The sequence below is a fragment of the Lissotriton vulgaris genome, chromosome 5 (genome assembly GCF_964263255.1).
Source record: "Lissotriton vulgaris chromosome 5, aLisVul1.2, whole genome shotgun sequence".
Classification (NCBI taxonomy): domain Eukaryota; kingdom Metazoa; phylum Chordata; class Amphibia; order Caudata; family Salamandridae; genus Lissotriton; species Lissotriton vulgaris.
Window position 1 is genome coordinate 1,476,779,183 of NC_141693.1, and position 144,179 is coordinate 1,476,923,361.

Consider the following 144,179-nt stretch of genomic DNA (forward strand, 5'->3'; position numbering starts at 1 on the left):
TTGAATAGCGTCTTTAACCAATCTGTTGGCTCTCCCGACTAGACCATTAGATGTTGGAGAATAAAGAGCCACCTTATAATGAACAACATCATGTTCACTTAAAAATGAAGTAAACTTTTCAGAAGTAGAGTGAGAGCCATTGTCTGTTACAACAATAGAAGGAGAACCTTCAATTAAAAATAACTTACTTAAAAATGCAACAGCATTGGTGGAATCAGCTGAGTCACAGAACATGTGATACACCCACTTAGAATGATAATCAATTAATAAAATAAGATACTTCATGTCATGAGAAAGTAAATCATACGGACCAGAAAAATCGAAAGCAACCTTTTTCCAAAGTTTCTCTGGGAAGGGAACAGGATGAAGAGGGATATTCATGACTTTCCATTTTTTGTCAGAAAGCAAACACTCATGACAGGAATCAATGAAAAACTTAACTTGAGATTCAATAGATGGCCACCAATAATGGGACTTATTAAGTTGAGACGTTTTTGAGATTCCAAGATGACCTTGGTGTGCAAATTGAATAATATCATTTCTGATACTAGAGGGAGGAACAAAAACCTCATGTCTCATTACCAAATTGTTAACCAGGGATAACTCAGAGGCAACCATAGCGAAAGCCTTCAATTCATTAGAAAGCTTTCTACTTTCTGGCCAACCCTTGGTAATGTACTCTGCAACTAATTTCAAATTTTCATCCTTATTATACGCCTCAAACCAAGACTATTCAGTAATACGAGGTCACAATTTGATTGCATCAAGGGCAGCAACCACACATTCAATATCCCCAGCTTCCTCAGTTTCAGAAACATCTTGAAGAGCCATGCGTGACAAAGTCAAGTCAGAAATTTATATAGCGCGCTACATACCCAGAGGGTCTCAAGGCGCTTGGGGAGGGGGAAGGGAGTTACTTGTCGAATATCCAGGTTTTAAGTTGCTTTCTGAATGCTAGGTGGTTCTGTGTGAGACGTAGGTGGGTGGGGAGAGAGTTCCAGGTTTTAGCTGCAAGGTAGGAGAAGGATCTACCTCCCATGGTGGTTTTATTGATGCGAGGAATGGTAGCAAGGGCTTGGTTGGAAGATCGAAGCTGGCGAGGGGGGGCGTAGAAGGAAAGTCGTGTGTTGAGGCATTCGGGTCCAAGTTCGTAGAGTGCTTTGTGGGCGTGGGTTAGGAGTCGGAAAGTAATCCTCTTATTGACAGGGAGCCAGTGGAGGTTTTTCAGGTGGCTAGAGATATGGTCTTTGCGTGGGATGTCTAGTATGAGTCTGGCTGAAGCGTTCTGGATGCGTTGGAGTTTTTTCTGGAGTTTTGCGGTGATACCGGCGTATAGGGTGTTTCCGTAGTCGGCTCTGAAGTTTTTACCTCCAGAGATATGTTTTATGCAAAAATTGAATTCATGCAACTTAGACAAAAGTCTGACAAGCCTGGAAGAAGCTTTACCAAGACCATCGCCATTGAGAAGCTGAGTGAGGGGTTTTTGATCAGTAAATAAATCGAACTCGCGTCCCCATATATAGTTCTTAAACTTCTCTATAGCCCACACACAAGCGAGTGACTCGCGTTCTATGGTGCTATAATGTGTTTCTGACACTTTGAGTTTCCTTGATGAATAAGCTATTGTATGCTCTTTTCCTGACACCCACTGACCTAAGACAGCTCCTAAACCTGTTAAACTGGCATCTACCATCAAAAAGCATCTAGAGGAGTCGTGAAAAGGATGTAAAGCTGGAGCTTCAACAATCATGTTCTTAACTTGCTCAAAAGAGGCAGCAATATCCTCTGACCACTCAAACTTAGACCCTTACGTAAAAGAGCACGTAGTGGCTCCACTAACTGAGCATACCCTTTGACAAAGCGAGCATAATACTCTGCCAGACCTAGAAAAGATCGAAGTGCATCTTTGTCCTTGGGTGGTGTGGCATGAGTGATGGCTTTGATGAGAGAAGTTTTTGGTTTGATGCCCTCTGGTGACAAGGTATGACCTAAATATTCTAAAGACTGGGTACCAAACCTGCACTTATCAGCTCTGACTGTCATGCCTGATTCATCAAGCTTATGTAAAACTGAATTTAAATTCAACAAATGTGATTCCCAATCGCCAGAAAAAATCAAAATGTCTTCCTGGTAGGCTTGGACTCCGGGCATGTTTTGGAAAAGATTGTACATAATCTTTTGAAAAACACTGGCCGCGTAGGCCAAGCCAAAAGGAAGTTTTAAATATTTGTAAACTCCAAACGGAGTAACAAATGTGGTAAATTCTTGGCTATCCTTGGTTAGTGGTACCTGGTGGTACGCTGACCGCAAATCAATAATGGAGAAATATTTGGCACCCCCCAGATTAGCAAGAAGATCATGAATTTTAAGGAGGGGGTGGCAGTCAACTAGGATATTTTTATTTAATGTGCGCAAATCAGCACATAATCTGACCTCGCCATTTTTTATTCTGACTATAACAATGGGAGAAACCCATTCTGAAGAGTTAGAAGGTGCAATAACACCATTATCACATAAGGATTTAAGAACAGACTTGAGTTCATCCTTTGCACTAATGGGTACAGGTCGAACCTTATGAACCACTGGATTAGCCTGAGACTTCAGTCTAATTTGATGTTGAAATCCCTTTACAGTACCTGGTTTGTCTGAAAACACATTGGGAAATCCATCTAAAATTTGTCTAATATCAGAATTATAATCAGCAAGAGCTAGACAAATGGATTTCACAGGTGGAATAGGGATATAATCCTGGGGAGGTTCACCTGCTGCAATTGGATTTTCAGAACCGGAATTAAATATAAACCCATTTTTGCAAGATCTTGCCATCTAATTAGGTTGTGCCCTTGACAGCAACATATATTTGTGTAATGATAGACCTTTCCAGACATTCCAATCTGGAATTAAAATATCCTAGCATGTCAATGTCAAACTCACCAAATGCTTTCGGGTTGACGTCAGTTTTGGATAAGCAAATATATTTATTCCACTTCTCATAAAATACAACATCTGACAAAATGGTTATAGGAGATCCCAAATCAGCCATTATGGGAATCTCGACGTCACCAAACAGCGCAGTACCTAAAGGACCTTTGACTGATTTTGGAGAGAAAATTGAGTTACATTCAATGGAGACCACCATGTTTTGGAAATGATCTGCACAGTCTTCTACATAATCAGGATATTCGATACTGTTGACTCTGGTAGGTCTTTTCACAGATCTGCAAGAGCCTTGGAAATTACCTAACTTTTTACATAATACACATCTTCTCCCAAGGGCAGGACAAGTGGGGTTACTACCAAGATGTGATTTCGATCCGCATCTGTAACAAACAGTGTTAGTTTTCCCAAACATTTGTTTAAAAGGCTTGTTAACATTCACAACATTAACAGAATTTGAATTTTCAAAAGAAACATTTTGACTAGGAGTGCGAGATTGATCATTCAGCAGAACCCTGGATGTAGTAATGGATCTTCCAATACTCTTCGCGATATCAATAGTATGTTGAAGGGTTGGTTTTCTACAACTTAATAAACGTTCTTGAATTTTTTTAGAATGACAAGCAAAAACAAATTGATCTCGAATATAAATATCTGGATTTGCTTAAAACTAGCATGTCGAGGCCAAAACTCTCAATTGTGCAATATACTCTTCCACTGACTCCTCTCCTTCTAAAAAAATTATGTCTCTCAAGCATTTCATTTGATTCCTCACCATAATGTTTTTCAAGACGAGACAAGGCCTCTTTATATTCATCCCAATGATCTGCATCGCCTGCTTCTCCAGCAGGAGTCGGAAATTTTGGCAGATTCTCAAAAACATTTTGTGCTGCAACACCTAAACAACCATAAAGAATTGCTACTTTCCTCTCTGGGCTAAATTTGATAGCATCAATAGCAACAATGTGATTAGCAAAAGCTTTGACCAAGGAATAGCTGGCTTTCCGGGATGTTGTAGAAAAGGAGGAGGTTGAGCAAATTGTTGCGAAGAGGCCATGACTGACAGTAACAATTATGAGGAATGCAATGAAAAATAAGAAAATAATGTAAAAGTATTTCCACAATATTAATGTGAACTATCTTGCAATTACTATATTAGTCCACAACTGAAAATCCATACAACTGGCATAAACAAGGTGTGCTTGTCACCGTGGAAGGATGCAAGCTGCAGGTGTGCCTGTCACCGTTAAAGAAAACAGAAGGATGCAGGCCAAAAAAGTCTTTTAAAAACAATAGAATGGTGTGCCTGTCACCGAAATAAACATTTGAGGCATCGTACCTTGAAATCAGATGTGTCCCGATTACACTCAGAGTTGTAGCGTGAGCGCAGCGCTAGCGTTTGGGTGTGTTACCAAGCAACCAAAAACATGGCCGCCTGACGCTTATGCGCTGACGTAGTAGCGTGGTGAGGCAAGACTTGCGTATTGACGCGGCGTTTGGGAGCGTACTGCAAGCGTAGCCAGGATGAGTCACGCTAGAACGCTGAAGCCGAAGCTGACGTACATCTCTGTTGCCAGGTTACAGAGGTAAACGCCACGCAATCGGCAAGAGTCACTAAAATGCCAAAATGTCACAAGGAAAGGAGGAGACTTCATCCGTGAAGAACCAGCTGTTTGAAGACAAAAAATGTCTCCCCGTCCCTTCTTGCTTCACTTGAGAAGGTCCAAGACCATACCTAGCTTTCTCTTCCTTCTCTAGGATTTCTGTCCTCCCTCTTTACTTTATCTGATTGTGGGCTTAAATTTCACAGCGCGCACTCGGATGGAACAGTGATCCCCCCTTATTTGGTTGTAATACTAGTCAAGTCAAATATCTTTATTCGATTGTTTGCATTTAACAATCATAAAAGTACATTTCCAAGCATACACATTTGACACAGATAAAATTGTAAAAAAAAAAAAAAACATTTCCAGAAAGGGAAGGACACAAGCGGAATGTCTAGTTAAAAATATAAATATACGATTAGATAAAAAGATATAACTATCAGTAGCATAATTAATTAACCTTCCATACTTTTTCTAAACTTGAGTGCTAATTTTAAAAAGCTACATACAAACATGGTGCAGTCACAGTTTAGCATTTGAAGGTAATAAAGTGCTGGTCTGATTTGTGCAAAATTCAGCTGTTTAAGAAGAGGTTTTAAGAACAATTTACGGGGTACTGTATAATATGAGCAAATGAATAAAAAGTGTGCCAGGTCTTGCAGAGACTTACTGTCGCAGCCGCAAGCTGGAAACACTTGACCTCTGTGGGACCCACTTGGTACAGCTAACAGAAGGTGAAACAAATCAAAACTAAACCTTGTCAACAAAAAACGTTCATAACCAGACATGGGCCAAGATAAATAGGGTTCCATTTGTAGACAGGTTTTTGTCAAAACATGCTTCCTCACACTGTCTTTCTTAAGCTCTGTCTCCTCCCTAGCTAGGTACCTAGATGACATAAAGGTGTTCTTCACATAAGTTACATCTAGTTTATTTATTGACTTCGGGGCTAGGAAGAGATCCAGCTGTCCCATTTCAAAGTTGTAATACTAGAATCCGGAGCACGGGCACTGGACCTTAACCAGCTCTCTTTGTTTGACGAAGGGTTACACAGCACATATGTCCTCCAGGTATCCAAATGATGAGACAGAAACATTGGCATACATTTATATATTGCAGGATAGTTATGACGCAGGCAGGGGAGGGAACAAAATGTGGATTAGACAAGCCTGCATCGGAGGGCTTAAAGGGGAACAGTCTCCTCCCCAGCCCCACCGGCCAAACAGAAGCATTGGATGACTGCCTCGACTCCCGGCCTACAGTACACAAGCTATTGACAGCCCATCTCTCCTGTTCTATACAGCTGCCCGGCCCCTGGCCAGGGCACCTTCCCTTCCTCTTATTGCACAATGATGATGGTGTAAGGATGCCTTTGGGTGCGTGTTAAATTCATATTACAACACTGTTTGTGCCGGTGAGTCAGCGGGACATGTGATTGTCCACAAATAGCCAGGTGTGTGGTTGTAGTGCAAGCCTTCCTTAAGGTGTCTCGCTTCCTGCTGTGAGGCGACCTCTGCACAGCCGAAATTGTCTGCGTTGCGAAGTGCAGAGCTATAATCAACTTTCATAAAGCGCCATCCTTCGCAAACACTGCGAGCACTTCAAGGCGGATTTACAAGGAGTGCTGCACTTCATGCTATCACAGGGGGCCCGAGGTCTTCTTGGCGCGGACTTTTTATTTTGATTTTTTGTAAAGCGCTGCATGCCATTGCTCTTCAGCCTCATAGCGCTTTTAATATATTTTTCACTCACGTTTCCATATTCAGGGTGGAAAGGATCCCATAGCCGAAAATAAAATATCTGCCTGTTTCGTTTGCTGGGGGTGCACTGAAGAAAGGGCTTTTAATCGTCTATCTGCCGGAAAGGATCATGATTATTACTCAGGTGCAGTCAGATTGTCAGCCGGTTCCATGGTCGAACAAAATAACACGAAAAATACAATTAATTATATCCAGGTAGATCCTCCAGGAAGGAGGGCCTTGTGAGATTCACCTGCGCACCACCTGGAATTCCAACCTCATGAAATAAGGAGGGAAAGAACCCATTATAGGTTTTAGATCCCATTAAGACTTAATTTGATTTCATCTCAGGTTGTAATGTGGCGATGAGACATAATAAAAAGCATGTGTGGCTGCGAGGGATTACTTCACCGCTTATGTCAGCACTCTGAGATCCTATTGGGTAAAGCTGCGGTTTGAGAGAGCATGCAATCGACGGAGCAGGCAGGGAGCAGGAGGCACAACCCAGTGAGGGTCACAGAGCAGGCAGGGAGCAGGAGGCACAGCACAGAGAGGGTCACAGAGGGGGCAGGGGGCAGGAGGCACAGTACAGAGAGGGTCACAGAGGAGGCAGAAGGTGCAGTACAGAGGGGATCAGGGAGCAGGCAAGGGGAAGGAGGCACAGTACAGAGAGGGTCACAGAGGAGGCAGAAGGTGCAGTATAGAGAGGATCAGGGAGCAAGCAGGGGGCAGGAGGCACAGTACAGAGAGGGTCACAGAGGAGGCAGAAGGCGCAGTACAGGGAGCAGGCAGGGTGCACAGTAAGAGAGGGTCAGAAAGCAGGCAGGGAGCAGGAGGCACAGTACAGAGATTGTCACAAAGGAGGAAGAAAGTGCAGTACAGAGAGGGTCAGAGAGCAGGCAGGAGGCACAGTACAGACAGGGTCACAGAGCAAGCAGGAGGCACAGTACAGAGAGGGTCACAGAGCAGGCAGGAGGCGTAGTACAGAGAGGGTTATGGAGCAGGCAGGGAGCAGGAGGCACAGTACAGAGAGGGTCACAGAGCAGGCAGAGAGCAGGTGGCACAGTACAGGGAGGGTCACGGAGCAGGAGGCACAGTACAGAGAGGGCCAGGGATCAGGAGGCACAGTACAGAGAGGGTCACAGAACAGGCAGGGAGCAGGTGGCACAGTACAGAGGGGGTCACAAAGCAGGCAGGGAGCAGGAGGCACAGTACAGTGAGGGTCACAAAGCAGGCAGCACAGTACAATGAGGGTCACAGAGCAGGCAGGGAGCAGGAGGCACAGTACAGAGAGGGCCAGAGAGGTATGAGGACAGTTCTCCAGGTCTTTAAGGCTCAGATGCAACTGGACAATCCTTGAGACAAATATTGCCCATCATCCTTTGAGTCCCAGACAGCACAGAGTCCATCTCCATTTTTGGCTTTGACTTTCAACATTGCGGCATCATCCTCGACTCCTCCCTCACCATGAACCGACAGGTCAACGTTGTTTCTTCCACGTGCTTCAATACCCTCCACATTCTCTGCAAGACCTTCAGATGATGCCCCCTGAGTCCAGAAAGTATGTCCCCCCAGGCACTCATGACTAGCAGACTGGACTATGGGAATGCCCTCTACACCGGGATCAACAAATCTCTACTCCTCAAATTCCAGACCATCCAGAACACCGCTGGCTCCCCTTCGAAAAGAGAGTGACCTTCAAGCTGCTCACTCACGCCCACAAATCCCTCAACAACACTGGACCCCAATACCTCAACAAAAGAATCTCCTTCTATGCATCCAAGAGAAACCTCCGCTCTGCCGACCTGGCCCTTGCCGAAATCCCACACATCCGCAGAGCCAGTACGGGAGAAAGAGCATTCTCATACATCGCAGCCAAGATCTGGAACAAACTCCCCCTCAGCATCAGATGAACCCCCACACTACAAGGATTCAGGAAGAGCCTCAATACCTGGCTCTTCGGATGAGACAGAGCTGCTTGAACCCCACCTCCCCCCAGCGCCTTGAGACCCTCATAGGTGAGTAGTGCGTTTCACAAATGCCTGATTGATTGAACGTCCAAGGGGTAGACACTCAGAGGGTGATCAGATAAAGCGTTCTTTTAGAGAGTGCTGTGGCATGAAAGGTCAGATACAGCTAGTTCACCCATAACTTGCACATTTACCCCATCAAGTCAGTATTATTTTTTAAAAATAATATATAACTTTTGTTCTTAGTTTGTTCAAGTGTGTTCTCTTAAATCTTACAGCAATGTTATGTTAAAGAATAGAGCAAGGGTCAGGGAACTCTCTAAATACTCTGTGTGCATAAACTGAAACTCTAAATGTTTGTATGTTTGAGCAGTATTATGTCAACTATCATATGTACACAGGTGACACCCAAATTAACTTTCAGTTAGAAACTGTCCCAAAAAAGCACCTGATGCTTGGACCGCATGCCTGGCAAAGTGATAGAGTACGATCCCCGCGTGAACAGACTGAAGACTGACATTATCATAATGGGTGAAAGGTTACATCTCTCTGCCTTTCAACTGGTCTTGAGGTCTCAGAATCCCCCTCTATCATTCAACTAAGATAGAAAATTGGGGACACTCTTTGGCTCGAAACTGGTGTTCACTGTGTAACCACATGCATGTGTGAAGGGATCACTATCCAGCTCTCCGCACTCTGTAGAATAGTCTCATTGCTTCGCACCAAGTACGGGTGCAGCCTTCCTGGGCCAGATCTCTGCTCATCTTAAGATGCGGTAACATCATTTACACAGGTCTTCCCCGAGCACTCATTACCAGGCTACAAAGACAAAACCCAGCATCTATGCTGAGTCTTAGCCTGTGGATTGGTGTGGCTCACTCCTGGATTGGTGTGGCTCACTGGTTAGAGGCGGCAGACCCGGGAGCAGAAGTCGGCCGGGACCAGGGTTCAATTCCCGACGCGGCAGGGTCGTGGACTTTGGTCAGCGGACTCGATAATTCTCGCTTCGGTGCCTACTCTAATCAGGGGTCCCACTCGGCAACTCTGGGCACTAGCTTGCCTAATCTCCACAACGGCCCCTCCAACGCCGGGGATGCTTGGCTCCACCTTGGGGACTCCCAGCCGGGACCATCCCACAGGGAAAGCCAGGACTGGTTCCCCAGCGTTGCACAGCGCCAGGAAACCTCCGGGTAACAGTGCGCTTTACAAGCTCAAACATAATAATAATGCAAGGGAGGCACTTCAAGTACCAGTGAGGCAACGATAAGAGCAAGGGTCTATGCACTATCCACAAGCCTACTGTGAAAAAAAATCCCAAAATCCAAAATACTTGAAAAACCTATCTTTACGCTATACAGATAGCTAGAAACCTCTGCTCTACAGCCATTAACTTGATGCAGCAAAGGTCATTTGCAGTTAAAACATTGAGCCAGATCCCTAGAAGTACGGGCCCAAAGACATTCTCAGTATCTCTCTCAGATCAGAATCGATCTACATGCACCTCAGAAAACTCTTGCAAACTGAATTTTTCATATACATTTTTTAAATGCACCTCCAAGGGATTTTGCATCATAACTCCAGTGTTTGGTTTCCCGCCAAAACTGTCTTTACAAGACGCCAAGGAAGAGGACTTCATTTTGCGTCAATCATCTGCACAGAAGGTGACATTGTTGCATTTCCCATCATACATCTGCAGAAGAACTGACATCACTAGATTTCTCATCATCCATTTGCACAGGAAGGGACTTCACTGGATTTCCCATCATTCATTTGAGCAGGAAGTGATAGCACTAAATTTCTCATTATCCATCTGAGCAGTAAGTGACATAACTGGATTTCCCATTATAGATCTGCACAGGAAGTGGCATCATTTTCTATCTTCTCTCTACTTCAATCAATTCTTCAGGGCAGATTGTCACCACATTCAGATCTAGAGTACTCAGATATTCGCACAGCATTCACAAAACAGATAGATCCAGCCCTATACACATCACGCTAATTACCAAACACCTTCAAACTAAAGAGCACACATTCCAACTCATGCTCATCAATGCATGCTCTGCAGTATTCCACACACTGGGCATTGCAGACCTCACCCCTTATCACAAGATTGACACCCTCTTTATCCCTGTGTCTTTGCACAACCTAGACGCCCTTCTTCCTACAGGCAAAAGCATCCATCATGTAGACTGCACACATTAGAAGGGTGAAATTCTCACTGCAATCCGTCACTGCATCAACCCACTGCTGGAACCAGCTATTCCTCACTCAACAGAAAAGTGGAATTCAGTCAACTTCTTGTTCAGTGAAAATAATACAGATCCAACAGCATATTGACAACATCAAGCCTGCCTTACTTATTACACCCACCCTTTATTATAGAATCCAGCAATGGTCTGCCTTCAAACTCCTATCTCTCCTAGATCTCATGGGAATACTCATCTCCCCCTAAGTCACCTCTTATGAAGAAGATGTATTACTCTTGCATTTCATCAAACCTCCATATGGGGACATTCTCTTATCCCTACTTACCATTGTCCATGCCTCTATCACTCAAAACATATTTATAGACGCTCTCTAGACAGGCCAGATCCTCCCACTCTTAAAGGAACCTACACTAGACCCTAATGAGCTCACCAACCACTGCTCCATCATTCACCTATCATTCATCAATAAGATCATTAAAAAAGTAGTCTATGATCTACTCCAGGATCGCATCAATATGAGCCATCTCCTGCATGACTACCAGTCTGGCTTCAGATCATGTTGCAGCAGAGAGACTTCTACCATACACATTATAGTCAAAGCCCTTTTAACCACAGATGAAGATGTCCTCTGCCTCCTGATCTTTTGGAACTCTCCGCTGCTTTCAACATGGTCAACCATCACACCATAATTTGCACGCTGGAGTCTTGAATGGGATTCACCAGTAATGTCCTTTTATGGTTCCCCTTCTACCTTTCCAAACAGAACCAGTTTTTTACATACGCGCCTCCAGAACACATAAGATCCCTATCACCTGTGGAGTTCCCCTGGGGCCCATACTTTCTCCCAGCATCTTCTACCTTTACACAGAACCACTTTGTGCCTAATCACAGATCACAGCAAAAAACACAAGATGATGGACGGAATGTTGCACAATGGCAAAACATTCACCCCCAGTCACAGATCTTGGTTTAATCCATCGTTATTTTGCTCACCAAGCCACCCCAGTTCAGACATGGCCATATGCAAATCAGTCTTGACCCTGTGCCTCATGGGAACAGTCCAGCCCGAATTGCCATGCCATGTCTTCCCTGGACCGGAATCGAGCATCCGAGGACCTGTTCCTGGTTATCAGCCGTCTTCAGCCAGGATAGCTTAACTCCAGTGGCATAGTGAGCACGGGACCCACGACTGGGCATACCCTTCTCACATAGGGTTAACAGCAAAACTCACAAGATGATGGACGGAATGTTGCACAATGGCAAAACATTCACCCCCAGTCACAGATCTGGGTTTAATCTATCGATATTTTGCTCACCAAGCCACCCCAGTTCAGGCATGTCCATATGCAAATTAGTCTTGACCATGTGCCTCATGGGAACAGTCCGGCCTGAACTACCAAGCCATGTCTTCCCTAGACCGGAATCAAGCATCCTAGGACCAGTTTCTGGCTATCAGCCGTCTTCAGCCAGGATAGCTTGACTCCAGTGGCGTAGTGAGGATGGGACCCACGTCTGGGCATACCCTTCCCACATAGGGTGAACAGCAAAACCCACAAGATGATGGACGGAATGTTGCACAATGGCAAAACATTCACCCCCAGTCACAGATCTGGGTTGAATCCATTGTTATTTTGCTCACCAAGCCACCCCAGTTCAGACATGGCCATATGCAAATCAGTCTTGACCCTGTGCCTCATGGGAACAGTCCAGCCGGAACTGCAAACCATGTCTTCCATGGACCGACATCAAGCATCCTGGGACCAATTTCTGGCTATCAGCCGTCTTCAGCCAGGATAGCTTGACTCCAGTGGCGTAGTGAGCACGGGACCCATGTCTGGGCATACTCTTCCCACATAGGGTAAACAGCAAAACACACAAGATGATGGACGGAATGTTGCACAATGGCAAAACATTCGCCCCAAGTCACAGATCTGGGTTTAATCCATCGTTATTTTGCTCACCAAGCCACCCCAGTTCAGACATGGCCATATGCAAATCAGTCTTGACCCTGTGCCTCATGGGAACAGTCCAGCCCAAACTGCCAAGCCATGTCTTCTCTGGACCGGAATCAAGCATCCTAGGACCGGTTTCTGGCTATCAGCCGTCTTCAGCCAGGATGGCTTGACTCCAGTGGCGTAGTGAGCACGGGACCCAAGTCTGGGCATACCCTTCCCTCATAGGGTGAACAGCAAAACACACAAGATGATAGACGGAATGTTGCACAATGGAAAAACATTCACCCCCAGTCACAGATCTGGGTTTAATCATCGTTATTTAGCTCACCAAGCCACCCCAGTTCAGGCATGGCCATATGCAAATCAGTCATGACCCTGTGTCTCATGGGAACAGTCCAGCCCGAACTGCCAAGCCATGTCTTTCCTGGACCGGAATCAAGCATCCTAGGACGGGTTTCCGGCTATGAGCTATCCAAAGCCAGGATAACTTGACTCCAGTGGCGTAGTGAGCAAGGGACCCACGTCCAGGCATACCCTTCCCACATAGGGTGAACAGCAAAACTCACAAGATGATGGACGGAATGTTGCACAATGGCAAAACATTCACCCCCAGTCACAGATCTGGGTTTAATCTATCGATATTTTGCTCACCAAGCCACCCCAGTTCAGGCATGGCCATATGCAAATTAGTCTTGACCATGTGCCTCATGGGAACAGTCCGGCCTGAACTACCAAGCCATGTCTTCCCGAGACCGGAATCAAGCATCCTAGGACCAGTTTCTGGCTATCAGCCGTCTTCAGCCAGGATAGCTTGACTCCAGTGGCGTAGTGAGGATGGGACCCACGTCTGGGCATACCCTTCCCACATAGGGTGAACAGCAAAACCCACAAGATGATGGACGGAATGTTGCACAATGGCAAAACATTCACCCCCAGTCACAGATCTGGGTTGAATCCATTGTTATTTTGCTCACCAAGCCACCCCAGTTCAGACATGGCCATATGCAAATCAGTCTTGACCTACTGCCTCATGGGAACAGTCCAGCCCGAACTGCCAAGCCATGTTTTCCCTGGACCGGAATCAAGCATCCTAGGACCGGTTTCTGGCTATCAGCCATCTTCAGCCAGGATAGCTTGACTCCAGTGGCGTAGTGAGCACGGGACCCATGTCTAGGCATACCCTTCCCACATAGAGTGAACAGCAAAACACACAAGATGATGAACGGAATGTTGCACAAAGGCAAAACATTCACCCCCAGTCACAGATCTAGGTTTAATCCTTCGTTATTTTGCTCACCATGCCACCCCAGTTCAGACATGGCTATATGCAAATTAGTCTTGACCCTGTGCCTCATGGGAACAGTCCGGCCTGAACTACCAAACCATGTCTTCCCTAGACCTGAATCAATTATCCTAGGACCAGTTTCTGGCTATCAGCCGTCTTCAGCCAGGATAGCTTGACTCCAGTGGCGTAGTGAGGACGGGACCCAAGTCTGGGCATACCCTTCCCACATAGGGTGAACAGCAAAACACACAAGATGATGGACGGAATGTTGCACAATGGCAAAACATTCACCCCCAGTCACAGATCTAGGTTTAATCCATCGTTATTTTGCTCACCATGCCACCCCAGTTCAGACATGGCTATATGCAAATCAGTCTTGACCCTGTGTCTCATGGGAACGGTCCAGCTCGAACTGCCAAGCCATGTTATGTTATGGTATGTTATGTTAAAATGCGTTTATATAGCGCTCGGCTACTCTAGAAGAGTGTCCCGGCGCTTTCCACATACAGCTACAGTGTATAACAACATAACAAGAAAAACAGGAACCCTAGAAGAAACAGAGAAGAAGATCTACCTAAACAGAAAGATTAAAAAGCCAAGTCTTCAAATTCCTTCTGAATTGAAGCAAATTGGGAGTACTGCGAAGTACCAGTGGGAGCGAGTTCCACAGCTGGGAGGCCTTGAGGCTGAAAGAGCGCCCCCCAATCCGAGCCTTCCTCACGCGTGGAACCACAGCCGTGAAAAGAGATTCCGAACGCAGTGAGCGGGCAGGGCGATAGAAAGCCAATCTCTTCTGCAGATATCCTGCACCTGAGCCAAACAGAGCTTTATGCACCAGCGTCAAGGATTTGAACATAATCCGCTTTCGGATCGGGAGCCAATGCAGCGTCCGCAGAAGACCAGATGCCCGTGCGCGTCTATGCAGACCAAAGATTGCGCGCGCTGCAGAGTTCTGTGTCACCTGCAGACGCTGGACCAAGTAGTCTGGAAGACCCAGGAAAAGGGCATTGGCATAGTCTAGCCTGGATCCGATAAGCGCCTGCACCGTAATCCGTCTATGCTCCGCAGATAGTAGTGGAAGAAACTTGCGGAGCATTTTCAGAATACCGAAACAGGTGCCGGCCAGGCCAAGAACATGCGATCTGAGAGAGAGCTTGTTGTCAAGCTTAACGCCAAGATTTTTGGCCACCAAGGAAGATTGTGCCGGAGGACACATGGCGGCCGGCCACCACTGCCGCCACTCGGGATCGATGACACAGCCGAAGAATAACACCTCCGACTTACTGGAGTTGGCCTTTAGACTGTTCCGCTGGAACCATGTCTTCCCTGGACTCGAATCAAGCGTCCTAGGACTGGTTTCTGGCTATCAGCCAGGATTGCTTGACTCCAGTGGCGTAGTGAGCACGGGACCCACATCTGGGCATACCCTTCCCACATAGGGTGAACAGCTAAACACACAAGATGATGGACGGAATATTGCACAATGGCAAAATATTCATCCCCAGTCACAGATCTGGGTTTAATCCATCGTTATTTTGCTCACCAAGCCACCTCAGTTCAGAAAAGGCCATATGCAAATCAGTCTTGACCCTGTGCCTCATGGGAACAGTCAAGCTCAAACTGCCATGCCATGTCTTCACTGGACCGGAATCAATCATCCTAAGACCGGTTTCTGGCTATCAGCCGTCTTCAGCCAGGATAGCTTGACTCCAGTGGTGTAGTGAGCACGGGACCCACGTCTGGGCATACCCTTTCCACATAGGGTGAATAGGAAAGCACACAAGATTATGGACGGAATACATTGCATAGGGCATACTGGATACCCAAAAGATTGTCAAAATTCAAAGGAGCCAGCGTAAAGTCATGCCCCAAATGTGGGCTAGAAAAGGCGGATGATCTGCATATGTTCCAAGGCTGTCCCCTCCTGGACCCCTCCCGCAGGAAGTTGGTAAGACGATATGCTGGGTACTGGGAAAACATCTAGAAGTAAGTACAACTCTAATTATTTTTGGGATTAAACCCAAGGTTAATTTAAGTGAGGAGAGGTTAACCAGAAAGCAGGAAAATCTATTATTTGTATTAATACTTCTTGCAAGAAGAGAGATATGCCTGAACCGGGTTAAACCAGTACCACCATTACTTGGGGACTGGCTAAACTCCATAATAACAACACACAAAATGGATAGGAAAGGAAAGCCCACCAAAAAATCTAATTTCTGGGAAATTTGGGACAATCACCATGCACTTAATACGTATGGCAATGAAGGAACCCGATGAAACACAATATGTCCAATGATTAAAGCGGTGACAATAATTCAGATGGGAATTATTCCTAACCGAGTAGCCAGGAAGGCTAGCTCTCCCCCCAGATACAAAGAATTATTGATTATGGTAGAGGATATAGGAGGACTAAATCTGACAGATCCTACAAAGAGATACTCTCTGTTGCCGGAACAGTAAAGCGGAGAGAGTGAAGGCATAATAACTGGATGTCACAAGTTCCCGTCATACTCCTTATACATTCATGCTCAAAATGAGGATAAAAAAAAGAAGAAAAAAAAAGATTATGGACAGAATGTTGCACAATGGCAACCACACCATCTTTTCCATGCACCGGTATATCATCTCCTAGTTCCCGGAGCCCATGACTCATCCAAAAGACTTTTAGCCTCTCCTGAAAGGCCTGAGTATCTTCCAGAACCCCTGAAATCTTCCAGGCAAGAAGGTTAATGTTTCCCTCTAAAAGAAGAGGATGTATTTCTCCTTCTAGACCCTGAAGGAGATCTAAACTCCCTGGAATAAGTCATGGAACCTCCATCGCCAATTCCATCACACCTGGGAACCAAATTTGGGAATTCCATAAGGGAGTAATTAGAACAATGCGGAAGATCTCTGTTCGAACCTACAGAAGAACTCTCTGGATTAGTGCGAAAGGAGGGTATGCATAACAACTGAGAGTGCTCCAGGGTTGGAGGAGTGCATCCACTGTAATTGCTCAGCGGTCTGGCCTCCAACTGAAGAAACAATCTATCTGGAAGGCGAGCCTGCTGGCGGAGAGAACTATTTTGAATGGGCCCCATAACTCTTGAATTCTCTGGAAGACTAGAGGATTCAGTTTCCAATCGCTCGAATCTCTAAGGAATCTTGAACTCCAATCCGCCCTTGTGTTTAGATGTCCCGGAATTATTCTGCTCTCAGTATTATTTTTTGACTTTAGCAAAAGTCCCAGTTCTTCATGGCTAGATTTGCCAGAATCATAGATCTTGCTCCCCCAAACGGTTGATGTAAGAGACAGCTGGAAAATTGTCCAGTTTTATCAGGACTACACTGTTTTTCAGAGTTGGTTTGAAACTCATGAGAGCGTTCAAGCTCGCTATCATATCTAAACAATTTATATGTAAAGTGAGTTCCTTTTGGGACCATTTCCCACCTGTTTCTAACATTCCTAATCAGACACCCCAGCCTAAATTGCTCGTATCGGATTCCAAAATGTGATCCGGAGTATTTCCGAATATTGCTTTCCCATTCCAACTGTCTAGGTTGTTCCGCCACCAAGGGAGGTCGGCTCGAGCCTCCGGAGACAGGGGAATGTGGTCTGAATACCAAAGACCTTTCTTCAGCCCCGCGGATTTTAATCTCTGTAAGGCTCTGTAGTGAAGCGGTCCTGGTGAAATCTCCTGAATGGAAGAAGATAAGAGTCCCACTACTCTCGCTGGTTCCCTCAAGCTCACTGAATCTTTGGACAAAACATAAGAGACTTCTTTCTTTATCTTTGATAACTTTTTTAAGAGGAGTTGTAATAGGGCTGAAGATGTATTTACTTGAAACCCTATAAACTCCAGATTTTGCAAAGGAGTTATGTGAAGTAGTAGTGAAGTAGTGTGGCTCACTGGTTAGAGGCGGCAGACCCGAGAGCAGAGGACGGCCCGGGACCAGGGTTCGATTCCCGGCGCGGCAGGTTTCTGGACCAGGGTCAGCGGACTCGATAATTCTCTCGCCTCGGTGCCCACTCTGATCAGCGATCACACTCGGCAACTCTGGGCATTAGCTTGCCTCATCTTCACTAACGGCCCCCCAGACCGCCCCAGACCGCCGGGGATGCCTGGTCTCACCCTGGAGATACCCATTAAGGGGCATCTCTCAGGGAAGCCAGGAAGGGTTTCGCGGCGGTCGAAGCGCCAGGATGCCTACGGGTAGCAGTGCGCTATATAAATGCCTACACATTTACATGACAGATTTTTCTACATTGATGATAAAACCTAAACTCTCTAAAAGCTCCACGGTCCATTTCATGTGGACTAGTAGTTCCTCCTGGCTTTGAGACATCAATAAGATATTGTCCAGGTAGATAATCAAACAGACTCCTCTTCTCCTTAGGGATGCCACAACAGGTCTCAGGATCTTGGTGAAACACCAAGGTGCTGAGGAGAGACCGAAGGGAAGACACCAAAACTGGTAGGTCACTCCTTCCATACAAGCCTCAGGTATTTCTGAGACTCCGTATCCATAGGGATTGTAAAATATGCATCTTTGAGATCTAATTTTATGAGCCAATCTTTCTCTTGGAGGATGTCTCTCAGAAGATGGATACCTTTCATCTTGAAGTGCCTGTACACAAGAAATGAGTTTAGAAGCTTCAGATGTATTACGGGATGCTAACCCTTGTCTTTCTTCTTCACGAGAAAAATTGTACTCACAAAACCGGGGCCAGTGTTTGAGACAATGCAAATTGCCCCTTTGTCTAACATTTGACGAACTTCTTCATTGACCAGAGTGGATTGATCTTGGTCCAGAATAAGTTCTCTGGGAAGTGGGGTCTGGTAAAGAATAGTAACGAAGTCTATTTTGAAACCTTTTACGGTTTTCAATACCGATACAAAGTTTGTAATCGATAACCAATTTTGGCTGAAAATAAAGAGCCTTCCCCCTACCTTTGGGAGGAAAGAACCAAAAGGAGGAGTTGTTACCTTGATTTCCTTTTCCTTGGAATCTTCCATGATTGTTTCCACCTCCTCGAGTACGGAAGTAGTGGCCCCTCTGAGGGAAGAAAGAGTTGTTCCCTCAGAAGCACCTTCCATAGCCACATTGGTTCTGTTAATAGAAGGAGGATCTGTTGTACCCTCAGCTGGCAGCCGGTCCTGCCTTGTCAGGCCTTCCAAAAAATCTACCCCCGAATATTCGTCTCATATTACTTTGGTCTTTATTGAATGCAGAAAAAGTGGACACGTATTTGCCAAGTATCTTAATAAAGGACTCACCAAGGAGAAGTCCATTAGGGTCTCCCTTAATATCTTTATTAGCCAGGTCCCCCAATTTTTGGTTAATTCACATCAGAATGCCCCTTTTCCTGTCGGACGTAAGATGAGCATTGGCATTACCAAGGAGGCATAAGGCACGTTGACTCCATCCTCTTGGGAGTTCTGTGTCAACTGGAGAACCATTCGTAGAGGACTCCTCTGCAAGGTCCATAATTCTGGCAAGAGGGCCTAACGGGTTCAGCAACTTATCTTGACACTGCTTAAGGCAGCGTTAGAGTCTCTTACGAGGGCCCCTTCCAGTCTTGAAGAGGAAGGCCAATAATTCAGGGTCTAGGTCAGGGGTCATGCCTGCCTTGTTGTCCAGGAAGGGTCTGGGGCATTCAGACCTCGTCAGGTTTCGAGAGTCCCTCTCGAGGGGCTTTCTGGTCCAAACCTTGATAAATTTAGCTACGCGGTCAAGGGGCCACAAGTCAGAGCCTCTAGGGTGAGTGATTTTTGAGGGGTTAAACATCTCCATCCCTGATGGGTCCTTAATGGACCCTGAGGTGGTGGGTTGACTTAAATCCTCATCGAGTAGGTCATCAAGTTTTTCTAATGGATCAAAAACATATTCGTCAGCCTCATCAGTGTCATCAATAGGGGACAGATACTCATTATCATCATAGGGGATGACGGCTCTTGTGCCGTGAAGGACACCTTGTCTATGTGTGCCGCAAAGGGCACATGTACTCTTTGCACCATTAAGGTCGCTCATTCTCTTTGTGCCGCTCAGGACACCTGGTTCATTTGTAGCACATGGGCTACCAATAGATAGGACTTGGTAGCTTGTAGAGCGAAGGCTACATTGAGTTTCAAGATATTTCCTCTTCTTTAAGACCTTATCGCCCTTTTTAGGGAGAGGATCCACCTCATCTGAAGAAGCTACTGTGTCGTCTTCAGGGATATCCCTTTTTCTTTTAATGAGAGTTGCTTCAACTGCCTCATTTAAGGAGGGCTTTAGTTGTCTTTCAAAGAGACTCATCAGAGAGTTCTCTGTGAGGGGTGTCTCATCAGTAGCTTCTCTATTGTCCTGAGCCTTTTTTAGGTTTCGCGTATTATTCGCTTGCGAATGTAATAGGCGAAAATTCAAGGGCTCGATCGACTCGTCAAACCACTGCGGTTTTTCCACAGTGCATGTGAGTCATGTGACCACAAAAGCGGGTCACATGACCACACAAGCACGCGCATCTCCCTAATCCGCCTGCCACACTTCTCCTCCCCTCGCTCGCATTCCCGCCCCCCACCAGGCTCTCCCGCCCCCATCCGGCTTCCCTCCGGCCACTTGCCAGCATTGCGAGGCCATTTGCCAGGAGCAGCACTGCCGTTGACAATAGGTTTCGCATTTGCCTATCCATAAAACTTAACATTATCCTTTTCTTTCCCTTTCTCTTCGACCTCTCTACTTTTTCTGTCCCTTCCTAATATTTTGCTCTCTGTAACCACTCTGCCTCTCTCACTTTCCTCCCTTCCTTATTTCCTCAATACCATTCTTCACTCTTCCTTTTGCTACATTATTCCCTTTCAGCCTTTTTCGCTCTCCTCCTTTCTTTCCCGTCGCTCTCACTTCATCCTTCGTTGACCTGCTACCGCCCTGGCTCCTTCTGTTGCTCTCCAGCTCTTTCTCCCTTGTTTCCCCTGCACAGTGTTTGACAGGCCTTGCTGGTAGTCTGCCCGGCTGGCAGTTTCAAAGGGTCAGCGTATGGGCTGTAAAGGCACACGCGGTGGCCCTTGGGGGCTGGCCCATGTGCCAGTGCCAGACTGCCGTTCTCCTCTCAGCTCTTCCCAGATACCGCCCCCCCCCAGCAGTCAGAGTCCTCTCTGCGCCCCTGATTATCAGCTGGGTCGTGGCCTGGGTGAGGTGGGGTGATACGTCCTAGCACTGATATCTGCGCCTCTTGTCTGCTTTCCTGTGGAGGAGAGGCTCTCTCGGGCATGATCTAAGTAATGCTGACTCATCCTTCGCTCAGGACTCTCACGTGACCTCCTTTTTGGGTCCAACGTCATTTAACTGAGTTTTACTTAAAACAACCTGGCCACTTCCTTAGTAAACTTTCACTTCTCCCCTCGCTCGCATTCCCGCCCCCCCACCAGGCTCTCCATTGGTCATTGGTATCATGGAGCATTAGAAAACGTTTTCTAGACTCCTGTTCTACCTCTGAGTTTATTTATTCCAGTAAACACATAGGGTGATACATAAACTGAAATCTGCTTCTTCTTTGGCTCCAACACTCGCCTCAGTGGTGGGTTTCGATTCATCAGCCAGACCTTTATGAGCCTCGGGTTTGCACGAAGTAAAGCACTACAAAGCGCTGCAAGAAATGTGAAGAGGTGCGGCTGTGCAGATACATACACTGAAATCTGCTACTTCTTTGGCTCCAACACTCGCCTCAGTGGTGGGTTTCGATTCATCAGCCAGCGCTTTATGAGCCTCGGGTTTGCACGAAGTAAAGCACTACAAAGCGCTGGAAGAAATGTGAAGAGGTGCGGCTGTGCAGATACATAAACTGAAATCTGCTACTTCTTTGGCTCCAACACTCGCCTCAGTGGTGGGTTTCGATTCATCAGCCAGCGCTTTATGAGCCTCGGGTTTGCACGAAGTAAAGCACTACAAAGCGCTGCAAGAAATGTGAAGAGGTGCGGCTGTGCAGATACATAAACTGAAATCTGCTACTTCTTTGGCTCCAACACTCGCCTCAGTGGTGGGTTTCGATTCATCAGCCAGCGCTTTATGAGCCTCGGGTTCGCACGAAGTAAAGCACTGCAAAGCGCTGCAAGAAATGTGAAGAGGTGCGGCTGTGCAGAGTTCAAACGCTCACGCTCGCATTCCCGCCCCCCCCCCACCAGGCTCTCCCGCCTCTATCCGGCTTCCCTCCGGCCATTTGCCAGCATTGCGAGGCCATTTGCCAGGAGCTCTCCCCCGCCCGCAGCTTGACATTGTAAACTCCTATAGCTATTGGTTTTGTAAATGACATTTTATATTTATATATCGTTATTGGCATTGTCAATAACAATATATAAATATAAAATGTCATTTACAAAACTAATAGCTCCAACTTTCCAAATGCGAAACCTATTAGCAACGCCAGTGCTTGTTTTTTGGACTGACTATATATCAAAATATAAATTAAGGTATTTCTGAGGGCTAATTACTTATTAAAGATCCTTAAATTAATTCAATTAAGTGTAAGAAAACGATTTAACTTCTCAGGCAGAAAAACCAGCCGATCTGTTGACTCTGCGCTGTGCGTTGCCATGGAGACGCACAGCGCGAGCCAATTCATCCCTTTCCTGATGCTCTTTCAGGCCTAATTTTTGCTTTGCCAGTCTCAAGGGGAGGGGCCGGTGGAGATGATACCTCTCATTTCGTGACTGCGAGTCAACGTAAAGCCGTCTGAAGCAGCGCACTCGTTTCGAGGGAGTCGCGCTCGGGAGAGCGGCACAAGTATTTTGAGATAACCGGTATTCCTAAAATATAATATATTAGTGATTTCAAAAGGGGGTGGGGTCGCACACCACTCACTCACCAGCGGGATCGCCCCTAAGGACTATGATCAGTGCAGTTTTGTATTCCGCGATGTATCTTTCTTCGCCATCCCTGGACACGTGTTTCGGGGTATTTACCCTTCATCAGCAGGGAATAGGCCATCTTCTTATCTTCTGGGGTTGCCGGTGGCTGCCAAATATTGCCAGGTCTAGTACCACACAGGCGCGCGGGTGCGGGGTCCCAGGCTCGTCAGCCCACAGCTCGAGGGAGCTTAAACATTTCAAAAGGGGGTGGGGTCGCACACCACTCACTCACCAGCGGGATCGCCCCTAAGGACTATGATCAGTGCAGTTTTGTATTCCGCGATGTATCTTTCTTCGCCATCCCTGGACACGTGTTTCGGGGTATTTACCCTTCATCAGCAGGGAATAGGCCATCTTCTTATCTTCTGGGGTTGCCGGTGGCTGCCAAATATTGCCAGGTCTAGTACCACACAGGCGCGCGGGTGCGGGGTCCCAGGCTCGTCAGCCCACAGCTCGAGGGAGCTTAAACATTTCAAAAGGGGGTGGGGTCGCACACCACTCACTCACCAGCGGGATCGCCCCTAAGGACTATGATCAGTGCAGTTTTGTATTCCGCGATGTATCTTTCTTCGCCATCCCTGGACACGTGTTTCGGGGTATTTACCCTTCATCAGCAGGGAATAGGCCATCTTCTTATCTTCTGGGGTTGCCGGTGGCTGCCAAATATTGCCAGGTCTAGTACCACACAGGCGCGCGGGTGCGGGGTCCCAGGCTCGTCAGCCCACAGCTCGAGGGAGCTTAAACATTTCAAAAGGGGGTGGGGTCGCACACCACTCACTCACCAGCGGGATCGCCCCTAAGGACTATGATCAGTGCAGTTTTGTATTCCGCGATGTATCTTTCTTCGCCATCCCTGGACACGTGTTTCGGGGTATTTACCCTTCATCAGCAGGGAATAGGCCATCTTCTTATCTTCTGGGGTTGCCGGTGGCTGCCAAATATTGCCAGGTCTAGTACCACACAGGCGCGCGGGTGCGGGGTCCCAGGCTCGTCAGCCCACAGCTCGAGGGAGCTTAAACATTTCAAAAGGGGGTGGGGTCGCACACCACTCACTCACCAGCGGGATCGCCCCTAAGGACTATGATCAGTGCAGTTTTGTATTCCGCGATGTATCTTTCTTCGCCATCCCTGGACACGTGTTTCGGGGTATTTACCCTTCATCAGCAGGGAATAGGCCATCTTCTTATCTTCTGGGGTTGCCGGTGGCTGCCAAATATTGCCAGGTCTAGTACCACACAGGCGCGCGGGTGCGGGGTCCCAGGCTCGTCAGCCCACAGCTCGAGGGAGCTTAAACATTTCAAAAGGGGGTGGGGTCGCACACCACTCACTCACCAGCGGGATCGCCCCTAAGGACTATGATCAGTGCAGTTTTGTATTCCGCGATGTATCTTTCTTCGCCATCCCTGGACACGTGTTTCGGGGTATTTACCCTTCATCAGCAGGGAATAGGCCATCTTCTTATCTTCTGGGGTTGCCGGTGGCTGCCAAATATTGCCAGGTCTAGTACCACACAGGCGCGCGGGTGCGGGGTCCCAGGCTCGTCAGCCCACAGCTCGAGGGAGCTTAAACATTTCAAAAGGGGGTGGGGTCGCACACCACTCACTCACCAGCGGGATCGCCCCTAAGGACTATGATCAGTGCAGTTTTGTATTCCGCGATGTATCTTTCTTCGCCATCCCTGGACACGTGTTTCGGGGTATTTACCCTTCATCAGCAGGGAATAGGCCATCTTCTTATCTTCTGGGGTTGCCGGTGGCTGCCAAATATTGCCAGGTCTAGTACCACACAGGCGCGCGGGTGCGGGGTCCCAGGCTCGTCAGCCCACAGCTCGAGGGAGCTTAAACATTTCAAAAGGGGGTGGGGTCGCACACCACTCACTCACCAGCGGGATCGCCCCTAAGGACTATGATCAGTGCAGTTTTGTATTCCGCGATGTATCTTTCTTCGCCATCCCTGGACACGTGTTTCGGGGTATTTACCCTTCATCAGCAGGGAATAGGCCATCTTCTTATCTTCTGGGGTTGCCGGTGGCTGCCAAATATTGCCAGGTCTAGTACCACACAGGCGCGCGGGTGCGGGGTCCCAGGCTCGTCAGCCCACAGCTCGAGGGAGCTTAAACATTTCAAAAGGGGGTGGGGTCGCACACCACTCACTCACCAGCGGGATCGCCCCTAAGGACTATGATCAGTGCAGTTTTGTATTCCGCGATGTATCTTTCTCCGCCATCCCTGGACACGTGTTTCGGGGTATTTACCCTTCATCAGCAGGGAATAGGCCATCTTCTTATCTTCTGGGGTTGCCGGTGGCTGCCAAATATTGCCAGGTCTAGTACCACACAGGCGCGCGGGTGCGGGGTCCCAGGCTCGTCAGCCCACAGCTCGAGGGAGCTTAAACATTTCAAAAGGGGGTGGGGTCGCACACCACTCACTCACCAGCGGGATCGCCCCTAAGGACTATGATCAGTGCAGTTTTGTATTCCGCGATGTATCTTTCTTCGCCATCCCTGGACACGTGTTTCGGGGTATTTACCCTTCATCAGCAGGGAATAGGCCATCTTCTTATCTTCTGGGGTTGCCGGTGGCTGCCAAATATTGCCAGGTCTAGTACCACACAGGCGCGCGGGTGCGGGGTCCCAGGCTCGTCAGCCCACAGCTCGAGGGAGCTTAAACATTTCAAAAGGGGGTGGGGTCGCACACCACTCACTCACCAGCGGGATCGCCCCTAAGGACTATGATCAGTGCAGTTTTGTATTCCGCGATGTATCTTTCTTCGCCATCCCTGGACACGTGTTTCGGGGTATTTACCCTTCATCAGCAGGGAATAGGCCATCTTCTTATCTTCTGGGGTTGCCGGTGGCTGCCAAATATTGCCAGGTCTAGTACCACACAGGCGCGCGGGTGCGGGGTCCCAGGCTCGTCAGCCCACAGCTCGAGGGAGCTTAAACATTTCAAAAGGGGGTGGGGTCGCACACCACTCACTCACCAGCGGGATCGCCCCTAAGGACTATGATCAGTGCAGTTTTGTATTCCGCGATGTATCTTTCTTCGCCATCCCTGGACACGTGTTTCGGGGTATTTACCCTTCATCAGCAGGGAATAGGCCATCTTCTTATCTTCTGGGGTTGCCGGTGGCTGCCAAATATTGCCAGGTCTAGTACCACACAGGCGCGCGGGTGCGGGGTCCCAGGCTCGTCAGCCCACAGCTCGAGGGAGCTTAAACATTTCAAAAGGGGGTGGGGTCGCACACCACTCACTCACCAGCGGGATCGCCCCTAAGGACTATGATCAGTGCAGTTTTGTATTCCGCGATGTATCTTTCTTCGCCATCCCTGGACACGTGTTTCGGGGTATTTACCCTTCATCAGCAGGGAATAGGCCATCTTCTTATCTTCTGGGGTTGCCGGTGGCTGCCAAATATTGCCAGGTCTAGTACCACACAGGCGCGCGGGTGCGGGGTCCCAGGCTCGTCAGCCCACAGCTCGAGGGAGCTTAAACATTTCAAAAGGGGGTGGGGTCGCACACCACTCACTCACCAGCGGGATCGCCCCTAAGGACTATGATCAGTGCAGTTTTGTATTCCGCGATGTATCTTTCTTCGCCATCCCTGGACACGTGTTTCGGGGTATTTACCCTTCATCAGCAGGGAATAGGCCATCTTCTTATCTTCTGGGGTTGCCGGTGGCTGCCAAATATTGCCAGGTCTAGTACCACACAGGCGCGCCGGTGCGGGGTCCCAGGCTCGTCAGCCCACAGCTCAAGGGAGCTTAAACATTTCAAAAGGGGGTGGGGTCGCACACCACTCACTCACCAGCGGGATCGCCCCTAAGGACTATGATCAGTGCAGTTTTGTATTCCGCGATGTATCTTTCTTCGCCATCCCTGGACACGTGTTTCGGGGTATTTACCCTTCATCAGCAGGGAATAGGCCATCTTCTTATCTTCTGGGGTTGCCGGTGGCTGCCAAATATTGCCAGGTCTAGTACCACACAGGCGCGCGGGTGCGGGGTCCCAGGCTCGTCAGCCCACAGCTCGAGGGAGCTTAAACATTTCAAAAGGGGGTGGGGTCGCACACCACTCACTCACCAGCGGGATCGCCCCTAAGGACTATGATCAGTGCAGTTTTGTATTCCGCGATGTATCTTTCTTCGCCATCCCTGGACACGTGTTTCGGGGTATTTACCCTTCATCAGCAGGGAATAGGCCATCTTCTTATCTTCTGGGGTTGCCGGTGGCTGCCAAATATTGCCAGGTCTAGTACCACACAGGCGCGCGGGTGCGGGGTCCCAGGCTCGTCAGCCCACAGCTCGAGGGAGCTTAAACATTTCAAAAGGGGGTGGGGTCGCACACCACTCACTCACCAGCGGGATCGCCCCTAAGGACTATGATCAGTGCAGTTTTGTATTCCGCGATGTATCTTTCTTCGCCATCCCTGGCAGATATTGGCAGCCATCGGCGACCCCAGAACACTGCCTATCCCTGCTGACGAGGGTTGAAAACCCGAAACACGTGTCCAGGGATGGCGAAGACAGCGAAGATAGCAAGATCGAAAGATGATGCATCGCGAACACTCTACTACAATGACCAGAGTACTTAGGGGCAACTTCCGCCGGTGTGTGAGTAGTGTGCGACCCCACCCCCTTTTTGTAACTTAAAGCTCCCTTGAGCAGCGGGCTGACGAGCCTGGGATCCCGCACCTACGCGCCGGAGTGGTACTATACCTGGCAGATATTGGCAGCCATCGGCGACCCCAGAACACTGCCTATCCCTGCTGACGAGGGTTGAAAACCCGAAACACGTGTCCAGGGATGGCGAAGACAGCGAAGATAGCAAGATCGAAAGATGATGCATCGCGAACACTCTACTACAATGACCAGAGTACTTAGGGGCAACTTCCGCCGGTGTGTGAGTAGTGTGCGACCCCACCCCCTTTTTGTAACTTAAAGCTCCCTTGAGCAGCGGGCTGACGAGCCTGGGATCCCGCACCTACGCGCCGGAGTGGTACTATACCTGGCAGATATTGGCAGCCATCGGCGACCCCAGAACACTGCCTATCCCTGCTGACGAGGGTTGAAAACCCGAAACACGTGTCCAGGGATGGCGAAGACAGCGAAGATAGCAAGATCGAAAGATGATGCATCGCGAACACTCTACTACAATGACCAGAGTACTTAGGGGCAACTTCCGCCGGTGTGTGAGTAGTGTGCGACCCCACCCCCTTTTTGTAACTTAAAGCTCCCTTGAGCAGCGGGCTGACGAGCCTGGGATCCCGCACCTACGCGCCGGAGTGGTACTATACCTGGCAGATATTGGCAGCCATCGGCGACCCCAGAACACTGCCTATCCCTGCTGACGAGGGTTGAAAACCCGAAACACGTGTCCAGGGATGGCGAAGACAGCGAAGATAGCAAGATCGAAAGATGATGCATCGCGAACACTCTACTACAATGACCAGAGTACTTAGGGGCAACTTCCGCCGGTGTGTGAGTAGTGTGCGACCCCACCCCCTTTTTGTAACTTAAAGCTCCCTTGAGCAGCGGGCTGACGAGCCTGGGATCCCGCACCTACGCGCCGGAGTGGTACTATACCTGGCAGATATTGGCAGCCATCGGCGACCCCAGAACACTGCCTATCCCTGCTGACGAGGTTTGAAAACCCGAAACACGTGTCCAGGGATGGCGAAGACAGCGAAGATAGCAAGATCGAAAGATGATGCATCGCGAACACTCTACTACAATGACCAGAGTACTTAGGGGCAACTTCCGCCGGTGTGTGAGTAGTGTGCGACCCCACCCCCTTTTTGTAACTTAAAGCTCCCTTGAGCAGCGGGCTGACGAGCCTGGGATCCCGCACCTACGCGCCGGAGTGGTACTATACCTGGCAGATATTGGCAGCCATCGGCGACCCCAGAACACTGCCTATCCCTGCTGACGAGGGTTGAAAACCCGAAACACGTGTCCAGGGATGGCGAAGACAGCGAAGATAGCAAGATCGAAAGATGATGCATCGCGAACACTCTACTACAATGACCAGAGTACTTAGGGGCAACTTCCGCCGGTGTGTGAGTAGTGTGCGACCCCACCCCCTTTTTATAATATATTAGTGCCGCATTGTTAAAGCACGAGTACGAGATAACCGGAATTCCTAAAATATAATATATTAGTGCCGTATTGTTAAAGCCATTGATAGACACCCAAGTTGAACGAAGGCAGTCTCCGTCTGATGTCAAAAGGGGAGCCAGACACGGGTATCCCGAAGCGTGTCTGCCGTCCGTCAGTAAAGTCACAATATGTTTAAATGCGATTAATGTTTAAAACGCGATTTCGCTTTCGTTTTAATAGAAAAAAAAACGCAACAGTAAAAGGAAGTGAAGGAGGAAACCCAACCATAAATTGGTAGGGTGAAAAGGAAAGAACTTACCTGAAAAGGGTAAAAATATCTAAAAGCGTTAGCTTAAATCGATAGGTTTACTTACCAAACCAATAAATCTGTTGAAAAAGGTAAGTTTAGATTATCCATTTACATTGAAATACATCAAGTATAGGAGATAGGAAGAAGTTATACTTCACTGTCCAGGAGCAGCTAATAAAAGAGGAAGATAATCGGTTACCATGGCACTTTGTTATGCTGTTTGGAATGTTTTTATTTATGATGTAACTGTTACACTTTAAAGGGTTGCATGTCTTGTGCAGCAATAAAAGTTATTGCATAATGTAGCCTCTGGTCTTGTAATGAAATCAGGTAATAGGGATAGGGGCACATAGAGCAGTCAACTGACGGGGTTGACCAAGATGATACTGAGGGAGGGGGAAGGCACAAGGCAATGTGGCTGGATGTCATGGGGAGTCACCAACAGGAGGTGGGCAATCTGGGAACAGAGGTAGATGGATGATCTGGGGGATTAGATGAAGTTTGCCACTCACGTGCACAGTGTTTAAACCATACCAGGCTGACAGCGGGCCTGGGTTCATATTCAGCCTGTGATCCGCAGCAAATTACTTGAACTGCTCGTGCTTAACAAATAAAAACAAGAGTTGCAGTGGATGGTTTGGACATTACTGATTGCTGCCGGTTTACATACAAGCACTTTCAAAAGAAAATTATCTGTTCAAGTGCCAAACAGGAGAGTCGCTCGCTCACCTGGGGATGAAGACACAGAGTGAAACGGGAGCATAGTGGTAGAAGGAATCCACTTCGCGCAATAATCAGGCCACGCTGTTGTTAAGCGTAAAAGGCCATTTATTAGGACCAGGCTGCACAACATAAACCACAACAATAATCAACAACAACTACATCTCCCCCCAATGCCAAAACTCCATCATCATACTCTCCTTTCATTCCACCTTCCATTCTTCAACCTTACCTCCAATCTCTCTTCGCATCCTGGCACTACTCTCATACCACCAGTCGCCCCTCCCATCATTCATTCCTCCCCTCCATGAGAGGTGGGTGTGCCCGCTAGTGACTCCCCCACCCCTCCCAAATAACGCCAAACCCGCAGCCCGTCCTAAACTGACACGCTCTGCCAACCCTACCCCCAAACCCTAAAACTGTAGAGTGGGTGGGTGGCCACAGAAAAAAATACTCCCCATCCAGCAATGCCAGAATGCAGGAAGAGGAAGTCACCTTCCTTCCCCTGCATTCTTATACCCACCCCCCAACCACGCCCCCAACCCCAGTCTGGCCCTTCCCCGCGTGAAAGACACCCTGGGAAGACTAGACTGCGTCTTCGCTTCCCCCGGGACCGCCCATCGCGCAATAATCAGGCCACACTGTTGTTAAGCGTAAAAGGCCATTTATTAGGACTAGGCTGCACAACATATAGCACAACAATAATCAACAACAACTACATCTCCCCCCCAACGCCAAAACTCCATCATCATACTCTCCTTTCATTCCACCTTCCGTTCTTCAACCTTACCTCCAATCTCTTCGCATCCTGGCACTACTCTCATGCCACCAGTCGCCCCTCCCATCATTCACTCCTCCCCCCGACGAGAGGTGGGTGCGCCCGCTAGTGACTCCCCCACCCCTCCCAAATACCGCCAACCAGGGAACCCCCTTTAGGGCGGTTACCTGCCCCCCAGGTGCTCCTGTGCATCTTTCGACTCCCCCCACTCACACGTCCCTGCGGCACCAGATCACTTCATTCCACAACTTGCTCACTACATCACGCACTTCCATCATATAATACGCATTCCCAAGCGTCGAAAGATGCACTCTGTTGTCCCTAAAAAGCAACCTTTCTTCCAGTCGTAGTCCGGGATGGGAGATCACCTTAATGTCTTTCGCCTCACAGAAAACCCTCATTGCCCTGTTCAATTTTCTCCGAGCCTTTTCCACTGCCCCAAGCTTATTTGCACCCCTCCAAACTCTCCTGGGGATGAATTCAGTCCAAGCAATGCAAGCCCCAGATAACCTTAGCTTCATGACCTCCAGATCCCTCTGCATCAGCTGCAAGAGCGCCAAATCCGACAGCTGAATCAAGTAATTTTCCCCCAAGTGGATGATCAACAAGTCCGGGCATCCCCTCTGTGGGACCATCTTTGCGAGCCAGGGCAAAAGTGCCCCCCATCGTATCTGCCATTTTCCCCACCAGTGCACCTCATGATGAAGTCCATTGAGTCACAGGTTACGGCCGTACACCTGCTGCTCCGCATATTTCGATGCCCAGTGCACAAAGGAATGCCCCACGATCCATGTGACCATCTTGGCCCCCGGTCCGCCCAAGCAACCTACGAAAGAAAAAGGTATTAATACACAGCTTGGGAATATTGACTCTTCAACATCCTACCATCCCACCCCTAGTCCAACTACCTATTTTCTAACATAGCGCTCACATCGTGACTTCCATCTACCAATCCGCCGTATCCGATCCCAGGACCACCCCAAACGCGCCGCCGCAGTAGCCGCCCCTATTCTAAAAGAGTGTGTGCCAAACCCCACTGGATTTAGCCCCAACCTGTCCACTGCCTTGCGCAAGACTGCCAACAGCTGCACCGCCGTGACCTTGGCCCCAGACTCTTGGCAAAATATCTCACCACCCCACAACCGTACCTGGTCCACAAACAACCTCCACTCATTCAGCAGACACACACCGTCCCATCCACTTTCACAGAGCCAGACCCATTTGCCCCTTCCCAACTGGTCCGTCTTAGACTGGCTCAGCCAAATACCCAAACGTCCCGCTTCCACACGGACTTCCTCAAAACGCCTACCACCACCGGACCTCGTCCCCAACAACTCCGAAACCCTAAAGGCCCCAAAAAACATCCACACCGTGCACAATCTGAACAGTCGAACCTCAAACCCATTGTAGCAACATAACGGTAACACATGAACAATACGAACCAGCGACTCAAATGTCACAGCCTCTCCCAACACCCCTCCTCCTTTGTTCTCTCTGCCCCAACCCCGAAGCATCCTCCCAATGACTACATCTTTTGTTGGGTCAAAGCCAAAAAACAAACTGGCATAAAAAGACAATCCCGCCAGTTTTCCTGAAATCGTTGCAGCCGACAAACCTTTGTCAATACAGTGCAGAACAAAATGCAAGACTCCCTGCTCAATCACCGAACGAACTCCCCCAGCCGCCTCCAGTTGCCACCCCATAAAAGAAACAAACTCATCCCATGCCAGCCTGTACGTCCTTCTTGTTGATTCCGCCACAGAGCTCTCCACCAGTCCTAACACTCTCACTCCCCCAAGGCCCAGACGCCGGACGCCAGTCCGATCTTGTGCTGGTCCGCTCCAGGCGCCAACCTCCGGAAACGCTGCCACTGCGAACGAGACAAAGCATCCGCAATGTCCTTATTTGCCCCAGGGACATGCTTGGCTTGGAAAATCACATTCAACTTCAAGCAAGGCAGCATAAACCCCCTCAACAGCCGCAACACTCTCAAGTCTCTTGCCCTCTGTCGGTTGACCAACTCGACCACCGTCATGTTGTCCACATGAAACAACACCGACCTGTTCAGAAATTCCACTCCCCACACCTCCAGTGCCACCAACAGAGGAAAAAACTCCAAGAAAGCAATGCTCCGCCCTTGCTGCAACCAGTGTGACGGCCACTCTTCCGCGCACCACCTGCCGTCCCAGAAAAGGCCAAAACCTGCCGCTCCTGCTGCATCTGAAAAGATCTGGACCTGCCACACCGTCCGTTCCTCCACAAATTCCAGAGACGCCCCATTGAAGTCAGAAAGAAAAGTCCACCAAGTCCGCAGGTCAGCCCGCACCCCTATGGAGATCCGGACCCTGTGATGTGGTAACACTGCTCCCGACATGGCCATGCTGAGTCTCCTGCAAAACGTCATTCCTGCTCGCACTACACGGCATGCAAAGTTCAAGAACCCCAAGAGCTGTTGCACGGCGCACAGCGCAATCCTCTTTTCTCCAATGGCCCATAGCAGACATGCCTGGATCTCAGAGACCTTCACCCGGGGAAGGCAAGCCCTCCACAAAACGGAGTCCAGCTTGATCCCCAAGAACGTCAAACAAGAGCTAGGCCCAGCAGTCTTCTCGGGCGCCAAAGGGACCCCAAAGCTCTGCGCCATGTCCTGGAAATGTGACAGGGCCCTGCCACAATCCCATGACTACTCCCTCCCGATGTAAAGGAAGTCATCCAAGTAGTGTGTCACAGCCCAGTGCCCGCTAATCTGAGTAAAAGCCCACTGCAAAAATGTACTGAATACTTCAAAAAGAGCACAGGATATGGCACATCCGTGGGCAAGACCTTGTCCACGTAGATGGCCCCTGCGAACTGCATGCCCAACACAGAAAAATCCGCCGGATGAATCGGCAGAAGGCGGAAGGCTGAATTGACATCACATTTAGCCATCTCCGCCCCATCCACCGATGCATAAAGGACTCGGGAGTCTAATTCCGCTATGAAATAGTTAACGGACTGGCCTTCCGGCCAGGACAAATGATGAAACATCCTAAACTCCCCTTCCTCCTTCTTAGGTACCACACCCAATGGAAAAACGATCAGATGCTCCAAGGGCCATTCCGCAAAGGGGCCCGCCACTCTGCCTTCCAACACTTCTTTTTGTAGCTTAGCCGCCACTACCTCTGGCAATTCATTCGCTGACTTAAGGTTGTCTGCCCACCTACGCAATCTCGGTCCTTGGTAGCCCACTCTAAAACCCTCCGTGAAACCCCACTGCAATTTCAACGCAGCCTCCATGTCAGAGTAACACGCAAGCCAGTGGGCCATCGCTTCCACCTTAACCGGAGTAGGCGCCCTTCGCGTCAGGCTGTCCCCTTCCTTTCGCATTGGAGTTTCGCCACTGCTCCGAAGGCGTGGCCATGGTGAGATATTGAGTGACCGCATGATGCCCGCCGCATTGGAGCACTCATGCTTAATCTTACAAGAGTATCGCAAGCAATATCCCTTGTTGTAGCTCCAGCAGGCCCCAGTCGTGTTGGTGCCTGGTTTGGCCCCTGGGGCTGTGTGTCCTGCAGGGGTAACCACCCCTCCCGCCCCAGACTGGGCGGGCCGCGCTGGAAAAGACCGATAAGGTACCGGCAGACCACTAGCCGTGTGCGTCGAGGCGGACGAATGCGTCAACGTCATCCACTGCATCCAGAGCTCCTGATCAATCTCCCCCCATGGCTTGTCAGGATTCACACTAACTCGCGCTCTAACTTTTTCGTTATAGCTCAGCCATGCAAAACCTCCAAACTGTAACTGCGCCTTCCTGATAATGTCCATGTACTTAAACAGGGGGATAGCCCTATCCAGGTGCTTCTGGCAGGATATGCTGGCGTATATCAAAAACGCCGACGTCCAATTTTCCATATTGACAGAGACCCGAGGTCTCCTGGTCAATTCCCACTCCTCTTCCTTGGAGCGCTCCTTGGCCTGCACCTCCCTGTGTAGCAGCTTGAAAACATCAACATACTCATGTTTCCAAATCCTACTCTTAATCTTTTTGGACAAATGAGACCCCAAAGGCATGGCCAAACCCATATAGGGCAGCTTCTTCTGGTGCTTGTCCCCCCTTTCTCTTCCATGTCCTCCTTTCCCTCCGACCGGTCCTCCGACCCCGGCTTGTCCGTCTGCACCCCTGCCGTCACCACCTGCTTACCTGTCAATGCAAGCACCCCCACCTTAGCCCCTTTAGTCCCTTCGTCGCGCACAGACCCCTCCCCCACTCCAACTGACCTGCATGCCTTCTTTCTGCCACCTTTCTGGCCCTCCTCCCAAGCAGCCCACCAAGCACCCTCACCTGTCAACATGGCTTGCGACGGTCCCGGACGACGGTCCGTGCTGATGGTCTTCACCACTGACCCTCCCACATTCCCGGTCTTCTTCTTAGGGGCCTGCAAGACACCAAGTCCACTGTTGCCCTGCACCCTTTCCGCCGTCCTGTCCACATCATCTCTCACTTCACCTTCCTCGAGCTCCTCACTTTCAGCACCATAGTCCAACTCCAACTCCCACTCATCCTCCACAGGCTTCCATTCCACCTCACGCACTGCACGTTTCACGCCCTTCTGAACAGGCACACCACTCCCCGATCCCATATCCACACCAGACGCCGAAGCCCGGTCCCGCGCCGGAGGGAGAGCTGCCGCCTACTCCCCTACTGCTTCAAGGCGGCGTCCAGGAGCCGTCTTGCACTCCGCCGAGCCTCCCACCCTTTTGCTGACCTCCGCCAGCTGGGATCCCCCCTTACCCCTGGGCCGCTCCAACCCGGGCAGGCTCTGGCATTGCCGGGCAATCTGGGAACACAGGTAGATGGATGATCTGGGGGATTAGATGAAGTTTGCCACTCACGTGCACAGTGTTTAAACCATACCAGGCTGACAGCGGGCCTGGGTTCATATTCAGCCTGTGATCCGCAGCAAATTACTTGAACTGCTCGTGCTTAACAAATAAAAACAAGAGTTGCAGTGGATGGTTTGGACATTACTGATTGCTGCCGGTTTACATACAAGCACTTTCAAAAGAAAATTATCTGTTCAAGTGCCAAACAGGAGAGTCGCTCGCTCACCTGGGGATGAAGACACAGAGTGAAACGGGAGCATAGTGGTAGAAGGAATCCACTTCGCGCAATAATCAGGCCACGCTGTTGTTAAGCGTAAAAGGCCATTTACTAGGACCAGGCTGCACACTATAAACCACAACAATAATCAACAACAACTACATCTCCCCCCAATGCCAAAACTCCATCATCATACTCTCCTTTCATTCCACCTTCCGTTCTTCAACCTTACCTCCAATCTCTCTTCGCATCCTGGCACTACTCTGATACCACCAGTCGCCCCTCCCATCATTCACTCCTCCCCTCCATGAGAGGTTGGTGCGCCCGCTAGTGACTCCCCCACCCCTCCCAAATAACGCCAAACCCGCAGCCCGTCCTAAACTGACACGCTCTGCCAACCCTTCCCCCAAACCCTAAAACTGTAGAGTGGGTGGGTGGCCACAGAAAAAATTACTCCCCATCCAGCAATTCCAGAATGCAGGAAGAGGAAGTCACCTTCCTTCCCCTGCATTCTTATACCCACCCCCCAACCACCCCCCCAACCCCAGCCTGGCCCTTCCCCGCACGAAAGACACCCGGGGAAGACTAGACTGCGTCTTCGCTTCCCCCGGGACCGTCCATCGCGCAATAATCAGGCCACACTGTTGTTAAGCGTAAAAGGCAATTTATTAGGACTAGGCTGCACAACATAAACTACAACAATAATCAACAACAACTACATCTCCCCCCCAACGCCAAAACTCCATCATCATACTCTCCTTTCATTCCACCTTCCGTTCTTCAACATTACCTCCAATCTCTTCGCATCCTGGCACTACTCTCATGCCACCAGTCGCCCCTCCCATCATTCACTCCTCCCCCCGACGAGAGGTGGGTGCGCCCGCTAGTGACTCCCCACCCCTCCCAAATACCGCCAACCAGGGACCCTCCTTTAGGGCGGTTACCTGCCCCCCCAGGTGCTCCTGTGCATCTTTCGACTCCCCCCACTCACACATCCCTGCGGCACCAGATCGCTTCATTCCACAACTTGCTCACTACATCACGCACTTCCATCATATAATACGCATTCCCAAGCGTCGAAAGATGCACTCTGTTGTCCCTAAAAAGCAACCTTTCTTCCAGTCATAGTCCGGGATGGGAGATCACCTTAATGTCTTTCACCTCACAGAAAACCCTCATTGCCCTTTTCAATTTTCTCCGCGCCTTTTTCCACTGCCCCATGCTTATTTGCACCCCTCAAAACTCTCCTGGGGATGTATTCAGTCCATGTAATGCAAACCCCAGATAACCTTAGCTTCATGACCTCCAGATCCCTCTGCATCAGCTGCAAGAGCGCCAAACACTGACAGCTGAATCAAGTAATTTTCCCCCAAGTGGATGATCAACAAGTCCGGGCATCCCCTCTGTGGGACCATCTTTGCAAACCAGGGCAAAAGTGCCCCCCATCGCATCTGACATTTTCCCCACCAGTGCACCTCATGATGAAGTCCATTGAGTCACAGGTTACGGCCGTACACCTGCTGCTCCGCATATTTCGATGCCCAGTGCACAAAGGAATGCCCCACGATCCATGTGACCATCTTGGCCCCCGGTCCGCCCACGCAACCTACGAAAGAAAAAGGTATTAATACACAGCTTGGAAATATTGACTCTTCAACATCCTACCATCCCACCCCTAGTCCAACTACCTATTTTCTAACATAGCGCTCACATCGTGACCTCCATCTACCAATCCGCCGAATCCGATCCCAGGACCACCCAAACGCGCCGCCGCAGTAGCCGCCCCTATTCTAAAAGAGTGTGTGCCAAACCCCACTGGATTCAGCCCCAACCTGTCCACTGCCTTGCGCAAGACTGCCTACAGCTGCACCGCCGTGACCCTGGCCCCAGACTTATGGCAAAATATCTCACCACCCCACAACCGTACCTGGTCCACAAACAACCTCCACTCATTCAGCAGACACACACCGTCCCATCCACTTTCACAGAGCCAGACCCATTTGCCCCTTCCCAACTGGTCCGTCTTAGACTGCCTCAGCCAAATACCCAAACGTCCCGTTTCCACACGGACTTCCTCAAAACGCCTACCACCACCGGACCTTGTCCCCAACAACTCCGAAACCCTAAAGGCCCCAAAAAACATCCACACCATGCACAATCTGAACAGTCGAACCTCAAACCCATTGTAGCAACATAACGGTAACACATCAACAATACGAACCAGCAACTCAAATGTCACAGCCTCTCTCAACACCCCTCCTCCTTTGTTCTCTCTGCCCCAACCCCGAAGCATCCTTCCAATGACTACATCTTTTGTTGGGTCAAAGCCAAAAAACAAACTGGCATAAAAAGACAATCCCGCCAGTTTTCCTGAAATCGTTGCAGCCGACAAACCTTTGTCAATACAGTGCAGAACAAAATGCAAGACTCCCTGCTCAATCACCGAACGAACTCCCCCAGCCGCCTCCAGTTGCCACCCCATAAAAGAAACAAACTCATCCCATGCCAGCCTGTACGTCCTTCTTGTTGATTCCGCCACAGAGCTCTCCACCAGTCCTAACACTCTCACTCCCCCAAGGCCCAGATGCCGGACGCCAGTCCGATCTTGTGCTGGTCCGCTCCAGGCGCCAACCTCCGTAACGCTGCCACTGCGAACGAGACAAAGCATCCGCAATGTCGTTATTCACCTCAGGGACATGCTTGGCTCGGAAAATCACATTCAACTTCAAGCAAGGCAGCATAAACCCCCTCAACAGCCGCAACACTCTCAAGTCTCTTGCCCTCTGTCGGTTGACCAACTCGACCACCGTCATGTTGTCCACATGAAACAACACCGACCTGTTCTGAAATTCCACTCCCCACACCTCCAGTGCCACCAACAGAGGAAAAAACTCCAAGAAAGCAATGCTCCGCCCTTGCTGCAACCAGTGTGACGGCCAATCTTCCGCGCACCACCTGCCGTCCCAGAAAAGGCCAAAACCTGCCGCTCCCGCTGCATCTGAAAAGATCTGGACCTGCCACACCGTCCGTTCCTCCACTAATTCCAGAGACACCCCATTGAAGTCAGAAAGAAAAGTCCACCTAGTCCGCAGGTCAGCCCGCACCCCTATGGAGATCCGGACCCTATGATGTGGTAACACTGCTCCCGACATGGCCATGCTGAGTCTCCTGCAAAACGTCCTCCCTGCTCGCACTACACGGCATGCAAAGTTCAAGAACCCCAAGAGCTGTTGCACGGCGCACAGCGCAATCCTCTTTTCTCCAATGGCCCATAGCAGACTTGCCTGGATCTCAGAGACCTTCGCCCGGGGAAGGCAAGCCCTCCACAAAACGGAGTCCAGCTTGATCCCCAAGAACGTCAAACAAGAGCTAGGCCCAGCAGTCTTCTCGGGCGCCAAAGGGACCCCAAAGCTCTGCGCCATGTCCTGGAAATGTGACAGGGCCCTGCCACAATCCCATGACTACTCCCTCCCGATGTAAAGGAAGTCATCCAAGTAGTGTGTCACAGCCCAGTGCCCGCTAATCTGAGTAAAAGCCCACTGCAAAAATGTACTGAATACTTCAAAAAGAGCACAGGATATGGCACATCCATGGGCAAGACATTGTCCACGTAGATGGCCCCTGCGAACTGCATGCCCAACACAGAAAAATCCGCCGGATGAATCGGCAGAAGGCGGAAGGCTGAATTGACATCACATTTAGCCATCTCCGCCCCATCCACCGATGCATAAAGGACTCGGGAGTCTAATTCCGCTATGAAATCGTTGACGGACTGGCCTTCCGGCCAGGACAAATGATGAAACATCCTAAACTCCCCTTCCTCCTTCTTAGGTACCACACCCAATGGAAAAACGATCAGATGCTCCAAGGGCCATTCCGCAAAGGGGCCCGCCACTCTGCCTTCCAACACTTCTTTTTGTAGCTTAGCCGCCACTACCTCTGGCAATTCCTTCCTTGACTTAAGGTTGTCTGCCCACCTACGCACTCTCGGTCCTTGGTAGCCCACTCTAAAACCCTCTGTGAAACCCCACTGCAATTTCAACGCAGCCTCCCTGTCAGAGTAACACGCAAGCCAGTGGGCCATTGCTTCCACCTTAACCGGAGTAGGCGCCCTTCGCGCCAGGCTGACCCCTTCCTTTCGCATTGGAGTTTCGCCACTGCTCCGAAGGCGTGGCCAGGGTGAGACATTGAGTGACCGCATGACGCCCTCCGCACTTGGAGCACTCATGCTTAAACTTACAAGGGTATCGCGAGCAATATCCCTTGTTGTAGCTCCAGCAGGCCCCAGTCGTGTTGGTGCCTGGTTTGGCCCCTGGGGCTGTGTGTCCTGCAGGGGTAACCACCCCTCCCGCCCCAGACTGGGCGGGCCGCGCTGGAAAAGACCGATAAGGTACCGGCAGACCACTAGCCATGTGCGTCGAGGCGGACAAATGCGTCGACGCCATCCACTGCATCCAGAGCTCCTGATCAATCTCCCCCATGGCTTGTCAGGATTCACACTAACTCACGCTCTAACTTCTTCATCATAGCTTAGCCATGCGAAACCTCCAAACTGTAACTGCGCCCTCCTGATAATGTCCATGTACTTAAAGAGGGGGATAGCTCTATCCAGGTGCTTCTGGCAGGATATGCTGGCATATATCAAAACGCCGACGTCCAATTTTCCATATTGACAGAGACCCGAGGTCTCCTGGTCAATTCTCACTCCTCTTCCTTGGAGCCCTCCTTGGCCTGCACCTCCCTGTGTAGCAGCTTCAAAACATCGACACACTTGTGTTTCCAAATCCTACTCTTAATCTTTTCGGACAAATGAGACCCCAAAGGCATGGCCAAACCCATATAGGGGAGCTTCTTCTGGTGCTTGTCTCCCCTTTCTCTTCCTTGTCCTCCTTTCCCTCCGACCGGTCCTCCGACCCCGGCTTGTCCGTCTGCACCCCTGCCGTCACCACCTGCTTACCTGTCAACGCAAGCGCCCCCACCTTAGCCCCTTTAGTCCCTTCGTCGCGCACAGACCCCTCCCCCACTCCAACTGACCTGCATGCCTTCTTTCTGCCACCTTTCTGGTCCTCCTCCCAAGCAGCCCACCAAGCACCCTCACCTGTCAACGTGGCTTGCGACGGTCCCGGCCGACGGTCCGTGCTGCTGGTCTTCACCACCGACCCTCCCGCCTTCTCGGTCTTCTTCTTAGGGGCCTGCAAGACACCAAGTCCACTGTTGCCCTGCACCCTTTCCGCCGTCCTGTCCACGTCATCTCTCACTTCACCTTCCTAGAGCTCCTCGCTTTCAGCACCATAGTCCAACTCCAACTTCCACTCATCCTCCACAGGCTTCCATTCCACCTCACACACTGCACGTTTCACGCCCTTCTGAACAGGCACACCACTCCCCGACCCCATATCCACACCAGACGCCGAAGTCCGGTCCGGCACCGGAGGGAGAGCCGCTCCTACCGCTTCAAGGCGGCACCCAGGAGCCGTCTTGCACTCCGCTGAGCCTCCCACCCTTTTGCTGACCTCCGCCAGCTTGGATCCCCCCTTACCTCCCGGGCCGCTGCAATCCGGACGGGCTCTGGCATTGCAGGGCCTCACCGCCGTCTTGGCTGTCCCTAACCGCCCCTGTTCAAGTTCAAGTTCAAGAATTTATATAGCGCACTACTCACCCAGAGGGTCTCAAGGCGCTTGGGGAGGGGGGATTATTATTTATCGAATAGCCAGGTTTTAAGTTCTTTTCTGAAGGAGATGTGTTTCTGTGTAAGGCGGAGGTGAGTGAAGAGAGAGAAGGATCTACCTCCCATTGTGGATCTTTGGATACGCGGAACTGCGGTGAGGTCTTGATTGGAGGATCTTAGTTGGCGGGTGGGTGTGTAGAAGGATAGTCGAGTGTTGAGGCATTCGGTTCCTAGTTTGTAGAGGGCCTTGTGTGCGTGGGTGAGGAGACGGAATGTTATTCTCTTGTTGACGGGAAGCCAGTGGAGGTCTTTCAGGTGGCCGGTAATGTGATCTGGGAGAGGGATGTCCAAAATGAGTCTCGCTGATGCGTTTTGGATGCGTTGGAGTTTTTTCTGTAATTTGGCTGTGATTCCGGCGTAGAGGGTGTTTCCGTAGTCTAGTCGACTTATAACCAGTGCGTGGGTGACAGTCTTTCTTGTTTTGGCGGGGATCCAATGGAAGATTTTTTTGAGCATACGAAGTACGTTGAAGCAGGAGGATGAGACGGCGTTGACTTGTTTGGTCATCGAGAGTGAGGAGTCTAGGATGAAGCCAAGGTTACGTGCGTGGTCTGTGGGTGTGGGTGCTGAGCCCAGATCCGAAGGCCACCATGAGTCGTCCCAGGCAGAGGGGGATGATCCTAGGATGAGCACTTCCGTTTTGTCTGAGTTAAGTTTTAGGCGGCTGTTTTTCATCCATACGGCTACTTCTTTCATGCCTTCGTGAAGATTGGTTTTGGCGGTGTTGGGGTCTTTGGTGAGGGAAAGGATCAGCTGGGTGTCGTCAGCATAGGAGATGATGTTAAGGTTGTGTTGACGCGCGATGGAAGCGAGTGGACTCATGTAAACGTTGAAGAGGGTGGGACTGAGTGATGATCCTTGTGGTACACCGCAGATGACTTTGGTGGCCTCTGATTTGAACGGGGGAAGTCGGACTCTCTGAGTTCTCCCAGCTAGAAACGAGATGACCCAGTCCAAGGCTTTTCCTTTTATGCCGATGTTGCTGAGGCGTTGTATGAGGGTGCTGTGACAGACAGTGTCGAAGGCTGCGGAGAGGTCGAGTAGAATGAGGGCCACTGTTTCTCCGTTGTCCAGTAGTGTTCGGATGTCGTCTGTTGCTGCGATGAGGGCGGTTTCGGTGCTGTGTTTGGCTCAAAAACCGGACTGTGAGGGATCGAGGGAGTTGTTGGATTCGAGGAAGGCGGCGAGTTGGCTATTGATGGCTTTCTCAATGACTTTGGCCGGGAATGGGAGGAGGGATATGGGGCGGTAGTTTTTAAGTTCAGAGGGGTCTGCAGTGGGTTTCTTCAAGAGGGCGCTGACTTCAGCATGTTTCCAGCTTTCTGGGAAGGTAGCAGAGTTGAAGGAGCAGTTGATGACATCACGGAGATGGGGTGCGATGATGGAGTCAGCTTTGTTGAAGATGTGGTGGGGGCATGGGTTGGTTGGCGAGCCAGAATGGATGGAGTTCATTAGGCGGATGGTGTCTTCAGTAGTGATTGGGTTCCAGGCGCTGAGGTTGTTAGAGGGTGGTTTAGGTTCTGAGGGGGGTGCAGAGGATCGTTCGTTGGAGCTGTTTTCGAAACCGTTATGTATGTCTGCAATTTTGTTGTAGAAGAAGGAGGATAACGAATCGCAGAGGTCTTGGGAGGGAGTGATGTTGTTTGAGGCTGCGGTGGGGTTGGTGAATTCTTTGACGATGTTGAACAGTTCCTTGCTGTTATGGGCGTTGTGTCGAGTCGATTCTTGAATGCTGATTTCTTGGTGGATCGAATCAGCTGGTGGTGTTTGCGGGTGGCTGCCTTGAAGGTGGTCATGTTGTCGGTGGTTGGGTTTTTTCTCCATGTTTTCTCGAGAGTACGGCATAGTTTCTTGGATTTCTTAAGGTCATCGTTGAGCCAGGGGGCCTTTTTGCTGTCTTGTTTGGTGTGATGGTTTTTCAAGGGTGCTAATTCGTCAGCGCTGTGAGTGATCCATTGTTTGAATTTGATGGCCGCTTGGTTTGGGTCCGCAGAGAGGGCGGGTGGGTTTTGGTTGAGCGATGTGAGGAGTTGGTCGGTGGTGATTTTGTTCCATTTTCTTCGGGGAATCGGTTGTGGGGGGTTGTGGGTGGAGGTGGTTTTGTAGCTGAAGTGAACACAACTGTGGTCCGTCCAATGGAGAGCTGTGGTGTGATCAAAGGAGATGTGTTTGCTGGAGGTGAAGATTGGGTCGAGCGTATGTCCGGCTACATGGGTGGGGGTGTCAACAAGTTGTTTGAGGCCGAGATTGGCCAGGTTTTCAAGAAGGGTGGTGGTGTTGCTGTCGTTTTTCTTTTCCAGGTGGAAGTTGAGGTCTCCTAGTAGGATGTAGTTCTCGGAGGCGAGGGCATGTGGACTGATGAAGTCAGTGATGTCTTCGCTGAATTGTTTACGGGTTCCTGGAGGCCTGTAGATGAGGGTGCTTCTGAGTGTGGTCCTAGGGTCAGTGTGGATCTGGAAGTGGAGGTGTTTGGCGGTTGTAAGGATATCATCGGAGCTGGTCGTGATTTTGATGGTGTTCTTATGGACGATGGCGATGCCTCCTCCTGTTTGGACGGTGCGGTCTTTTCGGATGATCTTGTAGTTGTCCGGGATGGCTATGGCCATGTCGGGTGTTGATGATGCGTTCATCCAGGTTTCAGTAAGGAAGGCGACGTCCGGTGATGTAGTGTCCAGTAGATCCCAGAGTTCAGAGGCATGTCTGTGGACCGAGCGGGTGTTTAGCAGGATGCACTTCAGGTGGTTAGAGTCGGAGCTGTTTTTGGGGTTAGTGGATGTGGTATGGGTCTTGATGCTGGTAAATTTGCAGGAGTGGAGGTGAAGGGACAGTGGGTACGTCCCGGGGCAGCTTCGTAGTATTGCAGTGTGCATCCGGGGTTAAGGGCTAGAAGGGTGGCGGTGTCATACGTTATGCGGGCGGAGTGGGGTTTGCGTGGACCAGGGGGTCTGGTGCTGGGCGCGGGCCAGGCGCGGACGGGCGCAGACGGGCTTACCTTTGGCACACCTTCGGCGCGCATGGGGCGTGCCCGCTGCGCTTGAACGCTGCGCGGAAAGGCATCTGTCATACGTGGATAGTGGAGGGGGAGGGGCGAGGGAGGAGCAGCTGGGAGGCGGGTGCGTGGAGGATATCCGGCCAGGGAGCACAACAACAACAACAACAAGCATTAGAAATGCAATAGGTCTCGCAGCATTAGAGTTAGTGCTTTTAGAATTGTTTATGGGTTTTTTGCTAAATCTTTAGCGTGAGGGTGAGTGAGGGTGAGGGGTTGAGGGTGAGTGAGGGTGAGGCTGAGGTGTTGAGGGTGAGGGTGAGTGAGGGTGAGTGTGGGTGAGTGTGGGTGAGGGTGAGGGGTTGAGGGTGAGTGAGGGTGAGTGAGGGTGAGGGGTTGAGGGTGAGTGAGGGTGAGTTAGGGTGAGGGGTTGAGGGTGGGTGAGGGTGAGTGAGGATGAGTGAGGGTGAGTGAGGGTGAGGGGTTGAGGGTGAGTGAGGGTGAGTTAGGGTGAGGGGTTGAGGGTGGGTGAGGGTGAGTGAGGATGAGTGAGAGTGAGGGTGGGTGGGTGAGGGTGGGTGAGGGTGAGTGAGGGTGAGTGAGGGTGAGGGTGAGTGAGGGTGAGGGTGAGTGGTTGAGGGTGAGTGAGGGTGAGTGAGGATGAGTGAGAGTGAGGGTGAGTGAGGGTGAGTGAGGGTGAGGTTGAGTGAGGGTGAGGGTGAGTGAGGGTGAGTGAGGGTGAGTGAGGGTGAGTGAGGGGTTGAGGTTGAGGGTGAGGTGTTGAAGGTGAGTGAGGGTGAGGGTGGGTGAGTGTGAGTGAGGTGTTGAGGGTGAGGGAGGGTGAGGGGGAGTGAGGGTGAGTGAGGGTGAGGGGTTTTGGGTGAGTGAGGGTGAGGGGGAGTAGTTGAGGCTGAGTGAGGGTGAGTGAGGGGTTGAGGGTGAGTGAGTGAGGGTGAGGAGTTAAGGGTGAGTGAGGGTGAGGGTGAGTGAGGGTGAGGGGTTGAGGGTGAGTGAGGATGAGTGAGAGTGAGGGTGAGTGGAAGGTAAGTAGATGTGGGGTTAAGTACAGTAAATCTATACTTCCCTATATATTCTTACGTCCACCCTATTAAGGTAAGTAAATGTGGAGTTAAGAATAGTAAATCCATACTTCCCTATATACTCGTAACTTGACAATTTAATATTAGTAGCTATTGGTTAAGCAATACAAGTGCAAGTCGATATTAAAACTACAATATTATAACATACAACCGGCTCGATAATATGGAAAGCGCCAACTACCATTGCGCCTTCTGCTCCCTTTTCATGTGAAATACGTGTTTCTATGAACCATGGCAAAATTGGCCAAATATTCCATGTACACTGTATTATTTGTCCATACCAGCTTTGATGCAACATTATTAGCCTTGCAATAATAATGACAAATCTTTGTTTAAATGCCGCCAATGTCACTATCTGATTTTCAATATGCAATGACTACCGCCGTGGAACCCGGTTGGGTGGAATTTGCGCTATATAATATAGTTACACTATAATTCAAGGAAAATAAGCATAAAAAGCATTGCAAGTCTCACTGGACATCAGACTGCTTATTTGACTGTCTCCCATGTGACGATTTGAACTGGAATGTTTGTTGAAATTATGTTTTACACACAACCCTTATGAATATTTCAATTACTACCAATTTATGGATAAATGTGCAACCCTTCATCCCGAAGATTTGTATTGAAAGCTTAGCTAAATGGCACTGAAAAAAAAATTAAACCAGAACTCAAAGGCCAATAGGGTACCCCTCCCCCCATCCTCAGACCAAACCCTCCAAGAGAGAAAAGGAACTGCCGAAAATGGAAAATGCTGTGCAAAATATTTAAGAACACGTGTACCGCTCAAATACATTTTCGAAACTTGAAAACCCTGGAAAGACGGGCACGGGTGCACACTGCATGTTTTCATCTCGCATTCGCGGTTTGAAATGGCCTGCATTGGCTTTGTTCGGTGTTTTGATGCGGGTGTGGAAGTCACATTGAAGGAAGGGGAGGCGTCGCTGCTCCCCTCCCCCTCCGGCTGCCAGGCCTGACCCCTCTGCCCGGCGCCTCATTTGCAATGTGTCAGAGCTAGGAGGGGCGCACGGAGCGGGGCTCCTCGGAGCTTTCCATACAAAGGGTGAAATCTGCATCACACAGCGGGCTCCGGGGGCGGCCTGCTTCCTTTCAAGGCTCTGGCGGACAAAGTGAGCCTTCACAGAGCACTGGGGGCTTCACGCCAGAGGTGCAGCCGGTAGGGCTGCGTGCCACAGAATAGCCGTGCAACATAGCCCTTTGAAAAACAAGAGGTGTGTGGTGGGTGGGAGACAAACGTGGTACACACTTTTGTAGACACGCACTTCTATCAGTGCAGTGCTGCATCTGCCATGGATCTGCAGCTATCTGCGCGGATGCCTGTGTGTGGGGTAAAGGAAGCCCCACGTGGGGAGTGGGGCGGTCTGTGGTGGCGTGGGAACGATACAAGATAGGAGCGAAAAGGACGCGCGTGTACCGTATGCGCAGACCAGTTGGCGTGCCTCGTGGAGTTTAACGTGTGAACTGTCATAACAAAACAATGGAGTTGCTTTCTGTGAAAAATGCACATTGTTGGATATGGAGTAACCGGCGAGGATGAGAAAAACCTGCGGTAGAAAAACACTCGCTCAATTGCTTTTTGGTTCCCAGTCAGCAAAGGCCGTCCTGCCCGTCAACTGAACGGGCACAGTGTGTTTCGATTGTCTTCATTTACAGGCGCATTGAACTTGGTGATTAGAGCTTCCAGCATGTAAACGAAAACAAGCAAACGATACAAATCGCCAGAAGATTGCGGCAAAGCAAATAGAGGAAAACAAGACGGACGGACGGAAGAGAGGGGAGGGGGGAGGAGAAATGCGACACGGAGGGGAGGGGGCGGAGCGGGTTAAATTATACAAACAACAAGCTGGAGGGAAGAGAGGGGAGGGGGGAGGAGAAATGCGACACGGCGGGAAGGGGAGGGGGCGGAGCGGGTAAACAGAGACGGACATGCACGCGCCCGTGACTTTTAAGGTCAATGCGCATGCGCATAAGCTTAATGCGCATGCGCATTGACCTTAAAAGTCACGGGCACTGCAAGGAATCGCCACGATTCCTTGCAGTGTGGATAAAGAGTGGATAACTCGCAATAGTCTCGCTTGCTCGATGCGCATGCGCATCGACAGGCGAGACCTAAAAATGGCTGCAAGCCAAACACCGAAGCAGGATTGGGGTAAAGACCCAGTGGGCGCAATGCAAGTACAGGCACAGACGATCTAAACAGGACTATGCAATTAAAATATTCTAAAATCGCGCTCTATGGCAGTCTAGCGCTATGATTGAAATTCAATTGGCAATAATGAGTCAAACAGGTAACTTAGCGGTATAATGCACTTTAGCAGATATTTAATCTAAACTGTAAGACTAGCGCTGAGATATCTTCTGGTGTTCAGGCAGGCAAGAGCGAGTCAAGCGGTGTAGCGATACGATACCAGATGGTGGGTTGAGTGGAGCTGGGAGCAGCGTGAGGGAGCGGCTGCTTCTGATGGGAATCAGGGCGGTCACAGCTTGGCACAGGGGGAGAGCGGCGCTTACAATGTTTGTGGGAGGGAGGAGCAGCTGGGAGGCGGGTGCGTGGAGGATATCCGGCCAGGGGGGCACAACAACAACAACAAAAATGGCTGCAAGCCAAATACCGAAGCAGGATTGGGGTAAAGACCCAGTGGGCGCATTGCAAGTACAGGCACAGACGATCTAAACAGGACTATGCAATTAAAATATTCTAAAATCGCGCTCTATTGCAGTCTTGCGCTATGATTGAAATTCAATTGGCAATAATGAGTCAAACGGGTAATTTAGCGGTATAATGTACTTTAGCAGATATTTAATCTAAACTGTTAGACTAGCGCTGAGATATCTTCTGGTGTTCAGGCAGGCAAGAGCGAGTCAAGCGGTGTAGCGCTACGATACAAAACTCCTCCTCTGACGTAGGGGTAGGCGGGCCCTCTAATTCACCCCCCAGGCAGCACCCGCCCGCATATCCTCCAATTCAGCCCACCTGACGTCCGCCTCCTGAACCAGCAACCTCTGCTCCCTAATCGTTGTCTCCACATCCAAGGCCTCCCACCTGCCCAGCAGTGGTGGGCAGTAGCCCCTGGGCCCCAACCCCTACATACTGCTCCAGGGGACAACCCCACCAGTGCCCCCAGCCCCCCCCAGGCCTGGGCCCAAGCGACACCTGCCCGGCGGGCATGCCCCCAACTCCCCGCAGTACCTGGGTGCTGGCCCTGGACCCACAGACAGGTCCAGGGGCCCACACTCTGCTAACTTTCCCAATACCATGCAGGCTGCCTCCTCTCCTTCACTGCCCCCCCCTGCTCCAAAACCACAGCCCCAGACCCCCCTGCACCGGACCACCCAGGTCCACCGCTCCAGGCCCCCCAGCAGACAGCTCAGGGACGAGGCTCTCCTCGTGTCCCGGGGCCCCCAACTCGCGGCAGGACACAACCCGAGCCCCAAGGGGGCACCTTGCACCCCCCAGGGGGGCCCTGCCATGCCTCCTCGTCAAATCCATGCCTCACATGCCCCCTGGGCCCCCACAACCAGGCCCCCGTTCCCTTCCGATTTTGAATGCGGAGGCTGGTACTTACGCCGGCCTCCGCGCTGTGCACCTCTTCCCCCTGCGCCTGCTCCCGACCCGACACAGGCTTGCCTGCCGGAGAAGAGTCCTCCTGGCAGGCAAAAACGGCAGCACACCCCCCCCGCAGCAGCCGCCTGCGGGGGACAGTCCAGGCCCACCCATGCCTGCTCTAAAACCCCCGGCCTCAGTAAATCCGCCCTCCCGGCCCTGCCCAACACTCGTAAGGCCTCCAGCACCTCCTCCGCTTCCCCGGACATTATCCTCACCAGAAAGACCGACGCCGCCTCGAGCCCCAGCCACCAACCAGATGGCCACCGACAACCGCAGGAAACCGCTCGAACAGACCTCGCCGCAACTTCCAAGGCCCAAAAGCACTCCCCACAGAAAAACTACTCCCCACCCAGCAATGCCAGAATGCAGGAAGAGGAAGTCACCTTCCTCCCCCTGCATTCTTATACCCAACCACACCCCAAACCCCAGCGTGGTCCTTCCCCACGCAAAAGACCCCGGGGGAAGACTAGACTGCGTCTTCGCTTCCCCCGGGGCCCTCCATTCTGAAGCACAGGCGTAAATCCTTGCATGCTGATGATAGTGTAGCAGGAAGTACGGTAATTAAAGGTAGCTGTGCCTGCGTGGGTCAGGAACTCTGAAGAGGCTGAGGGCAAGAAAAACTTGACTGCTGAAAGGAGCGTTGTGTCCTGTGTCCTACCGAGTGACGTAGGCAAGCTAATGTGAGCCATTTGCCGATGCATGTCACAGTGGCTTTGTGGGGAGACCTACGGGGTGCCTGAAAATAAGATAGGAAGTGTGACGTATGGAAGTCCATAAAGGAAGTGCATTAAAACTTTATGAAATGCTGTCCACAAGCAGAGAATTGGCTTCAGAAGAAAATACGTACACAGGGTACCTAAATGAAGACCACAGTGAGGTGTAAAGAAACCCACATGGGGTGTGCATTAACAATGGTGTGTGCAAGGGGCCTGAGGACACCAATAAACACAACAATCCTGAAATAACAAGCGGAGGTAAAACAAAAAGTAGTGTGCCAAAACTAAGTATATGGCTGATCATAAGATGATCTAGGTAGCAGGGCCAGTCTCCAGGGCATGACCAAACAGCAAAAGGAGGGACAAATGTAACCTATTCCCAATGAAAACAAGGGAACTTCAAAAAGTACATGAAGGAACCAATCACAAGCATTGGGCATTGTTGAAACCCCATGCAGTAGATACTGCACATGCACTGCCTATGCTCAACCTAATAATGGGGAAATCACAAATAATAGCAAGCAAATACAGTTTCTTCACATCTGTCATTGTATAAAATGCAACATAAATTGAAGGAAAAAAGAGTTCATAGCTGCCCTTTGTATAAATATACCACACAAAAGGTGAAGGGAGGCTGCTTGCAAAACGTCTAACCACTGGCAATCCCTTAGGGTAGCACTCCAACCCATCTTTCTTTTGTTCACCATGCCATCTCAGTTTTGACTCCGCCATCCAACTGACGAGCCGCAACTAGGGTGAAACCAGACTATGGTTGGTTGTGTTCAATTCCAAAGAGCACCTGGCCAGGCACTTCATGCTGGACTGCTCCTACTGGAGCAGGATCAAGGCTGATTTGTATATTACTGGGTCTAATCTAAGGTGGCACGGTATGCAAAATAACAATGGGCTGGGATACAGTCATTAGCAGAGGCTGAGATTAATTCAAGCATTCTGCCTATCACTGTTTTGCTCACTTTGGTATAAATATAACATTTCCTTTCGATATGATATTCTCAATCCACCTGCCAAAAGTGTAACTTAAATTAACAACTGATTTGAAGAATACTAGTGAAATTGGTGTTTCCCAATAATGATTACGTTGCAATTCAGATCATGAAGTACATACAATGTAAGCCCAAGGACGAGAACAAGAAGTCTCACAGATAATATCGAGCTAAATAAGAGCTGTGGAAGAGCCTACATAAGGTGAGTGAAGGTTCAAACAGATCTTGACAAAAGCCTCCAGAATTCCATGACTTTCTTTCCAATTCAAATTACAATCTGATGTTTGACTGTGCACAGAATTTCGGAAGATTGAATATGATACGAAAATATGATATGAGATGCAGATCAGTGAGCAATGTCCTACAAAAGAGTGATCTTCCCAGGGTAGGCTCTGTAGCCATTAGCCAGGACAGGCATAAATGAGGCATACATTTCTCCTAAAAATAATTTGATGGTGAGAGAAAGTAATCTCAGGCCCAATATTCTCAACCCACGAATCAGAGAATTAAATGTGTTTTTCCTGGGAGGCCTGCTGTATCATAAAACCTTCTCTTTCCTTAAATAATACTCCCAGACTGTTGGGTTTGTGGCTTCTTTTTATAAGAATGTACCCAATTCACAAGCTTCCTCTCTGCACATGCATCACCATTGACAGTTTTTGATGATTTCCCACTAACAGTTCTTTTTAGGTTTAAATCTTCTTCATTAAGAGTTGTCAACATACAAAACCATCACTGCGAAATATACGCAATATCATGGGTGATACATGCTCTAGGCAGCTTGGGTACTGATGGAACGAATTATAATCAGATAAAGAAAGAAAGGAAACTTATACTCCCCTCTCAAGCCGCCCCCTCCCCTTCCCTCGTCCACTGGACCGTCTGTGGTCTTAAAGTAGGACTTTGCTGTGTCTTGAGACTGCAAGCCCTGGTCAGCTACTGTACATGTCCCAGAAAGATGTAGGAGGCGTAAATACCTATGTCACGTTAATTCTCAGAATTCTGAAGCAAGAAGGGACAGGAATGGTTGTCAAAGATCCACAAAAGCTGAACCCTTCCCTGCTAATGTAAGGGTCATCTTCTCCATCCCCAAAACGTGCCACAAGCACTGCAGCCAGCCTGTAAAAGTGGGGGTTCGAGAGGTTCTCCAATTGATCAATATGTTTTGAGCTGCTGAACCTAAAGCTATCGCTATCTGGCAACCTCTTCTAGATTTGAGCAGGTACGTTAAAGGGTTTGGTAGGCCCAGCAGTACATAAACTGGGAATCTCGGTAATTGGGTATCTAGGTGTTTGTCTACCTCGTCTAATATGTTTGCAGTCCCATAAAAGGTGTGCCAAGTTTCCCTGCTTCCCACATCCCCGCCAGCATTCAGCGCTCCGTTGGAGATCTGTTTTGTTGATGTGTTCTGGCGTGTAGTACCAATAGGTGGACAATTTCATTAGGGTTTCAGTCAATTCCATGTTGCTTGTTGTGTGTTGTGCCCTGTAATACACTCCCTCCCATTCTTTGTGACTAAGTGCCCGACCAAGATCTAATTTCCAGCGTGCGCGACCGGCATTGTATGTATGTGTGTGCCAGGAGAGTAGCATTTTATAGAAATCGGAGATTAGCTTCTTGTCTGACGTACGTGTTATAAACCATTTTTCATAGGATGTGAGATGGCGTTACGCATGTGGTCTAAAGTGCAGTTGTAGCACCCAGTGATGAAGCTGCAGGTACTGTAGTCTCTCTGATTCGGGGATAATCTGACCTGACCTGCGTGAATGAGAGGACACCCACGCAAACTGATAAGTGAGCAGCCTCCCCTTGATTTCCACCTCTTTCTGGATCACCCTGCCCTGGAAAGCCCAGGATACCAGTATGGCCACCCCTGCGGTTTTGGAGGGGCCGGATGAGAATAGTTGTGTTGGGAACATAAGAGTCCTCAGTCTGTGGCAATCACGCGATAATACGTGCGTCTCCTGCAAGAGGCAAATATCAGCTTTGGAGTTCTCTAGGTACGAGAGGATCACTCTATGCTTAACTGGATTGTTGAGCCCCCTCACATTCTGGGTGAGGATTTTAAGTGTAGTGGGGCATCTAAGGACCAGAGGAGTAGGAGTACAGCTGGAGACTAGGGCCTAATCGGCGGATGTGCGCTTGATCACGAGCATTAAGAGACGTAGGGTGAGTGCCATCCTGCACCTGTGTGGTTAGAGACAGTGAACGAGGGACCCCAAAATAAAAAATTTTAAATCCTGTACGAACAAAGAAAACATTTTCGTACATGAATAACAGGTATGTGAAAAGTAGTCCGTCATCCAAGGATGACCAGCAGGAGTTCACCATGGGGTCCGTTGTGTGGCCAAGAACTGCCCCCTTTCTCCCGCCCGCTGCCCGCCACAAAAGCAATGTAAGAAAGTGGGATGAAGCATCCCCCATCTGTCACATTAAGAGTGCGTCTTCGCTAGGGCCTCCGGCATGGACTCTAGAACTGCCTGTTGGCCTTTTGTAATCTCTGCCTGGTCGAGTCGCTGCAAATGCTGACTTCTACCTTGTCTTTTCCAGCCCAAGGGTGAGTCGTTGGATCAGGGGGTAGGGCTTTGTCATCTTGGGGGAGTTCAATCCCTAGTAGCCGACTGGCTTCTTTAAGGGAGCAAAGCTGGAATAATTTGCCACTGAGACAGAAGATAAGTCGGAACGGGTGGCCTCAGAAGTAGGAAATGCCTTGCTGGCGCAAATGGGCCATGATTGGCCTAAAGTGCAGTCACTTCTGAAGGGGGAGAAGGGCCAGATGTTGGTATAATGTCAGAGTCTGATCCCTGAAAGTGACATGGCGTATAGCCCCTGTTTTCCTGAGCATTGCTTCTCTGGTCTTAAAATCTTGGTCACAGACCAAGATGTCTGCAGGCGGAGCGTTGCCAGACCGGGATCGAACAACTCTGTTGGCTCTATCCAACGTGATGTCTGTACAGGGTGGGTTTCCAAGGATGTGATTAAAAAGCTTGCTTGTGAAGGCAAAGAGATCGCCCGTGTCCTCAGTGACTTTCACTCCCCTGATCCAGATGTTGTGTCTACGGGAGCAGTTCTCGAAGTCTTCAAGGTGGGCCTGTAGGTCAAGATGCTGGTCCTGGAGAGGGAGTACTTCCTGCTGCAGCATTGTTAGTTCAGTATCTCTACCATCTCCCCTGTCCTCCAGAGCGGCCAACCACTCACCGATGCTGTCCACATCTACCCTTACATCCCTAATTTATGACGTGTGATCATGTTTGACGGTTTGTAGATCTTCACGGAGTGTCATGAACAGCGACTCAAGGAAGGCTCTTGTCACTGGTCCCGCCCCGGAGCCATCTGCTTTGGCGTGGGCCAATTCTCCCGTGCTGGAGCGTTTCATAATGCCACTAACTTGTGGCCTTGCAAAAAGGTCTTTCAGGATTTTCTTCTTCTCTCGCGTGGAGGATATAGTCTCTCTTCCTCCCGTGCTGTCCTGCTTCACACGTGCCGGGTTGGAGCTAGCGTCAAGCAACTAGGGGCTCCACATGGCCACACGTAGAGAGAAGTATTCTTACAGTCCCTGGGGTGAGGTTATCAAGTGCCAGGAGAAGAAGGCCCCCAGCGTAACTGTTGCCTCTGGTGCACAGGGGGATAACCTCTATCTGTGGTTCGTGCTGCACTCTCCTCGCGTTCCTCACAGTGGATCACCAGCCAGTTCGGCATGGTGGGAACTATCGTAGTGTCTCGATTTGGAGCTGTCCTCACAGGCAGAGGTCCAAGGTCAGATCTGAAACCCCACAGCCACAGGGCCCGTGGTGCTAATTGTATTGGTAGGGTGTTGCGCACCACTCTTTGCTTGGTGATGCTTTGGTCGGCCTGAAAGGACCGCTCAAAGTAGCCCTGTAAGTTAGAGACCACGGGGGTCCATGTCCTGGGCCCGTTGCATCCCCGAGTCCAGTTGCTCTCTGCTGTGTTCAGCTGCAGTCACCCCCTGGTGCGATCTCCCCGGGTCCCCGTATCTACTGGCTTTGGGGTCCTGTGATGCAGCCCAGCAGGAGGCACTGGGTAGTGGTTGGCCGGCGTCGGTGGTGGGGAAGAACTCTGGGCAGCCAAAGCAGGGACATTTCAGATGAAAACGGGGGAGCAAGCGGGGAAGTGCAGTACACATGCAAGCCGCACCCAGGCCTAGGTGGGCCGCTTCCGCAGACCACTGCATCCTACCCTCAGTGACCACCCAGTAATGGCGGCCGCTCTCACTTTCCCCATGCTGCGCTGTTCACCCTCGTTTAGATGCGGTGACCCAGTCCCTCCAACGTATTGTTCCTCTGAGACGCGCAAAGGCTGCCATGCTACTCCGCAGGTACAGGGCCAGTACTGGGCGCCTTGGGGTGTGGTGGTCCTCCCCGTGCGGGTGATTATCGTGTCAGCAGTCTGCGGTGGCACCGAGAGAGCGGGGGAGCTCAACAATCAAGACCGCCCCCGAGGTGCCCGCGTCCCCAAAGGGACAGCCCTATTAGAGAACTGTCCCTGATCAGCGTTCAGTCAGCTCAGCTTGCGGTCTGCCTCCAACGACCAGGCGGGTCTTGAAACATGGGCCGGAAGGAGGCCAAAGGCCCGTCACTAAGGCGGTGCCGCCTGTCGAGCCCCCTGCAGTGCTCACCTCTAATGTCGGGCGGGCATGGGCCAAGTGCTCTTGATGTCGGCCCCGGGAGACTCACTGTGTTGCGTGTCTCATTCCCTATGCGGCCGCGATGTCACCAGGTGTCCTGTAGGCCCCGGCCGCCTCTCAATGCAGTTGACAGTAGTACTGTAGTACAGAGCGGTACACCGGCTCCAAATTGCTTCTGCCAGTGGCTCCGTTGTCTCCAGGCCAGGATGCAGCGATCGGTGGGTCGCTGTGCCCATTGTGGGCACGGAAAGACGCAGTTCTGGGCCAGCGGCAGACGGAAGCTCAGGGAACAGCGTCCTACCTTGCAGCCATCTTGGCCATGCCCCCTATCACTTCTTTTTAACTAAACAGATGGAGTGCACAAGCGACCTCTCAAGCCTGACTGCGGCTTGGTCAACAATTATTATATCATCTACCTATTGGAAAACGTTTACATGAACCTGAGGGGAAAGGACAAAAAATTGACAATTCATTGCATGTCAGATGTATAAAGATTATGGTCTATATTTATCAAGGGGTTGAATCGTTTTTGCACCACACAACAAGGTGCAAAGCTATTGAAACTAAGCTGTGATTTATCTAGCCTCACCAGGCCCCCTTGCATGGTCTTGGGTCACTTGATAAATCCAGAGTAAAGTAACGCAGTGCAAATCAGTGCATTGAGTTACACTGCCCCACACCCATGGATTTTGACACTTTCTCAGATTTACCATTGACCTTTGACCCTGTCACCAGGTAGGACGCCCCTCAGCCGCCACACAGTCCCCCTGTGCCACTGTCCTGCTGCCCGCTGTGTCCTCGCCTGTGATCGTTGCAGTCCTCCTCTTCTGCCTCGGACTGTATTTTCCTTTTTTTTCCTTTTTTGTGCCATTGTTACTGCCTTTCCTTTTTGTCACTATCACTGTTCTCCTTATTTTCTGCTTCGTCACCCCTAGTGCCCATGCCCTTCCCGCCACTGCCTCCCTGCCCCCCTGGTGCCCCATTCGCCGCCCCGCTCCCGCCTCCCAGCTGCGCCTCCCTCCCATAGCCCTTCTTATGGAGGCTGCGCAGTGGTGAAGGGAGTGACCTTTGAACCTGTCACCAGTTAGGTCGCCCCCTCAGCCGCCACACGGTCCCCCTGTGCCGCTGTCCCGATGCTCGCTGTGTCCCCGCCTGTGATCGTTGCAGTCCTCCTCTTCTGCCTCGGACTGTTTCTTTCCTTTTTTTTCCTTTTTTGTGCCATTGTTACTGCCTTTCCTTTTTGTCACTATTACTGTTCTCCTTATTTTCTGCTTCGTCACCCCTAGTGCCCGGGGCCTCCCCCACCCGCTCCCCTCCCTCGCGTTTCCCGCTGCTGTCTCCCTGCTGCCAGCCCCCCTGGTGCCCCATTCGCTGCCCCGCTCCCGTCTCCCAGCTGCTCCTCCCTCCCATAGCCCTTCTTATGGAGGCTGTGCGGTGGTGAAGGGAGCAAACTTTGACCCTGTCACCAAGTAGGTCGCTCCCTCTGCCATCACACGGTCCCCCTGTGCCGCTGTCCCGCTGCGCGCTGTGTCCTCGCATGTGATCGTAGCAGTCCTCCTCTTCTGCCTCAGACTGTTTTTTCGTTTTTTGTGCCATTGGTACTGCCTTTCCTTTTTGTCACTATTACTGTTCTCCTTAGTTTCTGTTTCATCACCCCTAGTGCATGTGCCCTCCCCCCTGCCCCCACCGGGTCCCCTCACTCGCACTTCCTGCCACTGCCTCCCTGCGGCCCCGCCTCCCTGGTGCCCAATTCGCCACCTCGCTCCCGCCTCCCAGCTGCTCCTCCCTCCCATAGCCCTTCTCATGGAGGCCGCGCAGCGGGCGTGTCGCCGGCGCCCCAAAGGCAAGCCTGTCTACGCCCGTCCACACCTGGACAGCGCCCAGCGCCAGAACCCCTGGCCCCCACCGAAACCAAGAAACCCGACTGAGATATGACACCACCACCCTCCACGCACTCAACACCGGCCGACCATCCGCCTGCTACCAAGCCACTCCGAAGCGCACCCACGGACCCTTCTCCTGCCAAACCTGCAAATTTACCTGCGTCCAAACCTATATCCCACCACCCAGACCAGGTAACATCAACAACCACCTCAAGTGCATCCTGCTCAACACCCGCTCCATCCACAAGCACGCCGTCGAACTCTGGGACCTCCTCGATACAACAGCACCAGACGTCGCCTTCCTCACAGAAACCTGGATGAACGCCTCCTCAGCCCCCGACATCGCCATAGCCATCCCGGATGGCTACAAAATCACCCGAAAGGACCGCGTCAACCAAACCGGAGGCGGAATCACCATCATCTACAGGAACACCATTGATGTCACGACCAACTCCAAAGATGCCCTCACCACCGCCGAACACCTACACTTCCAGATCCACACCAACCCCAAGACCACCCTCAGATGAACCCTCGTCTACAGACCCCCGGGCTCACATACACAATTGAGTGAAGCCATCGCCGACTTCATCAGCCCACATGCCCTCGCCTCATCAGACTACATCCTCTAAGGGGACCTGAACTTCCACCTGGAGAACAGCAATGACAACACCACCACCACCCTGCTCGACAACCTCGCCAACCTCGGACTCAAGCAACTGGTGAACACCCCTCACCCACTACACCGGCCACACGCTCGACCCCATCTTCTCTTTCAGCAGCCACGTTGCCTTCAGCCACTCCACCGGACTACACTGGACTGACCACAGCTGCATCCACTTCACCTTTAAGAAGACCACATCCCACCACCGCCCGCAACAGATCCCCCATAGATGCCGGAGCAAAGTCACTGCAGACCAGCTAACCACATCACTGAGCCAGAACCCACCTATCATCACCACTGACACCAACTATGCAGCCCGCAACCTCACACAGTGGATCGTCAACTGCGCCGACGCCCTTGCACCACTGAAGAACCCTCCAGGCAAGCCCGGCAACAGGAAAACAACATGGTTCACCGACGATCTAAAAGAATCGATAAAAAACCCTGCCAAACCCTTGAGAAAACCTGGCACCGCGAACAGACGACAGAAAACTTGACAGACCTCTAGAACGCCACCTGCAACCACCACCAGCTGATCTGCACCACCAAAAAGACATTGTTCAAAGAACGGCTGGACAACAACACACACAACAGCAAGGAACTCTTCAGCATCGTAAAAGAGCTCTCCATTCCCAACGCCAACAGCAACGACATCACACCGTCGCAAGACCTCTGCAACTCCCTTGCCACGACCTTTCACCGCAAGAACGCCGATATCCACACAGCTTCAGCGCTCAGACTCCGCCCCCAGGCACCGAACCAACGCCCCCTACAACCACCCTCAGCGCTTGGACTCCCATCAGCACCGAAGACACCGCCCACGCTATGAACACCATCCACTCCCGCTCTCTTTCCGACACATGCCCTCACCACATCTTCAACAAAGCCGACAGCATCATCGCTCCCCACCTACGGAACGTCATAAACAACTCCCTCACATCCGCCACCTTCCCAGAAAGCTGGAAGCAAGCAGAGATCAACGCCCTACTGAAGAAACCCACAACGGACCCTAAAGACCTCAAAAACCTCCGCCCCATATCTCTTCTTCCCTTCCCGGCGAAAGTGATCGAGAAGATTGTCAATAAACAGCTGACTGCATTCCTCGAGGCCAATGGATCCCTCGACCCATCCCAGTCCGAATTTCAAGCAAACCACAGCACCGAGACCACCCACATCACAGCCACCGACGACATTAGGACCCTATTCGACAACGGGGAAAATACCGCCCTCATCCTCCTAGACCTCTCAGCCACCTTTGATACAGTCTGCCATTGCACCCTAATAACCCGCCTCCACAATGCCGGAATCCATGGTAAAGCCCTGGACTGGATCTCCACATTCCTCTCCGACAGAACCCAGAGAGTCCGCCTCCCTCCCTTCTGCTCCGCGGCCACTGCGATCATATGCGGCGTACCCCAAGGCTCATTGCTCAGCCCAACCCTCTTCAATATCTACATGAGCCCCGTTGCCACCATTGCACGCAAACACAAACTCAACATCATCTCATACGCTGACGACACCCAGCTGATACTCTCCCTCACCAAAGACCCAGCCACTGCCAAACTCAACCTCCAGGAAGGAATGAAAAACGTCGCTGAATGGATGAGACTCAGCCGTCTGAAACTAAACTCAGACAAGACGGAGGTCCTCATCCTCGGACCATCCCCATCCGCCTGGGGCGACTCCTGGTGGTCCACAGAACTGGGCACCGCACCGACACCGACTGAAAACGCACACAACCTGGGATTCATCCTGGACTCCTCTCTCACGATGACCAAGCAAGTCAACGCCATCTCATCTTCATGCTTCAACACCCTGCGCATGCTCTGTAAGATCTACCAGTGGATCCCTACAGGAACCAGAAAGACGGTCACCCAGGCCCTCGTCACCAGCCAACTAGACTACGGGAACACCCTATACGCAGGAACCACAGTCAAATTTCAGAAAAGACTCTAACGCATACAGAACGCATCCGCACGACTCATCCTCGACATCCCCCGCCACAGCCACATATCAGCCCACCTGAGAGACCTGCACTGGCTCCCGTCAACAAAAGGATCACGTTCAGGCTCCTCACCCATGCACACAAAGCGCTCCACGACATAGGTCCCAAATACCTCAACAATCGCCTCACGTTCTACACTCCAACATGCAAACTCCGCTCTGCCAGCCTCGCCCTCGCCACCGTCCCACGGATCCGCAGAACCACTGCCGGAGGAAGATCATTTTCCTACCTGGCGGCCAAGACATGGAACTTCCTCCCCGCCCACCTACGCCTGTCCCAGGACCATCTCACATTCAGGAAACACCTCAAGACCTGGCTCTTTGAGCAGTAGAGGCACTCCCCCTCAACTCTCCCTCCTCAGCGCCTTGAGACCGGTGAGTAGCGCGCTCTACAATTTATTGATTGATTGATTGATTGACCATTACTGGTAGACATGGGAATGCTCCAAAATGCTGCACATTCCCAGGGGAGGCATACAAAGGAGAAATATCTTTATTTCTCCTTTTTATTTCCTCTTTCTATGTGTGCTCCATTCTGCAGCACACATAGAAAGAGATAAAATGCCTCTCAGGATTGTTTTTATGCAAGAAGGTGTCCCTTCCTCCACACAAACAATCCTTCTAACAACGCAGACGCCCTTTCACCGTGGTGCCAGCACATTGTGCTCCAGCACTGGGAAAAGACTGGAAGGTGCCACATTGTGCTAAATACAGCACATTCCTGCTGTTCCCTGTCATGCTGCTCAGCAAGGTGACTTGCTGTGCTGAGTCACTTCTTCATAAGTATGGCCCTATATCCCAATGGGACCAGGACACATTCCTGGTTTAATCCCTTCTATATATATATATATGTTCAATATTTTAAAGTATTAGCTTCTAACACCTTTTTTGTTACTCAAGTGTTTCAGTAACGAATTGGAATGACCCTTAATAATGGGGCTGAAATACCCCAGTTGCTCTACTGAGACCAGAGTAAATCCCTACTCACGCCATCAGATGCTGCACACAAACTCAATGCTACACCTAAGATTAGCAATAGTTAGTCACCGTTCAACTAGTGGTTGCTGTATTTAGGAATCTTAAGAAGCGACATTTTGATCAAATCGCATACATATTCCCAATTGATGAACTGGGGATGGGATGTTGACTGCAGCAGCGAATGAAACAAATTAAATACTTATATGCAATCCAAATACAGTGACAAAGGATTCATTCCTAGTCATGAAAATATTTTTTTGACTATTCACGCATTCTCATGTTTACATCCGAGGCAAGGTTCTCAAAATGCCATTTAATTCAAAAAGGCATTTAAGGTTTAGCAAATATCCCACACATGCTGCACCTTTTCCTAAAACAGGCCAGCCAACAACTAATGTCACAATAGGTTTCAAACCCAAGTAGACGTCAAAGAAACACAACTCAGGAATGCCTATTGAGGGTAATTGTTATCGATACAACACCGGATAAGAAGAACTATGTTTTCACTACACTGGATTGCCCTTTTAAACTCAAATATCCTGGATCCTTAAGTGCCTCCTGATGACTCATGCACACAACAATTGTGAAATTTACCATCCCGTAATGGAGGGTTGGTTGTCAACAGGAAGAGATACTTGTAGGCTCCCAATTGAGCACAGGGTAAATCTGAAACTGACGACAAGTTATAAAATATAAATAGATAAAAGTAGTGTTCCCTGTATAGCAAGAATTTTATAGGTATATGATTTTTTTTGCGGAGTGCAATGTTTCATGTGTTTTACATATATGATTTTTCTCTATAATGTTGAACGAAGAGTGCGCTTTCAATGGTGTTTCTGTGCTTCAATGCACAGCAAAATCAGTAATTCTTTGTGAATAATACTTTAAATGTGATTTGCTGAATTAATGATTTTTTTTATTATCGTGTGCATTTGTACATGCTCGAAGGTGCCTTTTATATTTTATACAAACTGTCAATGAAAATAGATATTTACACCAAAGAATGTGCCGTATAACGTTCTTTGAACCATATTATTATTGCCTTTGATTGCCACATACTTTGCCTTGCCACATCATTTAGTCAATACAGCTGCATAATTTGGGCCCCTCTTTCGTCCCATAATTCTGTTGGTCCTGGTCGTAGGTTAGAATCCTTACAGCATAACTCAGCAGGCTAATGGCAGCTCTGCTTTCTGCTTTACGAAAAGCGTCCTGTTAATATACCACTTGTACTAACTCGACTCGTGTGTGGCTTTATCGCCCTGGCCCCGACGGGAGGCTCTCCCTTCCCTCTCTCTTGCGGCTGCCAGGTGCTGCGCCCATCAATAATGCACGCTTTTCCCTGACCCACTTACTACAGTGCCCTAGTAACTCATGAAACACAGCCGCACCTGCCACTGGCCCCGCCTCCGTTTCACCTCCCTTCCAACATGTCTGCGGCCGTGGAGGGCGGGACTAGAGGCGAGAGAGGGAAGAGGTTGAATACGATGGGGTTTTTTGGTTTCTTGTTATAGGTTTTAAAAAAAATCAGAATTCAACTTCCATGAAAAGTCGAAGATGAAATCTCTCGTCTCGTCCAAAAAGAAAGCCTTGTTCCCGATCGCAGAAGCCCTGTAATTAGGTTTCTTTACCCACAGTGTACAGTAAAGGCCATGTATTTACTTTGGCATAGCATAACGGACCTGGTCTCTTCAAGGAAACACCTATGTTCTGCAAGGTAAATATGTTTATTTTCAGCTCTCTTCCTCCTTGCTGCAAGAGCAAAGGTTGATTAAATTAAGGCTTTTAACCACACAATCTGGCAGCAGTTGTCCTAAATATAACACGTCTGCCGATTTGGCGATGATGCCAACGCCCAGGTGTGGATTTATGGGCCGTATTTGATCTCATGCCACTGCATGGAATCACTCAGGTCTGTGTGTAGGGCATCTGTTAATTTCAGCCCCATTCGATTACTCATATATTGTATTGGAATTGCATTTATATAGTGCTTACTACTCCTGACGAGGCGTCGAAGCGCTTTTTCAGCAAGTAGCACGCTACTCCGGAACCCATAAAGGATTAGTGTTAGATTAGTATAGTGAAATATGAAAGTAATTTGAGCGGTGGATAGGTTTGTCAGTTACTTGGATTCAGAAGGATAGCGGAGGGATAGAAGAGGGATAAAGGTTTGCATTTAAAAAGTGCTTGTTATACCTGATAGGGTGTTGAAGTGCTTTTTTCCGGCAGTAGCACGCTACTCCGGAACCCCTAAAGGATTAGTGTTGGATTAGTCTAGTGAAATATGAAAGTAATTTGAGTGGTGGATATTAGTCAGTTATTTAGATTGAGAAGGATAGCGGAGGTATAGAAGAAAAAGTTTTCCATTTATATATCACTTGTTACCCCTGAAGGGGTGTTGAAAACATTTTTTCAGCAAATAGCACGCTACTCCGTAACACATTTAAGGATTAGTGGTGAATTAGTATGGTGAAACATGAAAGTAATTTTAGTGGTGGATATGTTAGTCAGTTTTTTGGAATGAGAAGGGTGGCAGAGGGAAAGAAGAGGGGCAAAGGTTTGCATATATATAGCACTTGTTACCCCTGATGAGCGCTTTCTTTCTGCGAGTAGCAAGCTACCCTGAAACCCATAAAGGATTAGTGGTGAATTAGTATAGTGAAATATGAAATTTGAGAAGTGGACTTGTTAGTCTGTTATTTTGATTGAAAAGGATAGTGGAGGAATAAAAGAGTAAAGGATTTAGCCTTTTCTTTTTTGGAGGTCATAGCAGTAGTAGGAGGCTTGGGGTGAGTAAAAAGGGATGTGGAGTGGAAGAGTCAGAGGGAAGAGTTTAGAAAGGCTTGTTTTGGGGGATCAGTATAGTAAAATAGATGTCAGATGATGCAAGAAGGGGTAGAGTAGGGGAGAGTCTAGAAAGGGCTATTTTGGGGATCATAGTAGTGGCATGGGGTTTGAGAGGAATTAGAAAGTGGATGTAGAGGATATATTGATAGAGGTATAGGGTGAGAAATAGCGTAGTGCATTGGGAAGAGCAGTAGAAAGAGGTTTGAGATGAGTCCGAGAGTTGAGGTAGAAGATATATTGAGAGAAGTATAGGGTGAGAAATACGGTAGCGCATTAAATATGCTAAATTAGAATAAATATATAGATCCATAAGTATATGGAAAGTTTATAGATGTATGAAGGAAGTAAATATATGTAGATTAGAAATATTGATAGACGTATAGGGTTAGAAATAGGGTAGTGCATTCTAAATTCTTTTTTGGGGGGGGGGTAATAAATTATTAGATCCAAGTACAAGGATGGTATATAGATGCATAAAGGAAGTAAGTATTTGTAGATTAAAGATGCATTTGATAAACTTTGGTTTTCAAGTGTTGTACTAAAACATAATTATTCTACATGTTTATGCAAAGCAATACACATATATAGGTACATATCTATAGTAAAAATAAATGCTTATATACAGAGGGATATGCTGTATATTTCTGTTTGCGTATGGTGCTTATGTTGGGAAGAGCCAATTCTTGAGTAGTTTTCTGAAGATAAGGTGGTTGCCGGTGGATTTATGTTTGGGGGTAAAGAGTTCCATATTTTGGCTGCTTGAACAGGGAAGGATGTGCCACCCATGTTTTTTATCTGGTATCTTGGGATTTTGAAGATAGATGCCACTCTTGAGTGGAGGTTCCTATGATGAATGCGTTTGGTGAATTTATTCCTGATGAAGAGTGGTCCCATTCCATGTATCACTTTGTGGGTGATACAAAGCAGCTTGAACGTTGATCTTCTGGCAACCGGTAACCAATGCAGGGCTTTCAATGCAGGGGAGATGTGGTCTCGCGGTTTGATATAAAAGAGTAGTCTTGCAGCCGTTTTCTGAATCCATTTTAGTCTTTTCAAAGTTGTTAAAGGTGATCCATGGTAGAGGCTTTTGGCGTAATCGAGTTTGGACAGAACAAGGGTGAAGATAGATTGGACTTTGTGTGGAAATCCGAAATGGGGGAAGATTTGTTGCCGAGTTTTTATAGTAACAAAGCTTGATATTGCTAGTTTGTCCACTTGGGACTTTATCGATAGCTTGGAGTCCAAGGTCATTCCGAGGTTTCTTACTTCCTTCGATACTTTAGGCGGTGATCCCAGTTCATCAGGCCAGGCAGCAAGCGGGTTATAATGTTTCCAATCGCCACACGTGAGTATTTCCATTTTGGAAGCATTCAATTTGAGATGGCTCCGAGTCATCCATTGATCCACGGCTCTGAGACAACTGAAAATTGGTGAGTTTCCAATGTCTTTGGGGCTTTCCAGTTGAAGGAGTATTTGTGTGTCATCTGCAAAGTTATCATCATGTAGTGGGGGGGTGGGATGCACACCTAACGCGATATATTTTAAACTGATCTTCCATGTTATCATTAAATAGAGTACAGTTGGTATGGTGCCAGCCCGTATTGGCACCATTTGAAACAATTTGATAGGAGGAGGCGACATCTCACCCCCAACCAGCTGCACAACTCAGTAAGCGCCTAGTTGGCATTCATATTTCCTTAACTTTCAACAATCTAATCCATCTATTCCATGACTTTTATTTCTTTTCACATCCTTTTAGTCTTTAATCGCCCACACGTAGACTAATGTGCATTTTTCCAAGTTTCTGATGTTCAAAACATGTCCATCCGGACCTCTCATTCATGAACACGACTGAAGCAATGGTTCGTCAATGGCAGTGTTTTATTCATAAAAAACCCAATGCATTTCGGGCTGCAAGCGCCCTTTGTCAGGGGTCACTGTGAACAATAAACAATAATCACCTTTTAGTAAGACAGTTTTACGTTTTTTGTCATCATATACACATAAAAATAACGTGTTCATCACATTACCAGTTCGCATTATATCATGATCAAGTGTTTCCTATGTAAAACACCGTATTAAAAAATCTATTTCATCACCCTCCATTATTTGTACAAACGCATGTTATCGTTTTTTTGCTTTACAAAAATAATTGCTGCTCTCAATAACAAAACCTTCTATTTTGGCTACATCCGATCAACATCCTACCTCTCCTAGCGTTACAATCCTTCTTAACCTCCAGCCCTCATCCTTCTTACGACCAGAACCAGCCACCCTTAGATTCTCCCCATTCTCTGACTGTTTAACTATATTAGAGTCCTCAATATCCCTCATTCCCACATGGCTGCTTAAATCACCCACTTTCCCTCTAACTGCCGATAAATGATGATCGCATGCATGTTTTCATACCTGCCATTAGCGTTTAAAATCAGCCCCCTGCTTCTCCATTACAGCTGGAAGACCTTCACTGCATGCCCCTCCCTTTTTAAGCAAAAAAACTCCCACCAGTTTTCCTTCCTAATATAACCATTTGTTACGTCACTATCATGCTCTCAAGAATACTACAAACAATCTGCAAAGTTATAGCACATGAGGTGAAATTGATTGATCAGTACTGGTAACGAGTTCATGTAGATGTTGAAATAGCATGGGCGAGATGGTAGAGCCTTGAGGGACCCCAGCTTTTGTGAAGTATGGTTTGGATGTGAAAGGTGGGGTAATATGGATAACATTTGTTCTGTTTCGAAGGTAGGACGTGATCCAGTCTAAAGCAGTCCCCTCTATGCCGGCTTTGAAGAATCTTTGTATGAGTGTCATGGTTAACCGTGTCAAAGGCAGCCGAGAGGTCCAAGAGTATCGCAGCAACCCCCTTGTTCTTCAGGTCCTCCCAGATGGCAAGGAGGGCAGATACTGTGCCTCTTCCCAGACGCAATCCTGTTTGGAAGTTTGAAAGTATGGCATTGTCTTCAATGAATTGTGACATCAGGGCGAACGCTGCTCTTTCTGTCAGTTTGCCCAGGAAAGGTCCATTTGTAATGGGTCTGTAGTTGTCAGGGTTCAGCTGGTCTAAGTCTGTTTTCTTCAGTTAAGGGTGTATGTATGACTTTTTGAGTTCTTCTGGAAATATTCTGGTAGTTATGGAACTGTTGATGATTCTTCTTACTGGAGTGACAGCAGAAGTTGTTAGAAGAATTGTGTTGAAAGTTTGTGGTGGACACGGGTCAAAAGGGCTGCCGGCAGCCCTTCTTGCTTTGATCAGGTCTATAAATTCATTGTGTGAAATGTGTTAGAAGGAAGGGAAAAGCTGAGTTAGAGTACTCTTGGATTGTTGTTTTGTGAAAGGGTTAGTGCTGGTGCTTTGTCTCTGTTTTAAGTATGAGCCCAACGTGTCTGCTTTGTCTGTCTCATGATTTGCCAGTTTGTCTGTGAAATCTTGAGTAACAGGTTGAGTTCCTTCTAGGCAATTTGGTTTATGAAATTCATTGAGTATTTTATAAAATGCTTTATTTGCACATTTAGCATTTAAAATTCTGTCTGAATAGTACCCTTTCTTTGCTTTTTTGTTAGCTGACTTGTATAATCTGTTAATTTTCTGTAGGTGAAGTTTGTCTTGTTTGGTTTTTCTTTTGATCCAGGCACGTTGCATCTTTTTAATTTGTAGTTTTATATCTTTTATCTCTGTATTTCTCTACATGTATTTCTTTTGTTCGTTTGTGTGGTTTGAGTGGTATCAGGATATCAAAAGTTTACTGTAGCCACTCATATAATTTCTGAACAATATTTATTGTTTCCAGATCTGTACTGGATGTTAGTTGTGTTTCAAGGTGTTCCAAATTGAGTTTGTGCCACGGTTGATAGCATATAAGGGGCATGATGCATATAAGGTGGTTTTAGGTGAGTTGCTTAGTGTTGTTTTATGTTGGAAAGCAAGCAAATGGTGGCCTGACCCTTGACTGGAGTTATAGTTTGAAAGGTAACTTGTTCGATATTAGCAAAAATGACTTCTAGGATATGTTCAACGATGTGTGAGGCTTTGTGGACACACTGAATCAGGTTAAGTGCATCTAGGCCAGTTATTATTGTTTTTGGATGGGTCATGTTGGGTTTGTCAAACCAAATGTTGAGGTCACCCAGAATGCGTAGGTTGGAATGTATTGTTATCACATTTGAAACTGTGTCTAGAAGTGCGTCTTGGAATGTCGCCTTGCTAGGTGGAGGTCTGTAAAAGAGCAGGAAGTTACAGGAGGAAGATGGTGTAGGATTGCATCTGGTGAGAAGAGCCTCGCAATTCTTTATTTAGATGTCGTCAACTTTAGTGATATGTAATGTTTGCCTGAACACAACAGCTAGACCACCTTTTTTGCCTATACCATTTTGGGTGATCGTTTGATAGCCTAGAGGAATGGCTTCATGCATGACTGGAGCCATATCATCTCCCAACCATGATTCAGTTATGAATAGTATGTCTGGTTTTGCGTCAGTGAGAAGGTTGTGGATGTGATGTTTGTTTTTGGAGAGCGATCGAACATTTATTAGAAGACAGTTTAGAGAATGTGCTTTGGTGACCGTGTACGCATGGAGCATACTCGTCAACGTGCATAGATTGCTCATGTATGTAAGTATGAGCGTAAAATCCGTTCCTCTCGCGGAATTTGCGGATTTTCAGCAAATTCGCAATCCGCGAATTCTCGCGAATTTGCCGAAAATTCGCAAATTCGCACACAGCGGATTTTTTTGCTTGGTCGCGCTTGACAAATACAATATTGCGGCGCGCTGCGTTCACTTACCGACATTCAGCGTTTGAAGAGTTGTTTTTAGGTCTCGCGACCTATCGATGTGCGCAAGCGCATCGAGCGGAGCGAGAATTCAAGTGGCGAAAACATCCTGAAACCAAAGGGCTTTCAGCCCCGCGGTTTTCATGCAGTTCCCGTGTACATGCACGCGCATCGCATGCAAGCCCAGCCCAGTCCTCCCCTAGCGGCACTCCTCCCACACCAGCAACTCCCCCCTCCCACACCAGCACCTCCCCTCTCTCGCATTCACGCCATCAGGCTTCTCCTCCCCTAGCAGCACTCCTCCCACACCAGCAACTCCCCCCTCCCACACCAGCACCTCCCCTCTCTCGCATTCACGCCCACCCACCAGGCTCTCCCGCCCCATCAGGCTCCCCTCCCAATCCGCCTGCCTCCCCTCGCGCATTCACGCCCCCCCACCAGGCTCTCCCGCCCCCATCCGGCTTCCCTCGTAATCTGCCTGCCTCCCCTTGCTCGCATTCCCGCCCCAGGCTCTCCCGCCATGGAAAATAAAACCTGTAAACTTTACTTTTTTCTTCGGTGAACGGCACCGATTACCACTCATTTTCACTACTTAAAATGAATATCTGTACCCCGCTCCTGTACACTGCGCCTGAGAAATAATTCCAGTTTCAAGCCAAGTCCATTAGTCATAGATCACTGTACGTCAAGGCCTCTAATATGCTTACAAAGAGCACAACACTGGTGTACAGGAGTGAAAGCGCCATTCGTAGGCTCTCCTGCCCCATCCGGCTTCCCTCCGGCCATTTGCCACACTCCTTGCCTCTGTCTTGCCTCCCCCTCCATTCTCCTCCCCTCGCTCGCATTCCCGCCCCCACCAGGCTCTCCTGCCCCCATCCGGCTTCCCTCCGGCCACAGCCCCGGCACTCAGGTACGCCCTAAGAAATGCATGAATCTATTTGCATTACTGTTTTTCCGGACAAATGTCTATATTCCAGCGAAAACATACCAAGTCTAAATCATAATGTACATCATAATTGTTGTTCTGCTGATCCATTAAAATAACTTATAATAGAAAGATACTCGCATTCATTTGTGCAATGCTTTTCATGATCAGCTGTGAAAGTCTTCTGCGATGCTATCTCACTGTGATACCATTAAATATTTTAGTCAGGACTCCAGTGCAAGCCAGACCCGTTGGCCTGGGCATCATCATTATTATTATTTAAGAGTGTTTTTTTTTTAATCATCCAGCTTTTATACCTCACTGGAGATAAAGATGCTAAATCCTACAGTGAAGAATACTCTTCTACCTTGTTGTGATCTGCCTCGGTTGTGCACTGCATATTTCTTAAGTGACTGGTGTGACTGGTGTGTCTGTTGATGCACATCTGTGGGCTGTCTGCTTGGAGTGTTCATGCTTACAGTGCTGCGGAAAATAAAGCTCGATTTTAAGAACAGTTGGTTAAAGCGTCTAAACCCGTTCCCAATATCCACTAAGCTGCAAAAACTAATTTTCTTTTACATAATTGTCTCGTTTGCTATTGTGGCGCAGATAGCCGTTTGCCGTTGACAGTTACGTTCCCAAGTGGATTTAAGAAGTAATTCGTGGCCCCAGGCTTACATTTGTTTTCCCCACACAACATTTCTGCAGGCACACCATTTTTTTCCCTCCTTGTTTTGTTTGAGGTCACCACAGGAGCCCACGGAGATTCAAAGTGAGCGCTCTCACCTTCCGGATTGGTGTTGAGCCCTCCCCCACCCTCCGAGCACGAATGCAACGTTTCCCTCAACCCACCCTTCCCCGTGCATAGAGTGCGCAGCCATCCATGTCCTTACCTAGAAGAGGGGAAACTTTTAAGCCCTTTCTGTGGCATCATTGACCAGCTTGCAACACGCACTCATTAAGCTGGACAGGGCGCTTTGCAATCAAACTTTTTTAGATGAATATTTATTTTATTGATAAAGTACCCTGAGCAAAGTTGTATTTGCTATCTATCACTCTATTACTGCATTTGCAGCTTTTATCTCTCCTCCTCTGCGAGCTTTCCAATCGTTCCTGCCTCCCCCATTTAATTTGTTTCCTGTCTCTTCATTGCTTGCCCGTCCCCCAAACCCTGTGCCTTGCTACGGTTTTCAGACTGCCGATTCTGCTGTGAAACCACTGTTTTGCCCTGCCTGTGTTTATGCTGCATGAGTTGTTTCTAACCCTGCAACAACCTTACTTGCTGGGTGTTATATACAAGGGTATGGTTGCTGCTTAGGGGCTACATGTCTTTGGCCAGCTCACCATGATTAAAAAAATAAATATTCATTAAAAGGGAAATCACCCACGCAAGCCCACTATCACCCACGCAACACCACACTCACCCACGCAACGCCACTCACTAAAGCAACCCCACTCACCCAAGCAACCCCACTCACCCAAGCAACCCCACTCATCCACGCAACCCCACTCATCCACGCAACCCCACTCATCCACGCAACCCCACTCATCCACGCAACACCACTCATCCACGCAACCCCACTCATCCACGCAACGCCACTCATCCACGCAACGCCACTCACACATGCAACGCCACTCACCCACGCAACACCACTCACACACGCAACGCCACTCACCCACGCAATGCCACTCACACATGCAACGCCACTCACCCACGCAACGCCACTCACCCACGCAACGCCACTCACACATGCAACGCCACTCACACATGCAACGCCACTCACACATGCAACACCACTCACACATGCAACGCCACTCACACATGCAACGCCACTCACACACGCAACGCCACTCACACACGCAACGCCACTCACACACGCAACGCCAATCACACACGCAACGCCACTCACACACGCAATGCCACTCACACATGCAACGCCACTCACACATGCAACGCCACTCACACATGCAACGCCACTCACACACGCAACGCCACTCACACACGCAACGCCACTCACACACGCAACGCCACTCACACACGCAATGCCACTCACACACGCAACACCACTCACACATGCAACACCACTCACTTTGCCAATAGGTCTCGCATTAGGAAAGTTGGAACCATTACAATTGCAAATAACAATGCCTTTTATTTTTTTTTTCATTTTAAAAACATAAAGGGCTTTGTCATTTACAAAACCAATAGCTCCAACTTTCCTACTGCGAGACCTATTGGCAACGCCAGTGCTTGTTCTCCATGTTTGCGTGTGCTGCGCCATTTTGGATCTTGCTGCGGGATCCAGCGGGAGTTTGTCGACCGCGATTACGTCATCGCGGCTTGCCACCTTGCACAGCAAGAGTTTGTCAACGCGAGTACGTCATAAAGGCCCGTGATCATGCATCGCGGGAGTAAACATTTGCGAACACGTAGACACGGCGGGCAGCAACAATCTTGCGTTTGCGAAATTTGCAATTCTGCACAAGAAATCCACCAGCAGGCAGCATAAACCTTCTGAAAATGATAATTTTTATCAGAATAACTCCTTAGGTTGACATTTGCCTGCACTTTTTTTTGCAAGGAGTCCATTTTGTGGGGGGTGGGAAGAAGGAAGTGCCCCACAGTCTCCAACTTCCTGTTCCTGTCCAGCAGGCTCCTCCCAGTGCTTTGTTCATGTCCTGGTCACTTTGATTTGTATCTTGACCTGGAAGGATTACTTTTTGTGGATGCTGCTGGATATTTGGATTTGAGGCCTTTTTGACTTTCTTTGGATCACTTTTGGATTAGAAATTTCACAAGTAAGTTTGTTTGGGGCATTACAGTTGCTGCAATTACAATTTTGGAACTTTTTCAGAACATTAAATAAAATATATTGTGGGTAGCCACAGTATCCAGTAGGACCAGGGTTAGTTATGGGTGCATGATACAACTGTTTTGTTTAATTTCAACATGATTTAGGGCATGGATGGCATTGGATTGTGGTGATTTTTGTGTGTGTTTCGATTTTTGGGCTATTATTGGGGCCTGTTGCCCAGGGGTACTCAGTGGTGCATGGACTGAGTCTTTCTGTGGGGTCTCTTTAATGTAAACATCATGGAGGGCATGGATGGCATTGGATTGTGGTGATTTCTGTGTGTTTTTTGATTTTTTGGCTGTTGGGGCCTTTTGCCCAGGGGTACTCAGTGGTGCATGGACTGAGTCTTTCTGTGGGGTCTCTTTAATGTAAACATCATGGGGGGCATGGATGGCATTGGATTGTGGTGATTTTTGTGTGTTTTTCGATTTTTTGGGGTGTTGATGGGGCATGGCCATGTGGGTTGGGCCATTTTGAGGACTGGTACAGGCAGGGCCTGGCCATGTGGTGGGGGTCAAGGGGCCATTTTGAAGCCAGGCAGTGTGCTTTGTGCCATAGGCCTGCATCCAATGTGCCTTGCTTTCATCCATTATGCCCTGGGTTACTCAGCGTTGCATGGGCCTAGTCTTTCTGTGGGGCGTCTTGAATTTAAACATCATTGAGGGCATGGATGGCATTGGATTGTGGTGATTTTTATGTGTTTTTCGATTTTTTGGGGTGTTGATGGGGCATGGCCATGTGGGTGGGGGGGTCATTTTGAGGACTGGTACGGGAAGGGCCTGGCCATGTGGTGGGGGTCAAGGGGCCATTTTGAAGCCAGGCAGTGTGCTTTGTGCCATAGGCCTGCATCCATTGTGCCTTGCTTTCATCTATTATGCCCAGGGTTACTCAGTGGTGCATGGGCCTAGTCTTTCTGTGGGGTGTCTTGAATTTAAACATCATTGAGGGCATGGATGGCATTGAATTGTGGTGATTTTTGTGTGTTTTTCGATTTTTTGGCTGTTGTTGGGGCCTTTGGCCCAGGGGTACTCAGTGGTGCATGGACTGAGTCTTTCTGTGGGATCTCTTTAATGTAAACATCATGGAGGGCATGGATGGCATTGGATTGTGGTGATTTTTGTGTGTTTTTGCGATTTTTTGGGCTGTTGATGGGGCATGGCCATGTGGGTGGGGGCCATTTTGAGGACTGGTACAGGCAGGGCCCGGGCATGTGGTGGGGGTCAAGGGGCGATTTTGAAGCCAGGCAATGTGCTTTGTGCCCCTGCATCCAATGTGCCTTGCTTTCATCCGTTATGCCCAGGGTTACTCAGTAGTGCATGGGCCTAGTCTTTCTGTGGGGTGTCTTGAATTTAAACATCATTGAGGGGATGGATGGCATTGGATTGTGGTGATTTTTATGTGTTTTTAGATTTTTGGGCTGTTGTTGGGGCCTTTTGCCCAGTGGTGCATGGACTGAGTCTTTCTGTGGAGTCTCTTTAATGTAAACATCATGGAGGGCATGGATGACATTGGATTGTGGTGATTTTTGTGTGTTTTTCGATTTTTTGGCTGTTGTTGGGGCCTTTTGCCCAGGGGTACTCAGTGGTGCATGGACTGAGTCTTTCTGAGGGGTCTCTTTAATGTAAACATCATGGAGGGCATGGATGGTATTGGATTGTGGTGATTTTTGTGTTTTTTTCGATTTTTTGGGGTATTGATGGGGCATGGCCATGTGGGTTGGGCCATTTTGAGGACTGGTACAGGCAGGGCCTGGCCATGTGGTGGGGGTCAAGGGGCCATTTTGAAGCCAGGCAGTGTGCTTTGTGCCATAGGCCTGCATCCAATGTGCGTTGCTTTCATCCATCATGCCCATGGTTACTCAGTGGTGCATGGGCCTAGTCTTTCTGTGGGGTGTCTTGAATTTAAACATCATTGAGGGCATGGATGGCATTGGATTGTTTTGGTGATTTTTAGGTGTTTTTCGATTTTTTGGGGTGGTGTTGGGGCCTGTCCATGTGGGTGGGGGCCATTTTAAGGCCTGGTCCAGGCAGGGCCTGGCCATGTGGGTGTGGGTCTAGGGGCCATTTTGAAGCCAGGCAGTGTGCTTTGTTGTGCCATAGGCCTGCACCCAGTCTGCCATGCTTTCATCCATTATGCCCAGGGGTACTCTGTCAGTTGTGCATTTTATTGGTCTTTCCATTTTGGGGTGTGTGTATAATAAAAATGCTTACTTGCAAACTATTAATTGAAGCGCTACATATGCAACATTTATTTAACTGATGTTCCTCTGGCTTCGTTTGCTTTTAGGTGCAGAAAGACGAATCATCAGCCTCATCGTTCCTCATCAGTGCCAGGAACAAGTCCTGCTGCGGTGTGTGCAGCACAACGTCACGTGTGGCCACAGACAACTCTGCAACTTGTGCAACTGCGGCCTGCTGTTCTGACATCTGAAGAAGATGGCCCCAAAAAAAGTTGCCCGTAGCTCCTCTAGCAAGAAAGTTGGCAGTAAGGAGCAGAAGAAGCAAGTGGCGCCACTTACTAAGGAGACTGGTGTGACGACCGCCGCATTTTTTGGGAAAAAAAAGTACGCCTGCAGCAGCAGCGGGGTCTGCTGGAGACCAAGCTGGGAGCAGCACCTCCGCTCCATTGGGCTCAGTGCCACCACCCCCACGCCAACTTAGGTCCAAGCCCTTGAGTGCTGCAGAGGCAGCCAGTATAGTTGTTCAATCACCATCGACCAGTGATGTTGGCTCATCGCAAGAAAGTAGCAGCATCCCTCAATCAACACAGGTTGTTGTAACTCATCTGACGAGTGATCAACAACCACAGCCGCAGCAACAACCACATGTGCAAGTACAAGCCCAAGTACATGTGGAAGGAGAGGCAGCGCAAGGAGATGTGCAAGCAGAGGTGCATGGAGGGGCACAAGTGCCCACAATAGTTGTTCCTCCCGAAGTAGGGGCACATCAGGAAATCAACATTCAAGCCGAGGTATCATTTGAGGAAGCCACTCCTCCTGATCATTCATTGTCTTCCACATCCCTAGCAAGGAAAAGATCAAGGATGGTGTCTACATCTTCTTCAAGCCCCCTTCCTTCGGATGATATGGATGAAAATTGGGAACCACCAGTGCCGTCTGAGAGTGAGGCACACCGTGATCTGACAAAGGTAGCTAAGCGTAAAAGGAAGGTCCCCGAAAGTCTCATAGTTATGGAGTGTGATGATGACGCTGAACAAGAAGTGGCGTATACTCCTGCTGATGAAGACTCTCACGACGACGACGCAGTCATCATAGACGTCACTCCAGCCTCAGCGGGCATGCAGCAAACAGACATTTTTACCCTATCCCGAAATGCTGCTGAGCGTGATGTTGGCGACGTGTCAATGGGACCACCACCAAAGCAGTTAACTTGTACACCAACACCTACAGCTTCCATATTTTCTCGCCAGAAGAGACCTCCATCCACCTCGACCTCCATTTCATCAATTAGTGGTGCTGTAAGTGCACAACGTAGTAAATTTCGGCAACACACATCCTCCACTTCATCTGGCATTAGCATTCCCAGTATTGCCTCCTCCGCCCCCCACAGACATTTGAAGTCCGCAGTTTGGGACTTCTTTAGTGTTAGCCCAACAAGGGAAAACATAGCCATTTGTACCATTTGTATGGTTCGAGTTAGTCGTGGTAAGCTTGGTACCAACTATGGTACCGGAGGCCAGAGAGGTCATCTTGAGAGACAGCACACTGTCAAATGGTATGCGCACCTAAGGGAGATCAAGCCAGCCCGAATTGCAAGTCAACAAATTGTATCCGTTGATGTTTCATCTGATGATGACGAGGGGGAAGAAGCGTCAAACATTTCTTCAGTTACACCCAGTACCCCTGTCAGCAGCACACCCCCTGCAAGATATATGAGCCACACTAAGAGTGTGGGAGAGAGTGAGATACCAATGTAAAAAAGTTCATCATCACTGAACGTAACTGGGTCGAAGAAGTCATCATCCACCCGTAAAATGGTCCAGCCCACCATTAGAAGCATTTTGTTTTCAGAAGCGCCATTTGCACGCATCCCCCAATGGCGCGTCGGTATAACACTAAGCTGGCTAAAATGCTAGCGCTGGACCTTCTCCCTTTTTCTTTTGTGGAAGGGGTGGGTTTTCTTGAAATGGTGGCAATGCTCTGCCCTAAAGGGAAGGCTCCTAGCCGGTTCTATTTTGCCAGAGTTGCGGTTCCAGCACTACATGAAGATGTGCTGGAGGTGATTGGGGCAGCTTTGCAGAAGAGTGCTGTTCATACTATACATCTGACAACAGACATGTGGACCAGTTGCCAAGCCCTTGATTACATGTGCATCACTGCACACTGGGTCTCTTTTTCAGGGGTTAAGGCAAAGCTAAACGCTGGTGTTGACCCGGACAAAGTTTTTAAAGCTGCTCGGCAACATGCAACACTAGCCATGTTTGCCATGGAGAAAAATCATACAGGAGAAAACATTTTGCATGAGTTTAACACATAGGTCTTTCAATGGCTGTCCCCAAGAAAACACATGATTGGTTATGTTTCCACGGATAATGGTGCCAATGTAATTAAGGCCATGGATAAGGGTTACTATTTCAAAGTGCAGTGTTTGGCGCACTGTATAAACCTGGTTGTTAAAAAATTCTTGAGTGAAGAAAGTCCAGTCTACGAGTTACTGACCACCTGCCAAAGAATATGCACACATTTCAACCATTCTTTTAAGCCCCGGAAGCAGCTGAGGTGCCTGCAACATGAACGTAAACTGCCAGTGAAAGCACTCATCCAGGAGGTGGTAACATGTTGGAACTCAACCTTCTACATGCTTGAGCGTCTGTATGAGCAGTATGCGGTAGTCGATCAGTATTTCTTTAAACTGGGTACACCTATGATTGACCTGAGGATACAGGTGGAGCAATGGCAGCTAGTTAAAAGCCTGACAGACATGCTTCATCCTTTTGAGGTCTTCACGCATGCAGTCAGCAGGAAGGACTGTAATTTTGGAAAAGCTATCCCATTGTTGCCCATGCTAGAGCACCAACTGAAGGCGGTGTCTTCTACGTTTCAAAAAGATGGAAAGCAAGAAGCATTTGAGTTTGCGGAGAAGTTATTACAGTGCCTACTTCACGATGAACGTCTTGAAAAGACAGAACAGCATTACATTTCTGCTACTATTCTGGATCCACGGTAAAAAAAGGCAGTGGCAGGCAAAGTATTCTTTCCTTTTGATGACGCAGATGTTACAAAGTACAAACATTGGCTAGCTGTGTCAGCCACTCGGTTTGAAAGAGAACGGCAGGAAATTGAAGGAAAAGGCAGTACATCAGCATCAGCAGGCCATCCGGAGTCAAAAAAATCCACTTCTGCATCTGTGGCTGTGGCAGAAGTGAGTGATTTTCCCTCTCAGCCGTTAACAACACCAGCAACCGTATCATCTGCACCAGACACAACAGTAATATTGTGTGAAGAAGAGGATTGGCTAACTCAGCTTGGGTTTGCTTCTCAAAAGGTCCCAGAAAAAAGTAAGCAAAGTGGAGGAACCCTGGAGAACCTTGAGTCGATGGTACAGGCCTATCTGAATGACTCAACAGAGGTCTATGTTCATGATGACCCATTGGCGTATTGGCATGGGAAAAGAGATGTGTGGCCAGAGATCACCAACCTGGATATAAATTACTTGTCTTACCAACTTGCAAGCGTGTCTTCTGAACGTGTTTTCAGTGCTGCTGGTGGCATTGTAACTTCCAAAAGGACCCGCCTCTCGCCCAAAAATGTGGAGAGGTTAACAATGATCAAGATGAATCAGCACTTCATACCACCAGATTACAAAATACGAGAATACACGCAGGAAGAAGACGAGGAGGACACCAACTTAGATGAGGGAAGTTCTTCTCTGTTAACTGACCTACTCCCGTCTGAATTCGCAGAGTTTGAGGACGAGCTCTTCTTCCGAGCCCTGAAAATGAGTCAATGAATCACTAACTTTCTTTTTCGTCCTTATTCACTTTTATTCCTGTGGGTCTGTCTTTCTTTGTTTTGCAAATCTAAATTAAAAAAAACTTTAATCACCTAATCACAAAAACAAGCCCATCAGCAGAACTGTCTTCACTTATTTGCTTATTGATTTGAAGGTGCCGCAGTCTGCATTCCTCAGGTTCACAAGTTCACAAGAACATGCTCCTCTATCCTCCTCCTCCAGACTCCTATTTCCCTCAAAGCAGATGGCTGGATTACGCCCAATGAAGAAAGACTCTGCACTTGTGAGGGTGTTTTACTTCTTTGCGGGTGAGTTGACTGGTCTGGGGCATTGCTGTGAAGGTCTAATACCGGATAAAAGTGGTTTGGAGAAAATCGGAGCAGAAAAGGTTTTTGCGCTTTTGCTCACTTGCCTGTCTTTGGGGTTCTGTTGGGGGGCTTCCATGTTTTTGTGGGTGGGTTTTGGGGTCTGGGAGCACTGCTGGCACATTCTAATGTTGATTGCATTTGTTTTTCAGGAAATCCATGGTGGAAAAGGGGAGTTAGGGCCTAGCTGCACAGCGCATTTTGACAGAATTGAAGGTAGGCCCATTTTTGCTTTTTGCCTGTTTGGGGGTGTTCTACTTTTTTGCAGGTGGCTGCAGGGGTCTGGGGGCATAGCTCGAAAGGTCTAATATCGGAATCAAGTGTTTTGGACCAAATCCATGGTGAAAAAGTTTTTGCTCTTTTGATCACTTGCCTGTCTTTGGGGTGCTGTTTGGGGGGGCTTTTAGGTTGTTGGGGTGGGTTTTGGGGTCTGTGAGCACTGCTGGCACAGTCTAATGTTGATTGCATTTGTTTTTCAGAAAATCCATGGTGGAAAAGGGGAGTTGGGGCCTAGCTGCAGAGCGCATTTGGACTGAATTCCAGGTAGGCCCAAAGTTTGGCTTTTCCCGGGTTTTGCCTTTTGGCTTGTTGGGGGTGTTAAACTTGTTTTCGCCTGGGTTGACAGTTCTGGGGCCATTGCTGGGAAGGTCTAATACCTGAAAAAAAGTGTTTTGGAAACACTTCCTGGGTAAAAGGTTTTTGCAATTTCTGAGATTTCACTCACTCTACCGTTTTCGGGGGGCTGTTTGTGGGGGTGCCGGGTGTTTGTGGGGGGGTTTGCGAGTCTTGGAGCAATGCTGGGTATGGATACTTTTGCTTGCTTGCAAGTGGTTTGAATACAATCCATGGTGGGTAAGGGGGATTTGGGCCTACTTTACTTTCAAAGTACGTTTTGTCACCATTTTCTACTAGGCCTCATTTTTTGAGATCTGGGTGTCTTCTACATTTTTGCGACTGGGTTTTGTAAGGGTCTGGGAGCACTGCTGGGAAGGTCTTATTTTGTTCTAAAACACAGTTTACAGTACACCTAGCTTGAGGGGAAAGATCCGCTAAATTAATTCGCCCATACTTATTTATCCTTCAAAAGGAGACTCAGACAGAGTACGCACTTTCAAAAATATTGTACTGTCTATTAGGAAACTCAAAGTGTGACTTTTTGCACTACACAGCGTACATACCGTATATTTATTTGTCAGTGGTGTTCTAATACCAATTCCTGTTTTTCCATCAATAATTACAGGCCGGGTCTCAGCCTGTGCAATGGGAAAAAAAGGATGTAGTCAGGCTTCACATTAGCGAGCCGCAATTTAACATTAGCCAGGCAGGCAGTGGACAGGGTGTCTTCTGGTCACCAACATTGATGGATGGAGCGTCAGATGGAATGGAGGAGTCCCGCTAATAAGAGGAATGGTTGGATGCATGCAACTTCCCAAATTCAACAGGACATCTACAACAACATACAGACACAGTATCCGTTCTTTTCTAATTATCTTTTAAGTAATGTTATTGCTGTGAACTTCTATGAGTGTGACTCTGCATTTCTTTGATCTCTGCTTCTAAATTCATCCCTACAGCCATTGTATAGGTTTTACTTCTGCTATTTTTCAAACCTAATTTAATGTACAAAGTGTTTCTCTGAGTGCAGAGATAGGCAAGTGAAAACGCATAATTATTACTGCAGCCCTGTACTGTCGCATTCTTTCATTCACGGTTGTCGAAAGTACTACTTACTTTTCAGTAACCATGCATGCAGTAGTGCATGCACCTCCTTTATGTCACTCAAAAGATTTATGGATAGCTTTGTACCCAAAGATTTGTTTATCTTCAATTATTGTTTGTCCATGCTCTGCTTTTTTTTCTTCTCTCAACAATTTTCCAAACCCTAACCCTCTTCCCCCGGGCTGTGTGGTTTTGATTGATGTGTGACTAAATGACAGCAATAATTCCACACACCTGCTGGGGAGGATAAGGTCATAGCAACAGACTGGTGAAGGAATCCGAGGATATATTCTTACTCAGCTTGACACAGACCCATGACTATTGGCAAATGAAAGCAGATTTTCAAGTGCGCCATCAACTTGATTGATCATCAAGAACATCCTCTTCCTAGACATGGAAAATGATTACGCTGCTGTGTCCTTCACCTTCAGTACTATTTCTTGCAGTAGTGGCCAATGCCGAAGAAATTCAACGCAAGTAGTAGTTATACTTTCAATACTTTACCATTTGTTAGGGTACATTGTGGCACTGTTCTAGTGTACTGTCACCTGCTATATTCTCTATCGTACCGTTCTAATGCTACGGTAAGGACAAACAAGGTTTCATTTTCTTTTTTTTCATATGCTGCAACTGCCACTGTGTAACACCACTAGTACCACCGCAATTATTACATTTCATCCGCCCAGGATTGCCAACCTTAATCGCCATTTCCTGTGCAGCCAGCCCTGTGCCTAGCCCTATTTCCAAACGCAAATTACAGGTAAGATAAGCGTTTGGGGGGAGGTAGTATAATGGAGTATTAGGAGAGACGAGAGACTGGCGGTAGCACTAGCAAAGTCCTAGGACTATTGAATTCACTTACTCTGTGAGAGGCCCTTAGTTTTGAAAACATTTGGGCAATTACTTACACAACTTGAATCAAGATGCCATTTAAGTTTCAGGAAAACAAACTTACTGTTAAACCCCACACCCACCAGCCTCAAAAGCAGTAAAAAAAACACGTATGCTAAGATAAAGTTTAAAGTATATTTATATCCCTAACATAAATAATCTCCTGCAAGACCCAACCCACCCCCACTCCCTAACCCCAACGAATGTCAGTGAAAAGTCCAAAAAACCCAACTCCCAATTCCCACCCCCAGAAGTCTTTAAAAAAGGGGCAAGGGACAGTGTCCTCCTACTGCTGGCTGCTGTTCACTTTTCGGGCCAGGTCGGCATGCTCCTTGCAGAGGGTCTCGAGCAGGGTTTTGGTGTTCAACAGCTCCTGCTCGAGGTAGGACACCCTGAATGAAAGGCGGTGCAACCTTTTTTTGGTACTGCTGTGGGGGGTAGCTGATTTTTTTACTGCTCGGCGGTGGCGGGTGGCTGCGGTACCCCGGCTCCATACCGCTGGAGACCTGCTGCGCAGACTGGGTGACCCAGGGAGCGCGGAGGAGGATGCAGCTGTCCCAGTCGATGTTGTAGTCGACTGCGTGTCCCCCTCCTCCTGGGCTACCAGCAGCTGATATTCGGCGACAGTCGCCTCCAGCCTCCGTTGCTGGGCCCTTTTAGCCAGCTCCTTCCGTGTTGGTTTGGAAGGAGCATCTATATGAAGAAAGAAAGACATAGTCTGTAACGAATGCTCTTTAAGATTAACGCAAAATGATTCAGCAGAAAGTTGTGTCACAGTAGAACTAGCAACTTGCAAGCGCAGTACATAACTATTGTGGCCAGTATCTATCTAACCTCCCACTTCGTCATCCTTGCTCTAACATTAGTGGGAGTTTAAGGAATCAATTCTACGAGCACTATGGACTCACTCCATTAGAGTCAACTATGACAGTACACCAGTCTTATTCTTCTTCTTCTCTCTTGTTTAGCAAAATTGGTATGTTAACTTCTGCAAGCCGGCATAATGCCAGTGCAGTCAACTTGCACCCGAGAAAAACAGACGCCCGCCATGATGGGTGAGACAGACTTGCGTTACTGTACCAGTCCAGTACATGCAGGTGGTGATGCTCCTACTTTTCTATTACAGGTGGCACTGAGAATACTCTGTTACAAGGGCTACTGCTTAATTAATTTAACTTTAACCCTACAGTGCCAATGAATACTAGAAAAGGAAAATGAAGAAGATAAATAATCTGATTATCTATCACTGCACATGGTATGTATTTGCTTACATATGGGATGACTTTAGGTGCTTTGCTTTTTATTGAGTGAACAGTGATACATCCACACATGAATGACCGAGTTCTACTAAACTTATTAACAGAGGTAGTGAATGGCCATCGTAATAGCCGGATATATGCTGTGCTTGCAATACAAACTACTGCTACTATTCATGGTAGTATTCGGACAAAATTAAAACTTCTTTTCCGTACCTTTCTTACACTGGGACGGACGTGCGGGTGCGGTGTTACATGCTCTTCAAAGTAATACTTAGTCCATCCAGTGACCGTCTACTCTCTCTAGATACACATATGCTATCTAAGAGTCAGAGAGTACCATGATCCAGGCATCCATCCATTCAAACTATATGTCAATCATTCTTCTTCATGTCTCTCATCTGGACAAACCTTACGTTTTCTCACGGGAAAGCAACCTTTTCATTTTATTTGGGAAACCGCAAGCCATACATCCGTGCTTGACTTGCATTTGAATTTCAACCAAAGGATATATTGCGCACACAAACAGTTTCTGTTTCACCCACCCAGGCTGTTCTCCTTCCACCCATCCTTGCTTCATCCTTCACCCAGCCATGCATCATATTCCTTCCCAGCCACCTCGGGCACCAATCAAACATGTATCATTCTTCTTTATCAGTCATCATTACTTTTAAATTGCTCGTCCTTCCACACTTACTTACACCCTTCTTTCTCTTTTCGTTCATCCCATCCATCAAGTTCATCTCAGATCTGATTTGGATTTTCGAAAAAAAATTCACCGCTGAGTTGAAGTAAATTTAGAGGAGGCTACAACCTGCTTGATAAAAACTTTGTTCTAAATTTGAAAGTCTTCTTAACAGTATAGTAACTTAACTGTAACACATATATATACTACACCTGTGCAGAGAGCATAATTTGCAGTCTGCAATCTCAATAAGTAAGGAAAATAAGAGCTTACCACTGCCCGCCACTACCGTGGCAACCCTCACAGCAGTTTCCTCCGGCACTTGCACCGCCTCCTCCCCAGAAGTATCCTCCTCCACTTCCGCGCTGGGCCCAGCACCAGATGTTCCACCTACAAAGTACATTTAAGAATGTTAGATGTCATAGACATACACCACTCACTAGTATTTTGTCTAGGAATGAAGAACTGTGAATACAGAAACCAATCTAATAATTTGTGACTGCCTACTCTAAAGTAAAAATGTCCCTTTTTCCAGGGAAGGGTGTTGTCTTGCTGCACTTTTTGGCACAAGTGATGAATGCTTGCTTTTTAACACGCACCATTTTTCTCATAACAGACAGAAGCTTCACTTCTAAGAACAAGAGCAAGATCAGATCATCATCACTAGGACGGAGTGTCCAACGATTCAGCACCAAAAAGAAAAATTAAAGTTCAAACCAGGTGAGGGCTCGGCTCGCCCACAATAAATGTGTGAAATAAATCACTAAGCACTTTTCCATTTTTAATCAACTGTTTATGTTTTATGACAAGCTTGATTTTAATAAATGTTTTTACTTTAAATAAAGCATTAAAACTTAAATAGACTCTGTGGTTTTTGGTCAAGAGTGACTGAGCAAAAGGTTTTGCAATTTGCAAGCATGAGTCCGTGCCTCTGACACGTCTGGACTCTGACTATGGTACTCTTGTCCTGCGTTGGATAATAATCATCATTGGGGATCAATCATTAATGAATTCGGGAGCTAAATAACTCTGCCACACTATCTATTCAGTAAGGAGATTGGGGGTTCTTCAAAGTCTGATATCACTGAGGTATGTGGAAAGTCTACCTGCACCTATTATAATTGATAGACAATGCACTATTTAGTGTCCATAGTTCTGTTTGTGCAGATTTGTCCCTGCAACAGTAGTAGTATGGATTGTCCTCCTATCCAAACCAAAAGTAAAGTAGTATCTTATTCTTTCTTGGTGGTCATTCACATTTTATTGTTGGGAATTTTCAAAGCATAAACATTTAGAAGACTTGAAAAGACATTATGGACAATCCCAGAGGACTGCACTCAGTGCATAGAGTTATTGCTGATTAGAATGGGAGTTTCGTTTAACACCTTTTGCCAAATGTGCAATCTTAGTTAGCTACACAGACAGACTAATAAGAAGAATCTAGTAATACCACAGGGAGTCATAGTAGAGGCAGGATAAGAATTTAGATACAGTTTATAGAAAGATCAAAGACAATTTAGAAAAAATCGAATGAGGAACGCTAGGAAAAAATAGGTACTCTATATTAAAATGAAAACTTACCGGGGCCAGCAAAGGAGCCTTCGCCTGACCGATCCTGGCCTTCTACAGCAGCAGCTGCCAAAACCACCTCCTCCTCTGTCCTCTTGCCCCTGGGGGTAGCTGATGTACAACATGAAAGAAAGAAAGACCCGAAAACATGGATGATTGTTGTCAACCAAATCAAACATTTCAAAAGAACAATAACAAAGTATTTTGGCGAAATAGCAAATAGGTCAATATATCCTGTGGAATAGTTGTCTATCTCATGTGGTCTACTACGATATTAGTATTGCTTGATTTGCAGACCGTCGACTTGGAAAGTTATGTAACTCACTAAACAAACTACTAAAAAGGTTCGCCTAGGACTGGCAGGCAGCAGTCCGCAGCACGTGAAGTGACAGACAAACTCCATTGTGATTGCAGATCAGTGACAACACTAAAACGCTTCCTACTACATTAACCAGTCATTAAAATACTCTAACTATCAATCCACCACCACTATTTCTTTTTATTGCCAGGTGTACAAAGGAAGGACTGGACTTGAGTGTGTAGGGGCAGATTTACAAGCCCCTTGCAGCTCTTTTGCTCTGTTGATTCGTGACTTTTGTGACGCAGCGGCAGAACAAAAGAGGCGCCATGGTGCGGCGTATATTAACAATGTGACGCATATGGGAGATGCATCACGTTGTAAAGCCCTGCACCATCAGGGGGCTTTCCGGCGCAAGGGAGGGCGTTCCTGCGCAGGAACGCATCCTAAAAGTGGCTGAGGGAAATCTACAAGATTTCAATCAGTCACTTTTAGTACAATGATGCGTCACTCAAACCCTGCGCCTGCTTGAAGCAGACGTACGGCTTGACGCAGCATTGGGGAGATAGGGCACCCCAGAGCATTGCTGGAGCTGTGCCATCGTTGCGACGCAACTCCAGCAATGTGCCGCCTTTACGGCACAGATGCATAAAGCTTCAGTGGCGTTTTGGGCCCATGGTGCACCGCATTGTAAATACGGCGCACCATGGGTGGTGGTGGCGTGGCGCACAATTATTGGCGCATCCCTGCTACTTTGCAGGGATGTGCCGGTAATTGCAAATCTGCCCCTTAGTGTCTAGCATTACGCAGTTCTGTAAACTACACTCATACATAATTTCTCAGGCCAATGAAATGAACACAAAATCGAAAACAAATAAGCATAGTAGCAACGCTACTGAGAAGGAGAGCAGTGCACCTGAAATGCACAGAAGATTTTGAAATATAATTTACCTACAATGTAATCGGCAGCATTATTGCTCTTGGTAAAAAACTAAAATTTGCAATATAATAACACACAGAGCAGGAGAAAACAGAGTAGTGATGAAATAGCTACTACTACTCACCAAGCCCGGGGATCTCGACGCCGAGCAGGTCGCGTTCCCAGTCCAGGAGATCTGTCCAACGGTGGGTGGCCTGGTTGTAGGTGCGCCGGAGGCATGAAAGAAGTAGCCGAATGGATGAAAAACAGCCGCCTAAAACTTAACTCAGACAAAACGGAAGTCCTCATCCTAGGATCATCCCCCTCTGCCTGGGACGACTCATGGTGGCCATCGGCCCTGGGCACAGCACCCATACCCGCAGACCACGCAGTTAACCTAGGCTTCATCCTAGACTCCTCCCTCTCGATGACCAGACAAGTCAACGCCGTCTCATCCTCTTGCTTCAACGTACTTCGTATGCTCAAGAAAATCTTTCGTTGAATCCCCACCGAAACAAGAAAGACTGTCACTCACGCACTGGTCACTAGCCGACTGGACTATGGAAACACCCTCTACGCCGGAACCACAGCCAAATTACAGAAAAAACTCCAACGCATCCAAAACGCATCAGCCAGACTCATATTGGACATCCCTCGCCAAGCTCACATTACCGGTCACCTGAAAGACCTCCACTGGCTTCCCGTCAACAAGAGAATAACGTTCCGTCTCCTCACTCACGCACACAAGGCCCTTTACAAACTAGGACCCTAATGCCTCAACACACGACTGTCCTTCTACACACCAACCCGCCAACTAAGATCCTCCAATCAAGCCCTCGCCGCAGTTCCGCGCATCCACAGATCCACCATGGGAGGAAGATCCTTCTACTACTTGGTGGCCAAGACCTGGAATTTTCTCCCCACTCACCATCCTCCTTACGCAGAACCACATTTCCTTCAGAAAGGAACTTAAAACCTGGCTTTTCGATAAATAATGCACCCCCTCCCCCAAGCGCCTTGAGACCCTCTGGGTGAGTAGTGTGCTATACAAATCCCTGAACTTGAACTTGAACTATAGTGTCTATACATGGCCCGGCACACCTTCTCCCACCGCTTCCGGCGCTTCCGGCGCTCCCGGAGCCCGTAGCCGCTTGCGATCTTGCTGCCTGCCGCGATGGTCCTGGGGAGGCAGTGCTGTACATAAGTACACTAGTGCAGCCACCTCCTCCGCGCTAAAGATCTCCCGTGGCATCACTAGCTCCCCCCTCAAACGCCCACACGGGAGCCAGGCAAGGGGTGCGGGACCCTTCCCGTTCTCGGGCTGCTTCCTACCTCCCTTTACCATGGTCTGGGCAGAAAGGAAGGTAAATAAGAAATAAGAAATAGAATAGGGAAGAAGAAAAGAAAAGAGTTTAAAAAAGTAGTTTAAAATTAACCAAAAGTAGCAGAAAACACAAAAATATAGAACTAGAAAAATAGAGGGATTGATAATAAGTAAAATAGATTAAAAAAACTTCAAACAAGCAAAGGATGGCAGAGATTGAGAGCGGATACAGATAACATGCCTAGAACCATAGCAATGAATGAAAAACAAGATGGCCGCGCCCGTTCACGAAAGCGTGGGTAAGTTCGCGCGAGATTTCCCCAGCGATCACACGCGAATTCGTACTAGCGAGCCGCACACTTTGCGAGATTACACATAGCGCCCGGAAACGGAAATACGTCAGGCAAACAAGATGGCCGCGCCCATGTACGACCGCTAGGGTAACTTCGCGTCGTTGCGCTACGAGCGGCTCGCGAAAACGCAAAAAAACACGCAAACTAACACGCCGCAAAAAACAAATCGCATATTCGCACGAATTCGCGGCTTCCGAATTTGATCTCACGCAAATTCGCGCCTCGCGAATCCCGCAAAATAGCAGAAAATGATTTTTGCAAAACTAAAAGCACTCAGCAGGTGCAAAAGTTTAAGCTCATCATTAGTAACCATTCCCTGTAGTGCTTCCTGAGGGGCCCCTACAGAGTTCAGTTGCCTACTTGCAAGTATTCTACGACCCTGCTCTGACCCTCACAGCAGGCTCAGAGAATAGCTACAAGTATGCCACAAAGGTCCTGTTAAAAAAATTCACACTGCAACAGAAAGCAATTACAGATAAGGAAGCAGGTGTCAGACTGGAAGTTCAAATTCAGTGACACATTAATCAGCCCCTAATTCATTCATGTCAGTTGAGGCAGGGCAGGTGTGCTAACCAATTTTGCAAAACTGAAAGCACTTAGCAGGTGCAAAAGTTCAAGCTCATCATTAATCAGGAAGCACTTACAGCTAAGGAAGCAGGTGCCAGCTCAAATTCAGTGACACATTAATCAGCCCCAAATTAATTTATGTCAGTTGAGGCAGGGCAGGTGTGCTTCCCCCCCCCATAATCTACAGTGATGAACCAGAGGGTGGCAGTGATGTACCAGAGGGTGGCATGGGTGAGCCAGAGGGTGCCAGTGGTGAAACAGAGGGTGATGTGATGAACCAGACGTAGAAACAACATGGTCGCGACCGTTGCAACCTGACAAGTAAGTTTGCGTTATCGAACTGGTAAAAAACCCTCGCGAACTGGCAGAAACCCTTGCGAACACAGAAAAAAATCTACAAATTCGCTAAAGTTCGCGAATTTTACGGATTGCGAGTTCGTAAATACGCACATTCGCAAATCGCGAATTCGCAAAATTCACCCATGTGCACATGGTGCGTACCCATCATCATGCATGGATTGCTCATGTATGTACATATGGTGCATACCGGTCATCGTGCATGGATTGCTCATGTGTGTACGCATGGTGCATACCAGTCATTGTGCGTGGACTGCTCAGGTAAGTGTATTTGTATTGTCTGCTTATTTCATTGAATCATTGATTTAAATGTGGAACACAATAAATCTAAAAAGCTAGACAACATGAATTCCGTGGACTCAACCATTCATTATTAAAGACACAAATAATCACCATGCTGCGGCTCTCACTAAAGATGCTCCACTGCCGACCATCTACTCAGGATAAGCAATCATCTGGGAGAGGCTAGGTGACTAGAAGCTGTCTCACAGCTCTATAATGGCTTACATACAAGTGTCTTGCTAACCAGTGATTCCCTCTCTTTCCCTTGAAGAAATATGACCAATACTAGTGGTGTAGGATTCCATGCTAACATCATAACGAGCACGGCTCTGGTAAACCACTTTCTATATTATCATGCTAATTCCCCGAACCCGAGGATTATGGGATAGGAGGGGTTAAACACTGAGAAGGTGTTTTGCACCTTGGAACAATAGGGTGATATGTTTGAACGAAATTATGTCATAGTGCTCCAGACGTGGTTGGATGCAGCAAGCTTTGACTGCATATAGACACACAATGACAGGACACCCAGCATCGCTGGGATCCTGGAAAGGGTGAATACATGGGAAACCGGGCAGGTGGCAGACCTTGATGCAGTGACTAAAGAAGGGGGGACCAGTAAACTTTTTGGTGACCGATCCATACTCACCGTAGCCAGGCGGGTTACCTGTAACCCTGTAACTAATGCCTGTTTTTCTGCATTCCTTTTGGGTTTTCTCTGAGAGAGTGTGACTAAAGGCACCTCCTCCCGCCGGGAACTATGTCATGCATAATTTCAGTAACTTAAGTAGGTGCACCGCTGTATACATAATTGGTATTTTGATGACCCCATTACATCCAGGGGCTTGTATTTACACGGACTCCTGTTTTCAGCATGGTAACATTAGAATTTGGGTGTTTTCTTGTGTGTACCTTTTTATTACGGTTGCTCACTACCACCATTTGGGTAACCAGACTCTGGAGGTTTTTCACCTTAGAGAGTACCCCGAGGCACAACTGAGGCACAGGCTCAGGCTTACCCATAATTGGCAGTAGATACATGGGCAATTAGGACCTCTAATGAGGGTTTTGGGTAATAAGGTTGCATAACTTGCAATATGCAAATGCACAAGCTGTGATTACACAGCCTGTACATGGATGGCACTGAGCTTTCGGTGCAGGTAAATTTCACTATGTACTCGAACAATTCACCGTTCTCAAGTGCCTGTTACAATTTAGAATCATGAATGAGGTTGATTGTTTTGTGTCTCCTTTTCTCTTTCAGATAAACTGTCATTTTTGGTGGATATCTTAAGTCACAAAACAACGTTTTACTTATGCACACCTTAGCGTGTGGGCGTATACACCACTAGCTCGGAACACATTATAGACTGAGCTCCACTGGTCCTCAAGAAAGCCAAAAGGGAGGATTTGGCCGAAACATGTTGACCACTTCACCCCAATGCGATGTGCGAGGTCATTTCTCCTATTTCACAACCAACCTTGATTTTTTACCCCTGCCCCAGGAACTTCATATTAAATTCCGGCTCATACCGCATGCACTAGTATCGTGAGGTAGTTTTAAAGTTATCACTCACCTTCTCACTTCAAAAACAACCCCACTCCACTGTAATCAGGCGTCAAAGTGCACCTAGGAGGCATTTGGCCCACTAGGTGGGATCCGAATGATGAAGCATGCCACCAACTAAGTTGGTGGGTAAGGGTTTTTCTAAAAACCTAATGGGCTTTCCACAAAGGAGACTAATTTTATGATGCATGACCAATTGGTCTTCCTTGACTACCATTAGCTTGTTCTTATTGTTTATTTAGTTTGACTTTGGGGAGACGAATGAGCCCCTTTGTTCCATCCTCTCTCTCTTACCCTTGTTGAATACTTTAAAGGGACATTGTTCTGCCTTCCTATGCAAAGCAAGTTTTCAATTATGAGAAAACACCTTGCAAACATGCCTGCAATGCCAGGAAGGGAAGTGTAGCATTAGAGACCCCAAGGAGTATAGCAATGTACTCATACTTTTCCACTCAACCCGACTCATACAATCACCAGTTTATATGTTCCACCCAAAAAAACTTTGTGAAGATTTAAGTGGTCTTAAGTTGATCCAGAAGAATTGAAAAACGTAAATTTCAAATGGTGATGGCACTGACTTCCTTATAGCCAATACACAGAAAATACTCACAATCTGATTAAGGTGCAAAGAAAATTGGGGACCCTGCTGGCAATATAGAATGTTTTATCAAGATTTTCTCTTGGATGTTAACGCAACACCTCATCTTCTTTCACTGTTAGTGGATATATTCTTCCATGCGGTAGGGGTTTCCCAGGGACCAAGTCAATGGTACAATCATAAATGTAATAAGGAGAAAGTGCATCTGCTTCTTTACTACACAATACATTACGCAAGTCTTTATTTTTTGGGAACTGGATCTCTTAGATTTTTCTGGGATCTGAGATAACAACCATATCTAATGTAGGACAAAACATCTAAATGGCTCAGTCTCCCTCTGCAATTGCAGAGACAAGGCAATGCTTTTTTTATAATTAGAAAAAAAAGTTGCCTCTGATTCGATGATTGTGGATCCTTAGCCAGGTTGTGTCCATGACAAAAGGAAAATTCCACATGTACTGCTGGCGTGTCGGTAAAAAAGAGGAATAGACACTTGGTCCTTCAAGGTGCTAAAATGTATATGTTGGTGGTGGCAGAGGCCATCCAAGCAAAAGGAAAGACATTCAGGGGGGCGTTTCCAATCGGAATAATGTTATGACTCATAATGTTTGAGCAATTCATTCCTCTATCTGGAAACATGACCTGAACATCGAATACACTCATGTGGGAATATTTTTCCTCATCAGAGTGTAGATATTCCATCAAAGAAGAGTCAAGTATACTCCCATAACATTATTCCAAATGGAAACTGGCCTCCTGAACATCTTTCCTTTTTGCTTGGATGGCCTCTGCCACTGCCCACATATACGTTTCAGCACCCTGATGAAGGTGGCAAAATAATATCTGATCATTTTTTTCAACAAAATGCTCTTTGGTGCATTTTTCTGTTTACCCAGTTGATAAAACACGATAAAACAATTACAAATTATATTTATTTTGAATTTAATGTAAATCAACATTGATGTACATATAGAGGAATAGTGAATTGATGAAATGTCAATATGAGATTCTATTTTATAATCAAGGATACTCGGTCACAATATGATTCTACTGCTTTTTATTGAAAGCAGATTCTATTCCCTAACAATTAAATTTTTGGGTATTGATATATTTCATATCAAGTTAAATCACTTCATACACATTGAACATTAAACATTTGTCTGAGTTTTGCACATTGCTGTACATATAACTTACAAAAAGTGTATACATTGTTTATACACAACACAATTACATATTTGACAATTACAATGACAGTATTTACAATGAAGATATTTACAAAACGGATTATAACAGTACCCTAGTACTTTTTTTGAAGCAGTCCTACACCTATTTATTTGTCTGTACTCTAGGACTGATCTCACAAGGGATTGCTTTTTGGCATAACTTTATTGAGTGTGTACACTACTCGAGTGTGCACAGTTACGTTTGTGCCCCTTTGTGGATGAGGAATTTGAAAAACAGCCGACGCGTTTCCAAACCCGTCTTTCAATCTTTCTGGTTTTTCTTCAGGGCTTTTACTGGGTACCTGTGAGTGAAATATGAGGGGAACAGTTCAGTTGTGGGTCCTTCACCTTTCTAAAATTGGAAAAGGTCTGTCAATGTTACTTAATGTTACCTTGTTTCTGCTTGTGCACTGGAATATTGCAATTTTCTTGGAGTTCTGGTTGGGCACCTATTGTATTCTGTGAAATGAGAGACGAAGTGATTGTCTCTGGATGTGCATAAGGACATTTGTTTCTTAAGGCGCTTAACAATGGTATAACCTAAGGACTTACCTGTGGGGTTCTTGTTATTGTCTGGTGTTAATAACTCTGTTCTTTCTCCAAATCAGTGGCACAAATATATTTGTGGTGGCGAGGTCTGTTCACGGGTAAATAAGAGAGTGTTTTACTGTGGTGGATCGGTAAATTTGAATTATACATTTGGCGTTCGTTAAACAATGGGGCACTTACTTTGAGATTCGTTACGGGGCGTTCTGACGGTTTCCGCCGGTATCTTTAAAAAGTATGGCTTCTCCCCACGTAGTCTATTTTTTCACCAGACGGCATGTACTGAAGATTGAAAAAAGCTGCATTGAGCCTTCATTCGGTTGGTTATTGCCTATTTACAAATCGTTAATCTTACCTTTAAGGTATGATGATTCAAAATTGCTCACTCGTTCAGCCTGCCTCGCACACTCCCGTGTTCAGATTGCTCTGGGTGTGCTGATCACAGGATTTTTGTGAAACTACTCTTGTCATGTGATTGTGGGGATTATGGGTGATGTAGTCCAAAGGCATACTCTGTTCATGTCAATCTTTTAAAACAATTACAGAATTTGCGGTCTATTCAGGGGACTTAACCAGTTATGGTTCATAATTCTGACATTTCGTTCAAACCTTCGCTCACGCAGTTATATTTTAGTATTAGGTAAGCTTCTCTCTTCAGTAATTTGGTTTCCACATTTCCACCGCATGGAGAAATTTTGATACCTGAAAGGACAGACCAACTAAAGTCTTTTTCGGTGTGATTATTGTCCACAAAATGTACAGTAATGGGACAGTAATCACTTTCTGCTTGATTCTGGAGCGATGTTACACCAGCCTTTGGTTGATCTGTTGATTAGTTTTCCCAATATAGATTTTGGTGCATGGACAAATTATTACATACACTAGGTTTTTACTTTTGCAGTTCGTAAATTCGTTATGGGTCCACTTGATGGAATTATGTTCAAAAACTGTTCCTTCAATTGTGTTGGCGCAAGATACGCAGGTCCCACACTTGTGGTGGCCTTCCACTGGTCTAAAGTTCCATATCGTGCGCCGATCAATTTTAGCCTTCGTGATTCCTAATTTAGCCCTAATTATCTGTTGCCTGATGTTTCTGTTTTCTTCAGGGCAAACAGTGGTCTTGCAAATGGTGCTTCCAAATTAGATATTAGGTGCCAATTTTTTAGGACAATTTATTTGAATTTGTTCATGTATGGACCATACGTTGTAACACAAACAAGTTTTTCAAGAGGTTTCTTGTCTCTTTTAGTTATAGTTCTTCCCTAGGTGTAAACCATGCTCATTTTGTGGCGTGTTTTAACATCTTTTTAGGGTAGCCTCTGGCTCCTAACTGCTCACATAAAATTTCAGAATGTACCAAATAGTCTTCTTTTCTTGAGCAGTTTCGTCTGATCCTCAGTAGTTGACTGTATGGTAGATTGCTTTCAGGCTTTGGGGATGAAAGCTCCGATAATGGAGAATGGTGTTTTTGTCTGTCTTTTTGCGGTACAGATTCTAAGCATTGTTTGTAGTGAAGAGAGTGAATGATTTTAAATGAATGTGGTGTGTTGTATTGATGTATCGTTAAAACTTTTTGGATTTCAGTGGTATGATTATGGAGCCTGATACAAATGCATGTTGATGCATTTCACTCAGCATATATATCTTTAATTGGATACACTAATGACTATGGGTTTGAACCTTGTTTAACTTTTATAAAACGAAGACTATAAAAGAAACGTATGATTTAATAAAATATATTTTTGAATATGTCTGACTGTCTTAATTGAAATGAGATCTGAAGATCACTTGAAAAACCATAACATGAGATTTATTAGGAACAGAAGGAATAATTAAATTGATATTTTATGAACTTGAGTTATACCTATGTAAAGTAAAAGGAGATGCGCTGTCTTTCGTATTTACTGAAGAATTTTCTGAAAACATGGAATACCACTTTCATCTGTGTCCTTTTTGAGGACATCTTTTTCTTCGAGGCTGACCAACTACTTGGTACCCTCTCTGTCTACCATTTACTGTTCCCCATCCTCCTCCACTGGCACCTTTCACGACTTTCACCGATGGAGGCAGGTTTAGAAGACGCCCGCTGAGCAGGCTGCATTATGCCACCAACCACTGTAGAGCACTCTCGAGAGATTGATATCAAGTGATCAGGACCATCAAGATGGTGATCACTCTACTTGCAGCTTAAAGTGACTGTAATGTAGGTGCGCTAAGCAGTTTACATTTCCTTGGTCCGTTTGTAACACATAAGAATTCAAAAGCCTTCTGCACTATTTTTTCATTTACAAAAGTGGTTGCAAGTTGTGCACCAACTGTTTATGTATGGAATTGGATTGCATTTTGCAAAGTGATCTATGTATCACTAGGGTGTATTAGAAAATAGCGAATCACAGGAGGTCCCAGTGGTTATAGAATGACCTTCCAAATAAATATCCATTAGGTAGGTCACAATTTGTGACAGCGTGTGTTTGCCTGGAATGATAGGGATGGTGGCCTGCAGGAACTGCAGACCATCATCCCAGAAATTGCATTCCAACATAGAAATATTTTTTTAATGAGCCCTTGTTCCTTTAGAAATCAATGGAGCTTAAAAAAAAAAGAAAAAAAATTGACAAACTTTGGAAAACTTCAGGGGGGACAGACAGTTGTCCGTGCACCAGTGCCTACTGTCCAGGCTCTGCCACCCCTATTTTCAAAGGTGAAGGATTTCAAAGGGAATCCTTCACTTTTGTGAATCAGTTACCACATCCTTTAGGGAATCAGTGACTGGTCAATGGTTTACAACAAGACATGCAGTTGCAAAGCATTGATACATTTAACTGAATTGCGATTTTGAAGAAGCGTTCCTTTTATGTCCCTTCCAAATTGCGATCCAGTATCGGTCAAAGAATCCCTTTAACCAGTTGGAACATCTGCTCAGACTTGTAAAATAGTTTTGTTTTTGTACATTAGAAATTGCCCTTTCACAGTTACAAATTATTATTATTATTAAAAAATTTTATAGAGCGCGTAGTCACCCGGAGGTATCCCAGCGCTAAGAACCCTACCTCTACAGGTCAGTGGGCCGGGAGAAGAGGGGGGTAAGAGAGGGGAGGGGGAGCTGGATTTTGCAAAGTGCACGGTTTGAGACCACAAAAAGCCTTTTTACAATTGGTCCAAAATCCCCGAAACGCCAGCACTAACTAAGTGTTTGTGGTCATATGTCAGTCCTAAAAATTTACTAGGAACTTATTTTTTGGGTAAGTTTTACTTTTTGCTAACATATTTTAGGTACGTTTAAATAAATTATTTATTTAAGACTGGACAGGACATTGTGGTTTTTTTTAGTTTTTTTTATTTCTGTAATTTTTTATTGTAGAAAAATATATATTTACATGGAGCATAACATACACATGGGTGGAGGAAGAGGAAAAAGAGAAAAAGGGGTGAAAGAGAAAGAGAAAAAAGAAAACGCCTGGGGGGGGGGGTTCGGGGGTGGCGGGGGATTCGCTTCCAGTCTTATTGGAGTTAGTCCGATTGCCGGTCTTTCGAGTTCTACTTGTCGTTGGGGTACTCCGTCCCTTTGTCTTGCTTGGTTGTCATCCTTGGTCCCACGCCCCGGAAGATAGAGAGAGAGAGAGAAGAAGAAGAGGAAGAAGAAGAAAGGAGCGTTGCAGCTTTCATTCCTGGTGTGTGCACAGAAACAGGCGAGGTGCACTGCATCTATAGGCTCTATGTCTAGCTGCACCGCCTATGGGGGTTTGTGCGACGATAGGTAATTGTCTAGGGACTCCCACATATTCAACTGCCTGTGTGTTTTGGGTGAGTGTGTCGCTGTGATATTGTCAGCCCCTCGTAGGAAGGTGACCCAATTGAGCCATGCTTTAGGCATGGCTTTCCCTGTGTCTTTCCAATTGTTCAGAACTGTTTTGACTGCCGCTGTCAGTAGTAGGTCGATGAGGTCGCGGTCCTCTATAGTAGCGATTGAGGGGGATGTGAAACCCAGTGCCAGGCTGTGGAAGTCTAGGTGCATGGTGACCCCTGTGATGTCGTTTATTAGTATTTCAATTGTGTTCCAGAATTTCCTAACCTTGGAGCAACGGAAAAGTAGGTGTGCGAGGTCTCCCTTCCCCTTGTTGCAATTCCAGCAGGAGTCGCTGTCGCGGATTCCCATGGATGCTAGGCGGGCGGGTGTCCAGTATGCCTTATGTATGAGCCAGAATTTGGTCTGGTTTAGAGCCGCTGTAACCTTTTTCCTGGAAGTGGATCTCCATAGCTCGGATCTCTCGTCCTCACTTAGCACCCTACCCGCTAGTGTGCCCCAAACATTCGTGACTTTGTCGTTGAGTTTGGTGGTTTTGGGGCAGAGGGCCTTGTAGAGGTGTGCTACTTGGTGTCCTAGTATGTTAAGGTTGGTGGCGTATTGTATGAGTGATGGTGTTAGACCATTGAGGTTTGCCTTCCTTGTTGCTACCTTGATCTTCAGAAAGTTGTACAGCTCTATGCTCTCTAGGTTGTGTTCTTCCTTAAGGGTGTCAAATGTTAAGTTTGTGCCTTGTTTCTGTAGGTTGCTGGCAGTGGAGATGCCGTGTCTGTACCATGAATGCATGTTCAGAGTCTTATCCCTGTATTTTATTGTGGGATTGTGCCAAATGGACTCGAATTGGTTTTTTTTTATGCTTGTTCCCATTAGTTTATCAACACTTAGGAGCCCTGTTTTTGTGTTCCTTAGGACGGGGTTGTCTTTGATTGCTGGGTGTCTGTTAGCGGTGAGAAGGGCGATGGGGTTCATCCCTTTTAGTAGTCCTCGCTCAAGTGTCAGCCATGCCGGGGTATATTCCGGTTTCGGGGTGAGCCAGTGGAGCCCGTGTCTGGCTATGCACGCTTTTTGGAATGTTTTGAGGGTTGGTTATATTAAGGCCACCTAGGTCTTTCGATAGTCTGAGCTTATGTAGGCTTATTCTGGGCTTTTTCCCCCTCCTCAGAAAGTTATTCAGCATTTTGTCTAGTCTCTTATGGAAGTCCTCTGTGTTTATCAGTGGCAGCATGTTCAGCATGTAATTTACCATTGGTGTGAGCATCATTTTGATCGCTTCCACTCTCCCCCACCACGTGGTGAATTTGGGAGACCATCTATCTACTCTTTCCTTTATTTTCTGTAGAATGGCTTGTTCATTGTGTTCTAGTGTGGATCTTAGATCTCTCTCGAAAAGGAGGCCCAAGTATTTGATAGGTTTCTGTTGCCATGTAAGGCCGGACGCGCCTAACACCGTTTTTGTTGTATGGACGTTCAGCGGTTTGCACTCGGATTTGTCCCTGTTTAATTTGTATCCCGAGACCTGGGCATATTGTTCTATCATTTCCATCAGCGCTTTGATTGATCTCTCTGGTTCTTCGGGGATTATTAGCACGTCGTCTGCATATGCCGCTAATTTAAAAGTTTTTCCCTCTACTGGTATCCCTGCTATGTCTGTGTTAGTTCTGATCATGTTTAGGAGTGGTTCTATCGCCAGCAGGAACAGGGCTGGCGATACCGGGCACCCTTGTCTGGTCCCCCGTCCTAGGTGAAGTAGCGTTCTGATGTCCCTCCGTTTACTACCACCCGTGCTTTGGGGTCGTTGTAGAGGGCCAGTACCATCTTCCTATAGTTGGGTCCGAGCCCGAATTTTACCATGCACTGGTCTAGGAATGGCCAGGACACCCTGTAAAACGCTTTCTCAGCGTCTATAGCTATCATGACCGCTGTGTTGCTGCTCTTGGAGGAGTGGTTTATTATGTGGCGTAGCAGCCTCGTGTTGTCGTGGGACATGCTGTTTTTAAGGTAGCCTACTTGGGAACAGTGTATAAGCTTAGGTAGGTGTGCGTTGAGTCTGGTTGCTAGTATTTTGGCATAGATTTTACAGTCTACGTTTATGAGTGAGATTGGTCTAAAGTTCTTTGCCTGGTTTGTGTCCTTGCCTTCCTTTGGCATTACTATTATGTTTGCTTCCACCATTGACGGTGTCATGCGTCCATTCTGGACACACTTCGTGAAAACTTCTTTCATTGTGGGTCTGAGAATGTGCAGGTACTGCTTGTAAAAGCCGGCCGTGAAGCCGTCTGGCCCTGGTGCCTTGTTGTCTTTGAGGCTCGCTGTGACTCTCCCTATTTCGTCCTCCGTTATGTTTAGGTCGAGGATGTCTCGTTCCTTGTCTGATAATGTTGGTGTGGATATGCGTTCTAGTAGTTCTTTGCCCCCATTGTCAGGTTGTAGACCAGCGCGCCTGCCTAAAAGACTACATGTCCCATCATTCTAGGGCTTTAGACTACTGTTCCCAGAATCCCCGGCGGGGACACAGGATATCGCTGGGCAGAGCCTGACGTTCGGGGCTCGTGATTCTTGGTTGACAGAGGTAGCGGCTGCTCCTCTGTGTTCTAGCGGATTCCTGTGACTACTTACTGTCATCTCGGCTGAAGGTTTGAGACGGCGCCCTGTATTTGTGTACAGCGCTGGCTAGCGCTTTTGCATATGGTTAAAAGAACTGTTTTGTATCGGAGTAACTCTGTATTGTATATTCACTCGCGGCGGCGAGGAAACATTCCTTTCTAGGATTTCTAAGGACGAAGGTACACGCGCTGGGTTATCGAACAGTGGTGTATTATCGGATACTGTGTTTTGGCTTCTCTAGTGGTGGAGTGCAGGGGGGGATGAGGACCTCCGCACTACCGTCATGAATCAGTGACGTTGTGCGTTGCAAAGACCGGATTTGGATTTCTAAATACCAAAGCGGATGGCAGTAGTGAGGGAACTACGCCATGCCGTGTTTGGGTTAACTCTTGAGTGTTTTTCAGCGTAAAGGAGTTCATTTGCGCTATCATAGACTATAGGATTACTGTCACCATAAAGCGAATATACCTACTTTCATTTTAGCACAAGCGTGCTGCATATTACTTGGTGCATATTTTGATTATTACGGAACTATTCTTCAGAGCTTGCTGAATGGTGGCTAAGGGGTATGTTGCTAGCTAGAAGTAATGCTTTAGGCAGCTGGTGTTTAAACCTCATGTGTAATACGTTCTTATGTGTTCTACAGGATAGAAGGAAGTCAGAAGAAACAGCAGTAGGGTGTCGGTGTGCATTTATACTACAGGTGAATCTAGTGGATTAGGGTCTAGTGAGAATTAAACGAGTGTAGGGTTAAGAATTATATTAACCTTTGTACTTTTGTCTTACAGTTTCTTTTTCCCTGCTGCCCCCTTCCTTCTTCTCTTTATTCTTTTTGGGTTTTTCCCCTTTTGGGGTTTTTTCCCTCACCGTATCGTCTGAACAACCTGTGTTTATACTTCAGGGTGTTCGGAGGGTCTGGAGGTGGAGCATTGTTGCTGCGTGCGGATCCTGCGGAGTGCTAACCTGACACCCATCTTCTTTTAGTGTTTCGTCCCTCATGTAGAGTTTCTTGTAGAAGTCTCTGAAGACCTCCAGAATCTCTTTGTTTGCAGTCTGGGACTTGTTATGTCTGTCTTTGATGGCCTCTATCGAGTTCTGTTTCCCCTTAAGGTAGGATGCCAGGTTTTTCCCTGCTTTGTTTGTGATGCATAGGTTAATAGCTTTGTATTTATTTATCCAGGTCCCTGCTCTTTCACTCAGTATTCTGTTAAGTTCATACTTCCGTTTAGTTAGGCTAGTGAGGGTATTCCTATCTTCTAAGTTGGCTATGTGGCCATTCTCTAAGTTTTTGATTTATTTTTCTAGGTCGGCAATCTTTTTGTTTCTTTCTTTGTTCAGCCTGCCCTTGATTGTCATAACAGTCCCTCTGATGGTGGCTTTTAAGGCGTCCCATAGCAGCTCTCTATCTATCTCGGGGGTGTCGTTACTTGTCATGTACTCTTTTATTGCTGCTTCAATCTCTGCTTTCGCTGAGATATTGGAGAGCAGATTGTCGTCAAAACGCCATCTGCGAGTAGGCTTCTCATTGTGCTTCCCTGATAGGGTTAGGCTTATGTGTGAATGATCTGAGATGGTCCGAGGCCCAATTTCCGTGTGGTCTATGAGGTGGGTGTGTGTTTCTGATATGAGGATGTAATCTATTCTGCTGTAGGAGTGGTGTGGGTTGGAGTAAAAGTATACTCTCTGGCGTCTGGGTTACTGAGGCGCCATGGGTCCTTGAGGCTAAGTTTGGAGCACAGGTTTTTCAGGATGTTCCCTTTGTGTGTTGCTGGGCTCGGTCTGTGCGGGTGCTTGTCAATGGCCGGTTCTAGAACCTGGTTCATATCTCCAGCGACGACAAGAAGGTTGCCTAGTGGTAGAGTGTGTAGTTGTGCTCCTACCTTGTCCCAGAAGGGCCTGGCGTCAGTGTTTGGGCCGTAGACGTTGGCCACATGAATGGTTTCCCCGGCTCTCCTTAAGCTAGTCACTAGAGTTCTACCCTCTGTGTCTGCCTGTGAGTTCACCACTGTTAGCTTGGAGTTCTTGCTAGTTAGTGTCACCACCCCATTTTTCTTGTTCTGTGCTGCTGACCCTCTAACTTCGCCTATCCAGCTGGCCTTGAGGCGCTCTATGTCCTCAGCTTTTAATCGTGTCTCTTGCAGTACATAGATATCGCTCTTAAGTTTCCTCAGGTGTTCTAGTACTTTCCTTCTTTTCACCGGGCTGTTAAGACCTTTGACGTTTAGAGATACTATCTTGATATCAGTTGAGAGGTTGGTTTGGTTGTTGTGTGTCATTTGTGGTGGAGTGCATCTGGCGATCTGTGTGGCCTCGCTCTGTGTGGATTGCTATGGCTGCCTCTCCCTAGCCCTTGGCTTGCTTGTGGGTGCTTGTGCTTACGCCTGCTCGTGTTGCTCCTGGATGGAAGTGTGGAAAGTTTGAAGAAAGAGTAGTAGAGATAGTGAAAAAGAGTAACCCCGTGTATGTGCTCCCCGCCCCCCCTCCCTCCCCTGCTCCCCCTGCCCCCCTTCCCCGCCCTCCCCCCTCCCCTCCTTACTTGCTGAGTGGGTGTGCGACGACAAAGTTCCTTTGCTCCGCAATGTCCCTGAGGTAGAGTTTGTGTTCTTTCGATGGTAGAGCGTTGAAAATAGAAAAGGCACAGTCAATCTCATTTGATTGTTTGTTTCCGTTCCAGTCTAGTCCTTCTCAGTGTTGAGGTGGGTTTGAACGAACATGTGAACGTGGATTTTGATGGTCCGCAGCTCTGTTGGCGACACGAGGGAGAAGGAAAATTCTGCCTTCCTGCTTGCTTGGTCTTCCTCGCCCATGTAGGTTCTTGTCTGCACTGAGGTAGGTTGTTCCGAACATGTAAACTAGTCCATTCTCTTTGTGACCATGGATCATATTTCCCGTTTGTCACTTGGGAGAGGTTGCTTGCTTGAGGTAGACGTGTTGTCCAGCTGCTTGTGTTGTTCCTTACTCCGAGTGTGCGGCCTCGTCAGGTGATGCGCTTCTTTTCGCTGCTCCAGGGCTTTTTGTTTCCATCTCCTCTGCCGGCGGCCCCTGCATGTACCGTCTCAGGTCTTCCAGGTTATCAAACACCATTGTTCTCCATTTGTCCGTGATCTTGAAACGAGCCGGGCCAACGAAACCGAAACTGACGCCTCTTTTGCGCAGGATCTCCCTGAGGGCTAAAAAGCCTTTCCTGGTCTCGACCGTTGGTTTTGAGTAGTCTTGGGTCAGCACGATCTTGCTGCTTGCCCATGTGAGGTTCTGATTCTTCCTGGCAAATGCGAAAATGGCATCAGTTGTCAGACTCCATGCTGCAGGATCCGATCGTTGTACATATAACTCCACCTCCCTATCTCACCAACACGCCGGTACGAATAACACAGCGAGTTTGAGTGATAGATCGAGGGAATAAAAAAAGGAAACAGAACAAGGAGGGGACGGAAGAGGACTGCAGGGAAGGGATGGCTGAAAGACAAAAACAACAGGCATACAGGTTATTAATGTCCACAGGGAAATCCTACTCTCATTTCATTCTCACTACTTGGAATTAAGAGTTTCACCTTTCCTGAAGAATTGCGCTCCACTTCCTCCCTGTATATCAAATATGAGTAACTGCCACGATAGTCCCTATGGAACAAAAACACCAGTTACTCCCAGTTAACCCCAAGGTCATGTGTTCAATTTCTCTCTAGTGGATTAGCACCTACCCCGCCATGTGTGTTTCTGTGCTCAAAAAATAAACGTGTATATATATCCAACCAATATGTGTATCCAAAACAATAGTCTGTCTCTTAAATGACAAATCCTTCCTTTAGGAATTTTCAAACATAATCCTTAATGGAAACGGTAAGTCGTAGCGTCCTACTACAGACTTCCGCTCTCAAGTCCACAAGCACAAAGTTCATAGATTATGAAGCTCCAAACACGGCAAGGTGTAGGCTCACCCCACTACCATCCGCTTTGGCAATTAACCTTACAGACACTAGTGCCTCTCTTCGTAACGGCAGAGAGCAGGTTAATATCCCCCGCCACACTCCGCTCTCACTTGTTATCCAAACAGAATCCCACAGCAGGATACCACAGCGCCTGAACTTATGCTTCGCCGGGTAATGATAGCCACTTAGGAAGAAGCTGCCGTTCAGTTCAAGCAACGCGTTAACAATCACGCGCTGCTAAATAACTCACAGTACTGGTGCCTCTTAATTCGATATCCGTTCTTCGCTCGTTAGGATTCCTCTCCTTCCGTGCCACCAGAAAGAACCAGACAACTGGAACGCCAGGGAAAACAAGATGCGCGACCCTCGCGCTACTCGGTAATGACACGAGTAATCCAAGACCAAGGCGTGTTTCCTGCTCCACTCGCACAGGACACGTTTGCGAAAGGGAACAAAACTCTCTCTGCCAAAATACAGAGAGAAGACAAGCTCAGCACACAACCGATGTTATCCAAAAGCACTGCTGTTACAAAATCACGAACAGAGTAGGAAGGGCCCACCCTGCTTAAATAGTACCACGCCCCCTCTCAAGGTATTCTGGGAGATGTAGTTCAGTATTTAGGTAGGCGCCTTTGACAGATCCTGACATCAGTATGGCTTGTTCTTAGCGGGTTGCATATTATTGGTCTGGGTCCCCTGCCCGTCATTGGTTTCCCAGCTGGCACTCTGTACGCTTTTTGTACTTCGAACCGCCTGTCGAAGTTGATGCCTGTGAGCTTTGGGATCATTTCTTCAAGCATGGCTGCACATGAGCCTGCTTTATCCTCTGTTCCCTCTGGCACGCCCAGGATCCTCACATTGCCTCTTCTGGCCCTGTCGTCCTGCTCTGCTAGCTGTCGTTGTATGACCTTCGTGGCTTTCTGACATTCTGCTATTGCCTTGGTGTTCTCTACAGTTGCGTCCTCCATGGAGCTTTTGCGGCCTTCTGCTGCTTCCATTCGGGTGTTGGTGCTGTGCAGGTCGACTCTTATTGCCGCCAATTCTAGTTGCATGTTGTCAATCTTTAGTTTTGTTTCCTTCGCCACCGCATTCCCTTCATTGATCTTCCTTAGGATAGTCTCTAGGGTGGCCGTTTCGCTTTTAGGCTTCAGCGGGCTTCCTTGAATGTCTATTTTAGGCTTTTTTTGGTCTCCTGCCGTTTTCCCCTCATTGTTTGCCATTGTTCCAATACCTCTTCGCGACAGAATTCTGCCTAGGCGCCCCCCCTTTTGGGCAGCTGTTGGGGTGCCGGCTAGAGCTGCTTTAGTGGTCTGGGCAGTTGCGTGAGTTCTGTACCTGCTTGGCTCTCTGATGTGTCTTGTTCTTGTCTTGGCTTTTGGACCTGCCAGCGTGTGCTTTGTCTCGTTCACGGCCTTAGCCGGCTACATTTTATGAGTTGCTGTGCGGGCTGTGTTCATGCCTGGGTATAACCCCCCCTTCAGAAGGGAGTCCGTGTTATCACCCGCCTCAGAGCACCTGGGTGTTCCTCTGCACGTTTGCCGGCAGTGGTTATCGGTTATTGTGCCTTTCTGGTCCTTGTTCGCACTTTTGATCTGCACTTTGGCACTTGATTGTCACTTCGAGCCCCGTTAGCGCATTGCCTCACGCTCACTGGCGGTGCGTGTCACCACCGCCTCCGTCTTCTCCACCATCTCCTGCAGTCACCTCTTGCACCTTGGGATCGTGCCTGATTGTCTGCACCACTGAAAGGTCCTTCAACTGGTGGGCGCTTGGCTGCCGAGTGAGAAAGCCCGCGCCGGATGTTTACCTCCGCGTTAGTCTTTCCGCTCAGGCGTCATCCGTTTCCTGTTGGTTCCTGCAGCAGCTTCCTGTAATGACGGCGCCCATGCGTACAATATGTTCCGCTTTCGCCGCTGCTCGTTGGTCACCGGTGGCCTTTCGTAACGGGGATCAGAAACCTGTTTTAAACCCCCACCGCGTCAGATGTTCCCTCCTTCGAGCCTGCTGGTGGTCGCACTTCGCTTTCCCCGCCCTCGATGCACCTTGTTCTCTGCCTCCGTCACTCCTCTGCTCGTCTCTGCTATCGTGCACAGCTGATCGGGGGGGCCCAGGGTGGGGGTGAGGGTAATTTGGTGCGGGCGCGCGACTCATCCCTTCTCCTCTTCACTGGATCGCTCCATTTGGTGCTGCGGTGGGTTTCGCTCTTCCTACCGTCTGGCCGCCTTTTTGTCTCCCGCTTTGTTGCTGGGTCTGCAGAGCTTCGGGATGTGATACCTCGGTTTTGGCGCTGCTCCTATTGTGCGCTTCTCAGCTCTTCATGTAGCCTTGCTCTTCCCATGCATGAATCTTGTTCTCTTGGTCAGAACAAACTCGTTTGGCGGGTAGTTTTCGCCGTAGTTGGCCTCAGGGGTACGGAGCGAGTGGACTCAGATGACCATCCACATTGCCGTCCAAGCCACGCCCCCCGGACATTGTGTTTTTTGTGTGTCATTTACTGGGTAACGTGATAGGTTAGCTTTACCCCCTTGCTATATAAGCTTTGACATCTCCAATTCAGTAACCCTGTAGAGTCAGCAGCCCTGAAAACAGTAATTTGCTTATCCAGTTGGCTTGTACTGTCATTGGTAGTTCTGCAACACCTTTATTAAATGACACTAGTCAGGGCCACTGGAATTATGCGACTCTGCAGCTACTGCATTTTCCACATAATTAACCACGTTATACACCATTTGCTGCATATTCTGCAGATTCTAAAAGCAAATATGTTTCTAGCTCAAACAGATCAAAAGTTACTAAAATTGTGGAGATCTGTGATGCTGCACTGTGTAAAGTCCAATGCAAATTAGCGGTGGGTGAGACTGAAAGCTCAAGACAGACTCGAGCCAGATGCCAGGCTCTAGCTCAGCTCACCCTAGGGCTCACAGTGAGCTTAGCTTTCACGTGGCTTCTTTCTTACACCTACTTTCTATCCTCATGGGCCAAAATTGTGTGATTCTTGGCAAATCTTTTATTTTACCTTGCCTCCTTTTTTTTAAATATGACACATGAGTACACCTCTAAATATGCAAGTTTATGATGTGCACTCTATGAAAACTTCTTGTGTTTGATTTACTAAATTATATTGACGCTCCATTAGAATCTTGGCTGCATACTATGGCGTACACATAACAAATGACTTGCCCCGTAGTTCACTAATTGCATTTTTGTGAGGGGCAGGAATGTTTAAAAACGTAACACGTTTAATGAAAGCCACTCGATGCAGTGATATAATAAGATATACTATGGCAAAACACTTGTGCATGCAAAACGCACTTTTTTTTAATTTTTAAAAAAAAAACGTTATTTAATTTTTACAAGACATTTCTTTCATGATTTTTATGCTAAATACTTTAGGGCTCAGTTTGGAGTTGTAGAACCCAGCCAGATCATTGGTTTGACTCTCCCTGTTCATTTGCTGAATCGCCCACCTAAAATCCAAGGTTGACTGGTCAACTTTCAATTGCTTATTACTGTATTTGGATGATAACTTCGTACTTAGAAGGTGAAACCTTTACCCAGACAGTGTTGATGTGAGAAAAAATAGCAAAATTATGAAGTAATACTATTATAAAATGTGCTGCTTTCGAGTGCTTAATTTGCCTTTTCTTGACACATAATTTAGTTAACTCTGCTGCCTAATTTGATGTTCCCCTGATGCAAAATTCCAGTAGCCCTGACAATACCTTCCGCACATACTGGCCAGTAACATCAGAGTGCCCCATGACTCCTGGAAAGGGTCATGATGTGATTTGTTCCAATTAATTTGGAATCTGTGATCTAGGGCTAGATGTACAAAAATTAGGAACAGCAATTTCCTGATTATTATTTTCTGCGAATCACTCTTAGGCAATCGCTACTCATAAAGTTTGAAACTCTTTGAGTTTTATTTAGCGATTCATAGTGGGTTTATAAAGAGACCTACCTCATGAATATTAACGAGGTAGGTTGTAATTTGAAATCCACTGGGTTTCGCTGAAATCACAGAGATGGTGGTCTGCTGGTGTCAGCAGACCACCATGTCTGTGATTGCTTTTAAATAAAGTAAATCTTTTTTTTATGCTGCCCTGTTCCCTTAAAGGAAAATGGGACATGTTTAAAAATAAAAAATGTAATGTTTCATTTTTATTTTTTAAGAGTGGTCCCATGGACCACTGTCTGCTCTTAAAAAATATGTATTTACACATTCCCAAAGGGGAATTTGCAAACGGGTTAACACCAACTTTCAGTTGGCAGTAAGTGCGAATGTTTTGCGACTACATTTCGATCACAAAACATTAGTTTATACCAATGTGAGTCGGTATTTGGAAGGTACGCCCTGAGCACGCCTCTTATAAATAATGATTTGTACACCCAAATTTCGATTCGGTAAATGTTACCCAATTGCAATGTGGGATTTGTACATCTCAGTGTGTTTTTGTGGTCACAAACAGACCAATGCTGCAAATTGGCCTGTTTGCGACCGAAAAAAGGTTTTGTTCATCTGGCCCCTTTCTTATTTCCTGGTGGCAGCTGTCACTCATTCTGGTATGGGTAGCCTCAGAGACCCTAGCTCTGCAAAGGGGGCAGTACTGGAGCAACAACCTCAGTGCTGTCTTGAGCCAAAGGGCATGGTGCATGTATGCGGTGTTTGTACTGGTTGGTCCCAGGCAATCCCATTGGGCGAGATGCAATCAGAGACAGGCCTAGTCTTGGAAGGGGCGGGGTCGGCGGAGCGCCAGCTGTTTCTGTCTCCACTTTCCTCAGAATGGGAGTTGATTTACTCTTCTTCCCTCAGTCTCACACCTTTAATCGCATTATTGCCAATTTAAATACGTAATTACTGTGCATTCTCTTAGTTCGCAAGTGTTGCTGTTCTCCCTTGAATATTTAATTCAGTCCAGGGATTTTATTTGCATTTTGGGACTTGTGGTGCTGACTTTATAACAGGATAAGCAAGGCTAAAAGTCTCAGCGTGCCAAGCGAAAAGCGGAACTGGACAAGCTGTGCTCGCGCATTCATCACCTTTGAGACGTAAGAGTACCGCTAAAGCTCTCGGACTTCTTATAAAGGTCACGGAGCCCTATAAATAAATGCAACTTACACGACAAGCCCAGTACATGTTACACACAGGAGCGGACATGCCCTGCTGAGGGTCTGCCCCCGCTGTTCTATTGAGGAGACAAATTGTGGTTTAGGTAACACAGACCGCTTACCTGTAGCCTGCCTCCCTCTCCTGCTCACGCTTCTGCCGTCCGACAGGGGGCGCTCTCACTAGTACCTAGCCTCACTCAGGACAGTAGACTTCTAGTTTTTGACTCTCATTTGACAACATAATGCCTCGCAGCACTTGTGAACAGGTTTTGCTCTCATGAAGCTGCCTGGCACACATGATAACAACGATTTGCAAAAGAAAAGCTTAGGTGGGGGTGGGGGGGGGGGGGGGGGCTGGTGGCACCTGCTGCCTAAACCCCCCTCTGTACCCGAACTCACTTCCTAAACCACTCCCTTCCAGGGCGAATTGATGGCCTAATTTAAGCTTAACTTGCGAACAGTCACAGCTTTTAGATACCTGACTGGGAGATGGGATGCATTTTACGATTCCTTGCGGTATAGCGGGTTGTAATGTACGCAGCTGGGGGTGGGCGGGGCTTTGTTCGGCTCTTGCTCCACGCGCGCCTCCGTGGATGCTTGGAAGCCGTGGGCCCCTTAATTAATGAGCAGGCGGGGACCGGGCGTGGAGGTAATGTCATTTTACATACACTGCTGTTCGGCCTGATTCCATTAGTATTTCAAACTCGCTCATCAGCAGGTGCTAAATGTATGAGCGAAAAGCAAACAGTGCTCGCCGCCATCTCGTTTCAATTTCAAAGCAGTCCATCACTGCTCCCCCTCCGCCCCATCAATCTCCTCAGTGTCTGTTGGGCTGGGGTCTCTGATCTAGTGTCTGCCACTCATCCCCGGAGGAGCGACATGTACCGTCTGGCCGGGGAGGGATGGAGAGATGGGCGACCGTGCCACACTTCTGCCCGGCCCTTGTTTGCATGTGTCATTTAGTGGTGCACAAAGTCTCAGGTTTTAACAGTGCACTCAGTAGGGCCGCTCTGTCCCCGCATAAGGGCTTTTAGAAATGGTGACTTCCTTTTTTTTCCTCCATAGCTTCACGTGTGTGTTTTTTGTGCATTCGCTGCCTTGCGGACAGGATGTGGTGTTACGGCCAGAGATACCGGCTTTACAAAAAGGTAACAGTGTTCGAGTCTCGGTGTCGGCTGAATATCATGTGATCCTGGGCAAATCACTTAATCTCCCTGTGCCTTTTGTAATGTAACTGGTGGCCATGTAAAGAGTTCCAATACCCTCTATTATATAAACGTTGCAAAAGAAAAATACAAAATAAACGGTATCTACTATGGTTCGATCATGTTTTCTGGCTTCACGGCCACCGAACAGCCCTCGATTTTAGAGGAGCAATTCAGTGCCGAAAATACAGTTTCATTTACTCGAACAATACAACTACAAATGGATACAACAGCGGAAGTAGGGTAAGCCTATTTTCATCACTTGTGTCTCTTTTAATCCTGAAATTTAATTTCCTACTAATAATTAAGCTGGTAGTTGTCTGGGCAAAAATCGTAGAAGGGCAGGAGTATGCCTCATGTGAAAATTGAAAGACTAGGAAAGGTTTTGGACTCACCTGGAGGGGTAAAGACTGTTTTGAAAGAAAACATGGGACAGGATGATTTGTCTTGTCCTGTTAGGCCAGCGACCGACCAGGCACTCCGTCTGTCTCCTTCACGTGTGCAGGGTGCAGACGTGAGATTGTACCACCTTGTGAGATTGTGTAGCCCAAATATTCAATCTCTTCCATCACAAATTTGCATTTCTCTTCTTGCCTTTCCTGCTTCTTTCAATAGTCATAATACTCTAAACAAGACTTTGCTATGTATGTTCCTTTTCTGTTTCTTCATACACCAATATATTGTCCTGGGGAAAAAAGAGCAGTTCTCTTGTCCTTAAATACATTAGTTGACCTTCTTGAAAAACAAAGACATATAGGGTCAGGGCTCATTGTAACTGAGTAAACTGAAAAACACCCCCTATATTAATAAAAGCTGTAAGGTCCTTCGAAGAAGCGTTCAGTCGCATCTGGTGGTACACAGATTTAAGGTCTAATTTTGTGAAAAAACCTTCACACCATTGAGCAAGAGCACAATTCAGTTTATGACTGCTGGTGAAAAATCGTATATCATGATGTTCTGGTTCAAACTCCTAATGTCCAAACAAAATCTCTACTGACCATCTGCTTTTTTCGTGATCACTTATGGTGACACCTATTAAGCTGCCTCCACTGGTTCTATAATCTCCTGTTCCACCATTTCCTTCAACATCTCTCTCTCTTCCTTCCTTTAACTAGTAGGTAATAATCACAAACTTTGCTTAACTGGTACTTCTCTGCCTTTAAACTTAATCAGGTGAATAGAGCCCTTTTACACAACTAGCACCATCTCACCAGAGTGAGGATCTAAAATTATGTGAAGTCCCTATTTTGCTCCCACCCCAAAATGGCCAGTCTGCTTTCTGCCATACATACTTTACCTTCTGCTACTCATCGTTTAAATTGTATATTGGAGTAAATAAATCCCAGAATATTGATTACACGCCTTTATACACCTTTATACACCCTTCCGATAAATATGTTAGCCTGCACCAACCCGTGACCAACTTTGCTTGTATAGAGTCACTGACACTATAATCTACAATGGCCCTTGGTCCACTAACAACTCTGCTTCTCTCCCATTTATCTAGAATGTTCCTCTGGGTCTAATGTTTCTCACTACATTTATTTTCATAACAATAATACATAACAGGCTCTCCTTCACCTTTGTTTTCTTCAACCCTTCCTCTCACTTTACTACTCCTACACAATCTTTCCAGTTGACTGCTTCTTCTGCACTTCTGGCAATCTTTATAGATAGTATACCACCCTGTAAATCTGATGCAGACGTTTTACTCCCACGTCTATGACAGCCCTCAGCAATACATTTTAGGTGAAACTATCTTGGAATTTCCTTCTTTTGTCATTCCCAACTGTATTATTTTTCCCTACAACATTCACATCACTTTGACTCTTTGTGTTCAATTCTTACATCTTCTTCGTTCATTTATCTGATTCCTCCACTCTCTTTGCAACCCAAAGTATTTCCTTCATGAACTTGTTGAATTGCGGAACTCGAAAAATACTTTAGGATGGAAAGACAGTGGCTCAGGTCTCTGTCCAAAGCTGATAAATGTAAAACTCACATATGACACCAACTTACATCAATCAGATGTACAAAAATGCCTTCCTGCTAACAGCTAAGCCTAGCCGAGACGGCTGATCTCTAACAGAGTTCCACCTGTCAATGATAATCAAGACCATTAGTTACTTCCAACAGGACACTAAACAAAATCCCACGGAGGGCAGCTCATGCCAGAACCCCTCCAGTGCCAGATGTGGTAACTGGGAGTGCATGTGATCTTCAGCTGCCTTGCCCTGGCCAAGGGATTACTGGACTGCCGAGCAACATCTGGGTTGCACATTGACTGCCTTTGACTGTGACGCTGCAGACCCATCTACAGAAGGACCACTGAAATGGACCAGCCGCCGGAGGAGAAAATTGACCAGGGACAAGCTTCTTCATCAGATAAGTGTGTGCTTGAAATGCCACCTCTCCCCCACCCCGATGCCTCCATGTCGCATCCAACTGTACACTTGAATTGATACTGAAAGAAATAACCGGAATTGGCTCCACCATTTCATGATTGGGCAAAGCATTACAAGACAAGTCATCTGAAATGAAATCCGTTCATGTCGACCTGGTATCTTTTCACAAATGTGTAGATATGGATGAAAAGAGGATAGAAGATCTGGAAAGCAGACACAACAACACACCTGACTGTGACATGTGGGTCTGCAAACCAGACCAAGCCAGACGAGAACACCTGACTCTACAGAATCCCTGAAAGAGCAGAGATGGAAGATAAGACGGGTTGCCCCACAGACCTACTACTGAAACTGTTGGAAATCTCTTTTCCAGAGCCACTGGAATTCCACAGAGCAAATAGCATTTAGGCAATGAACCAGTTAAGGAAAAATCGACCAGGTCAATCATTACCTCCCTCCTAAAGCAACAGCCTTCAAAGGGCCTGGAATAAGAATGGGCAGTTTATTCATGGAGCAGCCACTTTCTATGCTGTAGCAGACTTATTTTAAGAAACGAGCATCAAAATGAAGAAGTTCTTAGCACTATGCATCAAACTGCAACAGTGGGTCATTAAAAACGGCCTACTCAACCCTGCCATGATGATTGTAAACATAGATTAAAATAACATGGAATACTCAAGCCTAAAGACCTTGAGATTTTTTTGGCTGGACTAGACAAAGAATCCATGCAGACCTCCATCTCATTTGATCAAACACAACCAGGGGAACAAAAGGACGTGCCCTGGCATTAGTGACATCGTCGCCAAGCTTCAGGCAAATGGAATGGAATGACATGCAGACCTTCCAAAATAGTAAGACTGAATAAAATAGTGGAATCACTTATTAAGGAATGGTAAAAATCCAGCCCAACCCACCCCCAAAAAAGCGGTGAACCGCCCCTACAAATTCTTGATGGCCTCTTGGTTTGGTTAATCAGTGCCTACATCCTCCATATTGGACCAACACAACAGTGACTGGTCTGAATACGCTGGCACTTTGAACACTACCACCTTACAATATCTCTTGAGATGCAGGAGGACCCAGCTCTGGGACAGTGCAACTTCCGTGCTCGAGCCTTTAAAAGTACCTAGTGTTAACTTCCCTTTGACACGTCCAGAGACCCAGAGCAGATTAGCACCGCTGGATTCTTTAATTTTAGATAGCCTCATGCATTCTTGTATCCTGGTTCTTGCTTTCTGTACGCAATAGGTTGAAATGCAGTTAATGACTCACAGCAGGTGATGTTCTGTTTATCCAAGTGGCGGATTCATATGATAGACTTCCAAACAGTGCTCTACATCGATAAACTTTAGCGATGATACAACACACCCTTCACCCCCATCAGCCCTCCCTTTCTTAGGACCAATGCATGGGAAGAGATGTACTGAGGTCCGCTCATGGGTATTCTTGGTGCTCTAAACTACAGGAGTTGTTTGTTTTGTTGAATTTGCATAATGTTGTATTACTGAGTGCTCGGCGGCAGATATACCCCACTTCCATTAGCGGCATAATCACCAGCTCATAATTCAAGTGACCCCTGCAGACCACTTCCTTTTCACCTAGCCTTCACCACCCATCACTGTTGAAACTTCCCTCCTGCTGCAGATCAGATAGTACTGCGGGCAACAAATCGATCCCATACCGCCTGCCACCCACCCAGCAAAAGCTTCTACTCATTCATTCCCTTCTTATAAATATCTTCCCTGAGCTCAAAAAGATACTATACTACCTGCATACCAAGCACAGGTACACAACCCTACGTGAAGAGATACCAGTTACTAGAGGAACCCCAAAAGTGAAAGCGCCAATGGGTAAGTACAGTGTGAGCATTAGCCATACCACTACCACACATGGGTCCCCCTTTAGGTTTAAAGTATTTTTATTGCACCATTGAAAACAATACAAACAAACAAATACAGTTGTCTCGAAAGAGATCGTGCTAAGAGTTCGCTACAGGGGTGCAACCTGCGAGTATGGTGCGGCAGGTATAACATACCTCAGATCCTGATGTCAGGTGCCCATGCGGTTGAGACAAATCCAAAAACCAACCCCCTCTTCCCCAACTACCCCCTTCCCGTCCCAGTCCCGGTCCCTCCCCCCCTCCCCCCGTACTGTGCTAAAGACGTCCTTCTCCCCCATCTCTGCAGTGTGCCCATTCCCTCTGCTTTACGTTCCTCCCGGGCATTTCAGGTGGACGGAGTAGCCAGGGACGTTAGCCGTAGCAGACGGAGATACCTGGGACAGGTAATTTCCGTGAATTCTGATTGTAGTAAGGTGTGGAATGGCAGCCACAACTCCTCAAACTTGTCCACCTCCCCTGCTACCATAAGGGACAGCTTCTCCATTCCCAGGACGTGCCACAACCTGTGTAACCAACTAACAGTAGTAGGGGGTGTAGTAGTGCGCCAGTGAATGAGTATGTTCTGGATCGCTGAGCCCAATGCGATCGCTATCTGTCTACCATTCTTAGATCTCAGGGGATACATCAGGCCGTTGGGCAAGCCTAGCAGGACATAGGCAGGGAAGCGGGGCAATTCAATTTCGAAGCACCGGTCTATATCATCTAAAACCTCCTTCCAATAGGGACTCAATAAAGGGCATTCCCATAGTACGTGAGTGAGCGTGCCAATCTGTCCACAATCTCGCCAACAGGTATGTGTAATGTTACGATTCATTTCGTTCAATCTCTCCGGCGTATAATACCAGTAGGTGGATATCTTAGTGAACGTTTCAGTGAGCCCAGTGTGGTAAGCGGAGTGCCGTGCCCGGTAGGAAATGTGATCCCAATCTGTGTGGCTCAGCGGCCTTCCCAGCTCCCGTTCCCAACGCTCCCGTCCGGGATTGTAGATGTGAAAAGGGGGGGTTGCAGGAGTTTATATAAATCTGAGATGAGCTTGGAATCTGAGGAGCCCGTCGCCAGCCACATCTCGTACGGCGTGAGCTTCCGGTCTGCCAAGTCGCGCACCTGCAGTTGAAGTGCCCAATGACGCGCCTGCATATATCTCATGCGCTCCGTCTCAGGCAGGTGGTACTCCCTTCGAAGATCCTGGAAGGATATGGCGCCCTCCGGGCCGTACATGTGAAACAGTGCACTGCACCTAGCCGCCCGCCAGAGCACGAAGGCTCCGGGTTCCATTCCAGGACGGAAGTCCGGGTTCTCGACCAGTGGCGTGAATGGTGATGGGAAGGGGGTGAGCTCATGCTTATCATTCACGGCGTCCCATACTCGAAGCGGGACCCGCGTAATAAAGGATGCATAAAGGTTGGGGGGGCGGTGGGCTCTGCGCAGGAAGGGTACCTCCTGTAGCATTCTGCCCGCCACTGCTTGGTCCTGGAATAACCAATGTTTATCAGATTCCCATCTGCTCCACTCCACCAGATACCGTGGTTGCGCCGCCTGAAAATATTTGTTCAGGTCCGGTATGCCTAGTCCTCCGGATTCAGGTGCCAGCGTGGACAAGGCTCTCTTGAGCCTGGGTTTACGGCCCTGCCATACAAAGCGTGCGATATCCGTCTGGGCCTGTCTAATCCACCCCTTTGGGGGTTGAAACGGCAGGGCCCGAAAGAGATACAGGACTTGCGGTAGGAGGGTCATTTTCACCGCGGCTATTCTGCCCAGCAATGACAGCGTCCCTTTGTTCCAGCGGGTCAGTTCCTCCTTAATTTTCTTACATAAGGCCTCCTAGTTAGCTGTTACCATGGCAGGTATAGAGGGCGCCAGAAGGATGCCCAGATAGGGCACCAGATCCTTAGACCAGCTCAAAGGGAAAAGACTCTGTAGTTCAGTTCTCGTGGTGGCGGCTAGCGAGACGTCAAGGGCTGCCGATTTCCCCATATTCATTTTGAAACCTGCCACTGTAGCGAAGGTTTCCAACTCGGCGATGCAAGCAGGGAGCGACTTTCTAGGATCGTCAAGTGTCAAAATCACATCATCTGCATAGAGACTAACGGTGTGGACATACTCCCCCATCTGGACCCCCGTCACATCAGGGTTCTGACGAATCCTCTGAGCAAACGGCTCCATATAGAGGGCGAAGAGCAGCGGTGACAGCGGGCACCCTTGTCTGGTGCCCCTCTCTATCGCGAACTTTAGGGAGTTGCAACCATTCACCCTCACCACCGCGGACGGGAATCTATAGCAGTTGAATATCAGGTCTCGAAATTTCTCCCCCATGCCCAGTTTACACAGCACCTTCTCTAAGTAGGGCCAGTGCACCCGGTCAAACGCTTTCTCTGCGTCTATAGAGAGAAGCATACGTTCCCCAGGATCACGGAGGCCTTTTCCAGTATATGGACCAACCTTTTGGTATTGTCAACCGTCTGCCTGCCGGGAATAAACCCTGCCTGGTCCGGGTCTACCAACCCCGGCAGGTGGAGTGCCAGACGCGCCGCTAGGACCCCGGTGTACAGCTTGAGGTCCACGTTCAAGAGTGAAATCGGCCGGTAGGAGCCGCACTCAGTCCGGTCCTTGCCCGGCTTAGGGATCACCGACACTGTCGCCTGGAGTAGGTCCGGAGGAATAGCTCCCGGCTCAGAGAAGGAATTGAAGAGGCGCGTCAACAGCGACGCCAATTCTTGGCAGAATGTTTTGTAGAAGAGTGGAGTGTATCCGTCGGGTCCCCGGGCCTTCCCATGTTTGAGTCGGGAAATAGCCGGGATCACCTCCTGGATCCAGATCTCCCGTTCCAAGTGCTCTGCTTGTTCCGGGGTAAGGGAGGGGAGATCGACCGACTCCAGATAGTCAGCCTCGGCTTGCGCCGAGGAGGGCGCACCCGTGTATAGATCGGCGTAGTACCGACGGAAGCCGTCCGCAATCTGGTCATCCTCTGTGGCCATCACTCTGCCGGGAACCGACAGCTCTTTCACCCGGTGTTTCTGGTGCTGTATGCGAAGCTTATTCGCAAGGAGCCGGCCGCACCTGTCACCGCCAGTGTAGTACTTGTGTTTCAGGTGTAGCACCGCGTATTCCGCCCTATCCATGTCTAGTGCGGACAGGAGTTTCCGGGCGGCTTTAAGTTGCCTCCAGACTCGGGGGGGCCCCGGTTCTCTGATGCACCTGTTCCAGCTCCCTCACCTTGCACGTAAGTTCGTCCCTCTTTTGCTGCCGTTCCTTATTCTGTGCTGAGGAAACAGCGATAAACTCGCCGCGGATTACCGCCTTCAGGGCGGCCCATTGTGCCACGCGAGTGGTGTCTCCATTATCATTGTGTCGTTGATATTCGCTAATCGAGTCACGTATACGTTTCACTACCGACTGCTTGTGTAGTAGGGTGTCCCTAAGGCACCAGACCCCTCTCGAGGGAGATACTGGAGGCAGCTTGAAAGTACCTACCACCGGGGCATGATCCGATAGTGAAAGAACCCCTATGTCAGAGGCCGTGGCTAGCTCGTAGACCGGACCCGTCACCAGGAGATGGCCCAATCTCGCGTAGGACTTGTGGGCGTGCGAATAGTAGGAATAGGCTCGGGTCGTGGGGTGGAGGCGTCGCCACAGATCATGGAGATCAAGATCCTCCAAGTGGGACCTGGTCAATTGCGAGAACTCCCCTGACTGCAGGCGTCTCTGCGTCGACCTGTCTAAGGACGAGTCGAAGACCATATTCAAGTCCCCTCCAATAACAATATGTCTATCCGGAGTGGTCGCCACATCCTCCAGGTCCGTGCGCAGAAATTGTTCTTGGTGGTCGTTGGGGCTATATATCGAGCCTACAGTGAACACCAGACCTCCCATCTTGACCCTGTAAGCTAGGAGCCTCCCTCTCTGTTCTGACACTTTATGCAAGATTTCCCCTTTAAACTGCTTAGACACCAAAATTGCAACCCCCGCTGTTTTGGAGTTACCGGATGAGAAGAACTGTGATGGGAATTTCGGTGACCGCAGCCTGTGGCAGTCTTTGGCTAGGAGGTGGGTCTCTTGTAAGAGACAAATGTCTGCCTGGGTATCTTCAAGTAGGGATAGCACTGCCTTCCGCTTGACTGGGTTATTCAGCCCCTTCACATTTAAAGTGACAATCTTAAGGGCCATCAATGAGGAGGATACAGGCAGTGCTTTGCGAGGCGGGCGCGGCCCTGTAGGGGCGGCTTCAGTGTCAACAATGCGAAAAGGTGGTGTGAGGTGAGAGCAAATGCCACCACAGCACAGTACGGTCCCCGATTTCCCCCCCTGCCCTGAGAACTTCCCCCCTACAACTCAACTCCACCCCACCCCCCACTCTTCTGTTCAACTCCCCGAACCCAAAACCTTTCCAATCAACTCCCTCTCCCACCCCCTTCACACCCAACCGTTCAAAGAACTCCATTGTCCCAGTCTGGTCCTCAACGGACAAGTCCGTGGAAAGTTATGTAAGTGGACATCCAGCCACAACACATTCCCTCCCACCGCCCCTCGTCCCGGGAACCCTCGCACCTGCAATGAAGATGAGGCCAATACGATCTCCCCCCGGAGTATGCTCAAGCTGTCAAGGCCACATCACCAGTCGTCGTGTCTCTGGACACCTCTCGTATGGCACTGTCCATTTCTGCCCGGATAGTAGGTGAGTCAGGTCTTGTGGGCGGAGGTGGGGATCGCCGTCCCCGGATCGTCTGCCAGCCGTCCCTGGTGCTGCACCTACGACGAGGCGTCGGAGTGTCTTCATCCGTCGCGGTAATTCCCAACACTCCGCAAACGTCCTGGAGGGATCTGAGCTGATGCAGGGTCCCATTTCAGCGAAAGATGAGCCATAAGGGGTGGCCCCAGGAGTACTGCGTATAATGTTCTCTTAAAAAATCTGTGGCAATTTTGAAAGTCTTACGTTTCTGCAGCATGATCTTTGACAAGTCCTGATACAGGGCCACCTGATGACCTCGGAAACGTAGGGGTTGCTGTCGCCGGGCCTCCCGGAGAATCCGTTCCTTCAAAGGGAAGTCCGGCAGAAAGGCCAGAATATCCGGGGGCGGTGCCGAGGCCCGTCGTGGTAGGCCCACTCTGTGTGCCCTATAAATTCTGACTGGGAAGTCTCCAGGTTCGCCCAGTATTTCTCAAAACAGGTCCCTCAGGTAGGCGGCCACATCCTCTCTTTCTTCCCTAGATGGAATGCCACGGAACGGGATGTTGTTGCGCCTAGACCTGTTTTCAAGGTCCTCGGCGTGGGCCTGGAGGTCGATCTGCTGATCCCTGAGCCGCAGGATCTCCTGCTGTAAGTGCGTGATCTCCTCATCTCGGGAGTGGCCAGCTTCCTCCACAGTGTTCACTCTCTCCCCCAGGGAGTCAACCTCTCTCCGGACTTCTCGGACCTCCCCGGCCACTTCCTGTTTGAGTGTCTGGAAGTCCTCCCTGAGGGAGCTGAACAGCGACTCCAGGAAAGATCTGGTTACCGGAGGCTCTCCCCCCTCCTCACCTCGAGAGCTGGTCGGGGGGCTCGGGCCGGTTGACCCCTGTCCTGTCTCGGGGCGCCTCTGCCCAACATTTCCGGCAAAGTGCGGTCTCCTTTCTTTCCCCCTCTGGCGTTCGACATCGTGGAGGTGGGGACGCTCTGCAGGAGGGGAGGCACCTACAAGGTTCTGCGTGATATGGTGATGCAGGGGGCGAGACCCACACAGCAGCCCCCCCCGGGGCGTCACCTCCCAGTCCAATTCCAACCGGCGGGCTCCCAGGGCCCCAAGGGTGCCGACTCAAGGAGGTCCGCGGCCGGCCGCCTTCAATGTCAGGCCCCTCCAACTGCGTCGCGGAGTAGGAGTAAGTGTTCCATCGTAGTGACAATAGAGTAATCCACCTCCTCTCCAAGGGCGAGCCACTACGCTGTCAGGGCACCAACCTCTTCTTCGGGTCGACGCACGTGCTGCACCACTCCTGTCGGAATCAGGGCCGCACCCCTCCGCGCTACAGCGAGAGGCGCCACAGGCCGGTCCCCCTTCTGATCGTTGCTCACCACCGCAATCACCGCTCTACTCTGTGCTGTGCCCAGGGATGTCCTACGTCCTCGAGGAGTCCACCCGGGTATCCCCCGTTCCAATAGCTGGGCTTCAACTCCGTGGAGGGGAGGGCGAGGAGGCGGGGGCCCACCTCCAGCTCGGGCCTTGGGTTTGCGCGCCTATTTCGCGCCACAGGCCCGGCAGAGAAGACCACTTGGAAGTTGAAGCAGGGCGGGGGTCAAACGCCGTGCATGTGGGGAGCGGGGCTCTTCCAGACTCCCCCTGGCATCCGCTCGTCCCCACTGACCGTCAGGAACTCTGGGAGGGGGCCCGAGGGCCGGCGCGATGATGCAGGCTTCCCGGCCTACTTGATCCCTGGTCTGGCGTAGCAGCCTTCTGCCGGCTCCACCTCCGTGTCACTCCGGCTGGTGCGCCTTCGTTCTGCTGGGTACCTCTGCGTCTTGACTTCACCGGAGGCCTGTAACGGGAGCGCCTTTGAGCTGCCGGTCCTCGCTGTGTTGCCGAAGCCCCTCACGGGACCTCCGGCTGATCCCGGCTGGCGACTCTTCGGATCTCCGCCGGCACTTCGGCCAGCCCTCGCTCCAGGGACGTCTCCGGTGCAGCGCCGCCGGGTCTGCAGGGTTACAGGAGGCTTCGGTCTGCTCCGCCGCACTCCCGACTGCACTGGGCGTTTTATCCGCTCGATCCGGGGGAGATCAGCGGTACAAGGCAGTGCAGGGTGTCCGGGGACTCGGGAGCTCACGGCAAGAGCGTACTCTCAGCCCGCCATCTTGGCCACGCCCCCATGGGTCCCCCTTTAGCGCCAACAACTGCACCAAAAAGTGCAGGGTCGCTATTCTAATTTAGAAGACAACACCCAAGGGATTGATTGTTAGGACGTGGGTTTAACCTGAATGCAGGTAAGCCTTTGCAAAACTCAAAGCCCGTGACGGGACTCTGATAATAAGTGAACCTTACACTCCAAAGACTCTCAAATGGCATTACATCTCTCTCTTGTTGAGGGTATTTAGTGAATTCGGCCACATGTCAGCAGTGATGGCATGAAAAGAACTTAGCTCCTGATGCCTTGCTGGACAAGTCAGCCACCCTGATTTGTGTAATGGAAATGGAAGGGTAAAGCTGCATGAACTCCTGGCTAACAGGACCTGCTGACACCTGGTGAATACTTCACCCTACTGATAAGCAATATACCTATCTCTCCTGCCCCCATAAGACTGCCTCACAAATTCATTCCTAACTGACCCAATCTGACTGTTTACACTGTGGCAAATGTGAAAATAATCTGTGATACGTATTATGGCCTGCCTGACACTTGAGTCATTCTGAGGACTAGTGTGGGACAGAGTGACTGGCAAGACTGGACTCCACAATCAATCATTTGTAAAACGCAGCACTGACACCCTGGGGGCATCTGGTCAGTAAACTTAGCCCTGGTACACAACATCTCTGGCCAGAGGGACGAATCATTCATGTCCACAATAGAAGCATAACACACAAGATGATGGACGGAATGTTGCACAATGGCAAAACATTCACCCCCAATCACAGATCTGGGTTTAATCCATCATTATTTTGCTCACCAATCCACCCCAGTTCACACATGGCCATATCCAAATCAGTCTTGACCCTGTGCCTCATGGGAACAGTCCAGACCGAACTACCAAGCCATCTCTTCCCTGGACCGGAATCAAGCATCCTAGGAACGGTTTCTGGCTATCATTCCTTCCTCAGCCAGGATAGCTTGACTCCAGTGGCTTAGTGAGCACGGGACCCACGTGTGGGCATACCCTTCCCACATAGGGTGAATAGCAAAACACACAAGATGATGGACGGAATGTTGCACAATGGCAAAACATTCACCCCCAGTCACAGATATGGGTTTAATCCATCGTTATTTTGCTCACCAAGCCACCCCAGTTCAGACATGGCCATATGCAAATCAGTCTTGACCCTGTGCCTCATGGGAACAGTCGAGATCGAACTGCCAAGCCATGTCTTCCCTGGACCGGAATCAAGCATCCCAGGACCGGTTTCTGGCTATCAGCCGTCTTCAGCCAGGATAGCTTGACTCCAGTGGCTTAGTGAGCACGGGACCCATGCCTGGGCATACCCTTCCCACATAGGGTGAACAGCAAAACACACAAGATGATGGACGGAATGTTGCACAATGGCTAAACATTCACCCCCAGTCACAGATCTGGGTTTAATCCATTGTTATTTTGCTCGCCAAGCCACCCCAGTTCAGACATGGCCATATGCAAATCAGTCTTGACCCTGTGCCTCATGGGAACAGTCAAGATCGAGCAGCCAAGCCATGTCTTCCCTGGACCGGAATCAAGCATCCTAGGACCGGTTTCTGGCTATCAGCCGTTTTCAGCCAGGATAGCTTGACTCCAGTGGCTTAGTGAGCACGGGACCCACGTGTGGGCATACCCTTCCCACATAGGGTGAACAGCAAAACACACAAGATGATGGACGGAATGTTGCACAATGGCAAAACATTCACCCCCAGTCACAGATCTGGGTTTAATCCATCGTTATTTTGCTCACCAAGCCAACCCATTTCAGACATGGCAATATGCAAATCAGTCTTGACCCTGTGCCTCATGGGAACAGTCCAGATCGAACTGCCAAGCCATGTCTTCCCTGGACCGGAATCAAGCATCCTAGGATGGGTTTCTGGCTATCAGCCGTCTTCAGCCAGGATAGCTTGACTCCAGTGGCTTTGTGAGCACGGGACCCACGTGTGGGCATACCCTTCCCACATAGGGTGAACAGCAAAACACACAAGATGATGGACGGAATGTTGCACAATGGCAAAACATTCACCCCCAGTCACAGACCTCGGTTTAATCCATCGTTATTTTGCTCACCAAGCAACCCCAGTTCAGACATGGTCATATGCAAATCAGTCTTGTCCCTGTGCCTCATGGGAACACTCCAGACCGAACTGCCTAGCCATGTCTTCCCTGGACCGGAATCAAGCATCCTAGGATGGGTTTCTGGCTATCAGCCGTCTTCAGCCAGGATAGCTTGACTCCAGGGGCTTAGTGAGCACGGGACCCACATCTGGGCATACCCTTCCCACATAGGGTGAACAGCAAAACACACAAGATGATGGATGGAATGTTACACAATGGCAAAACATTCACCCCCCAGTCACAGATCTGGGTTTAATCCATCGTTATTTTTCTCACCAAGCCACCCCAGTTCAGACATGGCCATATACAAATCAGTCTTGACCCTGTGCCTCAAGGGAACAGTCCAGGCCGAACTACCAAGCCATGTCTTCCCTGGACCGGAATCAAGCATCCTAGGACCGGTTTCTGGATATCAGCCGTCTTCAGCCAGGATAGCTTGACTCCAGTGGCTTGGTGAGCACGGGACCCACGTCTGGGCATACCCTTCCCACATAGGGTGAACAGCAAAACACACAAGATGATGGACGGAATGTTGCACAATGGCAAAACATTAACCCCCAGTCACAGATCTGGGTTTAAGCCATTGTTATTTTGCTCACCAAGCTACCCCAGTTCAGACATGGCCATATGCAAATCAGTCTTGACCCTGTGCCTCATGGGAACAGTCCAGACTGAACTGCCAAGCCATGTCTTCCCTGGACCGAAACCAAGCATCCTAGGACCGGTTTCTGGCTATCAGCCATCTTTATCCAGGATAGCTTGACTCCAGTGGCTTAGTGAGCACGGGACCCAAGTCTGGGCATACCCTTTCCACATAGGGTGAACAGCAAAACACACAAGATGATGGACGGAATGTTGCACAATGGCAAAACATTCAGCCCAGTCACAGATCTGAGGTACTTCAATTTAGCATTCGTTTCACTCCCATATACACTTTTAAAGGACTACTTTTATATCGTCCCCCCGGAAATAGAAAGCCTTTTATAAACACGCTCAGTACTATCATGGAATCACTTGTCATGGAGGAATCTTTTACAATTCTGGGTGACATGAACTTTCACCTGGATATGAAAGAAGACAAAGATACCCAGTCCCTGATCATGGATCTGGACATGGTAGGACTCAAACATTTGATCACGTCTCCGACCCACCAAGCTGGACATATTCTTGACGGTATTTTTTCTAATGTTGAGACCCTACATATACTTGACATTCTGCCAATGCCATGGACAGATCACTATGTCATATTTAATAAGCTGACACTAACAGATACCTCAAAGAGAAAAGCTTTGCCGTCCAACCCAGCCACTTTTAAGATTTGGAAAAATATTAAACATTCCGAATTAATCAATCTACTGGACAGCTCCTGCCCATTACTTTCCACTGATCCATCCATCGCCACTCAACAATTTCATGATTGGCTAAGAAATGCCACTAACATCCTAGTTCCCACTAAAAAAGTCTCCACGAACAGAACGACCCCATCTGCACCATGGTATACTGACGAGCTTCGGAGACAAAAACAGCTCAACAGAACCAGGGAAAGGAAATGGCGAAAAAATTATGATCCCGACGAGAAAGTGAAATATAAAGAGTCACTATCATTGTATAAAGACATGATTACGGAAGCAAAGAAAACTTTCTTCTCAGAACAAATTGACAAAGCTAAAAATTCTTCCAGACAACTATACGATATCACTAGAACTCTATCGGGCAACGCCCCAGATCTTACCCCGCCTGTCTCTCAATCCTTTTGTGATGAATTGGCTAATTTCTTTTATTCCAAAGTCAATGACATCTATCAGGCTTTCTCTTCTAACCCCCCAAACTCGTCCTCCCCTAAGTCAGTACTGGACTATGAATTCACGAGTTTCAAACTTCTGACCATGGAACAAACCACAAACATAGTCTCCTCCATTAAGACAGGATCCATACTGGATCCATGTCCTTTCTCGGTCCTCCCTCCAGTGATGAATACTCTCATTCCGATGATCACTTCAGTCTGTAATACAATATTAGGCTCTGGAATCTTTCCAGAATCCCTAAAAAATACAATTGTGAAGCCACTGTTAAAGAAAGCCAGCTTGGACAAGACAGATCCAAAGAATTACAGACCAATAGCAAGCCTACCATTCTTAGCCAAAGTGGTCGAAAAGGCCATGAATCAACAGCTGGTTGAGTACATCGAGACACACCATCTACTGGATGACTCACAATTTGGCTTTCGAAAACACCACGGCACCGAAACCGCCTTAATCAAGGCTGCGGATGACATTAGGACCATCCGAGATCTTGGTGGAACAGCGGTCCTGGTCATGTTGGACCTGTCGGCGGCGTTCGACACGGTCGACCACAACACTCTAATCGACCGTGTCGAAAAGATGGGCATCCACCAATCGGCGAGCAAACTGATTACCTCATTCCTAGCTGACAGATCACAAGCTGTCACCATTGGCCCTCACCAATCCATTAATCTGACACTACCATGTGGGGTTCCTCAAGGCTCATCCCTAAGTCCGACACTTTTTAACATCTATGTGTCGGACCTTGCCAATGTCATCAAGGCATATGGGATGAGCATAACCTCCTACGCAGACGATACCCAGCTGGTTCTGGGTATTAAAGATAATGGACCTGAGGTGGCTGACCGATTTCGGCATGGAATGCTCGCAATCAGTGAGTGGATGGCTTGTAATTGTCTCAAGCTAAACTCCGGAAAGACGGAAGTGCTAATTTTCGGACCCCTCAGACCCGACTGGTCATCAACTTGGTGGCCATCGGAAATGGGTGAGCCTCCAAAACCAACACCCAAGGTCAGGAACTTAGGAGTAACTTTTGATGTGGACCTAAACTTTATGGCACATGCTAACAAGGTAGCGGCAACAGCCCACCATAAACTGAGGCTGATCAGGAAGGTCCTTCCTTTTCTACCAGTGACTGCTGCAAAAACACCAGTTAGCTCGCTAGTGTTAACTTCTCTTGACTACTGCAACGGGCTATTTTTAAATGCCCAAACCAGGATTATAAACAAACTTCAGTCATTACAGAATGCTGCAGCACGGCTCCTTTCAGGAACACCTAAATTTTCCTCAGTATCAGACACCCTTAAAAACTATCACTGGCTAACAATCCGCAACCGCATAAAATTTAAATCACTATGCATAGTGTATAAAGCATTACATGACCAAGCTCCCCAATTCTTTAAGGCAAATCTGATACCCTACAAACCAACCAGAATGCTTCGATCTACCACTTTGAATCATCTAGTGGTACCTCGATCCAAGACAGTAACTTGGGGAGACCGTCGCTTTCTAGCTGCGGCCTCAAAGCTCTGGAATTCCCTGCCGATCTGCATCAAGTCCTCCCCTTCACTTATGCAATTTCGAAAGTTATTGAAAACCTGGCTTTTCGATCAGTAGTCCAATACAGCCTGTCAAGAGCGATCAGGGAATTTAACGGAATCAATTAGCGCCGAGACGCCCACGGGTATTCGCCGCGCTCAACAAATCACAAAAATAAATAAATAAATAAATAAAGATCTGGGTTTAATCCATCGTAGAAGCATGGCAGTTGGAACTGCAACCGATAAACTCCTCAGAACGCATTGTACACAAGCTAAGAGTCCAACAAAGTGTATGTGACAGCATCTGGCGCCCCGTTCTCAGAGACCGTCATAATGGAGAATGATTATACCCCTTACCTGGCATCTCCCACCTAAGGTCGACTTCCTGCTCATAGGTAGATACCTCCCAATGAGGTATTCCTCTTCTGAGTCATATGCTCAAGCCCCACACACATATTTGCTGAATGATAAGAAACCCCTACAGTAAGCCTGACATCTAAAAATAATAGGCATGGCTGACGGGGAGGCCCATGGAGAAAAGGTCCTATATTACCCTCTCTTGCTCCAAATGTTATGATTACTGTCACTTGGTTGGTAGGTACTCGATGGCTGTTTGACGAAAATGTGCTGTATTTATGCATTCACTTTGAAAGCCTAAGGCTGCCATTTCCTTTCCTTTTTCTTTTATATTGGCCACTCCGTATTGATTTGTTTTTTAAAAAAAAAATCTTTATTGAATTTTTCATATTTTCTCCCCCCACCCGCAAGCATATCAGCATATATATACATCGGAGAAAGTGAAAAAGCAACCATCAGTACAAAAAAGACAAAAAATAAAAACAATAAAAAAAACAAAGAACTCCAAGTCTAACTAATGAGCAGCGAGCTACACTCTAATCCGTATAACACAGACTTTTATTTCAGAAAAAAGAAAAAACAAAAGCCATCAAGACAACATTTAAACAAGAATATTATCATAACTTCATTCCCAAACTATATACATCACTCTTTTCCTTTCCATTTTATTAACGGAGCCCCAATACATTGTCCCAAAATGTTTGATTTCCTTCCCTTTCTATCATAAATCGCTCTCTATATTGTATATTTAGAGAGTAGACGAGCCAACCATTGTTGAAATTTGGGGGGTAGAGGATCTAGCCAGGCAGAGGCAATTTTAAACCTTAAAACAGCCATAGCGACAAATAAAAAAACGATATATGTTCTCCTCTTGGGTCACACTGCTAACTCCTAACAGAATTAATTCATGAGTTAGCTTAACTTTCACCCCGAGTGACCGATCTAGATATTCCTCAATCAGTTTCAATAGCTCTTGCAGATGGGGACAGGATGCAAACATATGAACCAAATCCGCCTCCACCCCACCACACCTTGGGCAGGTTGTCCCTGATGACCCGCTCCACTGAGCGATTCTAGCTGGCGTGTAATACAACGAAAACACGGTTCTGTAATGTTGTGCCTGAAGCCCAGCGGAGCATAGAATCGTCTGACCCAGCTCTAAAGACCTCAGGAGTACACCCGGAGCGGTTCCCACTCGCTCAGCCCACTTAGCCTCTTGTTTGGTTAAATCATCTTGCTTTAGCTTTATTAGTTCTGCTTAATGCCCCCCTTGTTCCTTCCTTGCATTATATCAAAGATAACATTGCTATCAAACCCGCAGCCCCCCGTTTTTTAACAAAAAAGCTAAGAATTTGTAAATACTTAAAAAAATTACAGTTCTCCAACGAAAACTCCATCTGTATATCGCTAAATTGGCGAAAACCATCTATTCCAAAAAAATCCCCAGGCTTATGGACACCCTTTGCGTCCCATCCTGCCATAATTTCATCCGAAAATATTTCTGGAAATGCGGGGGTTTTATATAACACCGTATAATAATTAACTCTGCCCAATCTTTTTCTTCATAGCCCCCCAGATCTTAAAAGCAGCAATCAGAGTCTTAAACTTCATTTTTTTTATAATAACTGGGCTCCGAAAATTTAAAAAAGCACCTCACCGCATTTTCACCCAGTAACAATTTATAGACATCGTGCAGTTCATCTCCCCCTTCAAGAACCGTGGGACATTCCCCAGTAAGTACCCCCATATATTTTAGAGCAGCAGCCCAGTAGTAGCTGTTGAAAACAGGAATCAACCCCCCCCCCCTTTCCCGTGGCAAAGACATAAAACGTAGTGCCCGCCTTGTTTTGCCATGTGCCAAAAGAAACCTGTTAAATAAACCTTCTAACGTTATAAACCAAAGTTTCTGAAACTCCAAAGGGATTGCTCTAAATAAATATAAAAATCTTGGCAAAAAAATCATTTTAATAACATTGCAACGCCACACCAACGATAAGTAAAGGATGTTCAACCAATCTAGATCCAGCCTAGCCTTTCTAATAACTGGTTCAAGATATACACCCGAGTCGGTAACCCGGGGATCCGGGGATCCTCAAAGTTAATTAAATGGTTTGCGATTATTTGCGTCTTTGATCCATTAAGTGCATACCCAGAGAGTATACCAAACTCTGAGGCTAAAAACACAACCGCTTCCAGTGCTCCTTTAGGATCTGAAGAGACTATGGCCATGTCATCTGCGTATGCAAGAACATTTGTTTCAATCCCTCGACTAATAACGGGGAGGATTCTACCGTTAGCCAAAAACAAACACATTAGAGGGTCCATATAAATAGCAAATAATAAAGGGGATGAGGGGCATCCCTGCCGAGTCCCACGTTGTATATCAAACAAAGGAGTGTAATTACCATTTATCTTTATTCTAGCTGTAGAGGCCCTGTATAGCACTTGAACCGATTGAATAAACCCCATCTCCAAGGCCAACCCACTGCATTGCTTCCCAAAAGAAATCCCAGGAGACCCTATCAAATGCCTTTTCCGCATCCAAGAGCAGAACGGCCATTGGGTCTCCTGAGATCTCCATTGCATCAAAAAGGGTAATCACCCGTCTTATATGTTGTGTTGTCCCCCGTCCCATAATAAACCCTTGGTGGGAAGGATGAATAGTTTTTTTTATTATTCCATTTAGGCGCGTGGCCAGAACTTTAGAAAATAACTTGACATCACTGTTCAGGAGCGTAATTGGACGGTATGAACCCGGCTCCCTAGCTGGTTTATCTTTTTTCAAAAAGATCACAACATCTGCTCCTGCCCATGATTCCGGAGCAGGTCCCCCTTTTTGTGCCAGTGTCATCACAGCTATTAAATAAGACCCTATGGCATCCTAAAAGATTTTATAAAATTCAAGCGGGATTTGGTCGGGGCCGACAGCTTTACCCGAGGGCAAATCTTGCAGAGCCCCCATTATTTCATCCTGAGAGAATCTCCAATTCTTCTCTGTCTTTACAATCTACCTTCAGATTTGGAATGCCGTCTAAGTATTCTCGGATATTCTCCAACGCCACCCCTGCACTGCCAGAATACAACTGATAATAAACCGTAATAACCCTCCTGTTACCATCAAAGCTTTCAGAAACCGCACCCGCCAAAACTTTTTGCCTGGTTCTAACAGCCAAAATATGCCCCACCCGCTCGTTAAATTCATAGCTCTGTTCTTTTTTAGCCATATAGATCTCAGCGGCTTTTTCGGCATAGTAATCCCCTGCTTCCGCCTTTTTCATAGCTAACTTCAACATTAGTTCATCAAGCGCTTCACCCAATATAATTGCCATCCCCAATTCCTCGAGCTTAGCCAGTTCCTGCCTTATTTCGGCATCCCTTAATCGCTCCCGATTCTGACAACCCAAACTATAACTCATTGTCTCCCCTCTTACAGCAGCCTTGAAAGTATCCCAGACAATACCAACCCTCGAAGTACCTCGATTATGTTCCCAAAACTCCCTCATCCACCCTTTCATATATAAAGTGTAATCGGGGTCATAAAATAACCTCCGTTCAAAGGTCCACCCAGCATTCATTCTTTCCAACATTGTAAAATTAAGATTCAAAACTAATGGATTGTGATCTTAAATGGTTCTGGAAACTTCTCAATCCCTGCCTGGGAAATACATTGAATGTGCTACCTGGATCCAGCGGTTTCAGGTAGGACCATGTGTCAACTAGCCCGTTATTGCAGACTAAGTTAGACAAGGCGTAACCCACCTTCCTTTTTTTCCCATTAAATTTGCTAAGCTGGTCAAGATGGCTGCTGACAGAACTCACGGTTAGTCGGCGTTGGCCGTCGGCCGTTCTCCTCATCGATGCCCAGCTGAAAGAATGGAATGCTCAAACCTTAATGGAAATATGCCCTATTGAATTCACATTTAAACCTTGCATGATTTGTCAAAGCGTTCAACCTGTTCATTTTAATTTCCGATGTCTGCAGCTCTCATCAGTCATCAGGAACTGGGCGGCAGCGCTGGTTACAGTCCCGCATAAAACGTTTGCTTATTTTACAAGACTCTGGCGGCTTGGAATGGCTCTGAAGATCCTTAAAAACCAAAAAGACCTGGTTGCTGAGAAAGATGCTGGCAAACCCCTTGTTAGCGAGATTGGGAAGGCTAACACCGCTGATATTACACGAAAACTGGGGCAGCCTCGGCGTGGCGGCCCAAAGAAGAAAATTTATGATTTGAAAAAGGATGGTACTGTAGCCTCTGGGACACGGTTGCAGACAGCCAATGTGGGCGAAGGCACAATGAGGCAGCCTACGGTACTGGAGGAATTTGGAGGCCCGGGTGCTACTTCGGTGATACCTTCGGTGGGAGCACAGGGTGCTCCTTTGATCCCTTCAGATAGCATTCTGGGCCTCGATGCAGATGCAGAACGCCAGCAGAAGATCGTCCGGAGGGATTTTCTGGGAGAGAAACTGGTGCATTCTGGGACAGGAAGTTCTGGAGTAAGGAACGGAGGTACTGGTGGTGTGGGCTCTATCAAACTGTGTCAGCAAGAAGGAGCGCTTACTGCTGCTGCTTTGGGCGATGTTTCTCAGTTGCCGACCTTAGGCATGATTGAAACAGACCGTGAGAAAGGGGAAGGGGAGAATGCAGAGGATAAAGCTGGTTGTGAGCCCCATTAACCCCAGTGACCCCATTGATAGTGGTAAACTTGCAGCATCTATAGCGCTGGATGCGTGCGATGAGGTCCCAGGCGCGCAGCAATTGGCAATGAATTCTAACTCCTCTCAGAGCCTGGAGACCAGCAAGAAGCAGGATGACGCTGTATGTAATCTGGCGCATAATGGAGAGGTGGCTCTGTCCTGGGTTGATGCCACCCTGCTGTCCCCAGATGAGGATAAGTTCTTCTCCGTAAATGATAACACTGACACATCACAGGTTAGCGAGCAGGAGACATCGCAAGAAAGCAAAATGGGCGAAGAGTCTCTGGGTACATTGCCAAGGCGTCATAGCAAACCCGCAAGTTCAAGGCGGAGAGCTAGGACCAAAGGCAGATGCCCAGATTCGGCAACGCAGCAGCTGGAGTGGGATCATTCGGCTTCCACTTTAACAGCATGGAATAGTTATACCCCTGAAGAGCTTGGTGATGGGGCTTGAGGCAGGGCCAGTAGCACTAGGCCCACGCCCACACTGGAATTTTTATATACGACTTTAAAAACAATGCAGGGGGAGGCTAGGCAAGAGAGTAAAAGATCGCAGCTCGCTACCAAGAAGCTTCAAGGGGCTATTAGGAAGACAAATAAACTATGTTCGGATATGGCAAATCGCATTGCTCAGGTAGAAAACCGCACGGTAGCTGATAAGGAGGAAGTCGAGAAAATCCACATTTTCAAAGCTGCCCAGGAGAAACAAGCCCGTGAAATAGACTGGAAGCTGGAAGACTTTGAAAACCGGCAATGCCGTAATAATATTCGCCTTCTCGGATTGGAGGAGGGAATTGAAGGAGATAATGCTCTGACCTTTGATGTGAAACTCTTGAGGGGTGCCTTTCCAGAATTGGCACAATGGAATTGGGAGTCAGAAATGCAACATGCTCATCGATTCCCAATGTTTAAAAAGGCCCAGTCCAGTAACCAAGGTGCCCGGCCCAGAGCCCTCTTCATTTTTGTTGGCAATTTTTTGCTAAGACAGGCAATCATGGATCGGGCCAGACCGGATTCTAAAAGATCATTTGAGGGGCGTACATTTTTCGCTCTACCGGACTTTTGCAGACTACGGTCGAGCGGTGATGGAGACTGCGCCAATTGATTACCCCCTTCCAGTCTGCAGGTTGTGAAGCTTTCCTGCTTTTTCTGGCACGACTCAAAATCTTACACAAGGGAAGAGTCGGGATGTTTTTTCGGAAATTAAGGCCCAAGATTTTCTCACTGAAATCACAGATTCAAGAGCAAGAAAATCTCTTGGGAAAGCCCTTGAAATTGAGTTATGTTGCACGAGGAATGGACTGATATTTGTGGTACTTCGGATTCTAACTGATTAACTGCTTTTTAGTTTTCCTTTTTTCTTTTTTTGGTTAGTAGGTTACAATATTGGGTGTGGGGGTGAAGGATAGTGTTGGGCATCTGCTGGGTAGGGTTCGGTTGGTAGAGGGGCTATGGGGGGGGCAGATGCTGACGGTGAAGGAGTCGCAGCAGTCATATCTAGGTCATGCTGGACCTAGCTGCCTGTATGGGAGGTTCGAGGGTGGGGTGGGGGTGAGGGTGTCACGAGCTGGGGTTATGCATACAGTCAGCATTCCATGGAGCACTTTGTGTGGAAAGACTTGTTGAGGAAGAGCACAGCTGGACACAAAGGAACTGTAGATGGTTAGTTGATGTCATTCTGAAAACTACTAGTAAGACGAAATGCCAAACAAATTGTAAAAAAAGATATTGTAAATAGGTTCAGTGTCAATGGTGCTCAATATATTGCAACCAGACCCTACGGTTTTTGACGGTAAATATTTTGTGGATTTAATGACCACCTTAAGAGGAACAAGGTAGCAATGTGGTTAAAAACCCTACATGTGGATTTTGTGTGTATTCAGGAAACGCATATTGAGGGTTGTCGAGCACGTTTATTAGAACAGCTTGACTATAAATTATTGGTTCATACAGCGCAGGGTTCACAAACCCGGGGGTGGCAATTTTAACCCGGAGGAATGATGTCACTGTGCTTAGAAAATCTGCGGATGAATGGGGGCGGTGGGTTTTGGTGGAATGTTCGTTAAACCATTTTAAATTCACACTTGGTTCAGTATATGGGTCCACTGGTGATGATGCAGAGATACTGGAATACCTAGATTATAATTTGGCAACTTGGCCTGTCCCGATAATCATCAACTGGGACTTTAATAGTAATGGTCTGAGGGTGTGCTGGGACGACCCGCTTAGCAAATTTAATGGGAAAAAAAGGGAGGTGGGTTACGCTTTGTCTAACTTAGTCCGTATTGATTTGTAAGGTGACCACAATGCTTTCTATCTGGTTTCCTCAATAAAGTTTTGAAAACATAAAACTCAATATAAAATGTTTACACAAAAATAAAAATAAACTTCCTCATTAAACTTATCAATTTAGTAATCAATCAAATGAAGAAAATTGTCGATCTCTTCAGAGAAGTTATCAACCCACGCATCATTTGTATTTACCTAAGTGATGGAACTTGTATATTGGAAACTTAGCTGGGAGGCAGTGGAGCACTGGACAGAGATGTGAGCCCAGTGAATGATGGAAGGGTTTTACAAGAGTCCCCCAAAAGGGAAACTAGTGACTTGGGAGTCAGCGCTCCTTGAAGAGATGTGTTTTCAGTTTCTCTCTGAATTGCAGAAGAGTTGGTGCAATTCCGTTGTGACTGGCTTCACTGTTGCAGGCGATGGTTCCATAGAAAGAGCCGATCTGCCTTCTGTTTTTTTACCTTCTTGAATCCTTTTTGTCTCTAATCTGCCATTGCACAGTTTATGGTGCAGGACTGTCCACCAGAGGCAGTTATTTTCCTTGTCAAATATGTTATGCTGTTTTCCTAATCACTTCGTAGGCTCACAGCTGGCCTTGAATACACAAAATCAATGCAAAGGGGGAGAAGTATATACATATCCAGATCTTTGATAAGACAAGCTGCTGCATGGAGAATGCCTTTCAATGGCAGTGGTGTCAATCTGATGGCTGAGAGGATGTTGAGCAAAGAGGACCAAGACCTGCCCTGTTGTTCCGAAGTTGGCTCCTGGGAGAAAAAAAGGTTTCACATTTTCTCCAGGAAGAATAGTGGGTCCCCTGCTGTCTTGGTTGTGGTGCAATGTTTTCTTTGAATGTGAGTTCTTGTGGAGGGCAAACCTTAGGGATTATGTGTTGTCTGGCAGCTGCAGGATGAGTCGGTGAGCCAAGCTTGTGTCTTTTTGGCCATTTGGGGAACAAGAAGAATTCTGCTATGTCTGGTTATGCTTCAGGTTGGTACTTGAATTCCAGTTCTGGATGAATTTGAAGCATGATGTGAGTCTTCAATGTAGGGTTGTGTCAATCAGAGTGGAGCATACTACTGAGCAGAGACTTGGTAAGGGTGCACCTTGAGATCTGCACCAAATTCTGAACACATGTCTTCTTGACAATCTCATCAACAGGCTTAAAAGTGTGAGACAACCCGACTTTGCCTCACTCTCTCAAAATGAGACCATATGAAACCGTGAAAACCTAAATCATGTTTGTTTCATACTATATACGTCTATGCGTTACATAATTAGTGGTTTCACTAATGATCAAAAATATACCAATGTTTTATAATCAAATCTGGATGTCTTTTGACAGTGGTTTGTAGCTACCAGTAGCTTTGAAAATGATTTAAAAATGTCATGGTTCAAGAAGACCCAGAAGCCATGTAACTCAATGTTTTATATTTGCATATTTCTAAGACGCACAACCTCGCTTTTGAACCTGAGAAGTGGAAGTGGGATTTCAGGAGAATAATAAGCCTAGTATTTCGTGTATGAAAGATATCTTCTCCTCAATAAGATTTTGAGCTTCCACTGGAAGAAGATACTGCCACCGGCTCATTAGATATTATTTTGCTGAAACGAAAATGTTTCTATCACGTGGTTAGGCTCCTTTCACTTGTATTGAGAAAAAATGTTAATGTATTTTAGCTTCATGTTCCAACTGATACAGAGGGTGAATTAGAGGCAATAACAATTACTGACAAGTAAAACAAAACAATATATGAGTGGAAAAAAAGTCGGTAGTAGTTTAATTTCAAGTGCGCCTGGTATGCATTTTTGGGAGACAGCCAACGCGTTTTGCCCAAACATGTGCTTCTTCAAGGCTGTAATGGCATACAATATACATATATTTTAGAATTTACGCAGTAGAAACGACCACAATGAGTGGTGTATGACTAAAGAGAGAGGGTGAAAAATGAGCAGACAGGGAAAGAGAGAGAGTGTCAGTGAGGCAGACGTGATCAGAAACATGGGAATTTGTGCTGGAGAAAGCGTATGTGAATAGGGAAAACAGAAATGGTGATATGAAAAGAGATTTTGTAGAGTGCGAACTGCCACTCCTAACGGAGTCTCCTGGCGCTATAGGCAACAACAGATCCGGTGGATGAAATAAGCCTAAATTAGCTTTTGGCAGCAAGCATCTGAAAGACCAAATATCCACGTCTTTAGCAGTTTTCTGAACTGCCCCTCATGTTCCATGGCTCTAAGCTCCTTGGGCATACGGTTCCAGGCTTTTTCTCCGAAGACTGTCACTGATGTTCCACCTCTAGTGGCTAACCTGAATGCTGGAACACTTAGCAGATTAGCAGTGGTTGACCTTAGTGTCCTCACAGTGGTGTGAGGCCTAAATCTTACTGAGAGATATCCTGGGCCTAGATGACAATGGGCTCTAAAAGTTGTCAATAGGAGTTTGAACAAGACCCTCTTACAGACCGGAAGCCAGTGAAGGGTCATCAGTGCATCTGAAGCCGACGCCTTGCGTGGTAGTCCTAAAACCAGTCTGGCCACTGTGTTCGGGACCACCTGTAGTCTCCTCAGGATAGTTTTCTTGGTTCCTGCAAGGAGGCTATTGCAGTAGTCCAGTCTCGATAATATGAGGGCCACTGCTACCGTCTTTTTAGCCACCAGGGAAATAAAATTAAAAAACTTTCTCAAAGTTTTTATGAACCCAAAACAGATCCCGGACAATTTCAAAACATGGGGCTTGAAAGAAAGGGCAGAGTCAAACTACACGCCTACATTTTTGGCCACTTCCACCGTTGAGTGTGGGGCTGTGGTGTCGTAAGGCCACCAATCCTTTGGATGGAAGGTATTGCAACAATGATGGTTTTCCCTCATCCATTGCAACACGGCAGTCAGACAGATTTTAAAGTTTTCCTCTGCATTGGTAGTGGTCTTTTCCAGGGAAAGGATTAATTGGGTGTCGTCGGCGTACGACGTAATCTCAAACACATAATTAGAGATCAAAGAGACAAGAGGGGCCATATATATATTAAACAGCAGAGGACTTAAAGAAGACCCCTGCGGCACCCCTGTAGTAATGACTTGTACTGGTGACATAAATGGTCCAAACGAGATCGCTTGTGTTCTATTGGTCAAGAAAGATGTAATCCATGCCAAGTAATGATCTGATATACCACACAATCTTAATTTGGTAAGCAGGATTTTATGTGAAATAGAATCAAACGCTGCTGACAAGTCTAGAAGGATCAGGACTGCCCTCTTGCCCTCGTCCAAAATGAATTTGATGGTATCTGATATCTCAAGTAATGCCAACTCAGTAGAGTATTTTGGTCGGAAACCAGATTGGCGGGGATGAAGAGCCTTATTGCCTCTAGGTAATTAAAAAGCTCCTTGTACACGATTTTCTCTGTAATTTTACTAGGGGTGGGCAGCCAGCTATGCTCCGTGCACGGAGTGTGCGTACTGCCGCCTACTCCACATTTTGCGGAGCGGGCGGAGCCAGGCGGCACTACGCACGCTCCGCAGACGGAGCGTAGCTGGCCGCCACCCGCCTCCCTCCGGCCCTCCCTAAATACTTTCAATTAAAGGAATCAAATAATTTAAAATGCACTTACCTTGCCCGCCGCTGCCCGCCGCGTCCCCATGGCTCGCTATCTTCCGTCTTCCGTCTTCTTTACTAATGCGCATGCGCGGGCGGCCGCGCATGCGCATTTTCTCGTGAGAAATGCGCATGCGCGGCCGCCCGCGCATGCGCATTAGTAAAGAAGACGGAAGACGGAAGATAGCGAGCCCCGGGGACGCAGCGGGCAGCGGCGGGCAAGGTAAGTGCGTTTTAAATTATTTGACTCCTTTAATTTAAAGTATTTAGGGAGGGCGGGAGGGAGGCGGGTGGCGGGGCTGGTGGCCAGTGGTGTTTGCGGAGTGGGGCTACGCGGAGTGCGGAGGTGGGCGTAGTTTCTCGCCCACTTCGCGTAGCTCCGCGAAGCCCCACTCCACTAACTCCGCCCAGGGTTAAATTATACCCAAAAGGGGTAACAGTGATATGTGTCTATAGTTTGCAAGATCTGAAGAGTCAACATTTTACTTCTTCTTCAAGGATTTTATTATGGCGAATTTCCATTCGTCTGGGACTGTACCCGTAGCTAGTGAGGAATTCACAATCTCATTAATCACCGGGTTAACGATGTCAATTAAGTGATGTAGAAGCATCAGTGGACAAGCGTCCAGAGGGGATCCTGATTTACAGACCAAGATCGCTTCCTTAGTCTGGGAGAGGGTGACCAGTTCAAAAGCTTGGAGGCCTGCACTACCATCCCTATTCGAGGTCCCCTGTACCTCAAAAAGCTCCAAATGGTCTTGGGTCACGAAGTTCTTTTGAATGGCCTTAATCTTTTCGTCGAAATAAATTGTGATTTCTTCACATAACTTTTGGGAGGGAGAAATTTCAGCATGTACCCCCTTGGGGTCAGTGAATGATTTTACAATTGTAAAAATCTCTTTTTGGTTGTGTTTTGCCATGGTGATTTGATTATAAAAATAAGACTTTTTGATGACCTGATGGCTATATGGTATCTTTTCCTGAATTTTTTAAAAGTCAGCAATTGGATTCCTCGTAGCCCTTTCTACATCTGCGTTCGAACTGCTTGGATTGCAGATGAAGTTCTTCTAGTTCTTTCGAGAACCAGGGGTCCCTTTGGGGTTTCCTTTTGCTTAGTCCAGCTGGACAACCAGATGGGAGCAATTCCTCCCCTATCGACAACATCCAATCCTGGAACCTGCTGGTATCCTCACCAGGGCGGTACAAAAGGGGGTGGTGATGGATGGAGCATCTGAACCAATCAAACACTCACACCCAGTCAACAGATCTGGGTTTAATCTTTAGCCCACTCTGCCACCCCAGTTCAGACATGACCATAGGCAAATCAGTCTGACCCTGTGCCTCATGGGAACAGTCCAGCCCAAACTGCCAAGCCATGCCTTCCCTAGGCCATGAGGCACAGGGACAGACTGATTTACATATGGCCATGTCTGAACTGGGGTGGCTGAGTGCGCTAAAGAATGGGGATGGATTAAACCCAGATCAGTTGACTGGGGGTGAGTGTTTGATTTGCTCAAACGCTCCGTCCATCATCCCCTTTTGTATTGCTTTGTTCGCCCTAAGTTGGCAGGGTATGCTCAGACGTGAGTCCCTTGCTCACTTGGCCATTGGATTCAAGATAGCCTGGCTGATGAGGATTATGAATCCGAAACCGGTCCCAAGATGCTTGTTTCCGGTCCAAGGAAGACATGGCTTGGCAGTTCGGGCTGGACTGTTCCCATGAGGCACAGGGTCAGACTGATTTGCATATGGCCATGTCTGAACTGGGGTGGCTGAGTGAGCTAAAGAATGATGATGGATTAAACCCAGATCAGTTGACTAGGGGTGAGTGTTTGCTTTGCTCAAAAGCTCCGTCCATCATCACCTTTTGTATAGCGGTATCCTCACCAGGAGCCCCTGTGAGAGTAGGAACCTTGTCTTGTGCCACTATTTGCAGCAAGTTGTTTGGGAGCAGGCGCTGCCACTCTTTCCTAGGGGGCCCTGCCACTAACTTCCCTTCTCTATGCCCCTTACCCAAAATCGGAATATCTATTGAAATAAAACTGTGGTCGGAATAGGTCTGTGGGGATAGCTTTCCAATCTGGAGTGTGCTGAGGTTAGTGCAGACTACATCCAGAGTATGCCCTGCCCTATGGGTTGGCCCCTGAACCATTTCCTCCATGCCCAATAGCTGAATCGTCTCCACAAAGGGTGAAACCCCTGGGCTGTCACTGGATTCCAAGTGAAAATTAATATCACTGAGGAGCATGAAGTTGGCATACCTAATCATAGCCTCACAGAGCGCATCGTCAAGGAAGTCCAAAAAGGCCTTGCTGTTACCTGGAGGGCGATACACCAGTACCCCTGAGAAGGAGAAGGAGTGAGTAATGGTGCAGCAAAAACCCATATGTTCAGCCCCGCTAATACTTGGGAGCGAGAACACTTTCCATGGTAAGGTCTTCTTATGTAAAATAGCTACCCCTCCCCCTCTCCCACTTGGTCTATCCACCCTGCATATTGTAAAGTCTGGTGGTAGAGCAGCTGCAATATCCGGGTTTGAGTCCTCTTTTAACCAGGATTCAGTTATACCCAAGAAATCCAGGTCGTTGTCCATAATCAGATCCCTGACCTCTAGGGCATGTAGGCCTAATGAAGGTGCGTTTATCAAACCTCCCTTGATAAACCTCTGATGGCCCACTCCCTTAAATTCCTCAATTCTCTTCTCCTTAGCACAAAAGAAAATCTGGGTCTTACATTTATAGCATGACAATGGACCCATGATTCTGTCCACATCCAGAAAATGTTCGCACTCATTTTTAAGATTTAAATCTAATAGGTGCCTAGCTGAATACCTCCTACCTGGTTCTAAACGGGCAGGGTTACTAGCGCTGATCGCATCACGAGCGCGGACGGGCGCAGACGGGCTTGCCTTTACCGCGCTTTTGCGCGCCGCCGGCGCGTCTGCTGCGCTTCCGCGTCCAGCCCTCCATTTATGACGAGTGGAGCAAGAGACTAAACCGTCTCTTACTCAAAGATGGTGGCCAAGACTGTCCCACCGGAAGTGGGGGAAATATAGTGTCACGCTCCCTCCACTCAATCAGTAAACACTGTGGTGGACCGGGGAGCATACGCTAGAGGCCCTAAGACGTTCCGTGAAGACCTGACAATAATGATCTCCAATTACCACCCCTTGTGCCTAACAAAGAAAGCAGGTACGGCACAGAGTACAATAGTAAGTTATGAGCCCCCCAAATCAGCCCCAAACAATAAAAAAATTCAGCCGCAGTGCAAAGAATAAAATAGAACAAACAAGTGCGTTTTAAAAGTGTTAAAAAGTGGTTAGCTTGTGGTGGTAGCTGACCTTAAGCTAAACGCGCGTCCGCTCAGACTCTGCCTTTATATCAGCGATAGACCGTCTCTTAATCAAAGATGGAGGCCGAGACTGTCCCACCGGAAGTGGGTGAAATATAGCGTCGACTATGAGTATGAGTGAGACGTGGAAGAAAAAAGTGAAATAGACAAAAAAACCCTATAAAATCCAAGGCTAATTTACGCACCGGATGTCAGTGTGTGAGACAAAATATGATGTTACATATTATGCCAACTTACCAATTGCTAATATGTTAAGTATCTTGTAAGGGTAGTAGACTAGTGCTTAATTTGAGCAGGTGCTTTCAGGTGCTAAGCACCTGAAATTCTTTCACAGTTTCTACAATTTCTGAACCTGCAGGTGGTGGTCTCATTATTAATTGTTCAAATTCAAAATAAAAAGAATAACATACATTGCATGGTGACTGGCTAGTAAATGTTCATAGGCAGGCCGGCATACGCCTGTCTAGGCAGGCATTATTGTGTATCACCACGTTAGTGATGATGTCATCATGCTGATCACAAATCCAAGAAGTCATCGACAAACTATTGCTTGCATTATATTCCCCTAGTCTGCTGCACCCTGCCACTGCCTGAGCCTAAACCTCCCATTGGATAATTGTAGTTGGGGGCTGGATCATGACGGAGTTGAGGCAAGGAAGCTGCAAGAGCGCATTTGGTACTTGGGAGTGACGGCCTTGAGGAAGAATAAATGAAAGTAAGTGTGGATTTTCCACTTGTTGCGTAGCCAGAGTAGCATATCCGGCAGCCCTGCATTGCTGCTATCCTCAATGTGCTTGATGCGGCTGTGGGCCAACACAACATTTGTGCGCCATGGTATCACCTGTAGAATCTGTGTGCTGCACCCCTGCATGGTAATTGCTGAGCATGAGTGAGTCCAGTAGGCACCACAGCCATACTTACCGGCATTGGCAGCATTACTGCTGGGGACAATGCCTGTGCTGTAGCAGGCAGGGTCACAGCAAGCTGAGCAGTGGATGTTGATGCCGTCGCCATCCCTGGACCTACTAATTACAGGTAGCACTAGCAGTGACATGACCTGCTGTGCTCAAGCAGTCACCTGTTCTGCAATAAACCCAGTCATACTACACTGATTTATATATGCAAAAAAGCATTTTCATTTGGTGTACATTTTGTTTTTGCACTCGGTGTAGGTAAGAAAGTAAAACACGTCATCTACCGCTTCTTTAGGAATGACAACAGGTAAACGAGAAGTTCAAAATAGCAGGGACATGTACAGGCTGACGACAGGGGTCACAGGCAGCAGCAGTGTTAGAGATGAGAGACAGCAAGAGTAAAGAGAAGAAGAAACAACAAGAGAGGAGAGAGATATAAGGGAGCAAAGTAGAAGAAAAGGAGGAGAGCAAATCAGATACAAATAGAAAGCAGCCATGGTGTGAAGAAGAGAGCATTGATAAGAGAGAAGATAGAATGAAAGGATGTGGAGGACAGGACAGAGGAAAAAAGCAGACAAATGATAAAATGGTGACACAGCTAATCACTGCTAGAGAGGGATAGTAAAGAGCCAAGATCGAGGGGAGAGAGAGCAGAGCATGGATAAAAGTGAAGAGATAAAAGGGCAGGGCTAAAATGAATAGAGGGCAAATCAGAAATACAGGGTGTGATAAAGATGATAGCAAACAATTAGAGAGGTGAGAGGATAGACTCTTTGAGCAAAGACTTAGGGACAGACAACAGATCAAGTTTAGAAGATAGAGACTGAGGCAGTGAGAGTATTGAAAGTGAGTCTCATCGGAGGAAGACGTGAGCGGTGGCCTTCTTGGCAAAAATTTCAGCACCTGCACTTCTTTTTTTACAAATTAAGCACTGTAGTAGACATCATAGAATGTAGTCAACGTAATCCGTTTAGTATACGCACCATTGCATAGGAGTCCTAGTATGAAGAAAGGAGGTGTGAGTGGAGATGGTGGTATTCCCTGAGTTGAAATTAAACCAGTAATATCTGAAGAGGACATACCTCAGGCCTTTAGGTACCGCCTGCGTGTCCTAGATGGTCAGTAGTAGATAAGTCCAAATAGTATGGCTAAGCAGCCAGAACAGCTTAAGTAAGAGCGATAGTCTATGGGAAACAATAGAGAAACCAGCTATATGAGCAGTAAAAGCCAGCTGTAGACATGATTAAACCCCAGTTTTAGCCAGAAGCCGCGCAGGTCCAAATGCAGAGTAAGCAAATCTAAAGCGTGCATGCGCTCTACGAAGAACAGGAGAGTCGAGTCAAGTAGTTATGTGCTAGCGTAGCCAGCACTGTCCAGTGTTGAAATTTGCTATTAGTAGGCCTTATAGCAGAAAGAGCAATTAAATAACGCGCATGTCCTCGGAAAAGCGGAGTGCCAGTAGTTGGGTGCTAGTGCTGCGTGAGCACTCGTTGTTACTGTCTACACCTGGCAACGATCTATCACTCAAAAAAAGTAAATCTCGCTCATTTGTATAGAAGCGATGAAATAAAAACGGAGGTGGTTTTATTTATTTTATTTTATTTATTTAACTTTTAAGGCGCACAGCTACCCACACAGGGTTTTCCGGCGCCAAGGGATAGATTAGAAGAATGAATAGAGAACAAAAAGCAAATTACTGCAGAAAAAGCCATGTCTTAAGGTCCTTGCGAAAGTTGAGGTAGATGGTTTCAGTTTTCAATGAAGTGGGCAGGGAATTCCCGATCTTTGGGCCTAAGTGGGAGAACGAGCGGCCGCCCATTCTCACCAACTTAAATCTGGGAATCACAAAATCACCTTTGTAAAAGGACCTGAGAGAGCGTGTGGGATGATACATATGGATGAGTTCCTGTAAATATAAAGGAGCAGTACCCTGCTTGATCTTAAATATATAACAGAGAGCCTTAAACTTGATTCTGCTTGCAAACCTGAGCCAATGAAGGTCCTGGAGCGACTGGGAGATGGGGGCTCTACGCGGGATGTGACATAGAAGTTGTGCAGCTGCATTCTGCACAACCTGAAGCTTTCTAAGAGCTTCCTAACCCAACCCAAGATAAAGAATGTTGCCGTAATCTAGGCACGATACAACTAAGGCCTGGACAACCGTCCTTTGTGTGGAGACCGGGAGCATCCAAAGAATTTTATGAAGCCATCTCAAGATGGTAAAACATGTGGAGGCCACTTTCACCACTTGCTACCGCATAGAAAGGTTCTCATCGATAAGAAAACCGAGGTTACCAACATGGGCAACAGGTTGGGGAAAGGACCCATTTCTTGAGGCCAATGTCGGGGCCACATAGGTCCTTACATTTGCCCGAGATGACAACCTCAGTCTTGTCTCCGTTCAGTTTCAGAAAATGATTGCGCATTCATTCTGAGACTTTATACAGTCCCTGTTTAAGGACTGAGATGTTACTGTCTTCCGCAGTGGAAAGAGAAAAGATGATTTGTGTGTCATCAGCGTACGAGAATAGAGAGAGACCAGCCTCCTTCACAATAGTGGCCAGGGGTCTAACATAGATATTAAAATGTAAAGGACTCAAGATGGACACCTGGGGTACTCCGTACGCAGAAGAACAGATTTTAGAAGAAGCTTTCGAGAAGAAGACCTGAAAAGTGCGGCCATTAAGAAAGGAGGCAAGCCAGGCCAGAGCAGAATCCTCTACTCCCAAAGACCGAAGAGAGACAAAGAGCATGGAATGCGACACAGTATCAAAAGCCGCACTGAGATCAAGTAATATGAGTGCAGATGATTCTCCGCGATCCATACAGTGCCGCAGCCTCTCAGTGACTTCAACAAGAGTCGTTTCTGTGGAGTGGTTGGCCATGAAGCCGGATTGGGATGGGTTGCCCTGAATATGCGAACCCCACTGGACC